This window comes from Centruroides vittatus, unplaced genomic scaffold, assembly GCF_030686945.1.
Source record: "Centruroides vittatus isolate TY-2023 unplaced genomic scaffold, ASM3068694v2 contig_397, whole genome shotgun sequence".
NCBI classification, from domain to species: Eukaryota; Metazoa; Arthropoda; class Arachnida; order Scorpiones; family Buthidae; genus Centruroides; species Centruroides vittatus.
The window spans coordinates 1834841-1979019 of record NW_027122212.1 but is presented as its reverse complement, the minus strand read 5'-3'; the positions used below and the strand labels follow the sequence as shown (position 1 = coordinate 1979019).

Genomic DNA, 144179 nt, shown 5'->3' with positions numbered 1-144179 from the left:
TCTAATTAGAAACACAGATATGAAAGAGTCGCGAATCGATGAGGAACGCTAACGTTGAAACCAGAGGTCTGGGAGTAGCACGTAGAACACAGACAATGAATAAGAAATAATAGTTAAAAATATATATATCATATATTAATCAAATATATTTCTTGTTATTGATATCGAATATTATCTGTTTAATTGTGTTAATTTGGTATTTCAGTTAACCTGTGTAGGACTGCATTACATGGTACTATATGCTTTTTACTCTACATCAGTCTGACAGGACCAGTAGGGTAGCGAGGGGAGTGCAAGGGGGTGTATCATGCACCGGGCGCCACTCTCAGAGGGTCGCACAAATGGTCTCCAAAACAAACTATATGTGTTTCTGGAGGGAGAGAGGGGCGCCAATAAAGTGTCGGGCGCCCCTCTAAGAGTGGCGCCCGACCTCAGTTATGTTCGCTACGCCACTGGACAGGACGCATGCCGTAAACTTTAACTACAGTATAAAGTATGCAATTTATTAAAAATACAAAGCGTACATCTCGAATACATTAATTCATAAGCTTTTGATTTTTAGCTAATAGATGATATCTTAAAAATTGAAATTAAGACAAAGGACGGAGAAGGGACAACCATCTCTGTAATTTTCCATGTGTTCGAAACCACTCTGAGTCCTTCCCATCACTTTTATTATTGACAAATATTAACGTTTTTATAATTATTATTACTTCTACATTGCAGACTTTCAATTGAGCACAAAAAATACACATAATTTTCCATTTTTTTCTAAATTTTAGATTTTTATTTACGAGATAAGCAGGGATTAATTAAGGAAACGTAAGTACACTTTTTATAAGAATAAGACATTAAACCAATGATATATAATATAATATTTTAGATTAATATGTTATTTTTGATAAAGAATAAGGATTTGCTTTCATTAAGTAATCCTACAGGCTAACCAACAATCCTATATTAAATCATATAGGCTCCAAGTTGGGCCATTGGTTAACTGTACTAACGAGAAGGAAATGTACAAGATGTTTGATAGTGCTAATACTAACACGATTTATATGTTATATAACTACGTTAAACAATTTACTAAATGATAATTGTGACAAAATATTAATGAAATTCTATAGACCAGTAAATAGAAAATATCAATGTTGTTGAGATGTTATTATATGAGTACGAATATGCGTTTAAATAAAACGCCCTTGTAACAGGCGAAAGCCTTTTACGTCAAATAAAGATTATTATTATTATTATTATTATTAAAAAAAAAAAAAATATTAAATCATATTAAGACCAGTAGAACCTGTCTCATATTTTATATACATGTAACAGTACTATTGGTATATAATCTACTAATATTTACTACTATTACTAATATTACTGTATATTAATATGTTACGAAATAAAGGGACAAGCATCATAAAATTATTGAAAAGGTCGGTTCAAGAAGAATATGTTTCGAAATGCACAAAAGACAAAAATGTGCTACATCCGGTTACAGCTCACGTAGAGCATTTCTGTCTCGCAAAATCTGTCCTGATAGGTCAAATGTCGACGCAACTGTGACCGCGCATAGCCCCTGGACTGTATTGTATATAATTAAAATATTATAATTATCAATGCCTTATAGTAAATATCAAATGTTAGTTTACTGGTAGCCTGCTTATGTTGCACGCAAGAGTTCAGTCAATATAATAGACTTTTGATTCAACATTACAAATTTTTATTCTGGGAACGGTTATTCAAAATGTGTTTTTTGGTTATTGAAATTCATCCAAATAACTAGCGATTTAATGAAATCCGCAAGTTTCGGATTAAACATTGCTTTCAACAATAAACAAAAACTAAGACTTTTACATCAAACTGATCGACATTATAATGAGAGATTTATTTAATTCTGATTATATAGGACAAATAATTGCAAAAAGAAACCTTTATCACATAGTGCTAAACAAGTAAATAGGTCCACTTAGTGTCGTTGGTTATTTATTAGGTAGATGTTTATTGGGTAGAAAATATTTCCGGGAAGTTTTTTATCTCTTGAATTGCCATAAAAAAACACGATAAGAGTGCTTCATCAAGATTTTCCTATTTGAGAATCTGACAAATGGTCCTCTAAGAAACGGATTAGTTTATATCCGTGCACTCGTACCTTCTTATCCTGTCACTTTCCCACAAGCATTTAAGAAGTATATAAACCTACCTCCAAAGAGGTAGGTTTATATATACCCTTATTACCTTATTACCCTTATTAAACACTCGTAAACTTCGAAAGCTTACGACGGCCCACAATTAATTACGACGTATATCTTTATGGCATGGACAGACAGGGACACGTGCACAGATAAGAAAACCGATTGATAACTCAAAAGCAGCCATTTGTGGACCTATATTCGTTTTGCAGAGAACTTTTCAAATAATAATTTGTTTCCTAATAATAAATAGGACAACAAAAGGCTATCGCCAATCTACAGACCGGAATTTTGTCTTTACAGATTCAATTACTTTGTAACAAACTTTTCTTGCAATTGATCACGTTGGCAACAAAAATAAAAATTATCCGCAGTTATAATAGAATTTCAGTCAGTCTACATCAATTATAGTCAAAGATAAGGCATTTACAAGTGAATTTGCTCTGAAGGAATATGATAATTTTTCTTATAATTAATAATAGGAAAAAATAAGAATTATCACTAATAATAAAATTATAAACGTGATGCCCGTCGATGGTATTTAATTTTACCATCATTGTCGTCACCGTTGAATCGAATTATGCGTTCGATCTACGCTTTCTAATTTGATAGACTAAAACATAAATCCTGTTCTATTTATTAATGTGATAAATAGCCACAAATTGAAACGTTACTTACCTGGAATGTTTGCTTTTTAATCAGCATACCAATGCCACGTTCGTCGTATAGGTTTGTATGGGAGCGCGATGACACCGGAGTCACGATTTCTTCACATTGCTGTTCCACTAAAAAGTTAATAGCCAAATTAATATTTTTGATAGAAACAATTTCAAATTTATATTTTAATAACACATGCAATAATTATTATAATAAATAATCCTAATTTTCTTTTTAATTGAATATTAAAACGAAATATTCGAATGTAAAATTTGAACTGTTATGTATGACCTTTGAATTAGTTTTTACTTAAACTTTATTTTTTCTAAAGAAATTATAAAAACGAAGATTTTTTACAAATATTTTGTTGTCGTATAAATTGATAGCATAACTTTTATAAAATTTCACATTAAAGACAACTTATTTAAAGAGCCTAATTGAAGTATAAAGACTATGACAGGGATGGCCAAATATTATCGCGATAGGAGGCAAATGTCGCCTATCAAAAAATCAACATATACGAGAGCCGAGTCCTCTATTGGAACGCCTTTCGTAAAGCCGCTTTCTCTGTTTATATTGTAACTTATATAGTTAAAATATTATAATTATCAATGTCCTATAGTAAATATCACTGTTAGTTTACCGGTTGCCTCCTTAATGATCGATTAGGTAAACAATCATATAACTTCTCCGACTTTTGATTCAAAGAAGGGTACAATCAAAAGTTTTGATTGTATCCTTAACTCTCGTTTGTCTGTTCAAAATTAAGTTGCAAACTGTACTTACGATTTGTGTGTATAGGGTGATTCGGGGTAAGATGGTAAGCGGGAGAAGATGCCTAATTTTTGTTATTTTCAAACGGTGATGTCAGATATTGTCATGTGTTTGTATGATGAATCGTTGGGCCAATATTGAGTGCGGAAAGCTGAGTTGGCTACCGTTACCACATTTTCTACATCCGAGAAGAATAAAAGCAAGATAAGAACGAAGTTTTTGTTGCGAAATGTTTCTAGAACCATTTTAAAACTAAAAGTTAAAATAGAATTTATTAAAAATTGCGAAAAACAATTTTTAATAAATTTTTAATTGTGATGTAATTAAGGTTCTAAGGTTTCCATTGTCAGCTAATGCCGATCCCGATCGGACATGCTAGAATACGTGACTCCACTAGGCATCTTACCCCCGACAAATGGGAAATACGCCACATTTTTCTTGGGATAACATGCCAATTTTTAATAAATTTTTGTTTTCTCGTTTTATTGCAGGATATGCATAGAAATTATATAAGAACTTCTCAAAAAGGTTTTTGGACTGAAAAAAACTTTCAGCTAGCTATAGAGCACGTTAGAACGGACGGGAACTTAACAATACTTATACTGTGCTGTTACATTTACTATAAAGTACTTTGTACTACACATGCAATAAATTAAACTTGGTTAAGATATTCGAAAATTAATTTTATGCAATTATATTTATTATCTTACCCTAATGTCATTTGGCATCTCACCCGTATACTTGGGGTGAGATGCCTCAAATGCCAGACAGTAAAAAAGTCGTCATTGCAAACACAATACATAATTATTTTTGATATACTCCAAAGTTTTATTTGAAAAAACATACTCAAGAATATGATATTTTCGTTAGAGGCCCCAAAACCCAAATTATCGCTTGAATTTCCTTCATAAGCAAAATGTTAGGCATCTTCTCCCGAATCACTATATTACACTACATAATAAAGACTTTACTAAAATATTACATATGCGTAAGTAGTACGTACAGAACAAAGTTTATAAGAAGAAATTGTAATTTGTAATTTATTAAAAATTAGAAAATAAACGATATAAATGAAATCATATTCTGAAACTGTAATACATTCAATCTTAAGAGAATATAAAATTGTAGGAGAAAGCACAAACAGCTTCTTCTGGTGGACGGCACTTGATTATATTTAATATTATTATAACATTATTTAAAATATTTTGATTTAAACAACAACGCAATGTAATCTATTAAGTTGTCTACTAAATAAAAAAAAAAAAAACTTAATAGGAACTCAAGTGAAAAATCTTTGAAGTAATAAGTTTAATTTTTTCATTTATTAACATCCAAAAATTCTGTTAAATTGTAATATGATAGAATAAAGTCAGCTAAATAATAATAAAATATGTTACCATACCTGAAAATGAAATCGTAGAAAGAACCACTGCGAAAACCACGAACGACTTCATCTCGACGCTTCTATCTACTTTATGACTAAGATTGGTTTAAAATGTCTGTAAATGAATTTATGTTGTCGAATTTTAGGTCATTCACCACACTACGACATTTCCTATTCAATTAGCATCGATTTAAAAAATGGTTTGTTGGTAGAGATATCATTATCTTTAGAATTCTAATGAACATCGAGTATTATGCTGGAAAACAGGAGGATGAGGAAGAACTGATAACTTAAAATGTTCGATTACCACTTCTCACTTTAAAAAATACTTTTTGTGGAAAGTGTAGAAGATATACAGATAATTGTAGCTAAGAAATCTTATAACGTATAATTAAATAATTTTTGTCGAAAATTCTAAACGAATTCTCTGCCTGACTCGAAAAACTTTGGTTCCTTAGCAATCAATGTGAGATTACTACGAAAGTCTATGATATAGAAAATGATATACACCAATTTTTTTCCGAATATTATTTTAATTACAATAGAATCCCACACTGATTATCTTTCTGTTGACCAGAATTAGTCATAAGTTAAAGATTTAATTCTGGAAATATCTCGTAAATTTAATAACATAACGTAAAAATAATTATGAAGTAAAATTTATGATAATTAAATACAGTTTTAATACAATCATAACAGGCTTATATAGGCCTGAGAGGCCTGTTTAGCTCGGTCTTAATAGCGGATATGATATTAATAAAAGACGGGGTTGCGAAGCAAGTCTTTTTACATTGTTTTTAACAAATGACACTTTAAACTTAACAAATTTAGCACAGAAAATTTGTAAATAATTTCTATACAAAGTTTCACTCATTCTTACGACCGAACCGTTCCTGGGAAACTCGACACAACCACCGTCGTAAGTCGAATTCTAATTTTCCGTAGAGTCAACGTCACAAATTGGTGTTTCGTTCCAGTAAATGCCTGTAAACTATATAACATAGGCCGAAGTTTCCAAAAAAATTTATTTACATTTAAACGTGAGATTTCATACACGTTCTGATTAGAGATTCGAACAATTGACGCTATTATATATTAAATATTTAATATTATTTATTTTTATTATAATAAATATTCGATCTGTAAGTGAATGCTATAAAGGTTCATCGAATCTATCGGAAGTATACACGGAAGCCTCATTAGGTTTTTTCTGATTAAAAATTCACTTCCGATCGAAAGTTGAATAAACTTAAATCGATAATTAAATGAGTTCGATTAAATATGCAATAACTTTGGAAAATATCTGTAAGAAATTATAGAAAATAATCGCTGCATCTTTTCGAAAATAGAAATAATCCTTATAAATTTCTTATCTATTTGTCTGTTTACATATCTATAACTAAATATATATATATATATAATGATTTTAGTTATAGATATGTATGTTTAATATATATTACTATTTTCTTTCAGGTCTAACACGCGCGAGCCTCATATTTAGAACTTGTCAAAAACTGTTCTTACAAATTATTCATTTTATTCCACTTGATTGTGAAAGAAGAGATAATTTTATCATTTTAAAATATATAATGCAATTTTTAAAGCTATTTTTTCTTTCTTAATCTGCCGAATCCTTCAAAACGTAACTCGTGACATTCTCGAACTCTACGAAGGTTCGCTACGTCCTGGAGCGGCATCTCTACCCTCCACACGTATTTCTTGATATAAGCTTAGATCAGTGTGGTGCCAAGTAAAAACTTATGGCAATTTCGACGACGGTCACATTTTATTCTCAGACTTTTCGTTTTGGTAGAGATAAGATTGGCGCTCGAAAGCAGTACGGACAATATTTTTATTGTTGTTTTCTACATTTCGCTCGGAAGCGCCAAACTTGTATTTACCAAAGAAAAAAATCCAAGAGAAAAATTTGACTATTGTCGAAATTGTCATAACTTTTTACGACTTGGATATATTTGTTTGAATATGAATATTCCGGTCGGCGGCCGTTGCCGAGAGCTTTCGATAAGCCGTTCGGTAGAAGCACAAATTTATGATAATAAAAGCATTTTTAATTAGCATAAATTTGAGTTTTTGTTAATCTGGATAACACTTTGACTAAAAATCATTCGTTTCCACGCAATTTTATCTTTATAAACATAAAAGTAAGCCTAAGTCATAAAAGTAAAATAGCTCTGTAGAAACCTCCATGAACTTTGACCTATCGACCCGGAAGTTTGGCAGGCATCTCACCAATAACAAGAAGGCTTAAGTTTAAAATTTGAGCTGTCTAGATACGGTAGATTTTTATCTGAGCGCATTTGCCATGCCGGATAAAGATAAGAAAATACAGCTTTATCGGCCATTTTTGCACTTTTCGATTTCTTATATTTCGGCAACAGCTTTATTGAAAATCTTGAAATTGTCTTCGTTACCTAAGAAAATAATTTTCTTTTCAACGAGATATTCGGAATTACTTTAGACGTTAGGGAGCGGAGTAATCGACCTGCGAATATCGGCAACTCTGATTCTTATATAGGCTATATAGTCAGTGGGTCTTGGCGCGGAGTCACCGCTGTGCGATGCAAAACTGGCGCTATAACTTTGGAACGGGTAGCAAGCATATTGTGGGGTTAGGAAACACTATTTTGTATAATTTCTTACAAATATTTACCAATGTTATTGCATATTTAATCAAACTCATTCAATTATCGATTTAAGTTTATTCAACTTTCGATCGGAAGTGAATTTTTAATCACAAAAAACCTAATGAGGCTTCCGTGTATACTTCCTATAGATTCCGATGAACCTTCATAGCATTCATTTACAGATCAAATATTTATTATAATAAAAATAAATAATATTAAATATTTAATATATAATAGCAGCAATTGTTCGAATCTTTAATCAGAACGTGTATGAAATCTCACGTTTAAATGTAAATAAATTTTATTTTTGGAAACTTCGGCCTATGTTATATAGTTTACAGGCGTTTGCTGGAACGAAACATAAACTTGTGACGTTGACTCTACGGAAAATTAGAATTCGACTTACGACGGTGGTTGTGTCGAGTTTCCCAGGAACGGTTCGGTCGTAAGAATGAGTGAAACTTTGTATAGAAATTATTTACAAATTTTCTGTGCTAAATTTGTTAAGTTTAAAGTGTCGTTTAATAAAAACAGTGTAAAAAGACTTGCTTTGTCACCCCTTCATTTCTTGATACCACACCCTCTTTTATGATCGAGCCAAATAGGCCTATTCTGTTGTGATTGTATTAAAACTGTTTAATTATCATGAATTTTACTTTCTATGACTTTTTCTATGAAATACTTTCAGATTGTTTGGAAAAGTAGATTCACTATCTCTTTTTACATGCTTCATAAGTATTCGGTATGAAATTTATTGTCTGAAAACGTTATCTGATTCAGACTAATATTTCAGATATCTTGTTACTGATATTCTATAAATGTAATTTTTATATAAATCCTCAAATATACTAAAAAATATAACAGAAATTATAGCTTATATCAATTATTTGTATGCGCTAACTGTTTATTTACAGTATTGAACGATATAAACTATATTTTATATCAAGTAATAAATGTATAAACTCTATATTTATGAAGAGCTAAACAGTACACGAATGGGATTTTGGAAATCACGAATTGTATGTGCATGAAGATATAACACGACAAGCCAATCTATATTTGAAAATTTCCAAAACAAACGAAATTATTTCCGGTAAAATTACGTGTAATTGAGCGGAACTCCGCATAAAGCAGAAAGTCTGTCTGCGATGGAAGTTTAAAGCGACCGCACCAGCATCAAACACGATATTTTGCAAATATAAGCAACCCGGACGTGACTAAACCGAAATTTTAGCATTCGATCTGCGGACCGAGTTATTTCAGGTCAAATTTCGCCCCGTTAAAATCTACGGGACGATTTCCGGTTGTCAGCTGGTTGCGCGCTACGTGTCATTCGAGTTTCCGATTCGAGTCGGATTACATTGATTTCTACGACAATTTTCCATTTTAGAGTTAGATCGGTTTTAAACGCTTTATCGGAGCTTACATTTAGAACGTTACAGACGTTGGAATGCTAGAAGCGTGTCACTACATTTGTCTTTTCGTGTGAAGCCGAAACAGAAAAACCTGCGCCGCGGAGCTATTTCGTTTTTAGGAAATACTTAGCAATCAGAAATATCCGAAGAGAAATAATAAATATGCTTAGATTATTCTGCCAACTCTTAGTTATTCAATTAATTATTTTAAAAAATGCATAAATTGTAATGTTTATATTTTTATAAACTTAATGATGATCTGCATGCAGAGAGACACAGACGGTCCTATGCTTCCTATGTTAAACAAAGTCGACGGTTCGACCAATCCACAATGGGTCTACCCATTCGGAAGTCACTGGCGTCGAGATGACCTGGTGTTATTAGACGTCACGATACGAATCGCCAATGGTGTTGCTATTTAGATTACATTTCGATGCGCATGCGGGAAAGATACGACTCTGGTAACGCAAACAATTACCTAAGACTATCGGCACCTTTTTGCCAATTACCCAGTAAGATAAGTCGTGGCATTTTGTTCGATCGGACTGGTACAAATGATCCGAATCTTCAATAGGTGTATCATCGGTGGAAAACGTGGATGAAGAAATTAAATAAGTTTTAAATAAATCTGTCAGTAACATATCTGGGTCGTTTTCAGAATTACTAAACTCACTAAGTTTTATTAAATTATGTAAAATAACTGTCTAAATGCCGAAATAAATTGTCCACGATCGGGATCGGTTGGATCGGGATTCTTTATGTCTGATAATATTAAATGTATTTTCGAATCAATTCTGATTTAACCTATTTGTTAATAAAAACTGAAACCCATTAATTGTTTTAAGCTGCCTGTAGCTGAAGTCATGCGTTTATAGTTAATCTATCCATCTTTGCAAGCTGCTCTAAAAAACCTACTATCTGATTTTACAAAATAGGCCTACCACAAATTTATCCATTGTAAGTTTCTTTTTCCACGTTTCAACGTGTCTACTGTAAGTTGTTACTGCACAAGTCATTCACTCACTCATTCAATTTTTTATTAAAATCTTTTATTTTAAAAACTTTTATACGTATTTTTTTAACTTTCATTTTATTATAACTTTTATAATTATATTTTCCCTATTTCAGGCTTTTAAATTGCGTATATTAACTTCGCTCGGTGAATGAGTAATCATTTTCTAATAATTTCAAACTGTCATTAACAATATTATAAATTGCAGCAACATTCGGTATGTTAACAGTAACGAATTAACGCATTTTCCAGATAAGCGCCAGATGCTACATCACAAAATAATCCCACGAAACATACCGATCTCGCCGTTAATAATTAATTTTCGGGTATCACACTGCGTCTATTCATCAATTTTAACTGCGTGCTTTAATAAAGTTTTCGTAAATAATCCGTTATCTCGGTTTAAAATGTTTTTAAGTAGCGAATATTAAATTCACATATATTATTTTAAAAATTCATATAAAATCAAATTTTTATAATAGAAATATGAAAAAAATAATGCTAATATGCAAGTATATGTAGTTTTATTTGGTATATTTTTTATTCTCTTGTATCTTGTATTTTTTCACAAAAAAATTCGTATATTTTTGCTTACGTTAATGACTTGTAAAACAATTGCAATTTTATCTAATTTAATTTAATTTTTAGTGTAATTAATGTACTGTTTGATAGTATACTATTAATTCTTTATTATATATAAGTATTAGTATATTACAATTATCGTAAATTATTTTAATCTTAATTTTAATTTATTATTTTAAGAGTTCTTTGTTGTGGAACTATCGAATCGACAGTGCTGCCACTTTACGTATATATTTACATTTACATAAATTCTTTCGTATACATTAGGATTATTATAATATATAATTAGTTTATATAATTAATTGGAAGATATTAAATCTCTAAACATATTTTAAGCCGAATTCTGTCTTCGTCTATACTTAATCATTTTTATTAGTAATTAATATTTATGGCTTCCTCAATTATATTCGGATAAAAATATTTTGTCAAATTAGTATTTTCATATAAATTTTTATGAAAAAACTAAAATATCCTGTAGACATTTTATAAATTAATTGTAACCGGAAACGACGTGGGAATATCTATTGTTTCGCCGTCATTTCCGATTAGATGTACGAGAGACGTTCGATTACACATTTAGATTTTATCGAGAGTCACGGTGGTGAGTTTGCACAAAGTAAAAATGCCACTAACTGAATATATATACGGAAATCGGAGTTGCCGATTTTCGGGGTCCCCGAACGCCTATAAATCTGTATTTTCTTTCTTCTGGCATTACAGACGCTCCAAGAAAAAAAGCTACCGGGTCTAGAAAGCCAAAATTATAAACTTAAGTCTTTCTCGTCATCGGTAAGATGCTGGCCAAACTTTCGGGTCGATAGGTCAAAGTTCACGGGAGTTTCCCGTAGAGCTATTTTACTTTTATAGCTTAATTCTTTGCTGGCAATAATAAAATTGGATGGAAACAAATAATTTTTATTCGAAATGTCCAGAATAACAAAAGCTTAACTTGGTGCAAATTGAAGCTTTTCGTAACGATTTTATTAATTAACGGCGTACTGTCGGCGGACGTGACGGAGCTGTTCGTCATCGTCTTAGGTCTTGATGTAATAACGCAATCATTAACCAAAACACATTTCATATCCAAACAAAAACATCCGAGATTGCCTCAAGTAAAAACTTATGATAATTTGGATGACGGTCAAATATTTTTCTTGGAAGTTTTTCATCGGTAAACATAAACTTGGCGCTTCCAAGCCAAATGTAAGAAGCAATAATAAAAATCGTGTGGGTACCGCTTCCAAATACAAACTTATATCTACCAATGAGAAAAAATTTAACTGTCGCGCGTCGTCTGAATTGTCATAATTTTTTACTTGGCGGAAATTTTCTACATCTCAGGTGTTTTTGTTTAAATTCTCATTAAAAAAATAATTATAGATTTAGACTTATAGACACACTAAGTAAAATACTATTGGTGAAAACGGTATTTAAAACACATTTATAAACACTAACTGTTTCGACGTAGTTTTTCTCGTGTAGTACAAAAAAAAATATATTTCATAGAATTCTATTTTCCTACTTTCTAATATAGTAAATAACAGTTGATTTATCAACAATAAATAAAAACTAATTTACTAACATATACTAGTAATTTTTTTTTTTTTTCATTTTTAACTCTTTCCACGCTGTGATCGCTAATGTTAAGTTTGTGGACCCCGAGTGGTACTTCGACAGTGTGCAGTCTACGATTTAAATCTGATGATTACCATCTTTAAGCCTAAAAGAAATCACTAATTCCTGGAGCAGTTCTAACAGTTTTCCCTCACTATCCAAAGCACGAGCAACATCGTCAAAACGATATAACACAAAAATAATATAGAGTTAACGTATCAGCAAATAAAAGGAAAAAGCTTAAAACTATTAAAAATTTTGACGAAAGTTCTACTACACCAGTTTACAGTTATGATTCACGGCAATGTTTTACTATATTTTTGGAAGCCTAGAGACTACCCTTGTGTGTGTTATATTACTACTATGTGATAGTAAAGTTTATTATTACTTGATAATAGTAATAAATAATTCCAGTAAACGGACAACTATTTTAATAATCATAAAATTCATTAAATATTTGTTCATTTTCAAATAGTTGTTTATTTCTGTTTAATTTTCAATCTGTTTAGATAACGTTGATCTTTACTGTGTTAAATGTTTTGTTTGTGTAGTGTTTAAAATAAGTTCTATCTGTTTAGTATTTTAAATAAACATTCGTGAAATGTCTTCTTTTTTCTTAATTTATTTTAGTAAATTATCTAAGAATAAAATTGATAAATTCGAAAAACAAATTTTTAATACAGATGATTTTTTTGCCCTAAGCCAAACACAATCACAAATACAGTATAAGAATCGAACAGATTCGAATGTAAATCATTACAAAATGTCTTATATTTGTATGGAGATCTGTTATTTTCGTAGAATAAGTAGAAATAAAATATATAAATAACAGTGTAGTATCGATTAACAAACTAAATAGTTTCGAAGAAATAACTGCTTTTACGTAAAAGTGAATTCTATAAACTTAACACTATAAATCTACTTGTAAATATTCTTTAGTTATTTAAGGAGACGTTAACTGTAACTTAATTAAATATTATTTGGCAGTTATAACCCTTTATATATAATATAATGAACCGGCAGGAGTATCATTAAATAATCTAAATATCTTTGTTCCTGAGGAAATTTTAAAGAATTTTTTCATAAATGCCTGTAATAATAATCACAATTTATTGAAATTGACTACTTTTTATTTTAAAACAGATGCTGCTTTATTTTCTAAAAGTAATAGTTTTTCAATTGAAAATACACCACACTACACTCCACCGTTTGCATTGGTGATCTCTGTCGAAGAAAATCCGAAACTAACTCCAACACTATTCGCAATAGATGACAAGCCAGATGCACGGGCCTATTGTATAACGTAGGCTACGGTCCAAACAAATTAGTTCGATCGTCGCCCGCCTGGTGGCCATCGATTGCCCATCATCGATTCGACGTCACTCTACGTCATATCTTTCCATGGGAAGTAGGCGGCCGTTCGACGCCGAGAAGTTTGATTTTTCGGGCGGCCATCGACGACGTTCGCTCGCATTTGAAAGTTTGCGACAAAGGAGCAGGTGCCGTAAGCCACAAAAAAGGCGCGCGCTTATGCTTGGCCTTTCTGCCACCTCTTCGCCAGGCTGGGATTACGAAACGCGGCTGTTTGATAGATTTTCATAGACGTAAAAATATTTTATTGAAATTTATAAATCTGTCGGTTGCTCGATTTCGTTTTCGGTTACTTATTAAATCTCTGACAGACAACAAATGAAAGCAGCCGAAGCTAGCATCGTCGTTATCCAATTAATTTGAGCTTTCGACTGCATTTAGAAAGGGATCCAAATTTAATTTACTTTACGGAATCCTCATTCGACATTAGGCAGCAAGACAAACTGCCGAGAAATAGTTCGTAGAGGGGTAGACGAAATTTTATTAGTCCCATAGAAGTGAAATCACAAGCAGCGATAGTCGAAACAAACTAGTCACGTGACCATGAAATTTGTCTCTGACGTCACGTCGACAGCAACGGCATTGCCTAGTTTGCCACGGCCTTAACAAATCACCCCTACATGTCATATAATTAGGGCTCGAATTGCAATTTTGTCTGGGACCCGGTCGAAAGTTAATCGGTCACTAGTGACAAGTCCAGTTTATCCTATGATATTCTGTACTTTACAAGCTGTAGGACCGAAATTAGTATTGCATATTGAAAACTGCATTAAGACTAGGTTATTCGAAACTCTTTACAAATAATTCACGTGTCTTACTATTCGTCAAATTTTTCACATATAATATTATAAATTAATAAACCTACTTTCTTGATGTTTAATAATCGCATTATAATTATAATTAATTCTATCAATAGATGGCGCTATATGCTTTCGAAATTTATGATTAGAATAAAATAGAGTCATCTTTCGATAAAACCACGATTTATTCCGACTTATACATACAAAATCATAAGCTTAAGATGGTCATAATACTTTTATGCGTCACGAAAAAACAAAACAAAATAGAAATGGCGACATCGTCAACGGAATGTTTGGAAGTCAGGGTGGGTTTCGGCCATGCAAAGTAGAGTAACCCCAGTAGGGAGGAAAGCAATGAGGGTCGAACAAAGCAGTCGTCCTGAATGTTTTGTCACGAATAGTCCATATCGAAAACGAGTGAGCCGAGCCCGTGGGCCGATCGAGCGAAGCCAACAACGCTGTGTCTTTAAGGCAGGGCCCTCAGGCCGTAGGGACCCCCTAATCCGAAAGTAATAAAGTTACAAATAAAAAATAGGTTAATTGAAGTTTGATTAAAAAGTTTGATTAAAATTAAAAACTCAATGATTAATATATTAACTTAATTTTTAAAATGATAATTTTTGTTATTCTTAGAGTAAGAAAACTTTAAAAATATTTTATATTTTTTATTCACCAAACCGCGGCCAAAAACTACTTTCTTCCTGCTGCGCGGAAAGAAAATTCTTCTTCCTGCCCGAGGGAGGTGAAAAATCGTATACAGGGTGGGCCAACGAAAACGAAACGGCAGTGTTCGTGTTCGTCCAAGCAAATCGCTCTGACAAGTCGATTTTATTCTCGAGGGGACATCTTATGCAATAAAGTTTTTGCGATTCTGAATACAACAGACAACAAAAAATTTTAAGAACTCATTTATTTTGTATTAACTAAACAAACATTTATTTCGAAAAAAATGTTTGTTAAGTTAATATTCAGATTCGCAAAAACTTTATTGCATAAGATGTCTCCTCGAGAATAAAATCGACCTGTCCGAGCGATTTGCTTGGACGAACACGAACACTCTGCCGTTTCGTTTTCGTTGGCCCACCCTGTATACTCCACGGAAAGAAACAAATAATACATCCCTAGGTCTGTAATATACAGTACTATTGTTTCTGTTTCCTAAGGGAGCTCCATCTTGCTTCTGGCCCAAGGCCCCTTACATTCTAAAGACGGCAGTGCAATCACGTAACCACGAAATTGGTACATTTTTCTGCGGGACGACGGAAAAATTCGTCACGTTCGACCCATTCGAAAAAAAAAAAATTGTTTTGTTCTGTAATTTGATAGAGAAAATCCGAAGAGTTGTTTTTAATAAGAATAAAAAATTTATCCAATTAATTTGAGTCTCCGAGTGCATTTAGGAAGGGATCCGAATTTAGTTTACCTTACGGAATCCTCATTCGACATTATGCAACAATGATACTAGTATTATTGAAATATCCGTTCTAAATATTCTATATTGGTTACGGGCGGGCAAAGCCTTCTAGCAAAGAGATATAATGTTAAACTGATGTAGTGCAAAGCTGAAATATGAATTACGAATAAGTAATAAATTTAACGGTTATAAAAGTCGCGTAATTGTCTGGTAACAGATATCTACGAAATTAGCGAGGTTGAGGCCGAAATTTTGAACGCGAAAACGTGTACCTCGGACATTCAGCGCCGCTTGCTTGTAAGCCTAGAAATTTGAAAATTGCGTTTGGAATGCCGAGCATGATTCCACTGACTTTCCAAACACCATTGTCAAACTTCTAGGCTTACAGGAAAGCGACGCTGAACGTCAGACGTACACGTTTTCACGTTTAAAACTTCGGCCTCAACCTTGCTATTTTTGGATTTAATCAAACTGTAAGCCGTGTTGTTCTATATAATTGAAGTTTCTAACTTCTCGAACTCGATAACTCCATACTTTACCGCCGAGACGCTCCGTCAGGGGCCAACACACATCTCTCGTGTTAGGGAGCATGTAACACAGCCTGTATATGGAAAGTGGTGAATCTCTTGTTTATTTGATCGCGCCTCCTAGTAACGGTTGTATAGACACTCGTTCGTTTCTAGGTTATACCCGCCATTATTAGCATGTTTTTTTCTTTTAAATTGATAGCATCCTAATGCGGATATATTTATTTAATGTTTGTAGACTATATAGTAACATCTTCATCATTAGAAAAACCATTATATTGCTTTCTGAAACAAAAAGAAAGGCATATATGGATAGCAAATTTTAAAATTTTTATTACATTTCATAATTTAACTTAAGTATATTCGTTTAATATAATTATAACCAGTTGCACCATACAGTTAATAAAACGATCTACACGATTACAGTTTATATATAAAATTATATATTTCTAGCAAATTAATTAAGATGATAATTTCATATAAAGATAAAAAAACTACCTTATTTAGGAATAATCAATTAATATATTTCCAGTTCTTTTATACACAATTCTTCACGACATTTTTATTTGTAATCTGTGATAATTATTGCATTTTCTAGTTAATTCTTCAGTAATTGAAGAATTATTATATACTTTTAATATTTATATTATTTTAGCTTTTGATATTTAGAAGTAAACTAACAGACGAGGCCGGCGTTGCCCGGGCAAAAAGAAACAACTCCAAAGATTAAGATTCTAATTTTCTATTATATTATATCATAGTATTTGATTTATATAACTACGAAGGTGACCTAAGTAAGGGTTTATCACACCAAATGATCAATCTAACACATTTTAAAAATTCTTTACTCCTCTACTTATTAAAGAATTTTTAAAATGTGTTAGATTGGGCACTCGGTGTGATAAACCCTTACGTAAGATAATCTTGGTAATTATAAATAAAATGCTATAATATAACAAACATTAAAACAAAACCATGTAAAAAGTTTTTATTTCAGTCCACCATTGTCACGTTTATCGCGATACTCGGGTGGTAAGAAATGGCACAATTTCATTGGTCAAGTAGACACCAATTGAAAATATGTCTTGAATTTTTCCAAATATATTTTTTCCTGATATTAACTGTAAGAAACTACCATTCGCAGCCGAATATTAAATGGTAATATGATAACCAATCAAATTTTGCGAAAAATAGACCAAATATTTAAACTCGGCACCTTCGAAAACCACGTAAATCATATTTTGTGCATCCGGTAACCTCGTATTATGTAATTTCCCAATCGAATGCCACCATACCGCTGGTCTGATAGAAAAAAGGGATTGTTGCCGAAGGGGGTCGAAGTAAAAGTAGTCTTTGATTTCTTCCCGGAAGAGAGGATGCTCCACGACTACTCATTAATACCGGTCTATTATTCATACTTGAAAAATGATCCGTGTTATGATAGCCCCGCATGTGATCAAAGTTGCTAACTTTAACGTCCGAAAAACTTTGTATTGACTTGTTTAAATAAAGAATATCTTGTAAAAATGCCAGAATAATTACTTTTATGTGATATTAAAGTATTTATATTCTTGCAACAAATTATATAAACTGCGTGAGAGTAACTTACGTTCTCGTAAATATCGCGTTTATAGAGAAATTAATGCGTTCAATTTGAAAAAATTGTAACTTATAAATTTCTTCTGTGGTCCGCTGTGTGTCCTTCCTTAATCTCATGAAAGGAATTAGATAAACTTCGAGACCAGATAAAAATGCGTATTGGTAGAGTGCCCAGGAAACTATATAGGACCTTCCGATTTAAGCCGGGAGTTATGTTACTTAATTCAAAATTTTCTCCTGAAAGGAGTTAGATAAATAACAGGCACTACTCAATTGCTAACAGGAAAAGTATGTTGTACAGGGGCAAGACCCTCACTAAAAGAATTGAAAACATTGTGACGAAAAATTGCAGCCCTGCATTGTGACGATGTCACTAAATAACGTAATAAATAAGAACTAAATAATCGCTCGTTAGAATTGGTTTGGTTTATTTGGTTACCGCAAGCGATCTGACGAGGGAACGCATCCCGGAAGCATGACCTTATTTAGGTGTTACTAACATGAAGAAAACCCGGAAACCGCACATAGCCATCCAGTTGATCATGCTCGAACCCACGACTACCACACTTTAGTGGTTTTATGCGGAGGGTACTTATTAAGAAAGTACTGTTCAGAAATGAAAAACACGAGTTGGTAGATGTGGAAAATTAAATACTTATAAACTTATCACAGGCTTAAACACTCGATTCCACACAGGCCAAGTGCTATGAGCTACCTGTCGCAGTAATGGCATAATGGCGCATCTATTTAGCGCTACATCATTGTTGCAGTAATCAAGTGAATATAATATATATATATTTTTAAATTATATCTTGTTTGTAAGAATTATATTTAGTTTATTATTTAATTAAATATTTTGCCATTAGGTGGCGCAACATGAAAGCTAACAAATCGAATGTAGATAAAAATGAGTTGATTTATAAAAATCCAATAGATATTTTGGGGTGGGATGTACGACATTCTCTGTTAGAGAAATGTGAACATAACTACCGAGTTTCGTATCAATTGGTCGAAGTGTCTAGGAATGTATAGCGAACAAACAAACAGATAAATCTATATATATAAATGAGGATGTTTATTTAGAACATATTGCGTGTCTATAACAGTATAAGTACACAATTTACTTAACTAAACTAACTGTAGAAATGTGTTTGTCTAATTATATGTACGAAAATGATCACAAATACTTTCTTATATGTATCTTCATAATCTAAATTTTAACAACTTTATGATAAATTATAATTTAAATGTATATATACAACAATCAAATGTAATTGCTGTATGATCAAAATCATTCACGTCTCTTCTTCCTCGGGATATGGATTTAATCGGTTTCCAGTCGAAGATATTGTCATAAAGCTTTCAAACATACAATAAATAGCGATAGAAGATCCTACTGGTAAAAAACAAACTTCTTGTGTAATAAAGTTCATTTTCAATGTAGTTAATAATGGTCGGTATAACACGTGGTATAACCTGGCAATGAGCGAGTCCGTTACTAGAGAGCGCTGATATCATTGTGAGACGAATTTAACAATAGAGATTCACGGCTTACCATATAAGTTAAACGCTTTGGAGTCAACCTAACACGAGGGATCTGGGTTAGACTTCGAATCAAATATTTTCGTGTGTGGTTTAAAACACAAGAAACTAACTTGCAACAAATTATATAAACTGCGTGAGAGAAACTTACGTTCTCGTAAATATCGCGAGGATTTACATTGAAATAGCTCATTTTACTTTTGGTTTATCACAAGTAAGATTAAAACTCTCGGACTTTTTGAAATTTACTCTTCTATATTTTTCAAGATTAAATATAGGCTATATACATAGAGCCTATATATGTAAATGGAGTAGCATTAAAACGTATAACTTTTATAAACTGATATAACGTTAATTGTAAATTATTTACCCTTTAGAGAATTGAAACATTATCAATGATCCAATCTTTCTCTTTCTGCCATATTATTTATGGGTGCCGAATTTTCTTTCGGCTAAAAAAAAAAAAAAAAAAAAAAAAAAAAAAGAAAAAAAGAAAAACAAGTGAATGAAACGTTTCTCTTGCGAGGAGCTACATCGTGGCCTAAAAAGATCTGTTAACCTTTGTAAAAACTAAATTTTCTTCTTGATCAAACACTTTATTAGGTGCAAAATTTATGAAATTTGGGTTAATAATTTAAACCATTGTATAATCATAATATGATTATAGTATATTAGTTTACTATATTATACTAAACCGAGCCGGAATTAATAATTTAAAAGCCATCGTGTATGTTTCTGTAACTTCTGCTATTTTTGTCCAATCCGGGGGAAATTTTGGTTATACTCTTTTCATATTCCGACGGAAAGTACAGGCCATTTGCGGAAATATTAATATTAGCTATTAGCTATATAAAAAGTTTTATCGATTTCGGCTCGGTGACTCCACTTACGTTGCAGTGACGTCGGTGACATGGTTTACCTTAAGTTGCATTTCTAAATATTTTGGCAAATGGCGTAATTTTAAATTTACTTTATTAAGTTTAAAATTTAAACATTAAATTCAAAAATGTGGTATCGAGTCGCTTCTACAACAATATTTTTCACGCTTCCTAGTAACCGCGTTGAAGTTTTACTTTTCAAACGGAAGTAACGATGTAACGAGCAGATTATTTAAAAGATATTATCGCGCATCAATTGTGTTCCGACGAGCAGCAAAGGCCACTTAATTTGTATAAATGTTAACTACTCTTCTGGCAGAAAGTAGTCCGTCATGCTTGACGGCAATTTCTAGTTATATATTAATAATCAAAAGATAACGCCTACCAAAACCAATATAGAATTGTAAACAAACGGAAATACATTTCTTTTTTAAGTTTGTGATTCGACTTAATTTTTGATTCAAACAAAGCTTTATATTATTGAAAGTAAACGCCTTACATACTAAGCGAAGATTAATATTTACGTAAAAAGTAAATTTTAAAAGTATCAAAATTCAAACCAAAATAATAAATTGGTAAGTACTAGAATTATGATTCGGAACTCTCTTTATATTAGATATCACGCATAATGAACAGTAGCATCAATAAACGATGTTTAATATATTTTTACAGGTTAAAAAATGCATAAAATACAGTTTGCGTCCAAATTATTTAAAAAATGGGTTACTTAAAATCACTTCTCGTTAAAAACAATTGCTAAGCATTCATGTTTAAATTACGCCCAACTGACCTTTTGTTTTGCTATGACTAGAGGTCATTACTCCAGAATCTACTTCTACCCTCACCGTGAAGTTTATTTGTACAATATTTTGGATGCCATCATCTGATTATTAATAAGGTAAAATGCCCAAATTTCGTCCCCCTTAACAAAACGCAAAATTTCTCAAATAACGTTGCAGTTGAAAATTCGAAAAAATTCTTTTGAAGATACTCAATAACAAATCGTAAAACTAGAATTTAACCAAATGAAGCATCCTTGTCGCTGAATGAACCAAAACGAAAATATTCCAACTTCTTATATTTAGAAAAAGGGATCTCAATACCCTCTTTCTACCCCTTCTACAGTTATTTAATATTTTAAGAGATAAAGTAATGAATATTGCCAGTAGAAAATTAATAAAATTTACAGCATTTTGAAAAAAAAGTAATAAAGTAATGAAACTATCTATCCGAGTAGAGATTGCATACGAATTGCTTTCTTTTTGGTGAAGAAGAGCGCATTTCGTGATAGCAATGTAGCATTTGGTGTATCGGATCCATTTTCCCCCGTTTGTTCCGAGATAATGACTTTCAGTCGAAAGATGGTTGCACGTCTGGGTCGTCACTGTCATCATCATCTGTTGACACATATCTTCTGCTTCATCCTGTGAGTCAGTTGAAGTCGAATCACATTTTTTCGTTTTCTTTGCAGCTTCGCAGATGATGTTCTTGGTTGGCTTTTGGCCGCACTGTCGATTCGTTTCTTAGCCGCAGACTGAGTCTGTTTTTTTGATTCTTCACGCTTTTTGCTGTCTCTCAGTGGAGGATTCAAGTCTTGTCTTGTCACCTGTCACCAAAAACTATGTGCCATAAAATAACTTGGGTGAAGTTTGTGCGTAAATCCGTTCGCGGGACGAGTTTAGGAACCCCGTAAAGCAGCGATTCTCAACCTTCTTAGCTCCGAGACCTCCAAATAGTAAATATAAATAAAATTAATATTTTGCGACCCCACCCAAAGGAATAATAACAATAATCCTTACTAATACTAATTGAATTTTGACTGTAATTATAAATGTAAATTTTTTTAAGTATTAGCCTATATAATCACATTGCACTAATTTTATACATTAAGAAAATACTGACAGTATAAAAAATGTAATACAACTACACAGTGGTGATATTCGAAATAGTTAACAAAGGGTTCGCTAGCAGAAATTTTTCCCTGACAATCACCGACAAACGAAATGGAAGTTTTGGCTAGAAATAAATATAATACCTTTTCTTGCGATATATCTAATAATCAGATCAGTGGCGTATTTGGAACGTAAGGGGCCCTGGGCGAAGACAAGGTAACAATAGTATATTAGTGCTGTCGACCTTTTTTTTTGTTTTAGGCAGAGAAAATTTTTCACCCCGAATGGCACTGCTGATAATAGACAGATATCATCATTTCTCGAAATACAATATCCTTTTTATTTCGCTGTCCATTGCCCGACACGTCTTCCACAGCCATCTTGTATTATCTCGCGCGCGTGGGATTGTGGGATCTCTCTTATGACTGGATCTAGTTTCAAGAACTCTCTGGAATCGATCGCGATTAAACCTCGTTTCGGTCGAGCTTGAAACGGTCGAGAGAGATCGCACCAAGACATAGTCCCCGACCTTGCTCACAATCTAGATTGAAATGCTCGGTGCGAACGGGGTATAAGGCTCTAATTTAGTAGTATTACAGAGTATAATACGTATATTTTAATATATATATATATATATATTTTTTTTTTTTAAACAAAACTACTGAGAAATGTTCCGTGTGTTTAACAAGGTTCGGAAAACTGAAAATTTTAACACGGGTTCGGCCGAACCTGTGCGAACCCGCTGAATATCACCACTGTAACTACAGTATTGCTATTATTTTAGGTAGCTGCGTTTATAGCGACGGGTATGAACATGCATGTATGATGTATACATATATGAGCAATTTACAGTTCCAATTTGATGTGTACGTGCTGGGGTCGCGACCCCTCTTTAATATCACCGCGACCCGCTTGGGGGTCGCGACCCCCAGGTTGAGAAACGCTGCCGTAAAGGAACGGATTTAGGATCACAATGTTTATAAATATGGCAGCCATTCTCTGTCCAACCGTTCAATCCACAGGCAGTTAACTGATAGGATAGTAGTAGTAGTAGGATGTAAACTATACATATAGTAAAAAAACGCTTTGTAACTTACCTTAATATGTCGGAATGATGTTTCTAAGCTGAAGGAAAACTGTACGCGCACTACTTCAAGTCAATTTACCTAAATTACGCGGCAACGGACAGCAAACTTATCACTATCTCACCTATCAATCAGTGGCTAATTCAGCCACTGATTGACAGGTGACAGTGTCATCAATGTCAGATATGACGAGTGACGATATTTATGCGCCTTACCTTAACTAATTTGGGCTCAGCTTATTATATAATTGTATATACAGTAGACCCCCTATAACACGGTAGATAATTTCCGTGTTATATGAATCCGTGTTGTACGAGTCACTTAAATACATGAGCCAATCACAGCCGGCACACGGGCTGTGATTGGCTCATGCATTTAAGTGATTCGTACTGGGTGACTAAGTGACTCATGGGGGTCTACTGTATACCAGGTCTCGATCAAAGCTTGAATTGAACCGATATCACGGAGAACAGAGGGAGCGTAGTCGTCCCCAGTTGGTCTGACCAGTGGCTAGTGTGGTTGCATCTAATAATTACTCCGGTAGCCAAGTTCGGACAAAGATCTGACTAGCGGTATTGACACAACAAGCAGAAGTCTCGGGTTCGGTTTTGCTTCAAGCCGATCTTTTCTCTCCAAATATACTAAATTAATTAAATTCTAATTATTAAATTCGATACCAGATGGCGATGTAACCGCTTCCCTTTTGTCACATCACATAACTCCTATACATTTAACTAGCTGGGTTATAGCCCGTAATTAATCCGGCGTTTTTATTTGATTAAAAGACAGTCAACTGACTTTTAATCTGCTGTGCAACACAGATTTCTGGAATATCTATTTAATATTCTAATTTGAAAATATCTATTTCTTCGCTCTTCAAATGAAAGTAATATTTTAGTTAATTTTTAATGCACAAATTTAGTATGTTATTTTGAATACATTTATTGCAAAATTCGATATAAATAAAATTGAAATAATCGCGGCGTATTCAAGCGTTTTGAAATTTTGCTTGGTCTTAAAATTGTTTACATATACCAACGATGTGTCCACGAATCACCGTAAACCCATAAAAGACACTTAAAATAAGCACGAATATTTCGTCCTCCGACAATTGTAATTGCAGATGATGACGATCTTTAGCCTTTTCCCGTAAGAGCATTCTCTGTTTTGTCTAAACACTCGGCAACTTGGCATTGAAATTTCGATTCTGTTTCTTCTTTCTGTCAAAATATATACAAATCTGTGAGTTTCGTTTACTCCTTCGCTACATTCGTCGAAAAAGTAGCGCTATAATGCATTCTACCAACGCGTTATCAATTTTTCGGTGTTATAATAACGAATTCAATTCGTACCTCTCGATCTCTCTTGCAAGGAAACTTTTTCCTGGTGCAGAATTTCTGTTTGGCACATTTTCCAAATTTCTGCATGCATCCGAAATCGTCACGCGAGCACTTAATGCAGCTGTGTTCTCGTTCCAAATAACGACATGCCCTACACGAAGTATGTTGACAACTTCCTTGGCATTCTTGAATTTTCTCGGCGTTGTCGCTGATTATATCGCAAAAACAAAAAGAAAAAAAGAATTATAAAAACAAATTTAAGTGTATGTAAACTTACCCACTACATATTTATATATATCTTCAGACCTTGAAGTTATTTCTAAAAGCGTTACTCGTTTCTTATATGAATATATTTTAAGTCGTTTGCCACCGAATTCGACGCTTTGCTCCAATTTAATATATTTATTATTATCGAAAAATAAAGCTTAAAACGTTTTCCATACGTTGATTGAATTCGGTGGTAAAATTAGTAACAAAAAATAAAGTATTTTGTTTATTTATGAATTTAAAACTTAAAAGAAAAATAATAAATTATTTACAGCCTTTTAATTAGGCTATATTTTTATTATTTTTGTTTGATTTAATACCTAAGAAAACAATTCGATTTTAGTTTAGTTGCTAGTAATTTCCCTCTTCCGAGAAGAACAAAATCTCGTGCTTTTATCATTTCCTTGTAATAATTGTGATAAATAAATTATATCAGGACGGCAAATTATAAATAAATGTAATAATTATTTGAAAAGACTACGTGACAAGAATATTATAAATACTGTATAAGAAATATACAAGTGAAGGAAGGAAATACATAGACGTGTTTGTGCGTGTGTACTGTATTTAAAAATAATTATAAAAGAATCCGTAATTATCATTACTTTGTGTGAAAATTAATAACTAACTCATATTAACTAACATAACTAAATTAATTTCTAAAATACTGTTAAAATAGATTTATAAAATTTTCTTCTTTATTTTTAATTATACAAAAACAAAAAAATGAATAATAAGATATGAAAAATATACTCTTGAAATTTATAATTATAATTAAAATGTACCTGAATTTTATAATTAATAAAAATGTTATATTTATAATTAGGCCTATTTAATTTTTATTCATGTACTGTACGGTAATCCTTGGCAATTTATAATAAATTACTTTTTAAAAATTGGATGAAAGAAATGAATAATCTATATAACAGCAAATTAAAAATAATATATGTGTTATTTACACATAAGAAGAATTAAAATTGAAGAAATTAAATTATACAATAAATTAGTTAAATATTTAAATTTCTCCAAGCTAAACTAAAATTAATTATTCGCAACCGATAATTTATCGAGAAGAAAAAAGCGGAATGACGTATTTAATATTATTAATATCTTATATATTTCTGTCATTTTTATAAAGCATTTCTTTTATTCATTTTTATAACTAATGAATTTTTAAACTAAAAAAAAATAATATTAATGGCAGATTTTTGTTATGTGCAAAAAATTAATTAAATTGTTTGTTTCTTATCTTATAACGATGATGTTAAAGTGTAAAAACGTGATTTTCTATTTATAAACTAAAAACATATTTAACGGAAAGCAGAAATGCTTTAAAAATTGAAAACACGAGAAGTGGAAAACAATTTTAAATGATATTCTTAATTAAAATCTTTTCTATTGCTGAACTTTTCTTACATTTTCCCCGATTTTAGCCGAATATTCGCAGTTTTAACATAAAAAATTTAAATTTTAAATGCTATAAACTTCTACTAAATCGTGAAAGTGTTCTTAAACTCTTATTGTCTATGCTACTCAGTCCGACACATGCCGATAGGATAAAGTGCTTTAAGAATTTCAAAATGGCGAGTCAACTAAATAAACTTCCTGGGTGACAACGATATTATTTTATAAGTTATACAAATATTTATGATCTCGTTAAAGAAAAATTTAATTTTTTTACTTACATTGCGGAACATATCGCTTTAGGATTTTTACTACAAAATTCCCAGGTACATTTAGGACGACAGAAGGTAGAATGAGCCTGGTCGGAACTTAGTTCGGGCGATCCTGCATTAAAAAATGATTAGAATCAACACGGGGGAAAAGGAAAAAATCCCCCGCAGATAACTTCCTGGTCCAGACGTCTACGACAGCTCTGAACAATTGTTTGCCGGTTTTCGGTTAAACGAAGGCACAAAAAGGGGAAAAAATAAATCCCTTTGGTAAATAAACCGAGCGTCAAATTCGTTTGACCGCCTCATCGTTTATCTCCCGCATCCTCTAGACTAAAAATAACGGTGACAAATTTTTCTCCTACTTTCTGTCGATTTTGGATAGAATTATGCCACGCGTTTAACAAGAGAGCCGCGAAAATTCCCCTCTAAACACTCATTTTAACCATTAACATTTTTCCTATCGATTACTTTATGCGGTCAGCGCCATTAAAGTCGTCAATAAATTTACTTTTAATGCATTTTCCTATTTACTTTGTTAAAACATCGATAACGCCCGTCCCGGTTTAAACCGACTACCTCTCTGCATCGCCAATATTTTAAATTTGCTAAAAAAAACGAAGCGAGTTTCGTTTATTTATTAATCGGAGGTGACGAAAACACTTAGTTTCTTCACACCTTGGACGTGGCACGGGTCCAGATGGATTTAGCTGCTTATTCAATTAGCTTTACAACCAGGTTATTGACTCCTAGGTCTTTTCCCATACTCCGTACTGTTTCGTGCCTTATTTTACGCATTGTTTGAAAATTCGAATAATTAAATGTCAGTCGACATCCCCCGGGCCACGCTCTTCCGCCGTAGGTGTCTATATATAGCGAGCAATTAGTAGTGAAAAATTTGTAGAAGGGAAAACGCACCCCGCCGTCGAGAAATTCTAAATTTATCTCTAACGCCACTTATTTCGTATTAATAACGTAAAAGTCTCACCTGGCTTACAGATACCCCTGCCGATGCTAAACACCTTTTTAGTATCTTCCACGACGTAGCTGTATAAAGTGGCCTTCTGCGGTTGGCAGTAGAGAGACCGGTCGCATTTTCCCAAGTAATTCCACTGTCCGCCGCACGATTCGCCCGCAACTTTGGCACACACCGGGCAGCAGTTACACACACCTAAAGTAATGCCACCTTTACACTTTAACCGATGCAATTTGGGCCAACAATGAAGCTTCCTGCAGGGTGGGCAGTGAAGGACGTCTCCGTGGACTTGCAAGTCTTTATCTTCGGCGTGGGATTGTAAACTCAGTCTCCACGCTATCAATAGATAGAAAACCGTAGAGAACATGCCCGTCTGTCAAGGTGAAGTTCGGATACGGATAAGCTTAACTCCTGCCGAGTACGGACCGCCTTCTATTGTTGTCGAGAGGAGATAGATATGGCTCGACTAACAGATCTCTATCTGTTTGAACGAGGAAAAAACGTTTAAAAAAATTCTCGAAAACAGCAGATGTTCGAAAATTTGCTTTTTACTACTTTAATTTATTAAATTTTATGATAATTATACCTTTAAATGTGTTTACAAAGGCGTAATGCTCCCAATCCCAACCCTTCCCACATGAAAAATTTATATAGTAAGCCGGCAACCACACCTTAAAACATTACAACGTGCTTTTAAAATAAATATAATGATAGTAATAAATTCCACAATAAATAATATAAGGAGAAAAAGAGCGTGTTTCTTGTTTTGACACAAGAAAAGAAATTTTTTCTTTCATTTGTAAACTGGAAAGATCAGTTTTATTTATAGAAAAAAAAAATCAATTTCGTTTATTAAAAACTGAAAAAAAATCAATTTTCTATAAATTTTTATGTAAAATACAAAGGAGAGTGATGAATTTTTGTAAAATTGAGTCATTTCAATAACAATTTTGGTACACAAATTGTTCAAAACTAAACTAAAAACATAAATATAAATGCAAACGTACAATTGTTTTCATATTTAAAACAAAATTTACCCCAATATTTTTATGATTCGTTCATAATCTCTATACAAATTTCGCATAGATTGTACACTCGGTCACCACGTTAGTAAATTACAATACACTAATTTGTTTTTAAATTATAATTAATTATTATTATTCAAAAAGCTAACAATATCGACGATGTTAAAATGGAATATTTAAGATATATTAAACACTTCTAAATATTTATTTTATAATAAAAATAATAATAATTTCAAAAAGTTAATTTACCGTTGGCAAACAGATCTTCTTTTCCAGTCTATATTTCATTGTAGACATCGCGGGACTTTCTGTTTAATAGGATGCTTCTCTTCTTCGTTTGTCACTCCGTAGGAGGGGATAGAAGTCACGTGATGCGACTGACGTGACGTAAGGCGAATTATTCCCTAACGTGGAAATCTACCACAGAAGTGATTAATTATTAAATAGCCCGATTTGAACGACCGAATTAAAATGCCTTTGTCTTGGTGGAATTTTTTAATGAATTAGGGTGGTCGATAATTGTGCGATTTGTTTATTTTTTAAATGCCCGTTGGCTAAATTAAACCATCGCGCCACTGCCCATTGTAGAAGTAAATTCTTATTGGTTCTATGTATATGTGCGAATGAATTGTTTACACTTAAAATAGTTATTTACCTGTGAAGTTCGTTGCGCCACCTGCCGATTGCGAAATAAATTTAAATTGTGTGTACGGTAACGAATATATTTTAAAATATATAACTTTTCTGTTTAAGAACCTGGCCGCGCCACCTGCCGAATTTCTAGGTCATAACCCCCTAACTTCAAAATTCAAACGTAAATTGCTGGGAACGATAATTTTTGAGAAGTCATCTCAAACGAAATTACGAATGGGAATTCGTAATTTCGCCTGAGATGACTTCTCAAAAATAATAAAATTGTGGCCGAGGCTAACATTTAGTAAAACTACCGTAAAATGCGCTCTGTTGTTTTCGTTACAAATAAGATTGATTGCTGATAGTATTGCGCATTCTTTTAAGACTTATATAATTTATCCAGTTTACTGCATTTAAAACAAAAATTGCAGTTTGATTTTAGGTTTGTGACATTGATAGATTGCATAGTTTTGCAGTCGCTCTTCCATATTGATTCGAGTAAACAATGACAAAAATCTTAAAAAATCTGTTTTTTTCTGTTTTTTTTGTTTTTTTCTTTTAATTTGCAATTGAACTATTGCGCCGCCTGCTCAAATTGAAACCGGTTTTCCTACGCCTTTGTAAAAAGTGGTTTGCATATTTTTAGATGGCGTCTTGTAATAAATTTCTAATTTTTTGAAAACGACAATAAAAACTTCAAAGATTTTTTTATATTAAAAATAATAATAACAATAATAATTTTAAACATAAATCTGGAAGATGTTTTATTGAAAAATGACACCGCGATATTCCCTTTTTCCGAGAATGCAATATTTTATATTATCTATTATTTAAACTGCCCGTTCGCTAACGCCATCTATCATCAATTAAAGAAAAATTTCCGTAGTGTATATATATATTTCTTTATTTTTCCAAGATTGATTTTGATATTTGTAGATATAAATTCTGAAAATACGGCTATGTATATATATCGTCTTTACAAATTTGAATATAATCCGGAAGAAAATTGGATTATATATCTTGTTTCCGAAAGATAAATTGACATAGTACTATTATAAATCTTTCCATCTTTGATCGCTACTATTTTTCTTTATTCTTTTAAGAATGTTATTCATTTTTTCTTTAAAGATTGAAACATACTTCACTTTCCTCCCCCTCTTCTCTTCCTCTTCCTCCTCCTCTTCCTCGCCACTCTTTCGACAAGTAAAAGTAATTATTTAAATTTTACATCGATACGGAACCGACGATTATTTTCTGTCGTCCATGCCATCAATCGTATTTAACCGATGCTTAAGAAAAATTATTTTAAGCCATTAAAAATAGTTTTACCGTAATCAAAAAATATGTTCCACCTACCTCGCGTTTTACGTGATATTTTAGCGTCGTTCCTCGTCGAACGTGTGAAACGAACGTTATGCAAACTGACTGTTTTCTTGGTAATTTACGGCACGACTTAACTCTATTATTGATTTTTGTATGTGCAAAATGTTGTTTAAATGGCTTTCTCTAGAATATATTTAATTTTTTTGGGGGGGGAATTATTATTTTGTTGGATTAAGTCTCGTTTAGCTGATGTTTTCGCGCGGCAAAAGTAACGTTTATTAAACATTTTGAATCGCACTGGATTTAGATAATTGTTTATAAACAGCGGTATATTATACATTTCTGTTCTTTCGAGTCGTGTATAAAGAAAATTCCGAGCAGATTTGGATATTTTTCTAGAACATATTTAACTTTTTTTTGAATTTCGGTGAATATGATTTATGATTATTGGACTGGATGTAATTTATCTGACATTTTTCGGGCTGCAAAAACAATTTTGATTGCAGTTTTTGGGGTGGAAATTGATTTAGATTGTTTTCGAACTGCGCCGTTCTAGAATGGTCGTATTTTTTCTAGCGAAACGAATTTGAACTGCTTTCCAGATTTTTCTCCATTGTAGAATAAAAAATAAAAGTTATTTTTTACTGTATACTTTTTCGCTTGTATAATTTGTATTCACTTTCGAGTTTCCCAATAAAGGTTGGATCCGAGTCATTATTCTTGAACTGCGACTGAAGACTTCCTCTACCTTTTAGCGAATTGTGTTTGAAGTTTTATAGTTGTATTTATTGATTTATAAATCATACAGATATAAAATTCTAGATCAAAGTTTCTTTGCCCAAGGATTTATATCTACTTTACAATCGAAATTGATTTCAAATTAAATTAAGAATTTTTTTATGTGAGTTTATATAAGAAAACAATAAAAGTTTAAGAATTTTTGCTATGAAATTAGAAGTTTTAAGAGAAAATTGCTTAATTTTTAATTATCTAAAATTTCGTAATGATATGAAAACTACAATTTTGAGTGAAATAAATTTTAAAGCAGCTTTCTAGAAAAAAAAGTTAATTTGCTTTTAGTAATTTTTTTCATTTTTGTGAACAAGTTTAAGCATAAAACTACAATTATAATTATTTTGTTACGATATCAAATAGGTTTTCTATCTGGTAAATATTATAATTTTTAGTTCTATGGTTCTAGAGAAATACAATAAAGTACACTCATACTGTAAAGTGATTTGTACTATCTTCTCTTTATTTTTCGAGTTTCTGTAAAATTTGGCAATATAACAAACAATTTCAAATAATTTTTTTTTCCTGAAGTTCTATAATTAAATATTCCAACGAATTTTTGAATTTTAAAATATTTTTTATTCGAGAAGTCTCAAATTAAAACTTGATAAAATATTTTGAAGGTTGTTAAAATTTTTTTAAAATATTAAACAGCATTAAAATGCTTAGAAACATACGTAAAAACTATTCGAATTACCTTTAATTAATTAAGTTAAATGCAAAATAGACAACTTTATATAAAATTAATTTTATTCAAAACGCAAATTAGATATTTTAAAAAAAATTAATTAATTCTAACTTTAAAAAATTAACTCGACGTTTAGTTAATTTTCAGTTGAAATTAATTGGAAAATTTATTATTTAATAATTAACTGAATGTTTCATTCAGTTTAATTAAAATTAAAAAAGTAAAAACACAAAACAATTTTCTTAATAATTTAATATAATCAATTTCAATAAGTTTAATAATCATTTAAATAAAATTGTGTAAATTTAAGAGATTTAAAAAAATTAAAGGAGCATAATAAAATTCAAAAAATTTTATTAACAATAGTATAATTATATATATATATATATTGTGTCTGTACATAGATATATTTAGAATATACATAATACTATGCAATGCATCCTGAAGCATAAAGTTAAGGATACGGGCCGAGCCAGCATTTTACCTGATACAAACAATTCTCATCGATACAATTTCCTCCATTCATTTTCACAAATTTGCTTTAATATTGTTGGTTAAAGTCCGGTATTTTAAAATTCAAATTTTCGATATAAACTCGCTTATTGGTCAAGAAATTGTACGTTTCAAATCTCACGTGGTCGGCAAGAAGTTTGTGACGGTTTTCGTCGTTATGAACGTCGGCTAGCTCGGCCAAATTTATACGTAATTAAACTGAAAAATTTCTCCGAAAAATTAATTCGTGGGTGCAACAATATTTTTTTAAAATTCGACGCGTAAAAATCTACATGATTTTTCGGTTTCTTGGAGATAAAAAGTGCCAAGATAGCGTTCGATCGTAACGTGTTCCGTGCCAATTTTTCAATTATTATTATAAACGCGAAAATATTCTTAAATAGCACTATACGTTTATACATATTATATATTCATATATATTTATATTTTATTTATTATATACTGTATATAAGGAATGTTACTTATATACAACTGGTGATTGTATTGCATATATGTGTAGAGAATGGATGCTAATGTTTGGAGTGGAAGTAAATATATATGATGGAGAAAAACCGAAAAAGTAATTGAAAAAAACAAGTTTTAATCTTGTATAAAAGCAAAATGAGATTTTGTTTACTTGTGGGGTAAAAAATTGATAAAGTTTTTTTCGTAGATTCGGATGATGTGGGCTTTTTTTATGTGTGTATGTTAATGAATTTGTTGCGGAATTAAACTGCCAGAAAAAAATTAGTAAAAAAGTATTGTTAAAAAATTCCGTAAGAGAAAACGAAGAAGTAATTTATTCAATTGTTAGTCTTTCGAGCATCTCTCTCTCTCTTTCTCTCCCTCTCCCTCTCTCTCTTCCTCTCTTTGTTAATAGTTTCTAATTAAGTTAAATTTAACCCGCTTCATTCGCTTATAAAATTATTTCTAAACTTCATAAATTCTGTTTGTGTTTACTTTTTTTTCAGTAGTAAATTATTCTGGTAGTAACTCGATATATAAAAGTCAAACCAAACTCTACTAATTTGATACGGTTACTGGCCGAACTTGCTTATTTATCTTTGATTATTTTAGCGTAACGACTCCATTAAAACTTTTTAAAAATTGTCACATTTATATATAAATCTTGCCAAATTTTGTATAAAAAATTAATTATCTTCGATTATTACTTAGTTTTTCCCCCCTCTCTTAACCATTCGTTCGCAACGTAATCCGGTTGATAAATCTTTCCCTCTCTACACGTTTATGTATTGCATGTGTGTACAGTATCGAGAACCTCATCCACTCGAGAGAGAAGACAGGAAAGAATAATCGATCGTGCTACCTGACCAGACTCACTGTTAGCTCGAATTAGATTTACAAACGCAGCAAATGTCTCCCACGTGTCTATAGATAGCACTTTTGCGTCGTCGTCTCCAGTTGATCACAACACCTTCCATCAATGCTTTACTAGCTGCAAACAGATAAAAGTTTTCTAAGTAACACGTTAAAAAAAACTAACTCCTAGAATGACGTAACGATAAAATATTGAAAGTTTAATGTTAAAATGCCCTAAAAGTCATTAAATTTCAAAATTAGAAAATGCTTTTCCGCTATTAAAAGGGTTTCATTATAATCTTAAACTTCATTATAGAAACAAACGAGTCGTTTCCATTCCCGTATAATGTCTTGAAACACAATTAGATAATTAATGATAGCTTCATTTCAGAATTCAGCGACTATAAATGTAGAAAATGAAACTGAATTAAACTCTGCACTGTGTAATTTTAAGTGCCGAACGTTTGTGTTGGTTAACAAACCTTCCTCATATTTCTAATGCTTTTAAATTTTCCCTTACAACTCTGTTTTTTTAATTAAACCAATTATTTTTTCGTAAATTAATTACTTATAAACTCTAGAATATAAAAGAACCGAATACTTACAGTTCGTTTCGTGCGGCATAAATTCTTGCATTTCTTCCAAAATTTTTTCTACCGTTTCCGCATCCCTACAACGTACAAAAGGAGATTTATCACGGATTTATATCGCATTATCTCCTATAAATTAAAAACTAAAAAAAAATTATTCGAAAATTATGCATTATCGATTATCGGAAATATTCAAAAAATGCAGTATTTTTCTTTTTATAACCTTGGTAGATTTCGATTATTTACATAATTTCTTTTCTATTTTAATGACTTTTTTCCCTGTTATCCCCGAAAACACCTTTCGGATTTTCGTAGTAAAATAGAATAATATGTAAATATTCTAAGTTTTGAAATTTAAATTACTGTTTTTTCTTATTTTTAAATCAGAGGAGAATCTGTTTATTCCGATAATAAGCTAAGTGCAGTCGAGAATATTTAACCCCAAACCGACCAGCTCCTGTTTCGTTTAAAGGCTAATGTTTTTCCCTACCTCTTATGATAATTTGCTACCGACCGAGATTGTACTCTATATAAATTATTAAACACGCAACCGAAATTTTAAAATAATAATAAAAGAAAGACACAGAAACCTGTCGATTTTATGAAGTTCGTCTTGGTGATAATTGACGGGAGGTGGCCTCCAAAGCACTAGTTTATCCAGAACCGACATCCCCGAAGATCCTTGTCGCTGCTCTGTAAGGGGGAAAATTCATTAATTGCGAGCATTTTTCGGCCATATTTTGTATATAAATGCATAAAGTGACATTTACCGTAATAATGCGACATTTCCATTTTGTTATTAGAGATTAAGTGTTTACATTTTCGAAGTTCTCTTAATAGTAGCTGGGAACAGCATACCAGGTTTACCAACTGCTGACTATCTACTGGAATACCGGCTGTAACATCGCTGAAAATAACGTATTATTTAACTAATTTATTATTTTACACAGCAATAGTAATATCGCTAGAAACATATTATTTAATAATTAGTAGTCACGTGTTAATTACTCTTAATTGCTTATCTGGATACAGCTGTAACATCGCCGAATATAACAGGATACTTGTAAAGTCTCTAAAAAAATCTATTACTTAACTAATCAATTGTTAGTACCAGATTTAATATCGCTAAAAACAATATACGAGGACGTAGCATTTTCAACGTATTTTCTGATTATCGACTGAAATATCGACTAAAATTATTAAAAATTCATAATTTAAACATTACGTATCTATATACAATAAGTATAATATAGTGAAAAATATCATTTGTAGTTAAGGATAATCTATCGAGATATAGACGAAAAACATCGCTGAAAACTCCTCAAGCACCATCTACAAGTCAAAAGCTGCAGCGACACTGAAAATGCACGTTTCATTTAACTACTATCAGATACAAAGCTGCAACATTTCTGCAAATGTAACAAATTATTCTATTGATAAACAGAAAGAACAAAGTGAAATTTCCTTTCTTTCCTTCTTACAAACAAATAACGATTTTTTTTTTTTTTTTTTTTTTGCTTTGCTTGTATGCAAGATGTACCATTAAGAGAAATTGCTGATGGTTGCACAGATTGTAGTGACAGAAATAACCTTTGTGGAAATGTCAGAAATATCCTAAAGCTAAAATTTTACTGAAGAAAATCAAAATCAAAAAACGAAGAGAAAATCTAAACGATTGTTTTCAAAATATAAATAAAAAATATTCGGTTTTATAGAAGTATTTTTTTTTCTCGAAATTCTTTCTCGTTGCATTAAATATTAAATTAATCTTGTAATGGATAAGATTGAAAACGTTTCTGCGTAGATTTTTTTATAAAAATATAATTTTTATTGGTTAAAACTTTTGCTTTTTTCCGTATCTTTCCTCTGGTGTCGTTTATACGAAAATATATCGAGAGATGTGCATAATATACAATTTTTTCTTTAGCAATGTAAATGTAATGTGATTGTAAATAATTATTTGCTAACACGCCTGCATTTTTGTGCTATCTCATTGATAATAACTGCACAAGTTACTAACAAGCAATTAATAAAATATATCTTTATGAACCACGGTACGGTTTGATGTCTTCGTTAAATAGAAGTAATATAAATACTTCGTTTATATTCATTGTTGGTGAGAATTAAATGATAATCTTATGCATCGATGATATCGGTTAAGGTCATCTAGTAATACGTTTTAAATACCCTTACGTATCTTCCTTAAGTACAGTTAACACCAGTAAAGAACAATTTCTACTTTTATACGTAAATATCAAGATATCGTTCGATATTTAAGGTAGAGTTCTGAATGTATTGTATCACTTTTGCGTATGAACTGGATTGCCCTTGCAGAAACTATACGAAAAAGTCTCAAATACAAAAGTCTAGCTTTTATTTTTTTTAAATTCATAAACTTGTATTAAAAGTTAAAAAATTTTATTATAAGATGACCAAAATATATCATCGTTAGCAGAAACAATGTGCACAGAATGTGACCGTTACACGGTTTTTTTGAAAGTCGTTCCACGGATAATACTTAGTAAACAATTATATTTTCCTGAATCGTACCCTTGATATGAGCTAAAGATGTATACTTATTTACTCTTTGTGAACTTTTTTAATATTTAAATTAATGTAGCGTGTAACGAGGATGAATTATTCATGAAATGCCTGGATATGAATATTTATCTTTGACCTCGACATCATTAACTGAGTATAAATCAGAATTTTCACTAACGAAACAAGTGAATACATTTTATTTTCTTAATTATAAAAACGGATTTTATACCGCCGCAACAACGTAGAGATTAAATATCGGTGTAAATATAGAAAAGAAGCCTGTATAAAGAGAACCTACCATTCTTACCTCCGAATTTCTGGTAGAATTATTTGGCTAGCTGAAGTACACGTATCGACACATTTCTTTCTCGTTTGTTTGATTTTGTCACGAATTTCTGGGCTATCTTGAGGTTTTCCGACGCATATCAATAGATCACGTAAAACTGCCACTTGGATATTCATGTCTTCGATCATCTGCAAAGAGAATGCTAAAGTATTAAAACTTTGTAATATGGATAAAAGGTTGTTATTAAAAATGAATTTTTAAATTTTTTAAAAACTTTCTCCACCTAACCCCCTTCCTTTGGGACATTTTAATAGTTTATGTTGTTGGAAGACGAAGGAAATTGCTTTCTTTTTTATTCTCCAAGGAAGAACCGACCGCTCTTTCGTCGTCTACTAAATCGATTTTTATCAAAGGCGGGTAAATTAGTAATTTGATTTTTATGGATCATTTTTAATGAAGTGATTTTTCTGCTTGTCTGCTGTGATTTTTAAATTTTTCCTCTGGCTTTTTCGAATAAAAATATTTGTTTTTTCTTAGTGAGTTTTCGAGGGATCCTTTGAAAAACCGTTACTTGTAGGCTTATTCTTCTTCGATTAACTTATAATCAGTCCATTTAATCATTTTTTTTACTTTTTATTTCACTATCTAAATGGAATTTTATAAACTCCAGTCTTTAGAACTGATTTAGTTCCTTAAGTAGTAGTAAATAATCATACGAGCCTTATTGTTATAATTATCAGACTTATCACACACACTTTCGTTAATTAAAGAAATCGGAAAGGTGTGTGATAAGTCTGATAATTATAACAATAAGGCTCGTATGATTATTTACTACTACAGTATTTAGTAGATTAACAGATTTAAAACTTATACCTAACCGTCTTAGTTCCATTCATAACATTTTTTAACACGTAAACAGTTCTAAATTACGTAATTCATAGTTTGATTTCATGTAATTTTTTCACGAATTTCGTTTATTGTTGAACGTATTAGCGATTTTTGAAAAAGAAGAACGTTGTTTATAACTAGAAAACTTCATTAAAATTTACTTAGCATTATGATTTAAAGCATAAAAATCAAGATTCTAATAAGAAATGTAATAATGTCAATCGGATTAATTGGAACTACAACGTTCAATAGACAAAATAGAAACAAATCTACTCATTTATTCATATTTTCATCATTTTAATAATTGTGGAGATATTAAAATTCTCAAAATTTTTTACTTTTTAAATCAATAATTTAACGTAACCTTTCGAGGTACTCTTCATATATGAAACTTGACGAGTCCATTTTATATTAATGATACTCACCAAAAACTTTCCTTTAATATTTTAAAATACTTTGATAAACTTATTACAAATTACTAGAGAAAGGTTGAAAGGAAGAATTAATGTCGCTATCTTCTTGATTTATAAATCCCTACATCGATCCAATTTGGTAGATATTATCGCTCTAAGCTAAATTATCGATTCATTCTAAGCTACCCGAACATTAAAAAGCTTTCTTCCTAATTTTCAAACAATTTGTTATAGAACTGGGATTTCCGACCTTCGCTAATAAACTATTCGTGTTTAGAGCCACTTTACGAGGTGCTTAAATTCACTTCTACCATTACACTTCTGTTTCATCAGTAATTGAGAGACGACACAATAAACGTCATTCAACGTAACTCCATTGTTTTTAATTATGAAAAAAAATACTACGATCGTTAAAAATATATTAGTTTTCTTCGTGGCATTCGTTTTAGCTAATTACGAAGCGGTTCTATCCATTTTGGCACTATAAAATTAGTGTTCAACCCGAACGTAGCAACGTACCAGAGCTTTCGACCTTAGAAAACGTAACGACATTTAAGAAATGAACTGAAAATTTCAAGAAAAATCTAACTTTATTGCAAAGTTTATAACGCTTGTGATAAATTTTACAATAAGGTAAACGTTACAATATATACATATCGAGTTAATTTTATAATTGGTCGAGGGAAATCCTAGTTTAAGAAATCATCGGCGTAATGATTTTCATCAAACATTTAAGATAAAAGTTTGGCATATTTCGGTGAAATTGGCAAATAATTCAATTGTAGAACGCGGGAAATGAACCCTGCCGCTGTATCGAGCGAACCTTACACAATTAACTGCACCATAAAACACTCCAAGTGATAATTACGGCACATCAAACCAACGTCGAGGACATCGAGCGTAATTTACACCGACGAAGTAAATCTTTTAAGTGTAGTAACCGAACCTTCTACGCTTTAAATGATTCTGAAAACCCTTCGAGTAAATTTCGCAGCGTATTAAATTCGAAAGCAGCAATCGAACACTTCCACAGCCTAAAAATTTATCAAATTAAGTAAACAGAAATTACCAATCTAGCCGTAAAATTTCTACTAAATATAATCAAAAATTCAATTTTAGGCATTTACAAAGTAAATTTTTGAATACAGAATCTACGTAGAAAAATCTTGAATATGAACATAACACATTTGGCATTGGGAAACAGAAAATCCCGTATTTTAAGATATTACGTCATTAAATTCTAATTGTAAACAGATCGTTAAAAATAAACAAATCTTAATAAATAGACTTAAAATTAATTTAATCGTCGTGCCTAAACAAAGCATGTCCCATCAAATGTGAGAATAAAACATTTGAAAATTCAAAAAGTAAATCTTGACGCGGATTGGCTAAAGACGTCGCATTCTAAACATCGATTGGTTGAAAAGTCGAATATCGGAAGAGCTAAGCGTATTTTTACTCCCGCAATATATATACACATACTTTTTCAATCGAAACTATAATAAGAAAGATTTACGAAGAAAAATATCTACTGTATATATTACTTGACTGTATCTCCTATAAATTTTTCCAAGCAAAAATCCTTTACTAGTATCAAAAAGATATCTTTCATTCAGTAAATCTCTTGTTTTATATGGAATTTATCGGAATTCTACATCAAAAACAAGCGGCTTATCATATGTAACATAAACTGTTAATGTACTGCACGTCGACTGGTAAGTTGTCTGCAGTGTTTTAACATATTATCTTCCAAAAATCGATCATTCCAACATGGCGGTGATTCGTCGACTATTATCTCGATCGTATTCCCTTTATGCTCCCAAAATTCAATTCATCGCTATTAAATTAGGGACTTATATTTAAATTTACGAAATTATTGTTTTGAAAACTTGAAGGTTTAGGAAAATCAAGAAATTTTTCGATACTTCGGAGCTTGGAAGATTTATCGGAGTATCGAAATTATTACATTTTGTAGTCGTACGAAATCGATTGTCATTTTCAATTCCATTTCCTTTCCAATGTTTCCAATTTGAATATTATAGTGATTTGTAAATTTGGTTATTCGTTACCTTAATCTTATTCTCTATTATCAAGAAGTGTGGAATCGTCTACGATTAAATTTAGAAAATTATATCTAAAGAATATAAACATAATTACCAAATACAGTTACATATACTAGTATGAAATTAGTGTTCGATTCTTTAGATGTAATTCCCCAAATTCCTTACACATACTTCTGTAAATTTCAATACACGATACGCTCGTCGAGAGAAATAGTTACGAGACCGGACGAACTGACCCATTACTATAAAATTCGGCACGCGCTTTGTGTTATGTGCTATGTGCCGCGAGATTTTTGAAGTGTGCCGCTACTGCAAATACCCATACATAAGCGACGTCAGACAAGTGGTTCAATTAGTTCTACCTACTAAAGGCGCGTTTGGAAATTGTAACCGGTGTTACCGGTAACTGCCGGTAGTTACCAAGGCGTTTAGAAAACTTTAACCTAAATTACCAACTGTAAAAAATCACTGTTATGACGTCACAGGTTGTCCTGCGGTGCTTACCGAAGTAACCGTGTGTGCCGCCAAATTTTTAAATTATTAAAAGTTTACCGTGACGAAAAAAACGTTGAGAATCACTGTGTTAGAGAATACGAAAAGCAATTACGGTTGTGGTCCTCCGATTACTAGCCGGAGAATGCTTTAAAATCCCCTACTCCAGTATTTTAAATATGCGCAGGGACTGGCTGTGTTCGAAATTTTCGGCACATCCGTTCGGGATCCTCGAACTTCGAGCCTGCCCGTACGACGCGGTCGAAGGCGTGACGCGTAATTTGGGAAAGGCTGCATCTTAGGATTGAGAAAGTGGAGTGGTCTTTTTGCCGAAATTTCCGTCTTCGGCCATTTTCGAGTGACAAGGATCTAAAATGGTGTTTGCTCAACTTCCAGGATATGTGCCAGAATGCCATATCAGAGCAAGAATAGGTCTTACGAAGTACGAAATTTTTCTTTAAATTACACATTGTTCCGTAGAATCGCTTGTTACCTCGCTAATTTCGTTTGATTCCGACGCCTCTTCTTTAAGGCGCAATTTTTTGCAGTCGTAGAGTATAATTTTGTATATCCTTTATCACATTATTTAATACATGAGTCGGGTATTAGAGATAAGAAAGTGTTTAGACGATTCCTAACTTTCCCAAAACGTCCTTAAAATTCCCCAAATTTTTTCAGTATAGAGTATAGAAAAAATTTATGGAGTTTTTCTATTTAGCATGTCCTTTTCAATTCTTATAATTATCAAAATAATATAAATAATTTTTTAAATATTTATTTCCTTTTCTTCTTCTTACGAAACTAAATTTTTATAATTTATATTATTTAATTTTTTATACTTTTATGGGTGTTTTCATCATTTTGAAAGCCATTAAGTCGTTTCTATGATGTTTAAATTCTTCTTTTTTAATTATAAATAAAGTTAATTAATTATTTGAAAATCAATTAGCTGTTATAAACCTTGTAAGTTTAAATTTTTTTTTTTTTTGTTATTAAATGGGAAAAATTCTTCCGTGTAATTGCATAAAGTACTCTTTAATAACTTTATCACCAGAGAAAACAAATCATTATTAATTAAAGCAAAAAAGAATGACGTGGTAATAAGATTTGAAAAAACGGAAGAAAGAAAAACATTAATCCTAAATTTGTATGAATGAAAAATTTAGTTAAGTCTTCGGAATGACTTTATTCAAAGTTTGGCGATGTTACGTCTGTCGACCGAGTTTTTAATTAATTATAAGAGTAGACAGTCTTATTAACAAGTTGATAACAGTAGAAGAAATCATTAGTTTGTCGAGAGTATTACAAAAAAAAAACAAAAAAAAAAACAGACAAGGAACGACTAATGTCGATCTTTTAATTCTCGGCCGGTGGCAGATTTCTCCTATTGTCCGCAACCGAGGACGAGACGTAAACACAAAGAAACGGGTCGACGAACTTAATGTTCATTGCGGCCATCATCAATCAAGTTTAATTTATAAAAGATATCTGTAGCCAACTCGTAATGTTTTTCCAATAAATGTGTGCAACATTTGTTCGAAAAGTCGTCGTTATTCTTCTGATGATTATCGATCTTACGTGTTGCTATTTTATTCTTTTCTCACACTTCGCCACCGTTATTTCGTTCCGGTTTTATAACGTCGTTCCCCGTTTTAACCGGTTGGACGTCGTAACGGGCGTAACGAAACGAACGAATCCGGCATATAATAATTACAGTTACGAAATTATGCTAATCGGGATGCCGGTAATATGCTAATTATTATGTCGAACCATTATTAGTAATTATAATGATAATCACAGATTAGCCGTAATCATTATTCAGTATTCTACATAAATTAATCATCATTAAGTGGCTAATGGACATAACTTAATCATTGTTTATTAATTACCGTATACGTAATTAGTTGGGCACAAATTAAATTGCGTTTTATATTTCAATATTGGATTATATAATTAGAAAATTGACATACGTAAATGATAAAAATAAATTTAATCGTCATTAATGTGGAGAGTGGAACCCCATGGGGTGCCATCTGCCGACGAGACGAGATGACACTTTAGGAGCCAGAGGACGGTTAAAGAAAAGACGAAAAAAAGATGGAAGACGAGTGCAGACAGGACTTTTTCTCCTTTCTAAGACGAGACGATTCAAATTTAATGTTCAATGTTTATGTTGTTAACTGTATTGTCTAGTGTCACAATTACATGTTAGTTTAGTAAGCAATTAAGTGTCTTTATTGGATTAAGCACGAGCGAAGTTTCAAAAGTAGGAGACAAGACAAAAAGAAAATCCTACATTAATAATAAAATAAGGTAGGTTAGGCGATACTATTATTCCCACGGATCAGGGTTTACCCGGCCCAAAAATCAATTAACCATTGGGAAATAAAAGCTTTTTCATTGTGGCTTCTATCGGCATTAAGTTAAAAATAAAAGTGCTCCGCGAGAGATCCCGTGCCTGGGTTAAACGAATTTGAAGACGAAGGATCTACGTTGGTGGTATTGATCCGAGTGATTTCATGAAATAACACTTTGCGTTACCGGTTACCCGTATACGTGTGAATTAACCGAGTCGTTGACTATCTATATATATAACCCATTCAACAGGTGTCCGTCCTTCCTTCCGTCTGTCCGTCCCGTAACCGTTTGATAGGCGCCCCTATCGTGTGTCATATTTCAAACATTCAAATTAAATTAACAATTTTAATTATTATTTAAATTAACAATATAAATTATTATTATTCATTTGGCCAATACATTATTATTTGGTCAATATAACAATATAAATAATTCAGTATATTTGTAATAGGAATTTATTACTGTCACGGAATGCCTGTAATGTTCACTAGGGGGCGAATAACGAAAAACCGGATAGATTTGAACCGCTACGATAAAACGATAAGTGAAATAGTTAAGCTAATATCTATATATATAACCCATTGAACGCGTGCCTGTCCGACCGTCCGTCCGCGTAACGGTATGCCAAAAACGGGCACTAGAGGCGAAATATAACACTAGACTGAAATATAACACACTATCGTGTATTATATTTCAAACATTTAAATTAACAATATAAATTATTATTTAAATTAACACCCACTAGGGGCGCCCTTTTTTTTAACTCTTTCCGCCCTGTGGGCACTAAGAGGGCCTCTTTTAATAGGCCCATTATGGGTTCGGCCAGGCCCACAATGGGGCGACTGGGTGGTGAGGGACGGGGCCCGACATATCCGAACGGACCACCCCCCGAAAAATTCCTGGGGATTATTCGACTCGTTCGGATTCGATCCCGGGTCCCCCAGAGCGGTAGACTGCCACCTTTACCGCTCGACCATCCGGCCGTACTAGGGGCGCCCTAGCGAATGTTACCAGCGAAGGTAAATAAACAAATTAAACTATTTTAAAGTATTTATAGAATGTTTAATAACACTAAATAATGATTTTTAATTATCATAAAATTTGTAATGAACGCCCACTAGGGGGCGTCCCGGGCTCCTAGTTCTCTATAAACGCAGGCTTAGAATTCCGTCTACCGAAATATCTTCGGTTCCTAACAAGGAGAGGTGGACGGGCGGCCATCACAGATTTCGGCCACGTAGTCGGCGTGGACCGGCCCGGGGACGAATCTTCGTTCGGAAAGAAGAACAAAGCGTCTTTCTCGAACATTTTCGACAAAATCCAAGATAAAAGAATTGTTGGCCACTTACCGCGGCGAAAGTTATGGCGGTTGGGCCAGAGCTCACTCTACTCGAATTTGCCAGATGACCGGTTGGAGTCTGGACTATATCCATGCAATTTTCCGTAAAATAATTAAATCGTTGCATAAGTTTACACATTTGTCTATTTATTTGCTATTAAAATATGCGTTTCTTTTTTTCTTGAAAAATTTGTCCGGGGAATTGTTGGGAAATAAATTGAAACTTTCTTTTTAAAACCGGAACAATTATTTCATAGTTTTTGGCTCTATTATTCTTAAGTTACGACTTTAATTTATGTTTACCGTTTACTTCTTTTATTAGCTACGAAAAGGAGAATACCATGTACAATATAAACGATAAGTAACAGTAGAAGCCACATGGAAAGAACGATCGTTTACCGTCACATTTCATAATTGAATGCGATATGGGAAGCGAGTCGAAACTAATAATCTTTTTGAATTCATTTAATTGCTTAAAATCTCAGATTGTCCGCGATATTTTTATCATTCCTAAATGTAAAACAATTTTAAATTTATTTTTAACGGCAATTCCGAAAATAAATTTTCGAAGATAAAATAAATAGCTAGGCGTAATTTACCGTCACTTTACGTAAAAGTCGCATGGATTTGAAAAATCCTATCCCACCGGCGATCTGGCAAATTCCCGGAAGGTCGCTCCACCACCTTTTCTTGTGGAAAACTTTGAACTTTGATATTGGAGAAAACGTTGGAGAAGGGTGCTTTGTCCTTTCTGCCAGACAGAGGTTCGTACCGGGCTCGGTTTAGGCCAACGACCTGGCCGAAATCTGTGACGGCCGCTCGGTCACCTCCCCGAGAGATAAAGTTAACTTACGTGTTGTCGTGTCCGTTTGTATTGTAAAGTACTTTATAATGTAAACGTCATGAGAATTACTTTACTAAAAAATGCGTGTCATTTTCCCGGAATTTCACTGTTTCCAAGAACATCTGTCCCGGTTACCGGTAGCTGTATTTGAAATTCGTTACTTTCCCCTTGCGATACTAACGCTTGTGCTATTTATAGCCTTGCTAACAAATTGCTGCTACTTGTCGCTATTGTAACCGATATTTTATCTTCCTTACAAGGTATCCTACCGGCTAATTGTTAGCTGTCCCATCGAATACTTATTTTATTCCTAATTTAGTTACTTAATAAATTCGATATCGTAAAATTACGATATTTAATTTATTAACTAATTTAATGAGCGATTCTATAATTTTTATAATAGGTATTTATTTTAGGCTTTATTTTCCACCGATTAAATTAAAATCTTTGAATATACAGTTAATGACATATTTGCTTCTGGAGTACTAAACAAAAACTTTGTCTGAGCAAAATTACCCACTTTCCGAATACTTATTTTAGCTGCTGCCATTTGTGGACCCGTACAGAGTATATACAACGTGTAATTTTTAAGTGCATTTAGCCGTAACCAGTAATTTAATTTTTCTTCGGCAGATAACAACGTATTTGTCAACGAAAGGAAGAAAGTACTCACTCCTCCGTATTAGTCGGTGACGATACAAAAGAAAACACACAAATCGAAACAAAAGAACAAAAAGCCAGCGTGAGACGATAAAGGGAATATAAAAGGCAAACAACGTTAGAAATTTGTTCTATAGACAAAATAAGGAATTTCGTTAGATGTTTCTTCTATTTATTGTTTTATTAAGAACTATGAAATTACAAAGTTGTTCAGGCCCACACGATTAATATTACATAAAAAATATTACTTTCATTGATGAAGAAATATATTATTCCAAGAAATATGTATTTTATGTTTAACGTTGTCTACAGCATCGTCGAGTTTGCTTCCGTTTAAAATAGCTTCAATCGTACCTTAAGTCCTCAAATTAATACAGTTTTATTACCGTGAATATTTCAAATTTTTGCCAGCGAGAGCGTATTTTCTTATTATGCCAGCTTTCCGAGCTTTATCTGTAAAGACTTCGCACGACTATAAATGCCGATAACTATTTTCTTGTCGTGCAGAGTAGTATATTGCTTACAGTAAGAGAATTTATTATTCAGTACTGTCGTCTTGCAATTCATATAAAGCATTTGTAAAAGTGTAAATTATTATAAAAAGACGTTATATTCGAAATCTATTTAAAGATTTATGTGCAAATTTATCATCGAGCAAACCGGGTTTATACTACAATAGTACTGTAGTGTAACGAGTAATGAGCGTACAAATAACATACTTGAAATACAGTATATGGTAATTTAGTAGATTTTATAATATCTTTATATTTAGTGTATCATAATTAGTAGAGAAATATAAAAGTACTAGCAGATGAGCCCGACGTTGCTAAAAATAAGTACAAACATTAAGATTATTAGATTATTTCCTACTTTTAATCCTTTTATTATATTATATTATAGTATTTGATTTATATTTACAAAATTTATCTTAGGTAAGAGTTTATCACACCGAGTGCCCAGTATGTTCTCGTAAATATCGTGTTTATAGAAAAAATATTGGGCTGCAATTTGAAAAAATTGTAGTCCTATAAATTTCCGCTGTCGTCCGTCCGTCTCTGTCCTTCCTTAATCTCGAGAACGGAGTTAGATAGATGAAAGTCGTGGCCAGACATGGAAATCGTAAGAGAAAGAGGGCTAAATTAACTATATACGAATTTCCGGTTTGTACCGTAAGTCATGTTATTTCAATTCAAAAATCTCCCCCGAACGGAGTCAGATACATAACCGGCACGACTATTGCTAACGGGAAAAGTACGATGTACAGGGGCAAAACAGTACTACACTCAACGCAGGCAAGGTGCTATGTGCTACCTGTCGCAGGAATGGCGTAATGGTACGTCTATTTAGCGCTATATCTTGGTCGCAGCAATTTGGTGAATATAATATTGATATATAATTTTTGAAATAGTATTTTTTTGTAAGAATTATATTTAGTTAATTATTTTATTAAATTTTTCCAATAGTTGATGCTACGTGTAAAGCCAGTAATCAAATGTAGACAGAAATTAATCGATATATCGAAATACAATCGATAATATGGGGTGAAATATAGGACACGATCTAAGTTAGAAGTACTTGAATGCAATCGCTGAGTTTTATAGCAGTTGGTAGAACGGCCTAGATGTGTATAGCGAACAAACAAACAAACATCCTCATTTATATATATAGATTACAAAATTCACTATATTACATCACTATATCACCTTTGGACTGTTCTACTTCAGTTTACCTTCCGTTGTTTTATTTTACATTACGGTAACTTTAATAGTATCAGATAATTAAAGTAATTAGTCTCGATATTACGATACGTTATTGTATTACGTATTTAACTGGTAAATATCATGCCTGCCACATTATATCATCAGAAGTACAAAACACAGGGGAAGAGCGCGTAGGCCCAGACATTTAAATAAAATACACGAAAGATATAAAATAACAAACCGAAATGTTTATTTTTAACTGAAAATAAGTTTTAGAAGATTTCAATCATGTTACTAATAAAACAGGAACATCTCTCAATCATTTAAATAATAACTATACAAAAACTTTAGCTTCGATTTTCGGCAGCGGAAAAGAGGGTTGGTAGCCTTAGGACGCGCTTATTAACCATGTCCTAAGGATTTTCGGTCCGACAAACGTCGTAATAATTATTTGCAGATGGAGGTCCAGGCAAGCCGAATGAGCCCTATCTTCACATTTACGACAGGGAATTCGGTCTTCTTGAAAAGTTTCCCCCGCAAACAATGCATTCCGTTTGTCGATGGCCATCTCAGTGGAAAACACTTTCGGCATTTAGTTTTTACCTTTCGATGATTTATTTTATTTTTCTTTTATTATACGATGGCGATACCAAAATCTCACTTTTCTGTATTTTTGTCAGCGATCACCGGGCGCATTTTACGCGCACGGGGAAAATGCGCGTAAAATGCGCCGCAACCGTTTGGACAAATCATAGGCGCGAACAAAGGTGCCGGAAATAGGCGGTGCGGTCGATCCACATCTTTTCCCGTTCGGGCCGGTCGGTCCACCACATCGGTGGTCGAAACTGGTAAAAATGTCAAAATTTTCGAAAGTGTGGCCATTAAAAGGATCAATTGCTGGGCATTTAAATCCATTTTGGGCTATTTCCAGCCTAGCCGCTTTACCGAGGAAAAATTTACAGGTGCGGCAACGTGGCAATCTGTAATCTTAGCCTGGGATTTTGGCAAATGCTGTATGGACGAGACTATTTAAACGCAGATTAAAAAGGCTGAAAAAATGTCTTATCCAGAAGTGGCGGCAGGAAGATAGTGTGTTGCGGCACACTAGGCATAAAATTCCATTTTTACCAGAACACTCTGTTACCGCTAACTCTTTGTCACCAGCTCGTCCATATAAGATCAAGGGACAGATTTTCGTCGGTAGAATGCGGGTGCCGTTTGAAATGGCTGCAAAAATGTGATACCATTCATCCGCCCATTCTCTGTGGAGCTCCCATGGTCAAACCACCACCTTCGCCCATTTTTTTCTCGTGGAAAGACGGAAAGAGGAGGCATAAAATATTCATTAACGTTGGGGCAAAGGTTAATGCTGTGTTTCGTCCTCTTTGTCCGGAAGTTAATTTGTCGACTCGTTTTTTCCAATTATGTGCACATTTGACGCCTTCCTTTTGTCCTGGTAAATTCCAGAGCTTGGATGTTCGCATTTCTCTAGTAGCCGTTTAAGCCGGTGGTAAAAACGGTCGACTTACGTTTGCCTTATTAACCCCAACAGCTCGCACAACGACGGTTGACTCCAGAGTCCTTAGAACAACGTCTGGAGATTGTTTTCAGAAAGCTGTAAAAAACTCTTTTCCTCTTTATTAAATCGAGGAGGGATTTTTAGATTTTCTGCTAAATCGAACACCAATTTAAAAAGTTCTGATTTAGTTATTGACGTTAGAAGCCTCTTTCTTACCCGCGATTATAAAGTCGCATCGAATGGAGTTCGGAAATCGTGCACTCGAAACCACCAAAGTTTGGTTGAAGAATTGCTTCTGCCACCATTCGTTGCCTTTACGCCGCCCCAGAGCAGGCTTTCGGGCACGTTCTTTTTCTCGGCTACCCGTCTTGTGATATCTTACCTTCTTCCACATATTTAATTGCTTCTTTCCTTTTATTTTCGTCTTGCCAGCCTCTTTTACCGATTCTATTCTTAAATTTTGGCATTTTTGTGCCGGTTCTGTAAATAAAGAAATGCATTTTAATGCCTTGCCTAGAGTAAAGGGTAACTGAACAAAACTATTTTCTGTTTGTTAAATTTGAAACTTAGAAAGTGTCCGAGGGTACTCGACCGCTTGCATTCTATATACAGTAATTAAACGAGCAATTACTTATTGTGACATCCATAAAAATCGGGCTGCAATTTTTCATCATATATATTTTTTAATTTATTCAATTTGAAATATATGTTCTCCACCTCAAATTAGCAGTCTTGCTCCTGTACATCATACTTTTCCGTTAGCAAAGGAGTCATGCTGTCATCTTAACACTTTTCCGGAAAAGATGTTTGAGTCAAAATAACGTAACTTCCGGTTTATATAGAAAGTTCTTATATAGTTAATCAGGCCTCCTGCTAATAGTGTTTCCATATTTGTTCTCGGATTTCATTTTTCTAACTGAATTCTCGAGATTAAGTAAAGACACCGGACGGACGGATGGTTGGAGGACAGTGGATATTTATAGGTCTATTTTTTTTTTCAAATTGCAGCCCAGTTATAAATGGAATCAATTAAATACTATTGTAATCGTAAGACAAGTTTAATAATCAATAACATAGTTAACAAATCGAGTGGAAATACTTACGTTTTGTATGCGATATTTTAGTTTGAAGTTCGATGGAAGCAGACGGAAAAACTGCCGACTGGAACGAAACTGGCCTCAACGCGTAACTCGCCGGGCCCCGACGTCACTACTAACTTGGATTGGTTTGTAGGAGTTACGGAACAGACACGCTCTTCTATATTTGACACCTGCCGAATTGCTCGGTATTCGAGTGTCTGGGGTCATCCGCATTTCCCCGATACGGTAAGACCCGGATTGGCATTACCCGAAAATATAACCGAAACAAACAATCGAAACCGAAAAATCGTGTTCGGTTTCGATTTTTCGGAAATTTCGCAACTTCCGGTTTATCGGCTTTGGGTTCGACCGAATTCCATCCAATAACAAAATGGAAAACTACTTTTTCGTTTCCGGCCAACTTTTCGGTTTCGATTTTACCAATAAGAAAGCATTTTCCAGTGACGCACTTAGCCTGCCGTTGTCCTTTCCTTTTCTCTTTCGGCTTTTTAACAACTATTAATAGACTATTGGCCAGTCACACCGAAGCGTTTGGGAAAATTAGCTGGGAAAAATTCTGCAGGATGGAGCCGACATAAACTGGAGTTTCGCAACGACAGAAAACGGGAACTAGTCAGGTAAAAAGTGAACAAATCCACTTTCGTTCCTTCCGGCCTTCTCTTCAGCTCCAAGTGTTTCCAAACTCATCCTCTTTATACGATGTTTTTATAGGGGGAGGAGGCCCGTGGCCGTGGCCGAATTACATTTTGTGGCACTACCTAATGCAGATCTAAAATTCAGAAAAATTAAAATCTAAAATACATCGATTTTGGGTAAGAAATTTATTCGGAGATGGAGCGAAGGACGGATTTACTACGGTCCGGTTAGAGTAGATAGAGATTATTATTCCGAGTAAAGTCAAAACTGGCGTTTCGAACAAATCGGTTGACGAAGAAAATTTGGAACTCATATTTGTCCCAGTTGCCAAAAAAGAGCCAGTCAACTCCCTATAATTTCCACGTTAATCCATTTTATATTGTTTCTTACGGGAAAATTGATTTTGGTTTTCGAACAACTTTTAGGAACGAATTAAGTTCAAAACCCGAGGTTTGACTGTATACAATTTGACGGTTAACCTTTCTCAACGGGCAGAGTATTGTAGGCGTAGATTAACTTCGGTGTACGAGTATAGTATTTCTTTACACGCCTATACTTTCTGGCTTCGGAAAATAACGGAAACCCGGCAACGACGAAGATCGACGCAGGCGTAAATACGATACGGTTTCTGGCTTTCTCGCGTTTCGTGGTACAAGCGAATGGGGGAGAGTGAAGAAACAGTTCAGTAATTTCTTCTGGATATCGGGCAGAGTTTCCTCCCGCCGTGGCGTAAAAACCGGAAGTTGCGTCGTTTCGGGATTTACGTTTCCGGTGTATTTTCGGGTAACGCGGAACCCGATCCGGAAGGAAACCGGATTATTTTCTTTTCCAGTTTTCGGGCCATTCCCATAGTCCCAAATCGCGTAACGGATGTGTATTTGGCGTAAATATTCTCTCGGTCGGCATTAAAGTAACTGGGCAAAAGATGTAATTCCCGTTTTACCCGGCCATTATAGAGGGAATTACTTATTGTACGGCGCCGTCCTCGCCTTACTCTTGAATCTGGCCATAACCCCCTTCGTCAGTTCGACCTGGTTAACGTCGGATACTGGCATAGCCTATGGAGAAGCGTTACGTCTCCCTGGGTTTAGTCGTGTCTACCGGCACCGCTATCCATCTAAATATAGATAGAATGTTAATTACCTACGTCACCGACGATGATGTTAATCAATAAATCGGGCCATAACCCCATCACCTATCATTTTCGTCGATGGGTCCGTTACGGTGAGGTGGTAACCGAATTAGAAAGACCTCTTTCCGTTTAGAAAATTATAATTATATGGAAAGTGGTTCCCGTTAAAATAATTACCAATTAGATCGTTGGCTGGGGGGTCGACCGGAAGGGTCCGCGTGGTACGTTTCCATTAGCCTGCCGGTGCCTATTAGTGGCCGATAAACTGTACGGGCGGGCGCCTAATTAGGTGCTTCTCGGAGTATTTTGAGTTTATCGTTTCCAATTAAAAAAAGGCATTTTCCACATTCATAATCCAGACGTAACGAGATTTAAAATGTTTCATTTGCATACGGAAGAGGGGCGCTACTTTTTTTACCCGATGAAAGTTTTTCTGGAAGAAACGTATTTTTTACCCACTCCCCGTAATTGTAAGTCTTTAATTATCGCTTATTTAAATAATATGTGTACTGTTTCGTCGTTTCTTCCAAACTTATGTTTTATTTTTCTTTAGACGATGCCGTAATTAAGTGTTGGGTACTAAAAACGCGCGGAAGAAAAAATGTCCCCGTGTGGAAATTTTCTTTATTCTCCTGGAAATTCGGAATAAGTTATATTTCGTTCCTCATCAATCGAACAAATGTAAATTTTCGTTACATTTATAGGCGAAAACGAGAAAGTTTACGGAATGGGAGCCGCTCTGCCAAATTTTCATCCTGTTGAATATTCGGCGAAATTCGTGTCCGAATATTTTATAAAATGTGCATCCGGACGAATATTTCGCCGAGCTTTTTTTCAAAATTACCGTTCCGATAAACATTTGACGAATGCGCGCCGTCGTTTTCCTAAGATTTCCGTCTAAATAAATATTTCGGTGAATATTACTTCCAGAAATCTCCCGGCAAATAGGTGGGGGAACGAGCGATGGGCGTAAACTCTAAATCTGATGGTCCTAATCATCATTCAATTAACACGATACCGTCTTTCGCGCCGCAAGCTCATTTAGCCTTTGATTTGACTTTACTTTTCGGTAAATACCAGTCGAAGAGCAGACTTTTTTCAAATACCAGAGGAATGTTTTTTGGGTGGAAATTTATTTCGATTTATATTAAAGGACGTATCGTGTCGGCGGCGGTAAAGATTAAGATAAATGGCGATTGGAATGGCATAAATACGACGCTAACAACGGCGAAAGACGTGGATAAAACTATTTTCCTGCTCGAATTTTATAAAATGAAACCCGGAAATATATTTTGGCACCTAAATAATACGTTATTTTCTGTTCGAATTCTCCTTACGCCTCGCTAGAAACGTAAACGCCTAGCGTTGCGTTTCACGAAATTATTATCATTACCCTTCGCCATTACCGGACTTTGTGTGTTTTATATTTATAAATTACTTTACTAGTATTTACTTGGATTTGCTTAAAATAACTTTTTATTTTTTTTTACGTTTAGTTGCTGGGAAATAAATATAAACCGGCAACTATGTATTTTGCCACCTCGCGGCAAGTTTAATCGCCTTTCGATTTAAAAACATTGCCCAAATTCTGTTCCGGGCCGGATGTCGGGCAATGTTTATTAGTATTATATTCATATTTATATTAATAATTTAGCGCAGGATTTTTTACTTAAGGAGATTTATTTAAGTTCAAATGCATAAAACGTTATTTTTAGCAAGCAAAAAGTATCGGCAAGAAATTACTTAAATGGTACTTTAAATATTATTTCCAATGAGATTTAATTAAATATATTTATTACATTTTAAAATTATTTGCTTTTAATTTTTATTCGTTTACGCCACTCGACTACGAATGAACAAATACTCTTATCAGAATTCTTCGCCTTTCCTATCACCGAAAACTACGAATATTATTCCTATTAAAATGTCTGTATTTCCTTCAAATTTTGTAAATTAATTCAAATTAAATAACATCAAAACCGCACAAATATTCTCCGCCCAAATTATATAATTTGTAAAGTGTCAAACGCCAGACAGTAAAGAACGTGGCTCGGCACGAGAAAAAAGTGACAAAAAGTCGACGTTACGTCACGTTTTTTGACATTTTCGTCGATTATTAGTGTATTAATATTATTTTCTCCAGGTTAATTAAGTGGCCCGTACTAAAAGCCGGGCGACGAGGTGGACCAATCGATAGAATATTCTTCGTTCTTGCGATATAAATCCAAGTGTACGTACGGAGTGCGGTGGTGGTTCCATTCTTCGTGCGCTTAAACGTTAACAAAAATTAATTTGTTGTACAAAACTAGAAATCCCGTTTCCTTTTATGAAAGTAATCCTTCGACGATTGAGTTTATCCCCGTGATTAATGATGGTCGCCATCTGTAAATTGGATAAGTACTGTACAAAGCGCGAAGTTTTCCTGGCCGATAATGATGATTGCAAGATGCTGACAAATGGTTGTTTTGTCACAAAAGAAAGAAAATAAATAGAATTTCCTACGCTTGTTTCTATTTATTTATTTTTTTAGATGTTTATTAACTGATCCAGTTGAAGATTAAAAAACGGTTATCAATTACACGGGAATCGACGTTGTCTTTATCGTTTCTTTATAATTCTGACTGTATTTTTGGACTTACGGTTGAAGGTTAAATAAGATTTATTGTAAAATTGTTATCTAGAACCGTTCTAACGTTTGCGTATCGTCTATTGGAACCGAATTGAAAGAAAGGGGAAGAGTCGGAATCGGTCTCTTCTTATTATCCATTTTTTAATCGTTTCTGTCGCATTTTTAAGGAGTTTTACTTCGACTTAACTGACATTTAATGAAAAATTTTGCTTGAAAGTTTTTCTGTAACGAAAATGATTCCAGAACAAAAGTCTTATCGATTTTTTAAGGATCAACTTACTCTTCTACTCTTTTTTTTATCGTTATTTAATGTTTTTTTGGGGGAAATTTTAGACAGCATTTTCTGGAAAATTAAATAAAATCAGTTGAAATTTTTCTTTAAATGAGTATTACGATCATTATTTTAGATGCCTTCGGGCTACGTTCTACTACTACTCCCAAAGGCCACATTTCACTAATTAATTTTTAATTTTTTAAACGTAATTAGTGATTATTTAAAGTTTCATTAGAGTGTGTAGAAAATTTAGCGTTTTAAATATTTGTGTATCCGATACGCGTTTTGGTCTGCAAACAAAGTGTTAACTAGGGTTTCTCATTCCCCGGTCTTTTGCTTGTCCCGGGATTCCGGGAAAAAAGTGACCTGTTTTCTGGGGTCCCGGGAAACAGGTCACTTATAATTAATCATTTTTAAAATATAAAAAATATCTTAAAATCGAATGATATAGTTATTTTTTATTTTTAAAAGTAATTTAATACGTTCTGCAAACTTCCAAAATCATAATATTAATAATGCTGAGTAAAATATAGCCTATATTAAAATTACTTTTGAATTACGTATAAATTTTCACAAATAGAAAAAATTTATTAAAGTTTGTTGGAAGCTTCTTACAAAAAAAATGCCTTTGAATTCAGTTGAAAATTTAAAGAAAACAATGAACTTAGATCAAACATCTAACTTAGAAGGTAATTTTCGTTATTTAAATAAAACATAATACAAAATATTATTGTAAATTTTTATAATAAGATTTTAAAAAGCAAAGGTGGTCAATACTCCCATCACTCAATTTGATTCTTATTTTACTAAAGAAAAAGTCCTGCTACCGAGAATGCCGTTTTCGGTTCAATTGATGCGGGTGGAATCGTCTTTAATGCATTTAAGAGAAACAGATGTTATGTGTTTTTCACCCGTAGCCATGAAGATTTCTAGTTCGTTTTCGAGATTGTAGTACTTCTTTTGCTGTCTAGTATTCTTGATTTGTCTACCTCGGCTGGCTTTAATAGCGGAATCAAGCTTATAGCCCGATAATTCGGCAGTTCGTTTGGCTTTAATAATCAGGTTTATGAAGAAAAATTTCGTACTTGCAGACTTCATAATCGTTGCTATCCTTGCCCAATTTGCACAATCTGGCGTTACGCAGTTATTGAAGCTACTGGGCATGGTTAAATACTAAAACAGCATAAGCACAATTATTACAGGTTCCGACAAGTAAAAAATTTTCAGAGTCCTGCCACTAATAATCTACGTATTGATTATTGACCATTTGTGACATGCCATAACGAACAAAAATTTACAAAACTAATAAGTAGATTTAAAATTAATAAATACAAATGTATTCTGACAGTTTATGACTTAATTACACTTTTTATTTACAAAATTTCCTCAACTTTAACACAAAATAAGAAAAAAGTGAACTTTTAAGAAATTTGCGGGATTTCCTGGAATGAGAAGAATTTTTCGGATTAAAAAAACAGCCGGGATCCCTGGATTCCGAGAACCCGTTTGAGAAACCCTAGTGTTAACAAATATCGGAAATTTCCATTCGTCTCGTAGTTTTTTATGGGATTTTAGCCGACCAGAAACCAAATTTTAACAACAAATAAGTTTTAAAAATTTATTTTAAATTTATAAACAAATATATGGTCAAATCGGGTTTATAAAAGTCTTTAAATTGGCCGTAAGTTCGGTAAAAGTAATTTTATAAGAACAATTACGGGTCGAAGTAGTAAAATGTGAAAGCAGATATTTAAAAATATGACATAAAGTCGATATTTTAATGTACAAACCCAGGATATAAATCGCCAACCGCAGGTTCCGAGGGAAGGAAAGAAAACGGTAGAGGACATCACGCGCAATAGCTTATCTACAGAGTGTATGACTAAGGTTAGAATTGCATAAAATATGAAGGTAAAAGAAAGACAATCAAATGGGATAGCTCCTTACAAGAATACGTGAATGTAACAGAGGTGAAAGGCAGCAATCCAATGCCATATTTTACGGCAAATATTACGACCACGACCAAACAATTGCCGGTTAATAAGAAAAAGGTATCTTTACAAAATTTAAAAATTAAAATTTATGAAAGTCGGAAGTCATTTTCGACATCGAAGAAGAAGCACGAAAAAAGGATTTTTCTGAAAGTAATAGCAATAAAATTTATCGAGCATCTGCTAACGGAATGGAAAACTAAACCGTAAGTTAATGTTCGATACGCTAGGCGAAAGAGAATTACTTCTCCGTTCTGAATTCTCTTTTTTCTACTACCAAATACGAAAAAAAATGTCATAATTTCCAACGTATTTTCATCGATTTAACCCGATTGGCCGGTCGGAAACCGTAAAAGAAATCGTTACCTTCGGATTTTTCGAATTAATTCAAAGAACATATGGCCGGTAAAATAAAAAATAAATAAAAGACACACCTGCCGGGCGTATCTACGAAGGATCTGAGAATAAAAATCCGTGGTAATCGAGTTAATCGATTAAATACCGAAAAAACGAGGTAAAAATATCTTCGGCATCAACCCTAGCAACTTACTGTCATTGGCATATCGCGCTAGGATTTTTATTTTATTTCGTAACCACGAATCGACCACAGAGTTTAATTATCCGCTAATATTTTTAGTGAAAACGTCCGCTAAATTCGTTCCGCTAGGCAGAATCCGAAACGTCCTAAAAATACATTTCTTTCCGCCAGCGATATTTCAAATTTCAACCGGAATAAATAATGGAGATTCCCATACAAATACTTCAAATTCTGATTGTCGAAAAGAGAAATTCCTAAAATTCTAATTACCGTTAAGAGTAATTACGCTGGATTTTCTACTTTTTAAAGAAATCTGGCGTAACAACTGGTAAATCCCGGTCGGAAACCGAGAGAGTTACCGCGTATTTTTACAGTAATTATTTTGCCAACCGGAAGAAAAACTGCCGAGGAGAATACAGAGAGAGGTGTGCAAAAAGTAGAGAAACGCCAATAACTAAAAGCAGTCGAAAAAGACGAAAACTCGGCCGAAAAATTTCGTAAGAAATAAAAATTTACCACAAAAATCGTTTTTAAAGGCTGAGTTTCTAACACATTTTATTTCATCCGAAGGAGAAGTTTACGAAGCAAAAGTAGGGAAACCGGCGTAAAAGAAGTTGCCAAATAAATCAATTAAACTAAGTGGACCAAGTAACTAAACACGCGCTAGAAAAAAATAAAAATTCTCGACGAAATAATATTAAAATATACAATAAATAAATTTAGAAAAATCAACGCTTTGTAGGAATTACGAATAAAAAATATTTTTTTTTTTTACACTGCGAAAGATTCAAAATTCGATATTATTATTTAAAAAGCTTCGATAAAATCGATATTAATTTTCTCGGGCCAATATTATTGTCGATGGGCAAGAAAATAAGAATTTTTCATTTATAAAAATCGATAAATTCGTCCTTTACCGTTTATTACGGTAAAATATATTTTTGTTTTCTTTGTAAACAATACGAAAAACGAGAGGGAAGTAGGGAATTATTTTAATTGATCGTTTCGTTACTGGGTCTATGGATTTTTTTATAAAAAACTTAAAGTTTTTGGCTTTTTTTTCAGTAATTTATCACACAAGGAACTCTTATTGATATAGGCGTTTTTAATGAAAATGCATTTCGGATCATAAAGACCCGAAATGCATCACACACATATTTACAGATCAAATTTTCAAAAAAGCTTTTTTTACTTATCTGTACATTAGCTGATTATTTAATACAAATTGAATATAAGTAAGGTCATTTTCTATAGGTCATTTGAGTCGTTATTGTATTTTTGGGGGGTTGTATTGAGATCAGTATTGTTAAGCCATTTTTCTATTATTCTATTTGGATAATCGTTTAGTTGAAAGATTTTATGTCTTCTATTCCTTTAGTTTGTTCAAGATAATTGCTCGTATGTGTTTAATTTGGTGATATACTTGTTAAATATATTTCTCTCGATATACATAGGTGTACTAGAATGATAATTAATAACTTTCCCAACATTACATGGTTTAATATATTTTTTAAAAGTTAAACTATTACGAGATCTTTGGACCGTAATGTCTAAAAACAATAGATTGCCATTATTTTCAAGTTCGATATCAAAATTTATGTTAGTTACTATACTATTGGCACAGTCGAGGATTATTTGAGGGTTGGTTAGAGTATTATCATAAATGATGAAACAATCATCTACATAGCTATTGTATTCAAGTATTCCACGGAGGTTTCTATTAATTGGATCTATTTTTATCATAAGGAAAAAATTAATTGGGAACAGAGGTTGATTGTGAATCAAACGAACTGTGTAATGCCAATCTACGTTAAAAATATATCTTAGTTAAAGGTTTAAATTTTAATGATTCAACGAAAATAAATTATAAAGAATTTATAACAGATTCAATATGTATTCTAATATTGAATAAAATACAAATCCATCAAAAAGAACAATTGAGAATTAACGTTAAAAATTTTTAAAAATGTGTGGAATTAATATTGGAAATTGGCGGGGAAGGCGGATTAATATTTAAAGGACGCAACGCATTATTATATTTTATAGAGGAAGGTAAACGCGCCGTACTCGTACCTGGTCGTGTTGCCACTCGTCCGGTGTAACGGTAAGAGCGCATCCACCTTTACATTACGTTTCGTAACAGAAATTGCCGCAACGTTTACATTCAATTAGCAAAACATTTAACTGAATCAACGTAAAATTCTAACGGCGGTCTCTGACGACGACAATCTACCAATTACGTAATTTTCCTCACCGCCCCATTTCTTACCTGATGGACGCACTTATTTTTTCGTCACTCTTGCTCGGTAACCGGTCGTTATCGATCGTTTCGGACTCGTATCCGTAATTCGCCGTTAGTAAATACGCGGCCCCGTGCACACCCTATCGATCCCGGACGGTGCGGCCTACGGTTTATATTCGTTATCGATCTTTTCCCAAACGATTCTATTTATTGTGCGTCTCCCTCGGAACCACGTGTATTTATTTATCCACTTCGATACGACGGTGAGTATTTCTTATTGGCCTCTCGTTAAAAGGCCCACCGTGGATACGATGGTAATTACGTATTTTCTATCGGTCTACCATGTAACCTTAGAAAAACGTCGAAATCGTACCGTGAGTGACGTCACTGGCACGATTTATTTAATTTTAGTCCCTGATTTTCCCCAAGAAACGATAAATGCTCGTCGCCGTCGCAGGTAGAGTAGCCGGTTGTGGATATAGATTTATCGGTAAAGGAAAAACTTTCGACCGTAAACCCGCGTTTCCTTCTATCGGTTTACGGACTAAAATTCGGGCACCGGACGCCCGTTTTAGTCCTTACGGGATTCTAACCTCTCCTTAGCCTTCGGGTATTTTAGTTATTAATAGTTATCATGTTTGGCGGGTTAGGTTCGGACATAACCGTTTCGCATCCTGTACCTAGGCCTGGGTTTCTTTAAGTGAATATAAAAGTATTTACTTCCATCCTTTCTTGTTTATTAATAGAAACTTGTATAAATAATAATAAGCTAAGGGGACTTAATTGAAATGTAATCGTTCTACCATAGTTTTTCTTAATCAAATTGGAAAAAATTAAATTACTTGCGAAAACTTAACATTCATGGACATATACATTGGAAATATTTATTACTTAACATTGGAAATATTTATTTATTTTTGAATATTTATTACCAAAGTGATGCCAGTTTATTTTTGGAAAAAATTGAGAAAACGATAATCTTATAATATAACCGAGATGAATTGATAATAATAATAAAACAATCGTGTTAAGCAATCGTGGGCTCAAAAGGCACTCCATGGCAGGCATCCTTACGACCTGGCCCAGGGTTTTGTTGACAAAACTGCGTCAAACAGCTGGTTAGCTCGGAGATGAGGCGCCTCTTTAGGGAGACGGAAGAATTTATGATTGCCATATAGGATCAGGTCATAAGTACTAAAAACTACAGAAAACACATACTCAAAGATGCAACACTCACAAATGACACATGCAGAAAATGTCACATCATGCCAGAAACTATACAACACATCACCTCTGGTTGCAAGCTCTTGGCACAGACAGATTATTTACACAGACATAATCAAGTAGCAAATATAATACACCTAGAGCTTGCAAAGAAACAGATTAGTAGACATCCATGAACCATACTACAAATACATTCCACAGACAGTATTGGAAAACAACACGCACAAAATGTACTACGACAGAGCCATAATCAATAAAACAATTTACAACAGACCAGACATCACACTCATTGAGAAACACAATAAAATCACATACATTGTAGACATATCCATTCCAAACACTCACAATATACAAAACACAAGCACTGAAAAAGTCAGCAAGTACACAGAACTTGCCCAGGAAATAAGGCATCTGTGGAGGATGGATAGGGTGTTTATTGTACCTGTTGTTCTCTCCTCTACAGGTGTGACATTACACACACTACACAAAAGCCTGGGAACATTACAATTAAATAGAAATACATACATCACACTACAGAAGGCCACTATATTGAATACATCCCACATTGTTAGGAAATTCCCGAATGTAGACACTGACACTGACACACTTACTTTATTTTAGTTTTGTTTTGGTTGCTATATGCCTTGACTCTGGTCCGGCATAGTACACAGCCACCGGTGTCAACCGAGTATAACCTACTAAACCCAACATAATAATAATAATAATAAGCGCAGAGTCCAAACTGTTAGGAGTTGAAAGTTGAAATTTGGTACACAGGTTACGCCATGAGAATGCACACTAACAAAAAATTTTTGGAAATCTCCCCGCGAAGAGAGAGAGAGTTAAGGATTACCCTGAAGAACTCGGCTTCTACTGTACTATTTCAGATGCGGATTTTTTGCGTTTTTTTGCGGGAGATTGAACATATTTTTAGACCCATATAAATATTCTCTAATTAGCCTCGGAAGAGAGGAGACCTAATTCTTGCACCTGGTGAAAACGGGTATCATCGGCTATATAACTATAAAGGTTATCTTACGTGAGGCTTTTCACATGACCAATCTAACACATTTTAAAAATTCTTTATTCCTCTACTATACACAATTTAAAATTTTTTTAAAAATATGTTAGGATGGGCACTCGGTGTGATAAACTCTTAAGTAAGATAATCTTTGTAAATATAAATCAAATACTATAATATGATATAATAGAAGTACGAAATAATCTAATAATCTTAATTTTTGATGTTGTTATTTTTATATAGTTAAGTGCGGAGTTTTTATTTGTAGACAATTTTCAGTTTGTGTTTGAGATATTTATAAGTTTTGATCAATTGAAAATTTGTCGGTAAACGAAATTACAGAATCGTTTATTGCCAATGTGGTGTCGGTCCAATTCCCGTAGTCTAACTAAACACCGGGTCGGCTAAGGAGTAAGCTGTAGTATTTTATAATTAGACTCGCAATGCATTACGAAAGTCAAGGAGTTTATTAAAAATATATAGATATGTAATTTTTTATAAAATACTGTATAGAGCGAGAAGGCGAAATTTAAAACCATAGATTTATCACAAAGCGGACGAAGAAGACCTCGAGGATCGGGAAACGTCAGGCAAACACCTGTGTATAGAGTTGTCGAAAAGGACGTTTCCACGCGTAGCTTTGTTTATTTGTTTGTTTTAAGTTATGGCAACGCAACACTTGGGCGATCTGCCTAGAGGGGATGCCTTTCGGGAGGTCTTTTTAAGGGAAATTGGCCCCTATTTAAGCGTTATACCCCGTTCGCACCGAGCATTTCAATCTAGATTGTAACCAAGGTCGACGACTATGTCTTGGTGCGACCTCTCTCGACCGTTTCAATCTCGACTGAAACGAGGTTCAATCGCGATCGACTCAAGAGAGTTCTTGAAACTAGTTCCAGTCATAAGAGAGATTCCGCAATCCCACGCGCGCGAGAAAATACAAGATGGCTGAGGAACACGTGTCGGGCTATCGACAGAGAAATAAAAAAGATATTTGGAGAGACGATGACATCTGTCGATTATTAGATATATGGCAAGAAAAAGTATTTATTTCTAATCAAAACTTCCATTTTGTGCGTTGGTGTTCGTGACTTACCGAATAGTTATGCCAGTTTTATCATCGCGTGTAATAGCCGGGTTCTTCTCAATCGGATTGTTTGTACGAACAGCACGACGTTCGACTAGCGACAGTCACAATCCAGATTATAGGTAAATCGAGATCGAAGTGAGTCGTGGATTGTGCGCGTGGAGAAAACCAGGAAAACTCCACCTGTCCAGCCTGTCCGAGCGAGGCGCGAATCCACGACCGAATTCCCAGTGTTTAGGGTTTAGAACGAAGACCCTGGTTTGGCCACTGGTACTACGTAGGTACTGGACTGAGTGTGTCGGGAGAGGCGAAATTGATAGTGTAAATCGTAGTAACGCGTAATCGTCAAGGTATATTATACAATTAATTATTTAATGAATACGTAACTTATAAATCTACGCTGTTTAATTATTTGATTACCATACGACAGGTAAACTAATCGGTAGGAAATATCTTGACAATTACGGTTCCCCCACAGCGTCGTACGGTACCGTAACACATACGTGTACAAAATCTAGGATGTAGAAATCCTGTACAAAAACGCTAGAACCGACACTTCCAAAAAATAATACGATGCAATTAGTGCCTTACGTAGCTTCTACGTATCATCAATACTTTAAAACACTTGCATGTATCCTAACAATCCGCGAAATGAAAACAGAATCTAATGTTTAACAATAAGTAAATAAATATTGAGATTAGACCATAGCGTTTTGTTTCTTCTTATTATTTTTTAAACAGCTTAATTACAGTCAAACTGAGATTTAAATAATTACAATTTAATGATTTGAACGATTTAATAATTAAGAAAATGGCAAGTCCATTTAGGGGCCCCTAAAACGATATTTGGTCTTTTAGTTAATTATATAATTAAAATTATTTGTATAATAAATTTATGTGTATTTATATTCGTATCGGCCCTTATTAGCAGCCTATACTTTACAATTATTTTTAAATCGATTGAAACGCAAACCCTTAAATATCTGGACGCTAGGAAAAATGGATTTACACCACTTCTATTATAAACACTCCGTACAATTGCTTTAAGATATTATTACTTTTTTTAATTTAAAAATTTAATTTTTTTAACAAAAATGAAAATAAAAAAACAAGTTTGAAACGGGAAAAAGAATAAAATACTATGGAATAGAGACGAACCCGCGATATTTTCTCATCAACTAACCAAAAATCAGGTACAAATTTTACATGGCTTTTAGAGGAATATTTACTTTGTTTGTAGCAAAATTTGTGTTTATAATATCAAACTAAGGAAAGCAAATATTTAAAATATAATTTTATCACATTATAAAATGTTAAAAATAACAATAAAATTCTCCAATTCTCTTAAAACTTGAAATTTAGTTACTTCTTTGCAATTTTCCAATATGAAAAATTGTAAACAACTTTATTGTTACTTGCTGAAAAGATTGCTCTCGTCTTTAAAAACAAATAATTAATTAAAATTCTTCGCTGAAAATAAAGAATTTTTAAATCATTTTTTTGTCATTTTTTATTTAAAAAACTTAATTATTCGCATCAAAATATTTTTCTGTTGGCCATTTTTTAAATTGCAGAATATTTTTTCTAATCAACGTACTGTACATCGATGCTATAATAATTTTGTATTTTACAACAAAATTGGAAATTTTGCAATTTTATGGTTATTTTTTTTATAATAAATTGTTATTACAATTACTAAATATCTTATTTACTGTCTTTTAAAGATTAGAAAATTGAATTTGGCCATAATATTAACCAATTAGAAGTCAATTTCTTAGCCAAGTGCCACCGGTCACACGCTTGTAGCAAATCGTTAATTATAATTTTTCGAATAAAATAAAGAATTTTTGAATCAGTTTTTTTCTTTTCATTTTTATTGAAAAATAGATTATTTATATCAAAGTATTTTTCTGTCTATGCTTTTTGAAATTAAAGAATATTTTGCTTATAAACGTTTTACATGTTTTGCAATGCACATGTCTGCAGAAAAAGCAAATTTTATAATTTTAAGGTTGTTATTTATTTATTTATTTATTTTTTGAATTGTTATTGAAGTTATAAAATAGCATATTTAATATCTTTTAAAAATAAGGTGTTCAATTTTCTCTAAGATATTACATACTCTTTTAGGTTATTAACGATGAAATACCTACAACAAGATGCCAAAATATCGGCTAATTTATTCCAGAAAATAACTTTAAGTACTTTACGGTAAAATGCACAAAATGTCAACTAAAGCGTGCGAATATTTACAATATTTCCTTAATTATGTGTAAGAAAATAAGCTGTAAAATTTGCAAAAATAAAAATACATTAGAAGAGATGATACGAATAATTAGAGTAGAAAACAAAAAAAAAATCCGTTTCTTAGCATGAAAACAAACAAGATATCTGCCTTTTAAATTGATGGAAACCTAATTTTCGGCAGAAATAAGCTATTGTTAAGAGAATATTGGAGTAAAATCTGAAAATTTAGTAGTAAAAGGTATAACAAAACAGATGAAATGAAGTTATCGTTTCCCTCTTCTCCCTTCCAAACTGTCGCACAGTTCAACACATTTGTTGTAATTAATGTTTAATCGAGTATTCATTCTCCAATTTAATCACGAAACCAAATTCAATTCTGAAAAGTTTATATAAAAGAATCAAAATTTTAATTATAACTCTTCAATTGATTCGAATCTTTTCGGGTAAGTAACATCTTTTACCTGTCAAAATTTGCTCCATTGTCTATCTGCATCGTGAAATTCTTACCGTTTTCCGCGTTCTAATATAATAGAATAATTATTTTACGAATTTCATTATTTTTAATAAAATTCTTTTACAATTTCTTATAAATTAAGTAGTTTTTTATATAAAAGTACAGGAAAAAGTAAGTAGGAAAAGTAGTTGTTATTCCTATTCTCTACTGGTTTATAAGAGGTACTAATTTGGTAACGCTATAAAATTTTCAATAAAATTTTGATAAGAAATGTAAATAAATCGCGTAGTGTAACTATTTTGTACGGCAAATTTAGGCGTAAAAATCTTTACGCTTTAATTCCGTATACAAAATCAATATTTTTTTCGATTAGTTTTCATTTTTCATATAAAATTTCATTCGACTTGAAATAAATTGAAAATATAAAGAAACTATATCATTAAAAGAGCTCAGCAAGTAAACAACTATAATAGAACACCTTAATTTTGCTGAGAAATATATATTTTAATCGCAAACGTTTTCAACCTGATTAACAGGCCATCCTCAGGTCTACAAAACGATAATGGAACATAAACGTTCCAAGTACTTGGAACGTTTATGTTCCATTATCGTTTTGTAGACCTGAGGATGGCCTGTTAATCAGGTTGAAAACGTTTGCGATTAAAATATATATTTCTCAGCAAAATTAAGGTGTTCTATTATAGTTGTTTACTTGCTGAGCTCTTTTAATGATATAGTTATGGCGGCACCGGCTAAAACGTACAAGACATACAGGAAGTTGGTGTTAAAATTGATTCAAGCAACTTGTAAGTTAGAATTTTTAAGAGAATGTTTAATGAACAAAGTCTATCCCATGTCGATCTATCGAATTAGCATCCCTACGGAGTGCCGTTCGCTTATAGGTAACTTCCGTTTAGCATGCCTCAAAAAATCTATTAGAATAACAAAGAACAAGAAGTATGGGGTCTTAAATGATCTTGTTCGTTTAGAAGATACAGTGTACAAAGATAATCCGAATAATCTAACTCATATCAATAGTAGGGTAGTGGATTTGGCGGAAACAGTCAGAAAGAATTCCACTAAACATTATGTGAAAAAATTGAAAAAAAAAAAATTGAAATGGATTATTGGTAAACAAGTGAAAAGATTGGATAAAGGGAACCCTAACACCTTCCAAGTATGGGACCAGATAGAAATACCAAAGAAAGTCAAAGAGGTACTTGAAAAAGGCCCTAACTTTGTCCCAGATGTGGGGAATAGTTGGGAAACGTCCATACAGGAGATGGAGAGAGGGATTGTTGGCATGGATCCTTTAGATAAAGAATTCTTTAGATGGAAGACTGTCATAAGTAACCGCCTAAAGAAAAAAGCAACTAGCATTAGCAATAGAGACATATGGCTCACGAAGGAGTGGTTAAGAACGAATGATCTAGTTTTGACCAAAGCGGAAAAACTAAACATTTGGTTGTCATGAAGAGACACACATATGACAAGGAATTACATGCTTACATCAGGAAGACAGAATGTGAAATGGTTGACGACAAAATAATTGGATCTCTGGTCAGAAGGGTCAAGAAGTTAGAACGCTCAAGTCTCGCGGCCGTTTTGCCTTTTCTGAAGAACTGTCACAACCCAAATACAGGAGCTCCAAGATTGTTTGCGTTTGCTAAGACGCACAAGGCTGGAAATGAATTAAGACCAGTAGTAGAGAAATGTAGGGGGCCCACCTTTACCTTAGAAAAAAGGCTACATGAATACTTATCCACACAGATGGAAGAAGATAGACTGGTAGCAAAAGATCCTCTTGTCGTAGTAAAGCAAATACAGAATATTTCTTTAATGGAAGAAGAAGTGGCGACCATTTTAGATTATGAGAGTATGTATCCTTCAGTAAGAATTGAGTCATGTGTGGAGGCATTGTTGGATTTCATGTACAACAACAACCCTCAGTTGCGTAGTCACACCCAAGACCTAGAAGAACTTGCTAGCCTGGTATGTTATCAATCTTGTTTTACGTTTTGTGGTCGAATCTACAGACAAAAAAGAGGGGTTCCGATGGGAAGTCCCCTCTCTGGAATTCTTTGCGAATTGGTAGTTAGAAGATTGGAAAGGGAAGCTCTACAAACTTTTAGGGAAGATATCATACATTTCATCAGATATGTGGATGACATTTTTAGTATTATGGAGAAACAACAGCAAGATACATGGTTTTTTGGATAAAATCAATAATAACAAGGATGGGCTTAGATTAAAGTTAGAGCAAAAAAGTTCCATGAGTGTGCACTTCTTAGACATTAATATCAAGTTCATGGGAGATCATTTGTCCACCAGCGTATATATTAAACCTACTCACACCCCACTATATATACCAGCGCAGTCCATGGATCCATATCGATATAAAATGGCTGCATTTCAAGCGTTGATAAGAAGAGCCTATTTGTATTGTGATAGAATTGGTGACAGAATTAAAGAAATTGAAAGGATACTGCAAATAGCTCAGGGCCTAGGCTACAGGAAAAGCACCATAGTTGGATTACTCAAAAAGTATGAAAAGAACAATGAGAAACAAGGATTTAATACAGCTCACAATAGACGCTTGAAGTTTACGTATAACAGTAATTTGAATAGTATTATGAAAGAAGTGGCTAGTAAGAAACAAGCAAGAATGATTTTAAAAAGGGCCCCAAGTTTATATAAGATATTGAGAAATGATAGAATAAAGATAGAATAAACACAGAAAAAAAACCAGGTGTCTATAAAGTTCCTTATGAAAACATCCAGCTGGATGTTAAGAAAGACTACATCGGCGTCACCAAAAGGAGCTTAGGGGTAAGGCTGAAGGAACATCGCTATGACGTAAAAAAAGGATCCAATAACACGGTTTTATCACAAATGTCGCAAGTCCAAGGTTCGGTAGTAAAATGGGACGAGGCAACGATTATAAAACCAGTATCTTCCCCCACTTCATCAATGACAGCAGAGAAGATATAAAAGTAGACTACGGGAAGGATGTTTGAATGCGAGGGATGCTGAGAGCCTGTCGTCGGCGTGGAAATACATGATTAAAAAGTTCACTGAAAACTCATGCTAGAATTAGTTATTGGAAAACTATTAGTTATAATTTTTTAATTTACCTTTATTTTTATTTATTCACTTATGTATTTTAATTTTATGTTTTGTTCCGTTTCTATGGTATATTTTTTAAATTCTTGTTCTAAATTTTGATTTAAATATTTATATTCTATACTTGGAACGTTTATGTTCCATTATCGTTTTGTAGACCTGAGGATGGCCTGTTAATCAGGTTGAAAACGTTTGCGATTAAAATATATATTTCTCAGCAAAATTAAGGTGTTCTATTATAGATATAAAGAAACTGTGAAAAATAACGATCACGGTTAAATATTTGAAGGATAAATATTGAAATATTCGATTAAGAATTTAAAAAAATTAAGCTTTTAAGCGAAATATTTCTATTTTTATTCCACAATTTCTTGAAATTTTTATGATTTATTTTCAATTTTCGCGTAAAATTTCATTTAAACTGGTAATATTTTCAAATTATTTCATTTTTATAAGAATTTCTCTTCTTATTCATTTCTTTCACAACTGGCTCAGAACAAAAGTGTATTGCGAAGTCTGACACTATTTCGTTACTTTAACAGTTAAAGATTTAAAATTTTTTTTATCATTTAACTAATTAGTTAATTCTTTAAACTGATTTAAATAATTTACTTCATTTTAGTAAATTGAATTTTCATTGAAAAAAGAAAAAAATTCAGCAACGAGTTGCTTAACTTTCCCGGCAACATTTAAAGCTGCGTGTTTGGCGTCGTATGTTACGATATTTTATTTAAAACTTTTTATATTTTTAATTATTATAAAAGGGCAAAAACTTAATTTTGAGGTAAGAACGACTTTTGTGAAAAAATTGCAAATGCTAATAACGAGTAAAATCGTAATTAAGTCCGACCCTACTGTAGATACGACACACCGCCCCAGTTATTTCTCCAACCCCTCGACCTCAAACAACCAAAATTTAACAGCATCAACCATCTTAATACACAAACCTCTCTGCAAAATTTCCGGAATTTTCGACAAAAAGCACGGAGTTATTAAGCTTTACAGACTGCCAACAAAATCGTGCCCATCATACACAATAGCACCCCTGTATGCAGAAAAAAAACCCCAAAAAAGTCGAGAAATGCAAAAAATAAATAAATAAACAGAATGTAAAAATCGTCGAGTCCAAAAATTTAAATATCTTGGGAGGTCATTTTTTGACCTGATGGCCATACTTTCCCTCTGTTTATAACAAAGGCGGGAAAGTAGAACAATTATAAAACATAAATTCGAAGTTTTTTTCTTTTTCTTTCGTTGAAATGATTTAAATATTATCTAAAAATTGGCATGTTTAATTATTTAACGACATTCTAAACACTTCGGTAATAATTTATTTTAACGTTTTTAACAATGATTGATGACTTTTTCGTGTATTTCAGTCACGTGGAGTTTTGAAATTGATTATTTTACCAGTTTATATATTAATTAATCTGTTTCAATCACGTGTTATGCCACAATAATTTGAGTTTGAGCCAAAATTTTGTCATTGATTACTGAAAAAGTTTCGTGCTAACATCGACCGCATTCTTCTTGCTAACAATTTCTCGCTATTTTTCATTACTTTAAAGTCTTTCGAGTCATATTTAACCAAGTTATCATCAATTTAAGGATTATTTTACGAATAAAATGTACTCGTTTGATCACGAATTAGCTAATTTTAATGCAATTAAAATGTCAAACAACTATACATACGAAGAAAGTATTAAGGAAATTTTTATATTATTTAAAAAAAATTAAATATAAAACTTAAATTTTATTATTTTTAAATATATATTTTAATGTAGTTCTGTTTAATTTTATTAAATAATCGAACGAAGAAAGGTTCTGAATATAAACCGAAGGCAGCAGATGGTTAATGATTAAATAAATAATGAAATTAGCTGTTTAATATTGCTATTATTTAATATTTCGCAGGTAAATGAAATTTGGAATGGCTTTTAAATGATTTTAATTAAGAAAATAAGATTTAAAAAAATTGAGTACGTCATTAGAGATTGCTAATTAAGTTATTTCATAAAATTGCGAGTACTTTAAGTAGTTTAAAATTAACATTAAAGTCTTCTTCGCCGTCTGGATAGATTGGCGAACGTTCGTTTTAGTTAGCACTAAAACGAACGTTCGCCAATCTTTCTATTTTGATTTAATCGGTAAAAAGCACTAAAAACTGTAAAAGATGTTGATTTTTAAGGAAAATAACGTTAACAATAACACAATTTCTTTATTTTTTTATATGGAAGTTTATTAGTTAAAGTTTTTTTACTCGTTGAAGTTCCTAATCAGTGCATATACCATTAATAGAATTCTGACTAACAAGCTACTTCTCGAACGAAAAAAGATGAGAAAAACAAGAATAAAAGACAGAGAATGACGTGGAGTTGCATTATACACCACCAAATGGTTGTTTTGCCGGAGGGGGGAGTCTGTCTTTGATCGGAAGTTTTATTTTAGAAGTGGTGTGAATGTTCTTTGCAGGTTTAGATCGATATTAAGAGGTTAAGGCAAAAATGCAGAACATCTATTGTGTCGGTAGTCTATAGAGAAGATACAATACGTGTCTATTTCATCGAGAAATGTTAGGCAAGGGGACTAAATCTGGAGAAAAAGAAAAACAAGAATGCGCAATAGTAAAGAAATAAAAAATATTCTGGAAAATTTCGACAGAAAACACATTCCGAGTGTAATTTATCACGTTGCCTTTGTATTTTGGAAACGAGATTTTATTGTTTTGTCAAGAAATTTAAGACAGAAATCTGGTTTAATAATAATTAAATCTAGAGTAGAAGAAGTAGAACAAGAATCTACAAAACATTTTCGAAAATTTCAAGAGAAAATGCACAGCGAAGATAATTTTTTTTACGTTTTGGAATAAAATATTATGGTTTTAATCACAAATGTTAGACAAAACACGGCAAAATGCGAAGAAGAGAAACAAGAAAATGCATTACTAAAAATTCTTAAAATTTTGAAAAGAAAATACCTTCGGAGTGTAATTTGTCAGGTTTCGGAACCTTTTCCTAATTTGTCGTAACTCTAATTACCAGGAAAATCGTCCAAGTTTTGGCGTAAGCAATTAGAAGATATTTATCGTTAATAATGGTAAATGTTACTGAAAGGAACGAACGTCTTAAGTGAACTTTAAAATATATATCACATGGATAGATATGTTATTTGTCTATGGCGTAATGCGGCCAAGCCATCCGTAAAGAATTCGCCCAACTAAATAACATTTTTTGGGTTAAGTTATGGTTTCGGTGCTGCAACCCGCAGTTTGTTACCATCTTTCTATCTTCCCAACGATAAAATTTGACCATAAAACGGGTTTTATTTAGTCGCGGAATTATTTTCTGACGAATTTCTTCGGTCCGTTAACGTATAAAAGTACGTTTTGATACTTTTCGCGTTATTTGCCACATTTGATACGTTTGGTGGCATTTTTCTCCACAGGCGCGATATTTGTTAAAATTAAACTAGAATGACGTAAGTTTAATTTGGAAATTGGTGATTTATATAAAATTTTATGGAACTTTTACATAAAACAAATAAAATTCTAACGAATGCGGGATGGCCCAAAAATCGTTCAAGATAACGCCGAAATTGAGCTGCAAGAAATTAAAAGGTAACAAAAGGAGTAAAGTACGGTCGACTAACTTTTAACACGGAAGCAGAAACCGGAATTAAAACGTCCGGGTTTGGGTTTTTTTTCGGTGCTTTCCATACATTTAATCGATTATTAAATTGAAAAGCGGCAGGCAGAGTGGCCCAAAATTCATAAACACTTTAAAGACCAAATTTCGTCTACCGAAAAACCGTATTACTTACGAACTTTACGGATTTTGTTAAAAGCCGAATTGTTTTTCGTTCGTCCCCTATATAAATTATAAGGTTTGAATAAATTAAATTATAAGTTAACTAAGTTTCTGGTCACACTGTGTATATGTATGTAAATACGTTTCTTTTATTTATTTATTTTTTATTTTGAAACCATTTAAATCTTCAAGAAACCCGAATAAACCGACGGAAAGGCATTTGGAAGCCAGTGTTTTGAGAGAGCAAAGAAAGATTTTCGACTAAAATATATTAAATGTAAGATAATGTAATTAAATTGAACATTTACACTGCTTTACATATCTTACATTGCTAAACGATTAATAAAGGAAAATAGCATAAATTGGTAATTTAATTAACGGACTACATGTTGTTTGGTTGGCAAAAAGTGAAGAACGGCGTCTGCGGAGCAACAACCAACTTCCGGAGATTTCCAAGCGAATATCGGTAAGATTTGAATTCGGACCACTCGTTGGGATCGACAAAAGCGTAAAAGAACGGCGGGAGTGATTTTAGCGAGAAGAACGAAGTGGAAAAGGGAGAAAGCGAGTTACAAAAGACACTAAATGTGGCTTCTCCGGCCACTTTTCGCCACAAAAACTACCGAAATTAAAGAATTGCTAAGCTGAATTTTAACGTTTTAACCTGGTTTTTCCCTTTGATTTCCGGTCTTTTTTTTATCCCCCGGTTCCTAAAGAGCCGACGCCGGCAACTTTTTGAGAACGTTCAGGATTTTTCCTAAACCCGAACCGCGGAAATCGTTTAAAATTCGGAAGAGAATAGGAAAATGGTGCCGTTAACAGTGTCCCGGTCGGTGTTAATTCGGTTTTTTTGTGAAAAGTGTCCGCCGTAAAGTTTTTGAAGGTAGGAAGAGAATGGAAGAATGTGCATGGGGACAATTTTCTTTTCTTTTCTTAATTTTTCCCTTTTACCGGCGAGTTCCTCCTCGGCTCCCTCGTCGTGTCTAACCTCGGCCCTTTTAGTCGCCAGTTTAAGAGCCCAATTGATTTTCGGACCGTGTATATTTTTGTAGTTAATTACCAGGAAAACGTTAAAGATTCTCTTTGTAAAATTAACTGCGAGAACACTAACTTGTGCATTTTTAATTTTTCTTCACTAATTTTTCCATGTATTAAGAAATTTTCTAAACTTTTCCCCAATAATCCCTTGTAAAATTATTCTTTTCGATATTTGCTTCTACTTTTTACAGTTATTAATCTCTTTCCCTTCTTTTCCTATCGATTGTTACGCATATTTCTTCCTCTTTAAATTCATTTTTCTAGTTTTCTTCACCCGTTTCTCTTACGAAGAATTATTTTCGTTTCTTTTATTGACTATGAGTCTTTCCTTTCCTTCCGTGTACGTGGCAGACAAATAAAATAATACCCGTTACCGGATTTTTTCCAGACATTGCCTTATAAAACCGGCATTTAATATAGATGGGATTACATCAAATATAGAGAAAATACTAAATTATTCTTTTCTTCTTATTATTTATAAAAGTAATTTTTTCCCCCCATCTTTTGTCGACATTTAAAAATTTACAGAAACTATTTCTAAGTCATTTTATATAAGTAAGAAATGTACGGCGAATTGAAAGAAAACTGGAAATTCGATGCAAAACATTGGCGAAAAATGATTAAAAACCATGTAAAAGCCAACATTTTATACGCTTTTGATTTGGACGTAACGATTTTTAGCGCTTTCCCTCCTTTTAAAAACCTTTCTTTCGTTTTCGGCCAATTTCGGTCCCAGTGTAGTCGATGAGTTCGTTTGTCGGAAAGGAAAATGCCGAAAGTAGGTAGGAAAAAATTTTTTTTAAATCGAAATTTTCTTTGTATTTTACGCATTTCTACTCTCGATGAAATGATCTAAAAAATCAAAAATTTATTAAGAAGTATTTTTTTCCCTTTGTCATGCGTTTTCTTTTAGGGAACGTACAAACTTCATTAGGCTCTGCGCTCTTTCTCGCAGATTAAAAACCTCTTTTAAATGGCTTAAAGTATCCGTTAGCATTTATAACGTAACGTATCTATTCACCTAAGCGCTAAATTAACTTGATAAACATATTTATGTTCATAAATACTATTACATAAATTATTTACCCACGTCGAAAAAGGGAAAAACAGAAAATGTCGTTTTTTCTTCCATTATTAAAGAGCGTAAAATCAAATATCCGAGAAACTTGCCAAATACGTTCAGCCAAATATTTATGGAAAATAAAACTTTCATGTCGAATTTCTACATTTTTAAACGATTATTTCTTTTTCCCCTGGGTCATCGCACCGTATGCACATTTGGTTTCCTTCTCCATTACGTACTTTATTCAATTAGTCTTTTCTCGTATTTCTCGAATTTTTTTGGAATAAAGAAACAACTCGAGTGAGAAATTGCCGTAAGAATTATTACGTTAAGAGATTCTTGAAGATAATTTATAAGAAAATCGGATTTTTGCCTATCCTTTAAAGGAAAAGGGAGGAAGGAAAAAAGAAGAAGCGAGTCTATCAATGCTAGCAACAGCTGTTGCTCCAAATGATGATTTCCGAAAACATTCTCCTTCAAATCGAATTCCGTGCACGAAAAATGAGTCACGAAAGGTATAAAAACCGTGCTAATTCCATTAATGGACGTTGTAAATAATAATCTGGTCCGACATTTTATAATTCGTCGTCACGCTTGTCCGAAGTAAAATTATGCCTCCTATTAACAATATATAATAAAAGCTTTCCACAAAGCATAATTCTTCTTCTACCTTCAAATTTTTATTTAAAATTTTCTTACCAACGACATGATCTTTCGGATATCGCTGGTGTACGTACAGAACAGTACATTACGATTCCCGACGTAATTTTCTTTAAAAACGTTTCATCTTTACATAAAACTGTAGCCTGCGCCTTAGTTTTATGTAAATTTATTCGTTTTATAAAATTATAAAACAAAATAAAGCGATAAATTAATTTTAATCGTTTCGAAATTCGTTTTTCCGCTTCCCGCCTTATTCGTTTTCGTAATAGCAACACGCATTTTATAAATAATTTAAAATTGATTTCGATATAATTAAACAATTACACATTTTCTGTATGGAAAAATAATTCTATATATTTTTTAAGCCGGTAAACAATTTTATACTTACAGAATCTATAAATTATGTCACGCCGCGTACTTACACGAGGACGATATCGATTCTCCTTCTACATAAAATACATTATCCTTGTTTATATATAAACCGTAGTCGTAGTTTATCAGATACGAGGAAAAATCTGTTACGCTAATTAACTGTTCAAAATATCGAAAGTTAATAAGGTTCTTTTATGTTATTACCACAACATACAGTATCTTACAATTTTCCCTTTCGTGACTTTATTAATCCAGTAATAGATCCATTTAGAAAATAAGTAAAATTTTTAATTACGTCATTAACTAAAGCACCAGATAAATGTTTAACACGAACTACAAATTATTATTATACGGCGTTAAAATTTGTGTTAAATGCCACGCTAATGTTACTTTCATAGATACCGATTAAAACTATAACGAGTATAAGAGGTAAAAGTCTGGCTAAAAATGCTAAAATAACAATAATTAATATGCAAATAAGCATTACATATGCACGTATATAATACGTATAATGTGTTACAGCCGGCTTATAAACGTTTTAATTTTTTAAAAAATTGGAAAAGCAGCAGCACAAACCATTATTTCTTTAACAAGTTTGGAAAGATCTGTTGTAGGACGTACTCGTATTACGTAGACACTCGAGCGATGCGTCGTAACATACCTCGATAACACGGGATGCCTTCGTTCTATAAAATCGTTTACAGCTGACAATACGACAAAACGTAGGCTTAATATTCGTTTGTCGTATTGTCGGCAACAATGTAATGTATCACACCCCACCAATGTCCGAGTATAAAATTATTCGAAACGTTATATTATATTCACTTTCTTTATTCTAAATAATTTTATTGCCGGTTATTATTCGACCTTATTTTTTCTGCCATAATCAGCATTCCTAAATATAAAATCGATATCTACGTTTTAATTTGCAATGGAAAATTTTCGATAATCGATAATTCTAGAATTAATTTATCCATATCGGTTTAATCGATCGTTGTTAAGACTATTGCCGTGGTTAAATCGATATAAATAAATAAATATATATATATATATATACCTATAAGGTACTGTACATTCGTCAAATAAAGCCCAATTGTAAATAAGGCCCATCGTTCTTTTTATAGAGAAAACGCTGACATTTTAACAAGATTTTTTATGATATTAAAAGCACCTGTCCTTTAACAGCTACATCAAAAACTACATCAGTCGGAGAAGATTATGCCGTCTTTGATACAATTAAAGCGTAAACATCAGCAGAACCTGTTCTTACTATTTCCAGGTATTTTGATAAACGTTTTTCGTCTTTTGGTAACTTAACGCACAAGAACGTATTTATGTCATATTAAAGTATGTGATGAGTAAAATGAGATATAAGTACTGATATTTTCCAGTTAACGTGCATTTATTTATCTGTTAGTAAAACACTGATGAAAAACGTGGGTTAACAATGGATGTAGATAAGGTCCGTCATTGACGAACTAAATAAGCCAGTGAGCCTTATTTGGTTCAGCAATTTTCTTGTGTGCGTTTTAGTACAAGCCTCATAAACATATTCTGTAAGATACAGTAATGTATATAATAATAATAATATTAATAATAAAAATAATAATAATAATTCCGGAAATTGCCCGAAGAAAGGCTCAGAGTACGAACCTGGGTATGGCTGTAAAGATCAATAGATGCGCTGTCAGCGATTACTTTGATAAGCTGAAGGATGTATTGGTCCAATTAGCTATTTTCCACAAGCCCCATAATAGACCAGAAAGACCGTAGACTGGCTAGCCATAAACATCAAAGTGTGTATGCCAGAAAAGCATAAAAAAAGTGCATCTTGTAGCACCCGAACATGGTGAAAACGTTCAGGTTGTCTCGCGTGGAAAAGCACCGAGTCGATTCATATATCCCGTGATTATTTTAAAGAGAAAAAAAAAAACTAAATCCCGAATGGAAGGATAATCTTTCACCCGGCAGAGAGGTTGAGATGACCGAGAAAGGATCAACGACCGCAGCAACTTTTATCGTTTTGCAAAATTTGTGATGGATCTTGCAGCTGGACCTAGTGGCAATGAGTAAAAAAAGCTGCTTCTGTTATTTATGCAGAGAAGATCGAATTTCCGACACGAGGATGTGTGTATGGTGTTCAAAATATGTTCACGAAGAGTGCGTTAGACTTACGGCAAAAGACAAAATATCCAGTATTTTTTTTTTTCGTTTTTGCCCAGAATGTGATGTTTAAGCTACTTCTTGTATTTTATTGGGTTTAAATAACTTACAATTATTGTAATTTAATTAGCTCTTACTTTTTACCTTAATAAACAAATCATTTCTTTACGTATGAGTCTTATTTGGACCCCTCTATTCCAAATAAGGCTCGTTACATAACTTTCGGAAAATGTGTTATTACAGAAAACTTTTCGAACGATGCTAACTTTACTCTCGCATTTCCGCAAGTAAACATCTTACAGGACGTTGCAGTTCAACTTTCAGACTTTTTCCTCTAGTGAAAATACAAAACGTCTTAAAACGTTAGATGGGCCTTATACAGTATATATATTTCGATTTGCATGAAAATCGATTACTCGTCGATTATTGACAAATATGAATTTCGACGAGGAAAACTAATTACATTTATTAAATATTTCGACAATTAAAAATCGAAATGGATAAATTTGTTTTTCACATTTAAAAAAAGGTTCTGCTTGGTTACATTTGTTTGAATTTTTTGTTTAAATTAACCGTGGCCGCTCTTTACAAAAGAAATGATAATAAAAGCGAACCGACTTGGTTGTAGGTAAAAAGTAAATCGAGTTTATTGAAATATTATAAGAGAAAATCAAATAAATTTTACCCCCGCGTTTTCGCGCTTTAATCGTATTAATCGCGGCGACAAACAAACTGCATCCCATTTAATCCGTTACTAATGCCATTCCCGGCTTTCGTCGACCAGATTCCGGCAAATTCCGACTTTAATCGTTTCCTTATTTACAAAGATCCGTTGGCCGGAAAGACGTTTCGTACCTGGCTTTTTCGTAACCGAAAACTTAAACCTAATTTTTCTACGTATTTTTACGGCGATTTACGCCTGGCACAATTGAGTTCAATTTTTTAAAAAATTATATTTATTCCTAAATTGCGTTTATATTTTGAATTCATTAGTACGGTTGCTTCTATGTTAACTCTACAACGACCTATAAATAATGTAACCCGCAATGGCTTTATACTCTTTCAACTCTAAAAACGCAAATGCAATCAATTTTCCCATCAAAGTTATTTTTATATTTGCCTCGTTTTTCTAGGATCTTGCCTATTTAAATGAAATCTTTAATTATTAATAAACGTTTTGCAATATTTTTAAAACATTTTACACAAATCTAATTAAGTTAAAAAAATTATTAAATAAAATAAATGTTTAAAATTGCAAATTAATAATGAATAAATAAATTTTTGAAATTTATATTTTACTTTTATCTAGCGGAGTTTAATGAATAAAAATCGGTATTTTGTATATTAGAAGTTCGGTTAAAATATTACGAAAAATTACAATTACTTAACCGATCTTATGCGTAAAATGTTACGTAAAATATGCAATCCCAACGATAAAATACTGTTTAATAATTAAATAAAACAAAGAAATATTCAATAATAAACTTTATAATTAACGTAAGTTTTTTAGAAATTTTTCCTATTATTATTATTATTAACAAATATTTTGCGTGAGAATTACGTAAAATCTTAAATTAAAAACGAAATAGAATAAAAAACAATAATTTTTTCTTGGCGTAAAATTAATAGAAGAAAAGTTTAAAATAATAAAAATTGATCATTTTCTTTTCAATTTTAGGTTAATTGAAATAAAAAATAAAATAAAATAAAATAAATAATGTAGTTTTGTAGCTTTGAAAAGTAATTTGTTACATCTGTAAAAGTCTTTTGTTGGAAGAGAATTTTGTATTATCGGAAGGGAATTAAGGAAGGAAAACTTCCCTTAATCTCCCCGACCAATTATCCTGGCGGTCACGTGACCGGGGCTGGATCTCTATCCTAACCCTCTACTGTTAAACTAAATCAGGATCTCGTAACGCTACGTTTATTACCTGCTGTTTACGCGTATAGATGTAAGTTTTTAATCACCGAAATAAACGAAATCGTCGATAAATCCTATAAATCTCTGCACGTAAATTTGTATTGACGCCTAAACGATTTCTGACATTTTTTTTTTTTATTTAAGTACTTGTAATTCCAAAAAAAATGGCTTAGATCGACAAATAATACGAACTAAATCGTTTATCTAAGTTCTCTCGTATTGTCGATTCTTCACTCTCTTTGTCGGGCACTTCCTTTAGTATACAGAAAATGCAATACTAATTCTCCAACACGCAGGAATAAATAATAACCTAATTTCTCAACCGGTAGCTCGCTATTCGGTCACCCACCATTTACTTGTGAAGAAGTTATTTTCGTTCTCGATTTCTTAGAAAATTTCCCGTTTAAACGTCAGGAAATTGTTATATAATGGATAATGGTTTGATATCCTTTCTACTTACGCGATTAACTTACAACAAATTATATTATTTGAGTGAAAACGTGTGAGAATATATTCGTTCTTTGCATAGAAATACCTCAGTATTAACTTCAAAAATAAATAAATATACTTATTCGTACCGAAAGTAATTAATCATATCCTTCTCAATTGTTTTAAAAACGCAAAAAAAATGAACGTTCAGAATAGTGTCAGGGCTTTTTTCTTTATTTATATAGAAAATTAAAGTTTACTTTTCATTGTATTCAAGTATTAACTGGCGCTTCCGCTCAGTTAAAGTATTGATTTTTATCAAAAGAAAAAGTTAATTGCAGAAAATGAAAGACAGAATATGGTTTTCTACAGAATGAATGACTAGTTTTGATCTGGAGAGTGTACTGGTTTGATTGCGATGTTTTACTTACGGTCAAGTAAAATACAGTTTTACGCCCCGTTGTCCAGCGCAGCATTACATTAGTTTGCTCGTTCTTGTTCTTTACGGTTACAATAAAAGAAAACATTATTAACAATAAAGCACTAAGGCCAGTCGCCATGCAGCTTTGAATTTAGCAGCGTGGATTGCACTAATTTTCGTCCTAAGTATTGGCTATAAAACTAAAACGAGAAAAACCTGGCGACAAATTGGGCGGTAGCAAATATAAACTTATGCATCTATATTGTTATTAATTGTTCAATTTCTAGAAATTAACGGTGTCAAGGTAGCCGGCAAGCGCGGTCTCCACAAGCCAATCCTCAATTAAACCTTGGCCGGTTATTAGAAAAATTCGGGTTCGATAATATTAATAGTTTCTGTTTGGGCTTTGTAGCGAAGTATCCATTTAGTCGCAGTTACAAGTATTAACGATGGTTAAACACACTCGTCTAAAGTAATCGAATAGAGAAAAAATTACGAAAGTCCACGCCGTAAACAATGGACTCGACGGACCTATTACACCACAGCTCTATTGGGTTTACTCCCAGTCAATTAACTTCGAACGTATGTTTCGACTTGTAACTTATCCGTTAGTATACCGTTTTTTCTACGTAGGAAAATCGTTAATAATTTAGTACGAAATTCTACAGAAAAATGTAAAAGTTGAGAGTATTAGTCACACAAAAATAAACGATAGTAAACAAATAAATAGTTAATGACCAGCAAAAATTATTGTGACTGCAATTTTTAACCATATTTTTAATTTATTAAATTTAAAATGCAGTCAAACCTCGGTTTTCGAACAATTCGGTTGACAAACAAAATATCTAACTGAAATTTGCCACGATTGCCGCAGACGGTCGCCCCCCGTACTTGCAGTGTTAAAGAATGTCGTCGGCGGGACTGCTGTTCGCTAGTTATTGGCGTCGTTAGACGTCGACCACGTTGCCGTTTAAATTACATTTCCACACGCATGCGGGAAAGATACTATTTCCGTTTTTCGGTAGGCGCCGCGGTCGAATTGAAATCAAATTAATTAATAAAAACCGCGTTAATTGACATTGACTTAATATAAATGGCATCCGACAATTCGTCTTTAAATATGCTTAAGTTAAATTAACTGACTATTAAGTTAAATTAAATTATTAATATAATATTATAGTACTTCTACTTCGTGAAAAATTTGCTCATTTAAGCGGGCGTGTCGATATTTTTTTTTTACATCACACTTAAATCTTTTCTTTTACTTTTTATTTCTTAATTATTATTACTGCTTTATTTTTTATTCTCGCTTTTTTGCTTTTTACAGTTACACTTTTTATTTAGCATACCGCCGAATATATGCTTTTTAATATGTGATTTTTATGGTTTTAATAAACGTACTGTACAGTGACCGGTAAAAGAAATCGGGCACGCGAATATAGGGAAAACATTATAAGAAGAACTGTTGATATATTAATTCAAATGTGTTTTTTATTTGGTTTGTAAGAACATTAAAAATTATATCAATTCGTATTTATTTCAGTAAAGGATTCGATTTTAGAAAAAAGTAGAGAAACAAAAGAAAAACAAGCTAGCGAACAAAGATCACCTGACAGATGTTTATTGTAAATTAAAAATTAATTATAGCCTATATGGCAGAAATATTTCAATAACTTGGGTGGTCTTTTCCTTCCGATACAATTTTCTATGTGTTTGGCATTGATTTCGCTAGTTTTACTGTGATATTTACCCCATTTTATGCCCATTCGTATTTCAGGGCGCTTTTCGGTTCATTTCTGTTACTAATATTATGTTTTTGAATCATTTTATCTAGTTCGTTCCGTAAATGTTCGATTACCTTTAGGTCGGGAGACCGTGCCGGTGTCTCCATCACTTTTGGACAATTGTATAGTCGAACTTTATGTTTGTACTTCGGATTATTATCCTTATAAAGATGGAAAGTATTTGAGATACCCAGCGTTTCTGCAGAAGTCTTTAAATTTTGTTTTAAAATATTTTAATATCCTTCTGCATTCGTATTTCCATCTATAAACACGAGTCTTCCGACTCCGGAGGCTGCCATACGGGCCCGTACCGTAACACTTCCTCCTCCGTGTTTTGTTGTTGGCACAAGGTTTTCTTTATTCGGTTCACAATTTAACTTCCTCCATCGCAGCCAAAGATGTTCGATTTGCTTTCGTCTGTAAATATTACACGCTTGCAGTATTCATAATTTTTATCCAACATATTTTTTGCCAACCGGTAGCCAATTTTCCTGTATTCTTTCATTAACAAAAAATTTTCTACCGGCCACTCTATCATTATGTCTACTTTTTCTTGTGACTCTTCTTGCCGTTTCTGGGTAAACGTGAACTCCGGTATAATTTTCCGACTCGGCTGCAAGTTTTGCTGCACTCATTTTAATATTATTCTTTATTTTTCTGATTATACTGCGCTTATCTTGTACTGTTAACAATGCACGGCGTCTAGATCTTCGTTCATTCACAATTCTATATACTGTACATTTCTGTACCTTTTTATAATACTGTGTACTGTTGAGCCGCTTGTCCTTATAATATTACTAATATCTCTAACCGATAGACCCGACTTCCAGTGGTCTATTACTAATTTTTCCATATCTAATGTAGTTTCCCTACGAAGTCTTTCCATTTTTGCCGAATGAAAGAAGAGTGTGAGAAATAAAAATTCAAGGTTCTTATAACTGATATGACTGTCAGACTGCCATAGAATTATGGGTAAATCTCATAAAAATCACAAATAATAATGATATCTTCAAGCTGTCCGGTCAATTTTGTGACCTTGATAATATAGGATGCAAATTACTTTATTGCTTTTGTGTCAATTTTCCTGTTATATTGTCAATAGTGTAGTAGTGTATAGTTAATTTAATTACAATAGAGGATATAACAAAAAATTATTTTTAACGTTACTTTTATTTTAAAATTAGTAGTATAAATTAGTTTGATGACAAAAGTTTCCGATGACTTTTATGATTCACTGTATATTTTCTGTATGTTTATATATATATATATATATATATATATTTTTCCTCGCCATATATATATTTTTATGTATTGTTTTATAGCTTTATACGTGTTTTTCGTTGGGTTTTTTGTATTTTTAAAACTTCTTTTGGTCTTGTTATCTACTGGGGGACGAAAATCAACTGTCTGATGGCATTTCCATGTAAAATAAATAAATATCAATATTTAATATTTATTAATATTAGGTGGCCAGTTAATTAAAACTGAAAACAATAATTAAATTTAAAAATAAAACAATAATTAAAACTCTGGAATTTGCACCGAAACTGAAACTGAAACTAAAATTAAAAATACGTTTAAAATTAATTAATTAATTTAAATTAAAATTAGAATGAAATCAATTGAAATCTAATACTATGGAAAGTGTGGATAAAGTACTTGTTGTCTATCTTGATTGATTTGGTTATATTTAATCCAGACAGAGCCGAGTCTTTATTTATAGCTTTACGTTGTAAAGTGTTAGTTTCGGTTTCGGTTGGCTGTGATGGAACATTTTGCTTTTAATGTATATACAGTATATAGAATAGATAATATTATATATATATATATATATTTGTATATATATATATATATATATATATTTTGTATATATATATTGTATGTAAACATGCATGTGCATAAAATACAGTTAAAAGATAAAGAAAAAGCTTTGTTTGGGAGCAGGGAACGGAACATTTTAAATTGTTTTATAAAAGAATTTTCTTCTGTTTTAGAACAACTTTTAAGAACGGATTAAGTTCGAAAGCTGTAAGAAATTCTGCAAGAAAGTCAAAAAGATTTGACTGTACACTCAAACCTGTTTTTGTGCGGTCTTTTTTTGTGCGATTTTTTATACGTGCAATGTGTTTTGTGCAATGTGTTTTGTGCAATTATTTTTGTGCAGTATACCAATTTGATTGAAATTTATATACCGCACACGAAAAATCACATAAAACAAATCGCACAAATAAAAAATCGCACAAAAATAGACCGCACAAAAACAGGTTTGAGTGTATGTGCTTTCAATCTGAAATTAGTAGTGTCGTGACGCCGTACATCATACTTTTCCCGATAACAACAGAGTCGTGCAGGTCATCTATGTAACTCCGTTCTGGGGGAAATTTTGAATTGAAATCAAGTGACTTCCGGTCTAAATCGAAGTTCATATACAGTTAATCGGGGCATCCTGTCTTTAAGCTTCCAAACGAGGCCTCAACTTTCGTCTGTCTAAAATCGTTCTAGGAATTAAAAAAGGACAGACAGACAGGTAACGGACTGCTGTGGAAATTTTCCTACGGCAGTCAGTATAAGTATACAATTTTTGAAAATTGCAGCCCAATAATCTACAAACTACAGGAATTAAAGGAAAAATTTTTAATCATAAATACGTATTTTTATCTGATTTTACGAACGGTGCGCGACGACGTATTAAATTCTCACGTTAAAGAAGCTAAAGTTATTAATGCTTCTGTCTTATTGGGCTGCAATTTAAAAAATTGTAGATCTATAAATTTCCACTGTCGTGAGTATGTTTGTCTGTCTTTCCGTAATATCGAGAATGGCGTTAGATAGATGAAAGTCCAGACTAGATGCATTATCTATATAGGCACTTCTGGGCTAGACCGGAAGTTATTCGTTTCATTTGAAATTTGAAATTTTCATTTGAAATTTTTCCCCAGAATGTAGTTAAATAGACGACTCTGTTGATATCGAGAAAAGTATTACGTACGGGGCAAAACACTACTAATTTGAAATCGAGAAGATATATTTTAAATTAAATAAGTTAAGAATACGATTTAAAATGGCAGCCGGCATTGTAATTTCAAAATAATGAAACATTTCGTAGAATTACATCCGGTTTACGAACTCGTATCGGGCGGGAAACGTTATCGGAATGTACGAGACTGGCAATTTTGAGCCAAACGTGTAAAAACTGGCAACAAATGGCGTGAAGTACATAAAAATCGACCGGACGTCGGACGAGGAACGTCCTGTCTGTAACTACAATGTTGCAAATTTCCATTGTTATGAATCGTTCGATTTCTAACCATTAACGGCCGAAATACGAATTTTGTACGGAGGCGCAAACACGGTTTCTAATCGACTTCTTTCGTTTACGCGGTTAAAGTCGGAATTTTTCGTCACAGAACCGGATTAATTGGACACGGAGAAATGTCTAACTGGTTACTGGCCATTAATAATAATTACGTTTAGCCTCGAGGGAAAGTCGAAACCGACTCCAGCCATTGAAATTGCCCGAGAAAAATTTCGCACTCTTAATTTGTTATCGAGGTTGGAGAAACGTGAAACGATAGGAAAACTCCGAAAGGAAACGGCTTTAGCTCGGCGAATAATTAAATTTTTGTATAAAATCGGTTTATTCTAATGCAATTTACTTAATTTAGGATTGATTTAGAAAATTTAGTGATCTACAATCGGAAAGTAAGCTTTTGTCCGGTGCTAAATGAGTGGAAAGACTAATAAATCGCTTTCGTGCTGTCAGTTTATCGGTTCGAATCGATCGACTTACGGTTGATAAACGTGCAAATTAGATACGCTATCCGAATTTGAAGTAGTGCGTATACAATTTTAACGAAACCTCCTAACCTCCGTCTAATCACGTGATAGGAACACGGGATAGCGGAGTGGCTGATTCGCGGAAAAAATAAATGTAGCTCTGACGGTCTTAAAGAACTAAGTTTAGTATTTGCGTATTCTTAACTTAACAAATCACAGATATGCAAATTAAGATACTTATGAAGTAACGTAGTCTTACTGAGCACTGTCTAAATAACTGAGTATCGGAATTACATACGTATCACTCAATCTTTAGATGTGTAGCGAAGGTTTTACTAAGAAATCTTAACGAATGACAAAGGTGCCACATTACGAGTACTAGACGAGGTGCAGTACTCGTGTAGTGGTAAGTAAACCCGAAAACAAAGGCTGATATGGTATAATTTAGTCGTTATATGCGAGCGTTTACGGACACTCCAAGGTTTCGTAACGTTCTCCTTTCAGAGGTTCGTGTTCGATGCGGATAAATTGAAAAATCATGGGAATAAACTAGATTGCATTCGCCTTACCGCGTGTCTAAAATTTGGAAACACGCGATCCTTTATCGATTCTAAATTGAGACGTTGATGGCCATGAAATATGGAAGCTGTAAAATGGAGAAAAAAACCTTACCAGAAAAGATTTTCTCGCCATTAAAAGCCAGTTTGGACGAGTATAAAAGTTTATTTTTTTACCTGAAATGTAGAAAAATTACTTCCACTCGAAGGTATGTTGGAAACGTAACGGATTCTTACCAGCGAATCGAGCATTTTTTTAAATGAATAATTTTATTAAAACTTATTTTATAAAATGAATTCCAGGCTAAAAGTAAATTTACTACGGTAGTCGTAACAATTGAGAAAGTAAATAAGGGTTGATTAATGGATTTCTTGTAACCTAAGATTTGTTATTCGTTAATAAAAAGAAATTGCTCCGTGCGTTTTCGTTTCGTGAAAACGCAATTTATGTATTCCTCGGTACGAGAGGATTCTGCTCGTTATATATTTCGTATTAATGGGAAAACTTCTCCTGGAGAAAGAGTGGAGAATTCTCTTCCTCCAAAACAAATGAACTTCAGAAATCTTCTAATAGATGGAGGAAGAAAGTTTTCTTTCAGGAGAAATGTCTTTGAAAATCGTTCGAGAGAAGGTACAGAAAAAAAGTCTAAGAAGCAGAAGAAGAAGAAGCAGAAGAAATAAAAATCTCCTTTCCAGAAGAATGAATTTTTCCCGAGAAAATTAAATGGAACAAAAAAATCTTCATCCTCAAGGATTTTTCTTATTGATGCAATAAAAATATGACGATTAGCGAATCTCCAAGAAGGTTTTCTGAACCAGTGTTTAAGAATCTGCTCATAAAATATTTAATTAGATCAAAGAAATAAATTTCCAGGAGAAAGTTCTAGATTACACGAGGAATGATGTCGCGATTCAAATGTTTTTCTCAACTGAGCAACGATATATTGGATATCATCTTATTGAACGAATACAAGAAAGTCAAAAAATTTTAGAATTTTAAATGATGCTACGTAATTCCTAAGCCATTTACATTAATTTAAATGCCTTCACCTCAACGGAGAAAACAGCGAGAAGGACGATGAGTCATAAATACATCAATGAAGAAGTTCGTGATTTGTTCTTCTAATTACGGTCACTCGAGAGAACGATAAGGAATTAACATGCAAAACGAACGATCAAACATTTATTACCTGTTTTGCAAATTGTTGTTCGACATACAAAGTTTTATATTTAGCAAATTACACACAATTTCGACTTAAATTCGTTCTAAAGATACGAAAAACTATAATTGATCAATAGTTCTTTCCACGCAAGATAAGGGATTTAATGTAAATTTATTTTTAGAAAATAAAATACTCTGAATTATACAATAATTTTCGAAAATATTTCACATAGATTTCGAATTTCAGATTAACAACAATAGCAATGCGCCAAACTCTTTTAGAGTATCGTTGAAGGGAGAAGTGAGGGGGAAAAATCGATAAAAGAAAAGACGACATTTTCACTTTAAATTGAAATTCTGCTTACAATCACTAACGGACGATAAAGCAAAGTATAAAGTCCACTTTCAGACATTCTTTTCCCATCAAATATCGATTTTGAAGTAGTGCAGTGCGTTGTTTTAAACGGAAAGCAGAAATATTGGATAGCACGAAATTTTGAAATGGGGATTTAAGGGCTAATAAACTAAACATGTGGAGTAAATGCGAGAGTTGTGTTATTCCCCAGTTTTCATTCTCTCTTTTTATTGTATAAATAATGTAATACAAAAAATTCTCATCGTTTTTATGGTTGATATCTGCAGCTATGTAAGTCTGTAGTGAGTCACACTTTGTCGTTACATGACGTCACTTATGAGTATCTTTTTCTAATGTTCTACTCGGCTTTTAAGACGTAATAAGCGAGTAAATAGTAAATTTTATTTGATAATTTTTGATAATTAAAGTTAATTAGTATAGAAATCGGTTATCCCAGTCGTCGATATTGATCTTCGACATAAAAATTCAAATGCTTCCGATGTTTGTAATTGAATTTTATCAAAGATGCTACTGATCAGATGCGTACTAAATTGTGTTTCTCTCTTAAAAACCGAGGAGAATGCGATTAATCGCAATATTCCCCGTGTTAGATTTTGTTGAAGAGATTCGCATCCCCGAGGACGTTTCGGGAAAAAGAAGAAAATAAATATTTTCCAGGTGACGGCTCTTGTTACAAAAATATTCATTCCATTAAGATAAATGAAAGCAGTTAAAATTTGAAACGTCTTCTACTAATGTGTCAAAAGCTTTCTTCTGAACTCTTAATTTTGATTTATTGAAGGAATTTTTCCTAAGAGAAATGTTATTAATTCTGTTTCGCGTTGAGGCTAGTGAATTTTTATTTATGAATTTTTAACCACAACAGCTAAGGACAACGTAAAATTTACAAGAATTTAACTTCATAATTAATGTCTTAATTCTAATTAACACTCGGTTGCGGACTGTTAACAATTTTATACGAGTTTTCACAGAATTTCTTCAACTTAAAACAGCTTTCATCGATTTTTCCGTGCAGAAACGTCTTTTTTATATGGGAAATTGTTACTTAATCCAATTTTTAATTGTTTTTTGACGGAAAGAGTCGTTTTGTGTTGCCTTATTTACGTATTAATTTCAATGTTATTAATCAAGAAGATGTGTCAAACGTGTGGCAAGTGTAAACAAAGTAGAGGTTGTTGGTTATTCAATACATCACTCCACTGACGGGTGAGGCAATTGCTCGTCTTGTTAGGCAGTTTCTTGTTGGATGCTGTTGCATACAGAAGATATCCAAGTAGCGACTGTAATTTTGAATAACAAATTGCTTGTTTTTTGTAAAATTCTCGCTAGAAATTCAAAGTTGACATCATAAATTTAAATTTAATCGACATAAAATTTACAACAATTAATAAAAATTCAAAATCTGTTAAATATTAATATTTGAACAATATAAATTTAAAATCTGTTAATGTAAATGTAAAAGATTTTGGTCATTTAGAATATTACTCGAGATTCTTTAACGATAAATCCAAAATCGTCCTTGTTGAAATTCAAAATAATATACTCGAAATTCAAACACGCTTTCAATTTTATTAAAATTCGAATTAATTACTTTAGTTTATATTGGAAAATTGTTTACATTTTGAATATTTTAATTCGAGTATAAAAATAAACAAAGCCGAAGAAAATTAAGTTAAAAATCGTTTCATGCAAATGGAAAATCTATTGTCAAAATGCAAACTCTCCCGATCAAAAGTGAAAATTCCTTCCACAAACTTCGGAATGTGCCGATCATAATTGAATCTTTTGACGGAAGTACAGAATGCAAAATATAATTTAATTCCGTCAAGTAATTGTGTAGCACTCCCGAAAAAACATTAATTTAACGTATTTTGAAGAGATATTAAAATTGATATTTTTACATAAAATCAAAAGACTTTAACTTTTTAAACTCTTTTATTGATTAACTTTTCATTCACCTTCGACTTATCTGAACTTTCTATCTTCAAAATTATTGACAAACTTTCCCCAAAAAAAACGACCTTTCCCGCTATACAATACTTCATTCTTTAGCCGACAGGACACTTTTCCGAAACAAGAATGTCAAAATTCCCGAAGAACCAACAGATTAATTGATTAATATACACTAAGCGCGTGCTAAGCACGTGGATAGGAATGTCAACGATCATAATTAGAGCGCAAAACGTCCATTCTTCATTATTGTTTGACACTTCGGGGTGTGTCCGTCTCGACTAAACGTATTAAAATAATGAATTTTTTGACTGTTGCGTATATTTAGATTAATGCACGCGTTTACGTCCTTATCCGACAATCTCTGCAACAATTATCTTAATTGCTGGCTGTTTTGTTACCGAAATAGCATTAAAAGTTGTTCTCGTAAAACAAACTTCGACTGGTGTGAGTCAACACATAAAATCCTTTTCTTCTTCCTACGCCTTTTCTTCAGGAAATTACTTCTACAGTAAACTTTCCGTTTGGTCTTAGCGGTGTTAATGAATCACTACGGTTTCGTTAGTCATAAACTCCCATTTAAAGTTAGTTTGTCGCACTTTCCTCCACCCGAATCTCGACGAGATTACTTTGCCAGGACAATGCAAATTTGAAATGATTTAAACCCATTTCTTGCACCCTTTCGCACAATAAATTAGCATTTTCACCACGTTTACAATATATCACACTTAATCGCAGTTAAATGTGCTGAAGAACGAAGAATGAATTGTTAATATAGTAGCATCCGTACTGTTGCCGTAATAAATCACTCGTTACGATAGACTTACACTTTTCACTAACGGTAGCATCATCTCTACTCTAGTAATAAGTTTCTTTTAATGTCACACTATTGATTATTACATTAACATTTAACATTAAACTTAAAAATGTATCAAATGGTAATTCGAATAACTTGCGTGACATTCGCTTCGACAAATTAAGAATTACTAAACAGCATTTTCGCGTAACTCGCTCGAAGACACGCTTTTACTACATCAATATAGTGTAATTGCATTACTTATATTAAAGCAAAAGTCGGGATTAAATGCTAATACTATTATAGTAACACAGACTTTTTCAGACTCTGGAAATTCTCGGTAAAGAGCAAACGTAAATTGATCCTTTGTTTTATTCTTGAAATTGATGAAACCGCTTCGAATTTACTATTTATTACTAAAATAGCAGGTGTTATTTTTAAAAGCGTGTCGTTCGATGAAGAGACGATACACACGCGACGAAGAAGGAAGGCTGAAAACTTTGTAGCAACTAACGAAGTAACACAGTAACTATTACTAAAATATCGTCATTAAACAAGGAAATAATTCTTAATTTATCAATCACAAACTCTTACTCCAACACTATCAACATAATAAATACACATCTCGTGTGTAATTTTAAGGCGTTACGCTGCTATAGTAATAAAAAAGCAACGCCAATAAATTCGTGACCGAGCTACCAACTTCCACGTACGGCGATTCTGAATTTAAAATTACGATTCCTTTACTTTTTTACGCGTCTGCGTGTCTGTCTACGTCGGAGAAAAATTGCTTTCGGTCGATCCGCATAATTAATTTTTTTAAGGTGAATAACTGTCTAAAGGTAAAAAACACTACGAGAAAATAATTAAATTTTTTACCAATACTTCTTGTAACACGCCGAAAATTTCGTTTCTTTGAAGGGTAATTTCAGTAGAAAAGTAATTTGCACTAATTGTTTTCGGCGAAATTGATTGGATTAAAATGTCGGGCGATTTTTATACACTTTTGGGCGAAAGACGAAAATGGTTTTCGTCTTCTTTAATAAATTGACGAATATATTTCGATGTTTACATGTGTCGATGCCACCGCCCAAACTTATCTAATTTGGGGGGCGCGGGTTAAAACCTTGTGTTAAATTTTGCGTTTCGACCCTGACGAAATTCTAACGGCAAATAATATGCTTACGCCGCTAATTAATAAAAAATTAAAGTAAAATTTTCGTTGGAAATTACAAAACGAAGAGAAAATAACTAACGAAATATCAACCTACCGATATTTTGCGTATTGATATATCGAAGTTATTTCTCTTTAAACCATTGATTTTTCTAGAAAAGTAATCGAGTCGGTAATTAATGTTAAGTGAAATTCAAGATTTGTCAAAGACGTCAGTTTCATTTCTTTTCGAGGAAGAATAAACCCACAAATAATCGCTTCGATAAGCTACCGAGTGGAGGTAACGTTCAAATTGTTCATTAATTTATCGAATTAAAAAAAATCGATATTTTCCTTTTAAAGTTATAAGTCCCCGGGCCCAAAATCTGTATAAATTGGCGGAGTAACTTTTACATAAATTTTGGAATTTAAGTTGCCGGACTTAAAGCATTCTCCATCACGGCCCACTTATGATGCCAATTAGTGGAGAATAAAATGAAAAGTCGCGTTTAAAGTTAGAAAGAGAAGTTAAAATAAATGATGAAAAGTATTGCTAAATCGAGATTTACACTCACGACTTTCGATAAAACTAATTATGACTCGGCTTCTCCTTCTAATTACAATAATTATTTGCTAGAGTTGACAAAGTCTCTGGTTAATCGATGCAACTTCCCTAACTTCTCTTTGTCTTTTTTACGTGAAAGAAAAAAAACGCATTTTAACTTACTGTATTGTTAAAAGTCTCTCTCTTTTCCTCCATCTCCGAATAAGTCTAAATTAATTTAAAGACCATTTTTAGTGTTTTCTTAAAAAAAAAAAAAAAAAAAAAATTAAAATTAAAATGTACGTGTTTTGTGCTTTTCGGTATCCAGTACACAACAGCCAATGCCTCAGAATACAGAATTAAAGTTAAAAACGTTTAGTACATCTTGTAATGGTATTTAATTTTAATAATTTTTCGAATTTTTCTGGAACGATTTAACTGCTTTAATTATAAATTTGAAAAATCCAGAAGACAAAAATACGATTTTATAAAAATTTATCGCGTCAGAAAACGACTTATGTGCATTCGATCTACGTTATATCTGTAAGGGATCGAAAAATTGGATTTCGTAATTCACCATCCTATAGAGGCTAAATCGTTATTTTACATGAATATTTTGGAAAATTTTGACAGTTTTAAACAAAAATTTGATTACTAAATTAAAATAAGTTCGATTCGACATAATCGGAATACATTTTTGCGTCAAAATGATTTTTAAAAATGCAATTTTTATGCACGTTTTGGTAAAGCTGACTGGAGTTTGCTTCATAATAATCAATAAAATCGATTTGTTTGCATTATAATGAAGCAAAGATGAATTATAATAAAGAAAAATTGATTAAAATTTCAGACTTTGGATTTTTTTTTTTTTTTGTTAGTTCTTTGCATAAAAATTGCATCTTTAAATCATTTTGAAGCAGAATATAAGTCCTACCATTATATCAGAGCAAAAGTTGCTTATATGAAATATATTAAAGCAGAGTAAAAACATCCAGCAACGAGCTGCGTCATTTTTCCGGCCAAAAAATTTAAGATTGTTTGTGGCTCCATCTGTTACGATATTTAACAAAAAACTTTTATATTATTAACGAGCAATTATTTATTGTGACATCGTCACAATTCCAGGCTGCAATTTTTCGTCGCAATGTTCTCAATTTTACTAGTCTTGCCCCTGTACAATGCATCATACTTTTCATGTCAACAATCGAGTCATCCATCTAAATCCGTTGGGGGGATTTTTGAATTGAAATAACGTGGTAAAAGCTAGATGTTCGTGTATAAATAATGGGGCCTCCTACCCCTAAGCTTTCCATATCTGTTCTCGACTTTCGTCTATCTAACTCCGTTCTCAAGATTAAGGAAAGATGGACAGACAGATTTACGACAGTGGGAATTTATAGGTCTACAATTTTTGAAAATGGCAAAACAATTATTATAAAATGGCAAAAAGCTTAATTTTTAGAGTAGAAATGAGTTTTATAAAAAGAAAAAAAAATTTAAATGCTAACAGCGAGTAAAATTCTCATTAAGTCGGATCCCACCCGAGATACGATAACCCACCTTTATCTCCCACCTCTCGACAATTTAATAGCACCAATGTCCCTAATACACAAACCTCCCTGCAAAATTTCAGAAGTTTTCGACAAAAGACACGAAAGTTCATAAGTTTCAAATTGGATGAAAAAAATCCTTCCACTCACACCCACACTAACATCCATACATATAGAAAAAATCCCTAATTTTTCTCGATGCTTGAAGGTGTCCCGAATCCAAAACTGTAAAAACCTTGGGGGGTTCAGTTTTTGACCGATGGCCATACCTTCCTTCCGTTATTTCCATATGCAATAACCGAGAAAAGTAATAATAATAATAAATACCTAAAGCAACATTCCATGGACGAAATGAATTATTCGGCCTCTCTGGAGTTAAAACTTTTCGATACTTAACTTTCCGTTTTGATTGATTTCGAATTATGCTCAATGCACTGAATGCAGTTTAATATTTTACATCATTAAAATAGAAAATAAATCAAAATTAAATATTTCTCTTTGGAATTATTTTTAATTAGACATTAGGCGGAGTCGTATAACAAGACTTTCGTGCAATTTTACGCGATGACTTATCAAACTGCGAACAATATAAACCGTGCAAATAGCAAATAATTGGCCAATTATTGTACGCTTTAGAAAGAAAGTGGAATTTAGTGTAATTACACGAAAATGGACACAAAACATGCCGTAAAAATGCCAACGTAACTGAACATTACGCGAGCAAATTATACAACGTAATCCGTTATTTTTTATGCGGTTTTGGTAATTATTCTCTTTATTTTAAATAAAACGTTCTTCTATTAAAATTGTAAGATCCTAATTAATTTACTTCATTATCTTTAATTATTTCTTGTTTTAATTTAACTGTCATCGAGGGAGGTCAGAGAGTCGAAGCGCTTCGTCACGTAACGGCAAATATCTATTACCACGATGTGCCTGGTGCCGGGAGATTCAATACATCCCGTTTAACATCATAAAGACGAATTTCCATGATGATGATGATGATGAATAACATTAATCTCGTGCATCGTCAGCATATTTATGACGATATGTAAGATCGAAGTATGCATCGAAGTTCGAATTGCGCGCTCAGTGTAAACATGAGCCGGAAGTGCCCAAGTTGGCTCTCGCTCTGGCGTTACACTGGTGTGTTTTCAGTGTTTTTTCGCTGTATTTTTATTGCGTTTAGTTACATGTATTGCGTGTTATTGATCGATTTTTAACAATTTCTTCCCGCATTTTTTCTTCCTCGACGGCTTTCGAGCGCCCTCTGCATTTTCTATCTGTTAGTTCAAAATTTTCCGAAAGGAACTTTTTAAACCACATTTGGCACGTTCCAGCCATATTTACGAGCATTTCCCCTACACGGATTACGTGTTTCTTTAGATTGTACCACGTTAATTCCTTTTCGAAACTCACAAAACATAACATGCCCGATAAGCTTTTTATGAACTCGTTTCGATTCGATTTTATTCAAATAAAACATGAAGTAAAGAGTTTAAAATAAGCTTGTAAACAAAGAATACAATCTCGCGATAAAAGTAATGTGTTAAATTTCACGAATGTTATAATTAAATCACACATTGTGGCCGAGTGGATAAAACCGCGAACACTAGTTGATCGTGGGTTGGCACCAGTCCAGCGCGTTGGCCAGATAAAGTTTTCGGTTTTCTTCACATTATTAATAACCTAAATAAAGGCCAGTTTTCCATAAAAGACCTTCCGAGCTGTGCCGTCTTTAGGACAGGGACCCCAGGCAGTGGGGGCCCCCTAATCCGAAAGTAATAAAGTTACAAATAAAAAATAGGTTAATTGAAGTTTGATTAAAAAGTTTGATTAAAATTAAAAACAATGATTAATATATTAACTTAATTGTTAAAATAATTTTTGTTATCTTAGAGTAAGAAAACTTAAAAAATTTTTGATACTTTTTATTCACCACACCTCGACCGAAAACAGTACTTTCTTCTTGCTGGGCGGAAAGAAAATTCCACTTCCTGGCCGAGGGAGGTGAAAAATCGTATATACCCCACGGGAGGAAACAAATAATGCATCCCTAGGTCTGTAATATACTATTGTTTCTGTTTCCTTAAGGGGGCCCCATCTTGGTTCTGGCCCAGAGCCCCTTACGTTCTAAAGTCAGCACTGCTCCCGAGAGGTATTCCCCTACGCAGGTCGCCCGTGCATCGCGTTGCCGTAATCGAATAAAACCCAACCAATTTGACAGATTGTGTGCTGTTTTTGCACTATAATGTAACCTTACCATCAGTTCGAAATGTATTCTGACATATTGTAAACGTATGAAAGAAGCGGGGTCGCCTAGATTCCAGCAGCACTTAAGTGCGATCTTACTTCACCAGCACAGTTAAAGGTCAAGTCTGAATTCTCGGCAAGACTCTTCTCGTGTTTTTGCATGGCAAATTCATCTAATTTATCTCTTACTGAGGAAAACAGTTCTCGCTGTTTTTCTTCTTGAAGTCTCTTCCTTTCTAATTTGGTGATTGTATCGACAACGAATTTGCATGAATTTTGCATGAATTTGCATGAATTTTGCAGACAAGTCTTCCCCAACACCAGCACCCAAAATTAAGTTATTCATTTAATCAACTACAGCGGAATTGAAATCTCTTACGTACAGAACAAATCCTTTGATTTTCTCAATAGAAAATATCCATGTTCCCCGTTTTGTGATGACCCGATCGGGTGGTAGGAAAAGCTGCGTTACTGCATGGTACGCAGTGACTCGTGCTAGAACTCTCTTTAGAGCTGAAAAAGGTTTTTTTCAGCTCTAAAATAAACATGCTGTATTGGAACATTTAGCAACTACTGAGAAACACACCAAATGACGGCTTGTGCTACTCCTGAAATGTGATTCGAGTTGACAAACACTGATTTAAATTTCCCGAAAGCCGAGAGCATTTAAGGTACTTGGTCTGTTAGGACGACCCTCACTTTTGGTATTTAATGCCATTGGGCCACAACTTCGTGCACATATCATTAAATGCCTGCATTACATGGGCAGCACGACACTTGCAAACTTGTATATCTTTAATAGCATTGCATCTACCTGTTTGCCTGTTAATAGGGCCACTAAAATATTTAAAACCAGCCGTTTCGCATTATACGTTGCGTCATCCACAAGAAAGTAAACAGGGTTATCTCCAATAATATCCTTTATCTGAGCGATTGTTTTTGCACATATCCTTGAACATTTTCTTAGTATTTTCGTCGGAAACGGTCTTGCCGGTCCATCTCTCCAAAAATATTTTCAAACTCGAATGGCTGACCTTACTTGGAGGGATCTCAGAATGTCAGAAAGTTGTAGCTAAAGATGAAAAGGATAATACGTTTCTGAAAGTAGCACTACTTTCTACCAAGGATTTTGACATAAAGGTTTGTTTTTCGTGATTTTTTTCCCTTTAACTCGTTTCGGTTTGCTTGTTTCGCGGTCAAAATATGCTTTTTAACACGTTCCGACTGGTGTTTTTCGTCAGCAGCGATTTTCACGTCAAGACAGTTCAGTCAGCAACAATACCTACTTCGGTACATTGTGCAGCTAGTTTTCTTAAACTTTCCCTCTTGCTTACTACTTTTGGTATTTCTTGAAACATATATTTTACAATTAAATCAATCGACATTTCAGACTAAGCCCGGAAAAAGCATAACTATCAGTTTCGTCACTTAGTGCTGTCCATAAATTACATAAAACATTTTTAGGGAAATTTTGAACCATCCTCCACCTGATAACACTTGCTAACAAATTTGCGTACGTTTATTACCTAAGATTTTAGTATCCCGAAGTCTTATAAGAGAAATCAATTAATAGACAATGACGTCTCGCTTCGAAAACCAACGTTGCCAAATTGGACTACAAATGCAGTTATTTAGGTTATGATTTGGAATTACTGTAATTGTTTTTTTATGGGAAGATTCTTTTCCAAAATTTTTAACGCTATCTGCAGATGATCGCGTGCATAACCGAAGAGGTTACGATCAATCTTAAGAGTCACGAGAGATTTACTGTTATAAGATACAACTTGCCAAACACATCTTACTTGTCTGTTTTTCACGAACTATGTCGAAAGAGCTTTTCACTGTCGAAGTTTCTGTTACTGTAAAATCATTTAATTCGTTTTAAAATCTACTATTTATATTGTAAGAAATTGCGATTTTTTTCATAAAATATATTCAAAAATTAAAGTAAATATGATTAAAATCAGAAGATTTTTCACTGGGTTTTTGTACTCAAAATAAAATTCATACTTTTAACGTAAAATCTTAAAATGTTTAAACTTTTTTAAAATTTGGCCTAAATTATTCACAAATTATTTTTTAAATGAATTCATTCATAAAAAAATTATTCAAAAATGTAAAAAATCAATCGTCTAATTACATCGTAAAATGAAAAATATTGAAATTATACACTTTTTATTACATAATTAGTGACTTATCGAGCTCCCTGGCCATCTTTTTTCTGTAATTTTTCCCTTTTTTAAGAATCTTTCCATCTTATCTGGTAACAAGGTAAGAATTCATCCTAATATTTTACCAGATAATTTATTTTTAATTGAGGTAGTGTCTTATCTGCTAACTTTCGACCAAACTTCCTACCTGAAAACTCTACTTTCTCTTATCGACGAGACAAAAACTTTTAACGTCTTGTTGCAACATCACGTTAAACATTGTCCGTGTTTCTTTACGTGATTTTGTTCGACTTCGTTTCTCGTGAAATTTTCCATCAATTATTTTAAGAATTATGAATTTTTAACAACATCCGTATCGAACTCGGTCTAAAATGATCCTTTATATCCTAAAATATAGTAACTATAAAACCGAGTGGTTTGTTTATAATTTTTTTTAGAAGAAAATTAATTCCTTTTGCAATTTCTCCACCAAAAAATGAAAACTTGATTTCTTGTACCGGAAGATCGTTATTAAAACATCCGTATTCGACGTTCATTGAAAGAGATCTAACGATCCGAATGACACTAAATTTGGCACGGTGACATTTCGGGATAACATTTACGTAAAGATTATTTGCACCAAAAATCGCCGCTGGGGTGCTTTCGGCGCTGCCAGCAACGAAGAAAAAACAATTTCATTTACGAGGACGCTTTACAAATTCGGCAGCTTCGAAAGACAGTATCGCGTCGCACCACGAAGGATTAATTTCGGTCGTCCGTCCGACACTGTTCGTCGCCTTCGGAATGTGACCCCACTGAGCGGTAGGCCTTCTGTTGCTAAGATCTTCGTATATCCCAAGTATCTTATACAAATAATACGTTTGTTGTCCGCAGAGTCAAAAGTGCCAAAGTGGCGAGTTTTGTTACTAATATTTATGTTTTCACGAAAATGTATTCTGTGTCCCGAAATAGCATCATCCCAGATTTGGATGTACTCGGATTGCTAAATAACTCTCTACGCGGCTTTTAAAATGGATACTTTAATTACGATCACCGGATATAAGTTATTTACCAAGTGTAAACTTCTAAGAAACCTCCGTATAGAGAAGAAAGTGTAGAAAAGAGAATATATTATCCTTTCTCTAAAGAACTCGCTTGTGGAAAGAGTCTCTACGTGAAGTGATCTTCTGCAGTACAAAGAACTCACTTTTGTATATCTACGCTTCCTTGTAGAAACAACAATGTGTTCATTCTTTCAGTTCAGGAATTAGTGTAATTATTTGTTACGCTGTTACAAAGTGCACTCACTTATAGTATACTATTATGATTGTTATTGACGAACACGCTTAAAAACTAGTATCTGTCTGTAACGACGAACAAGAGGTAGAACATACTTCCGCCGTCTACAGTCTCTTATCTTAGTTACTTCTCTACGTTCCGTCATTTCTTAACTTTAAATTACTACAAATTCGTTCATTTCTAAGTTGTTAGTTATAATACCGTGTTTCGACGTTTGGGCTTGCTAAAAGTTCAGTTAACCCGTATAAGAGATAAAACATACCTCCCATTGTTTAGCTATATTTTTCCCTTTTACTTTCCCGGCTGTCATATACTCGCATACATAACGAGGAAAAGTACCGTATTGGAAATCGTGACAAATTTGGCCCTGGGAGTTACTTGCCAATCCATTTTTTCACATTTCGGTGGCTAGGGGTTCGGCATAAATGGGAGGGAAGAGAGTGCGGAGATCTTCTACGATGAGAAAATTTTAATTGTTTTGTAAACGGTACGGCATGAGTTACCTAAAACAACCTAAACATTCATCTACAAATTGTAAATAAAAACTTCACGAATGGGTTTTTGAGGATTTATAGTCGGTTAGAGTAATACTTTATTTTAGGACCTTACATTTGTAATTTTCAACGTACGGCACAGGTCGAGGACAGAAATCGTAACCTTTGTTTGTTAAAGCCACCATGCTTTCATCGGATTACGTTTATATCGGCAGCCGAAATCTCCCCGGTCGCGTGTTATACCCTACGTACACAATCTCCGAAGCCCCTTCATCTGGCGGCTTAGCACGACTTTACGTACTCGTGAGCGTCGGTTCACTTAATTAACCAGCTCAAATTTTAAGGGCACTGGTTCGGATCGCTGTGGGGGAAGAGAGAAAAACTCTCCTCCGAAGTGCTCTGACGAAACGGTGGACCGAACCCGGAATAACAGAACGAAGCTGTTTTAAACGCGTTTAAAATATATATCACTTTTGGCCCACCGGGTACGGTATTTAATAAATTAAGTTTTACCGGTTTAAGTATTCGATTTGCTTGGAAATTTTACGTATTAGTACACTATAACAAGCCGCATAAGACGTTATCTGTATATAAGTGACAAGAATATCAATAACCCGTACTAAGCACTCGAGATCTTCTCGTCAAAGTTTATCGACGGGAAACAATCCGGCAGAAGTTTTTTATCGGAGAGCGGGAGGCACTCGTTAATTCATTACTTTCTTCGGTGTCCGCCTAGAATATTACTTCTTCATTATCGTAAGCCGAGAGGACTCTCGAATGCTACTAGAGTAACAACGTCCGGGCAAAATTGCCGCTGTGTAAAAAGCACGAAAAGCGAACGAGTAGTGAAAAACTAAGATACTTTTTCTTCTTAACACAAAAACCCAAGGAAAAATAGCTTCTTTCGACATTTTTTATAAGTTTCGACGTAGCCTTCGATACGGACGGAGTCTTATTAATTGCCGCCCCGACTCTCGGACTAATACATAAAGAGTTTAATTCTGTAGAAACGCAAATTATTTATCAAGTAGAGAAACGAGTTTCCGAAACTAATCATAAAGTAATTATGTTTTTTTCGACGTCATTAAAGGATGCGCTTTTCTCGGAAAGAAATGGCTTTTATTCCAGTTATTAAACGTAGAATTGCGTAAAACGAAACCCATATTTAATTATTATTACACAGCAAAATTTGGATTTTACGATTTACTTTTCTATGTACATTTGGGTTAAGATCGGGTTCTTAGTCTAACCTGTTAGAAATTAAATTAAGAAAGACAGACAGAGTGAGCGGAATGCTTCGTTTATTACGGACGTGGCGTGAAGACCATCTTTCGATGTTTCCATTTAAAAGTTTCTCCGGCTAAGAAAACCTTCTCTTCTTCGCTGGTTACCGGTTTTAAGGGACCGGGAGGCGTAGGAGAATAAACTAAAATGAACCCCGTGAAACCTGGGGAATGCGGGACATATCCGGCCCAGGAAGGCCACTGGGTGTCGGCGTAGAGGTACTGTACTGTACGTCGGATCAAATGGCCGTCACCGCGCGGGCAAGAAAGCAAGTAAGCCAAGTGGCCGGGTGCAATCGAATTAAATTAAGGCAGAAGACGGCCTCATCCCACTCGGGTAAACGTAAATGGATTTTTCCTCCCCGGGGGCCGCGCCCGCTGCGGCCCCCCGGGCAAAATCGAAGAGTCTTCCTTTCTAATGTTCTGGCGGACAAAAGCTGGGCGCGAATTTCGGGTGTACAACCGCGTGGTTTTCTTAGAAAGTTTTTCCAGTTAATCTACACGTTCCTGCATCTGCACGCTGATAAGAAGAATCCAAGTCGTCGCACCGCGTGTCTTACGTCAGGGTAGACGACTTCCTGGCCAAATTCTGGGAAAACCGTAGTAATTTATAAGCTTATTTGCAGTTAATTCGGTGGAAACGGGCGGAAATCGTTGCAAAATAAACATAATTTAAATTTGCAAATATTTTCTAGAAGATTTTTCCAAAACGCTCCACCGGCATTCTTCTACTTTCGGAAACTTAAAAAGTAATGAACTTATCCGTTTCCGGTTACTATTAGGCCGTAAGAAAACAAAAGAAGTCTTATACCCACATTTTTCAGGAAAATTCCGTCGTATTATCGAGCTTTCCGAGACGGAGACGGCCGCGGAAACTAGCGATAAAAAGAGGCGGCCGTCACCACGTAAAATTTGTTAAATTAAATTAAGCTTTTTGTCATTTTATAATAGTTAAAAATATAAAATATTTTTAATAAAACATCGTCACGGATGGCGCCACCAAAAATTGCCGGAAAAGTTAAGCAGCTCGTTTCCGGATTTTTATATTTACTGCCTTTTTACAAAATTTAACTAAGAGCTTTAAAAAAACAGGTTAAAACCCGACCGGAAAGAAAGGATTTTTAATAAAGGAAGATAATTATGTATGGAAAAAAGTGCTACCGTATACAGTTATTGAGGATATTGGCCGGAGAAAAAAAAATTACTTTTGTAAACGGAACGAGAACTTAGACTGGATGGGAAGAGAATAAAAGAAAAGTTTACGCAGGCGGGAGACCTCCGCCTGTTGCGATTACAGAATTTCAAAAGGCGGCTGATCTTCCGGCTAAGAGTTGGAAAGGGTCCGAAGGTTCCGGGACGAAACTTGGCGGGACTATTTCAAGGGTATATATTGTTCTTTAAAATCGTCTGTAGTTACTCCTATCGTTACCTCCGATTGAATGACGTCACCACTCTTCCTCCAGTGGATGACCCGCTACCCGTCGGAATTTTAAGTAATTTACTCTGATTAATTTTATTCTTTTATCCGAAAGAATAAAAATGAAGTCGTTTTTAACTTTTGTGGCCTTCTTCTCTCGGGGTAACTCCTTTTAACTCGGAGAAGAGGGCTTTACTTACTTCCCTATTATTCGAGTGTCGCGCCGGCTCTGCACCCACTTCCGCCTTTTAAATATTTCCAGAAAAAAAACCCACCGGGTCCCGGGAATCGGGAAATACTTAATTTTCTTTTTCGATTTATATTTTGCTACCTGGCGCCGTTTATGAATTGAAAATGGAGAGTTTAGCCCTTGTTTGTGCATAACCATAGCAACTGGTATAGGTGACGTCCCGTTAAACGATGACGCAAAAGTGAATAAAACATGCCGCCGTTGCATTTTCCTAATCGGAATTGCTCCGCGGGTGTCTTTTTTTTCGCGCTACGCCGCTCCTATTCCTGTTGAATTCTTAATTCCTTCCTTTCTCTCCGGTTTTCTTCTTCCCCACGCAAATTCTATTCCTTCTGCGCCGCTAAAAAGCTTATTTTCCCGAAAAAGTAGACTTTTACTTCCCCCCCTGTAAATTTGAAAATTAAAAATAGAAAAGGTAAAGATTTTCTAAATTTTTCCCTATATTTTCTCTAGGGAATAAGCTTTCATAATCTCTTCTTCTTTAATATTTCTATATTTTCTACCATAAAAATTATAGTTTTTGTGCTAGAATAAATTATATTGACTTTTTCTTATATGTTTTATCGCCGTAGGAAAAAATTTAAAAAATTCTCCTAAAAATAAAAAAAAAAGAATTTTGGCATTTCCTCTTTTTTCCGAAGAAATCGTTTTTTATAATGTACTTAAAATAGGAAAGAATAATTGGTTTAGGACACTAATATTCTTAGTTAAAAATTCTATTTTCCCCCTTATATTTTGCAGTTTTATCATGAATTTTCTATTAAAAATTCTTTATTTTGCACTTTCATTGATCTAGAACTCTTAATTTTCTCAAATTACCATAACTTTAACTTTTTGTTCAACTAATTGATTGGTTAAAAATTATAAATTCTTTATCGATTTCCTCGAATTTAATGCGCTAAAATGAATTCTTATGACTTTTCAATCTATTAAAAATTCTTTAGAAATTAATATGCAATTCCACTACAGGTAGACATTCAAAAAGCAAACACTCGACTTTTTTTCATTATTTTTCTAACCGGATCTAAGAATAGATGGCAAAATAGTAAATTAAACATCATAGAAGAAATATCAATAAATGTCAAATATGCAAATTTCTCTTTCACTCGACAATAAGCGCATCTGGATGTACAGTACCTTTAACCTTAACAATATTTACGAAAAGATTATTTTTCACTACTCCTACACGAAATATCGATTTCCATACAGGTGCACGGAACCGATACGGTTCCAACAACGCATGGCAAAAATTAAAATTTATCCTTTTTTTCCTTCTATTCCATCTCCCGCTCTTCTTATTGCTGCAGCCGATAAAGAAACGAAGAGGAAGGGACTATAAGCCTTCTTTCGTGTCTTTTTCCCCGGCTTCCAGCAGCAAAATTCTTTGTAAGTGGACGGAATAAAACAAATACCGTTCGATTAAATTACTACTTGCGACAGTTAAATGCGAAAGATTTCAAAAAATCTGGGATTAAAAAATTTTTCCCGTCCTTTCTCGCCGTATACTTACAAGCATTGATGTAATAATATCGCTAGAAGTTTGACGGGGAGTGAAAATAAATTGTTGCGTAGAAGATATAAAATTGCTATCTAACAAAATTATTTATTTTAGCAGCGATTAAGTGGCATTCTGGAGAACTAGTGAATTAAATCTTGTTTAGAGTAATTACGGATGGAAAAATTCCAGTTGTTTCCATATGAAACGCGACTACTTTGTCGTATTTTAGTAAAAAAAAAAAAAAAATTGGATTTATATTCGGCAGTTCTCAAAGAGAAACAAATAACTCGGTCGAATATAAAAGATTCTTTGCCAAACAGCAAAGTTAAGACTGCTTTTCGTGAAAATTCTTGCCGTTCTTCACTTTAGCACGCCGGTATACGGCTATCTTACGTCATAAAATAGAAATCCTCTTCAATAATTGGTTAAATCAAAGCGTGAAGATCGGGAGAAATCAGGAAATTAAAAACAAAATTATTAAACCAATCACACTCTTTGTTTCTTTAGCAGCTGGCGAAATCGTCTCGGTCATCTTCTCTCCAAGCCGAACCAAGTGGACGAGACGTAATCGGGATTATCGTCATTTACCATCTCGTCTTTTTCGGCGGGTTAAAAAGTATATAACATGAAAATGAATCTCTCCGTTTTAAAACCTCTTAGGAACCGTTTTCTCGCCTAAATTAATCGACTTTTATAGATATTTGTAAGTGGAAAGTTTTTATCTACTAATTGGAAAAGTTGAGGAGATAACTTAATGAAATTTGACAAGGAATTGGAGAAGGAGTAACTGGACCAGATAAATTTAATTTTATTAGCCTAATAACCCACCAGATACGAAGAAAACTTCGATTAATTCATATATCATACGCTTAATCAACCGGAAAATATTAAATTCCAGAAAATATCGCGTCGACGGATTAACACTCCCAACGACGCGGTCACGCCGGAAAGAAAAGTGTTTAATTATTACATCACGGTGAGGAAGAAAATGTTTTAAACTTTTCATTATTCCGTATTATCGGCGAATTTTTCCCGTTAATTAGATGAAAACACAATTTCTTCCGTCCCCATATTTTTATGCCACACCAAACGTTAACCGAGAAAGCAATAATTGTATTTAAACACTCGGCATGGCTGTCGCATCGGAGGTTAAGAAATTAAACTAAAATAATATAAATCTTGGCCCGCCTTAAATTACCATGGCACTTTACGCGTTAATAAAATGAATAAAGAAGGTAAATTTTCACTCGCTTCGTAGCTAACTCGCTACTTTAAGCGCTAACGTTTTTACAAATGACACTTCTTTAAGCGTTAAAACTCTTTATTATCTAGACGAGCTGCCTTAAGCGCTAACTTTATATTATATTATTTATATAACTTTATTAACTTAACATTTAATATTATTCGGGCGTATTAAATGTTAAGTTTTGCAAAGGTGACGAGTCAGAGACGACTCGAGTGTCCGTAAGATAAAAAAGTCACTTTATTTAAATCGATTTCGAATAAAGGAAATTTATAGATGATAAGAATGAAGTAGGGATATAAATTTTAATTTTTTTCAAACTTTAAAAAACTAGTTATTACATCATTTAATATAGCAAGAATTTTAATAAATGATTGGCGAGAAGTGATGAGACGTGTGACGTTTATCTCGGAATACATTTCCTACTCAAACGAGCTTGTCAACTTTTTGTCAGATGCCGATGACGTACTCCCCTCGTGCCATATCAAAAATTCATTTATCTTCAAATTCTGAATATATTTTAACACTGGTATAGTTTATTTTAGTTCTTCCATTCTCATTGTATAATTAGAAAACCTCGTTACGCTTTGTCGTCTAACGAAGTTTCGTGGGCATTTTTCGTAAGACGTGTTATTTCGCATCAAACTTATCTCGTGGTAACAATTAAATTTTCTTCTTCTACCAGGTTATTCGGCTGACAAAATACGAATGAATTATTTCCTTTATCCGGGAATAAATGTAAATATGATGGCCGGTGAAAATGAATAACGTAAACGCAGCGAAAGTAAATGAAATAAAACTTTAGTTTACTAAAATAGAAACTTAAAACTTGGTTAAAATTTAATTAAATAATCATTTCTACAGCTTTATAAATGCTAAAAAGCGTATAAAACACATTCCTGATAATTAAGTTTATGTAGTTTTAATTATATGTAGAATTTTCTACGTAAATCATACCTGTATAAAGATAAAATTTAGTGATATTTCTGGATTTAGGCCGATTTAAGTGTGGTCCTTTTATGTTTAAATCTCGCATATCGTCTACAGAAACGTTAAAAAATTATCTACAAAATGTGCATTTTAGATGTCTTCTAGACGTAAAGATTGAAGACTCGATTAAATCTTTAATGTTAATTAACTTGTAAGTAGTTTTATGCTGGCTACATGGCTGTGTTTATAAATTTAGGGAAATGAACTTGAAGAATGCAATTAAGGAAAGATAAGAATTGGAATATTGATTAGAATAGGGGTTTCCAAAGACGAAGAGAGCAACGTAGAGCTGTATCGAGAAGTGTTTAAGTGGTCTACATCTTCTAATCTTGCGCTCTCGATTTAAACTTCCCCTGGCTGGTATTTCGATCTTTATCCCTCGTAAGACAGGATAGAACTCTATCCTTCCTCGTAATCCTATCTAAACTATTCTTTTTCTTATCTCCTACCTTAAAATAAATAAGGATTGCAGTACAGATCGAATAACTTTCTTCTGACATATTTCTCTTAAAGGATGGAGAATTAAACCCTCTCTAACCTGCATTCGTTTAAAAAGGAGTGTTAGTTTATAGGAACGTTTACAGAGCAGTTTAAAAAGAAAGGTGTAGGAACACTTATGTGAAAGACCAGATAGAGGTGAAGAGGAAAGAGGAAAATATTGTTACATGTAGCGAAGATCGAATCGAGACAATGCAGGATTGGATTCAAGAGAAATATGAGATTAAGTTTAAGATGAACAAGAGTCGAATCAGTTGTAGAAACACTTAAATTCCGTGCTTCTAAATCCTTTATAAATCTAAAGAATTAATTCTTATCTCAAGAAATGAACGCGTTAAATTTTATTAACACGCGCATCTTCGACTGTATCGATTTTTCTGACAAAAATTAATAAGAAAGTGACAAGGCATCTAAGTTAGATTTAACAAATTCGTTTTATTAATCCTGCCTTCAATAAATTATTTCGAACTCCTTCCACTTTCAAGCAGCACTTACTATAAAGTAACAGTAGCGCAAGCTGTTATTTGACAGGTAAATTAGACATTTTCGTGCGAAGCTGATGATAATGTTAACAGATAACCTCTAGTTCTACAAAGGATTTAAGTGAATAACAGTCGTAACATACCGCATTACCCTTACCTAAAACCGCGTGATTCACTTTGGACTATCCAAATTGCTTCTGGGTAACTCTGTCGAATATGTAGCACACAATTTCTGATCTGTTCAGCGGATGCAACTCGATCTCAAAGAGAGAATTTAATAGATGATTCATCAAGATCAATGCCGTGCCGATAAATTATTCACAATATCTTATAATCTAGTGACATTAAATTTTAGATTTTTAGTAGGAAATTCTAAATTTGCTTAGTTTGGCAACTCGTTCTTTTAAAGATATTTAAGATGAGCAATGCTACAGGAGAGCAATTAGATAACTTGTCCTTTGCCGATTACAGATAAGTAAGTTAATCTGAAACATTATTAAGCAAAATAATTCAAAATTTGACTTTTCTATAAAAATTTAGATTTCAAATATTAAAGATAATCATAAATAATGTTTATCTGAAAAATTTCTACGTGATTTAATTTAAAAAAGAAAAAGTTAGGAGTGAAATATGCAATATTTTTTACTTTTATTCTTAAATTGTATATTCTGAAAAGAAAAGGTCCAAGTGAATGAGATTTTTCCATTCTTTTCTTGACATTTCTAACGAGTTATGGACATAGAATACCCATAGTCGGTGGCAAACAGAGGAATCTCGTTGTTTGCCGAAGAAGGAACGAAATGGCAGCTTCCGGTCACCTTAGCCTCCTCTTTCTCCTCTACATCATCAGCTTTCATACGTGTGAGATGTTTTTCCAAGTCTGCTTTCGACCTGAAATTTTCATCAGATCCCAACTGGAAAGGGAGGATATTTGCTTCGGGCTCCCTCTTATCTTTATTTTACGGATAAAGTTATTTCATCTTTGAGATCTGGTATATGAGAAGAGTCTCACGTGACACTTCTTTAAGTTTTATCACGTATAATAAACATGCCATTTATCTTTATATTGACCCAGTGACCAAACTTCGTCTGTTTTATCGAGACATTACGTCTGGTTTGTATCGTAAAGCTTCGCGATAACGTGACCAGCGTAGATATAAGATATGCAGTTTCGATAATCACGCGACATGACGTATGATTGTTATTTGTTACAAAGACTCGCATCCTCCGCTAAAGTTGATTTTAAAGCGGGTGATCGTAATATCTTGACTACAAGAAATTAAATAATACACAAAAAACATTAATTAATTATCTTAAATTTCACTCTCTTCCTAACAATAACAAAGTGTTAATGAAGTTTTCTTCTTTTTGCCAAATTTTGGACAAAAATTGTAAACCTGACCCGCGAGCACGAACGTTTTCACGCAGTTTTAAAGTTAAAAATCACTTATTAAAGACACATAATAATGCTTAACTATTTTAATTATAGTAAATAATTAGAATTAATTACCAAACGTATGATGATATTTACTATTATTTTTTGGGTGTTAAGAAAACCCTTCCATTGCCATTTACGCGGCACAATAATTATAAATCACGTGACAAGGAGATGATGCGGGTATTATTAATACGTGAAATCAACTTATTCTGACGTAAAAATCGATTTCATCAGATTGCACAAACATCACCTGTCGAGTAACAATAGGAAATGCACAAATTTTAAAGCAAATGAAATCACGTGATCCGAACGGGTGTTCAATTGTTCGCTTACCGTAGGAAATAATAAGAGAAATTCAAGCTTTTATAAAATATTTATCTACCATGGGATCCACAGAAATGTCAAAGTTCATTTCTTGGCAGAGACAAAGTTAAAAGTTTAAGTATATGATTCGCGTAACGAGGACATAAAAGAAGCTGTACAAGAACCAAAGTGCTTTCCCGTATCACGTGACCAAACTTTTATCGTGTTGAAACTAACGTTTCACGTGACTCGTATCAAAATGCTTTTTCGTCCTTGGAAAATTTTTGCATCTAACTTTTCGCGTGACTTTAATAAAATTAAACTACTGAACGAGTGACTTAAATTACTCCATTAACTTTGTACAAGAAAAACAATTTTGTTTGTACAATAGCACACGTCCTAGTAAAATGCCTTTATTCCCTTATCGGCACGGATAGGTAATAACACAGCGCGCGATACTTTATCATTGAGTTAATAATCAATGGAAAGCAGATTAAATTACTCCCAGGGTAGAATACGGGTAGTTGTAGTAAAGTATTATTTCAGTAAGGCTAAAATTCTGGAAAAATTCCTAAAATATGTCCAAATTTGTATTGAATGACTCGTACACGTTTTTCTTCGTTTAGAAAAGGAAAATGAATTTCTAGACGTTATATTCCTCTAGTAGCTGAGAATTTAGAAAGTTTTGTCATTTCAAAGCATAGAATAATGTCTGGATTATTTATTTATAAAGTTCTTAAACTATGGATAAATAATTCATTAGCTGTTATTGTCATTTAAATAACGTAAATAGCATCAATCATTGGCATGAAAGAGACTTTAAAATGTATATTTTTTTTTGTAAATTATTCTGTAAACAGGGCCACGGGTTTTACTATTTATAGCGCCTTCTGTCATATTACAAATGATAAAAAATATTGCAAAAAACCGGTAACACATCTCGCTAGCAAAACATTTTGAAAACTTTCACTTTCTAATGTACTCGCAGCAGTACACCTCAACGACTGAAGAATATTTATTATTTCTAAAGTAGTATCGAACGGTTTAGATGCGTATCACAGTCCCACTCAGGTATTAGATTCTCATAATGTAGTAGCACTACAAATTTGTAAAAAGTTTCCTACTAGAATCTCCTAGTTGATAAAATCTCTGCGTGCAATGCTATAAGGGAAAAATTCATTTTTTATAGTAAATTTCTGGATGAGAGTAAACTAATAGTGTCCATTTTGTTGCATTCCTTGCTATCTACAAGGAGACAAATAAAAATTTCGATATCACTCGCACATTTCGACACGACGACAGCTTGAATACGGCAACATTGAATGTTGTCTTCCTAGCATTACAGCTATACTGCAGGAGAAGAGACCTTTACAGGCGCTTAGCACTCGATATTCTTTTTACGCGAAAGAAAAAAACGAAAAAAAGATGTTTAAAAAAATGTTTATAATCTATATATATATATATAACATTTTTCCATTTTATACGACTGAAGTAGATAAGATTTTTTATATTTTAAAAACCGTTCAAAGCCAGAAAAAATACATAATACTCTTTCAAATTATTTTTCTTACTTTTCTAACCGATCGGCGAGATATTTCTTTTTTATTTTTCTTATTTTTCTTAAAGAAAATATCTTGAATGATATTCTTATTTCCCTAAAAGATCCATTAAACTGATTCACAGGGTTTCACAGCAAGGAAAAGAATTTAAAAAAGGAAAAATAAAGAAAACAAGTAAAAATGAAATGAAAGCAGCATTTTGCGATTGAAAAGCTGTTGATAAAGTGTTTCTACGATTTTTTTTCTTCAAATATCGTCATCACTTTCAGTTATAAGTGAATTAAATCAAAAACCATCTATGATACCGTAACAGCATTAGATTCTGAGACGTTAAATCAAATATTACAGTGGTAGAGAACGTAAACAAGAAGAAAAGTGATGTTTTCTTCGTCACGTTTTCTTTTTATTGTAACATGGGTATCTTAGAAATATATTTTAAATTACGTTTAACTGTATTATTACGTTATGTTACTGTAATAGTATAATTATAGGTTGTTTAACATCTTACGTAAGCTTTAATTAATATTGTATTAGTTTAAATTGGAAAATTGGTAAAGTTTCGAATAGTTCCTTCCAAAACGTTAAATTTTGCGTTATTACTATTTGTAGTATGCAATTAAATTTTCAATTTTAAATTATTTTTTATATAAAGCCTTATATTAGAGTAAAAAATCAACTTGATAAAGTTGCTTTTTACATTATTCTTTCAGTTATTAAGTAATAATGAACAATGCTATTATAATAATAAGAATAAAAATATTGTTTTTATAGTGTTTTTAAAATTGCAAATTTTACTACTACAATTTCAAAATTTACGTAACACTGCAGAGGAATACAACATAAATTCTTCTTATTATTAATTCCAACTTGTTTTCTTTATTTATTTTTCCGTAATATCATTATTTAAACGCTTTCTTTGGATACAGAATCAAAAGAAAGTGAAAAGATTTTGGAATAAAATTATAAATATTTTAAAATAATTTACATATAATAAATATGATAAATATTTATATTTAGCTGTATAAATATTTTCCTTGTCAATTGATAAATTATTGCTTTAGCAGAATAAAATTAAATTTATCTCCTAAATATTAATTAAAGGCTTCTAACAGGTTGAAGTAATACAACTGTGTTAAGCAATTAGTTAAATTATTACAATAGTAGTATGAAATTAATTAGTTTCGGGCAATAACAGACGATAAAGTGACTCCTCTGCAAATAAATTGATAATTTCTTCTTATAATAGCTACTAAATATAGCATACGAAACGAAATTTGCTAATGCAAAAAAAAACAATTCATCTGCAGTTACTTTATTAAATTATTACAGCAGCATAAGAGTAATTTATCTATTTATCAATAATTCTTACTAATATGTCGTTAGCTTATAACTAGCTATATCTAAACTGAATACAATTGCAGATTGCTCGAGTAAAATTCATCAACATGAAATTATTCATCTGTAACTTTGTTTGCCTTTATTAAATTATTGCCGTAGTAGACGATAATCAGTTACGTATCAATCAGTAATCGCTGCAAATAAATTGTTAATTTATTACTGTAGTAGCATCAAAATGAAAACAAGCGAAAAAGAAATAAGCGAAATTCATCAATATAAAATTATTTCAACTGCAGCTACATTATTAAATTATTACTGTAGCGGCTTTAAAATATTTTATGTATTAATCAATAATAAAACGAGAAGGGAAAGAGGAAAAGATGGACAAATAGAGAGAAGTTTACGCACTTTCTCATCGTTTCATATTGTTGCTATAGCAGTATATGGTCAAGACGTATTAAAATGAAAATTCATCTATCTGTTGAAATAGGAAAAAGTGTTTTGTTACCATAATAGTTTAATTACATCATGAAAGAATCCCCGTTAAAATGCAGAAAGAAAAAACGAATAATCGCGATTGTAATTTAATATCGGGTCTGCATCCGTCAGAAAATAATTTAGAGAATAGTAACCATAGTAGCATCTTCTAACTTGTACGAGGTAAACAGGCAACAACGCCTACGAACTGCACGAAATTGGTAGCCAGAGCAAGGAATTCGTCGGTTGTTTCTGTACTTTTGCAATGTAAAGATCGCCGGAATTCTTGCTAACCCAGTTTTATCAATCGAGCGGACGTAGTAAGAAGAAACAGAGATAGAAAAATCGCACTTACCCTGTTACACTCGGCGGACGAAGAGTGTAGAATTTTACTATTTTCTGGGCTGTCATATATAGAGATGTGTGATAGACGCCTGGACAACCTAAGGGCACCACCCTGAGGGTCCAGCCTTAGATGTACACCCCTTCCACTGGAACTCATGTAAAAGTGTTGGCCCGGACACGGCTATCCTGTGGAAGGTCCCCGCTCGGAAGAGATCCTTTTGCTATTGTCACGTGCTGCCACCGTTGCCTAGATACCAGTATAGTGGATGCCTGCCTGTCATTGGACGATCACCGATCGTTTCGCTTTTACTGTATCACTGTCCTTTTACGCTCTCTTTCTCTCTCGTGAATATATACGCGATTGTATTATACATATATATTTACAATTTTATACAATTAAAACTATATGTATAATATAATCGCGTGTAAACCCACAAGAGAGAGAAAACGTAAAAGGACAGTGATACAGTAAAAGCGAAAGCATCTGTGGTTGTCTAATATTATACATCACAACATTACTCTATATATTGTAAAACTGTAGATGTATATACAGTTTTGACAAATACATACTAAAAATTATAGATAGATACATTTGCACGATTCGCAATACTCTGACTCCAGGGATACAGATTTTAGCGTAGATTGCTAAAAATCTACGCTAAAAATATATTAGGAAATTTAATTAATTTTAGATTTCAGCACGTAAATTAATATTGTGTCATAGACATTTATCAGTAAAGGTCGAAAGCATTTTTATTATATTTTATGAAGTTTTTCTATCTAAAATTCTTGAAGCACAGCCTTGTTACAGTAAAAATAGAGACTAAAGTATATTCTTTAAAGTAATGTATCTCATTCTTTGACTTCGGGATCTGGAAATAACGTCGGTCAAGAACATGTTTCCGCATAAAATCAGCATTTAGTACCTAACTGAGAGTTTCTAAGCGAAAATACAAAATTTGAGAATTAGATAATCTTTACGGTTTTGCGTTGAAAATATTTTTTTCTTCTGGATATATACGCGATAAAATTACATTTATACAGCATTTTTATATAAAATGCAGAAAAATATGTTTAAAAATTTATTTCAAAAAAGAAACTTTATAGTAAATCCTTTAGTAAAGCTTAATTCGACTAGTAGATCGCGGACCACAGAAAAGTAAGAAATGCACTCCTGTACAAATTATTGTTAGAAAGTTGAATTTCTTGTTTAAAAAACGTTTTAAAAAATTTTATAGTTAAGATGTAACGTGTCAAATTAATTTAATTTCTAATCTTGCGACGCTATTTATGTAAGAATATGTAAAACGTTTTCTGTATGAGGATGGAAAACGTTTACATCTTTTAGATGTAAAATCTTGTACTTTAACCCAACAAAAAATTGAATTTTATCAATTTTTACAAATCTTTCTTGAATATTTTCTGTATTTTCTACGATCATTCTTCTTAATATTTAATTTTCGTGTTTTTAAAAGAACATTTTTTGATCTTGCTACAGAAAATCTTGATTTAAGAGAAGAAAATTGTGTAGAAAAATTTTAAATTTTTGAAGAAAATTCATCCGATTTTTGTAAAATATTTAAGAATAATTTATGAACTTTTTTTCTTTAAAGTTATCTAAAATTATCTTAAGAAGAATTTTTTTACATAATTTTAAATATTTTAGAAAAATTCATAAATTATCCAAAATTTCTTTAAAGATTCTTAAAGAAAACTCTATATAATTTAATTCTAAAAAATTCTGGCATTTGTTTCAGTATATTTAAGAACGTCTTTACAATATTTTTAACATATAAAGGTATATCTTGCTGTTTTATGATTAAAGTTTAAATTATTGAATATTTTACGGATTTTTGGTAAATTTTATAACATTTTCATGTAATTAAACATATTTTATTTGAATTTTATAAAACGTTGACCTATATACAGCGAGTAACATAGTTTTAATTTAATTTTACATTCTTTTCTTCTCGTTTTTACAAAAAGGAGTAAGTCTGATCCTTTCCAAGCACTACATGAATAATAAATTATTTTGACTTATTTAAACAAACTGTTTACATAATTCTATAAATAATCAACCTGGCAAGACTTAGAAACAAATATAAATCTTAATAATTAATTAGATAAATCTTAAATAATTATAATTTTAACTTAAAGTCGTCTTTACTTACCAACTACGCCAATAATGTACAATTAGTGCAATTTTAATCGATGCATTTATTTAAAATAATGAATAAGAGGGTTTAATATAATTATACTTTAAGAATATTTCATGAATTAAACGAGAAAATATTTTAATTTTGCATGCACTACAGAACGTAGGTAGCACTGTGGCATTAATAGGGTTGCTTCGGCCACAAACCTGGCTTTTATTCCTTGGTCGTTTTACGGTTTTACTACCTCCATTCTAATTTTCGTTTGTACAGAATAAACTAAATTTTTATTACCTGGGGCACCGAGAACTCTTCAATTATTACCATCGATGCGACGCCAGTATTGAGAGTAAGCACCGTCAAGAGCTAACCGTTGGATATATCGTCCGTTAATTTAATGTGAATTCTGTTTATTAATTTACGAATGTTATACAGATAATTAGGTCGAAAATTGCAGAAAATTGCTAGATATCCTTTGATACATTCCTGTAAAACCAAGGTTTTACAGGAATGTATCAAAGGATACTTTCATTTTACTTTTACTTCTCACCTCACCTCGCCTCACCTCTAACCCCGAATCCAAACCTTTGACACTGAAGTTGTCAATCAAAAATCTTCACACCTTTCGAGAGAACTGTTTTCTATTTTAGTGTATTAATCTTCGAGTTTGCTTCAACACCTAATTAATCTACTTAAAATTTGTCTAGTTTCTCTGTTGTCTAATTAGTTATTAGTAATGGATAATGTGATAGTTGACAGATCTGATTAATCTTTCCTAATGGGGATTAAGCTTCGGTTACTGATATAAATGACTGCTTGATTTTGTAAAACTTGAATTAAGAACCGAGTCACATGATAAGTAAAACGGTTAAGAACTAACGCGCAGTGGTGATGCCGAAAGCGTCATTTATCATTCGACAATAGAAAATGCTTTAAGGCTCGCCCCATCACGGGGGGAATCGCACGTTTATTACAAATTATATATTTCGTTGAATTTCTTGTGTGTTAAGAACTGAATAGCCGTGAATATGCTTAACGGTAAAAGGAAAGATAATTAAGTATCCTAGTAAATTACTTTTATCATAAATATAATACGATTTAAACAATTAATACTTAGATATTACTGCAATACTTTCGAATAAATAAACCCTTAAATGCTCCATGATAATGTAAGGCTGCTAAGACTTGTTACGAGACAGCAAATGTTATTTTGGAGCGTGTTATTACGACTAATCCTATAACATACAAAAATCTCATCAGAGAGTTTTTATATGTTATAAAATTAGTCAGGCAGATGGGCAAATAGGGCCATTTGGTCCGTATTTATTGGTCTTTCCTAAACGACTGTTGCCAATTATTAAATTTAGCATATTACCTCTTCTTAAGTATATTAAGAGGAAAACCTTTATTTTTGTCAAATTTTATTATTAAAAAATACGGTTTTAACGCCGTTTTTTAATCCTTTGATATACTAGAGCCTGAAAAAAGGCAATAATAATAACTGGCCGAGCGAGCCTCTTTACATTTCTGCTAAACCCACCGGTACAAAATAAAAAAGTCAAAAATTTTATATCGATTCCAAAATTAAATTGAGAGTATACCTGTGTCCTTCGTATCCTAAAGCTCTAAACTGTAGCTCGTTTAGCTTAAATGTAAATCCGAACCGAAGGTTCCATTTTTGTATTATTAATACGTCGAGTATTAATAACTAATTTCTAAACTCGACTAACACGCTAATTAGTGATACTTAGTATTCTCGATAAGTTATTAGTACTTTAATTACTAGTGATACTTTACTAAATCAATCATCTATATTATAATTAATATTAGAAATTTCCGAAGTGTTGGTAACAATTTGATGAATTAAATTAATAATGACTGGTGTAGTTAATAAAATAGACGTCTTTATAAAGTATTAGTCGCAAATCGGGTAATACAGCTTGCGTTATCGATTATAAATCCAATAATATCGGCGAGTCGTTCCTAATAAATAATATCATTAAGAGAAAATACACAAATCACAATAAAATAAACCAAATTATAACGTGTTCTTCGGGCTATTTAATAAATGTGACTTATTAACGACAAAATTTACCATTTCGTCGACATTTCGGAGATTCATTTTTAATTGATTCTTTAAAATATAAAGAATTTAGTTAAACGTTAGAAATTTATAAATTAACTGAAAACTATTTTCAATAAACAGGTTCTTTAATTTATACTACATTAGATACGTTGTTAGAAACTATTCTAAATTCCTAGCTCACTGTTGGAAACAGTAATAATACTTTAAGCTAGAAACATCGGCAGGACTATATTAAATGCTATAACATATTACAAATAACATGGATAATATATTTGCCTACGAATATTACGTTACAAATTAATCAAGTTAGATTAAACACCATTCTAGAAACTACAGCACCTGGCAAAAATTATGGAGTCGCTTACTGGTGAAGACGTTTTTGCATATTTTAAGCGTGTAGAAATAAACAAAACAAACTATACAAAATACTCTGTTAATAATAAGGAAATTTGGGACAAGAGTACGCATACGATTATGCCAATATATCTTACATTTTTATATTAACAAAGATCACAAAGGAATTCTCCCGATCCTTCATAATAGTTCATTCTTTGGGCCACCGTTCTTTACATTTTATCCATTTTTCTGGTGGAGGTTCTTCACAGTTTTCATTGCAGATGTGACTTTATTTACACAGTTTTTGCCTTGTTCAGAGATTACTTTTGGTAATTTGTCGGGTACTGTGCCGATTCCAGTTTCGTCCACGTTAAATATTTTTGTGGGGCAAAATGTTATGTTATCGTAGGCTATAGTTCTTGCAGCATATTGTAGAATTTTGCAACTTGCAGGCGATTGAAACCCTATTGCTCGAGCAACACTTGTAGCTTCGGGTTGCGGGATAAAGATGGTCTTCTTTGCATTTTAAAGGAAATAAAAAGCCCAGTCTCTTCCAGCTAACCGAAGCTCATGATTGAATAAATCATGAGCTTCGGTTTTCAAGTTGCTTTTGGTTAAAATTTGCTTAAATCTGAAAAGAGATGTTGAAATGCAGTTAGGATTCTGTAATTAATAACAAATAGGAAAACGAGCCAAGTATATTTTCATATTTCCATTTAAATTGAATTTGCTGATCTTAATTATATGAGTTAGTTAGGTTCAAGTAACCTAGCTAGTTAAATCAATTCTTCTTTATTAATATTACTAAACGGTAATTTATGTGACAAGAGTACGAATCCGTATACTTTCCTCGCCCCACAGGATACTTTTCACGTTACACTGGATAAGTTAACGGCACGGTGTTTGCATCGGTAAATGAGTGGTATTAGTAACAATCGAAATAACGACATACCTTACGCTTAAACAAATGTTTTATTTACATATGTATTTCAGGCAGAATCCCGAATTTTAAACATAGAAAAAAAAAGATCAGGGTATAAACCTTTACCTCAAATAAATAACGAACAAGCCTTAATCTCGGCAATAGTAAAATCGCGCTCGGTAGACGTCCACCATCAGGTTTATCGAGTGATACGTTTAATGTTACCAAAAACGCGTAAAACAAGACAAACTGCAGTTTGTACTTGCACTCTTGCACCATATTACAGTAGTCAATCTTTTGACTACTTTACATATGACTTAAACCATCGAAATAGTAACATATAAATTAAACACATTTTTTAAAATTTTACATGTAGGAAAAATTTACATAAACATTGAAATTACATAAAACTGGGGAAATTTATGGAATCGGTCAACCGAAATAATGTAATTAATACTTTGTTGCTTCACTTTAATTCTTTCAGGTATTGATTTCACTAATGAGAAGCAACATTCGCTATCGACGACTCCCAGCTTTCTCGAATAGCAATCGAGAAATCTGATTTGCCCCGTAGAGCTTTGTCCCAGGCCAATTTCTTTAATTTTCTTCACGTGCCGTCTATCGGGTTAAGATGCGGATCATTTGACCACCGGTCTATTTTGTCGATGCGCCATTGGTGAAGAAAACTTTTAAGAGTCGTCAACGTATATCGGGCACTAACTGTCGATTTAACAATGGCCAACTCGACACTCGATTTCAAATAATAACTGCGGTAATTCTGTCATTATCTTCGGCGTCGTCTTTATAAGTTTCGTTGGAACTGTTCTAGACAAAACTTTCGGCTTCTTCTCCACCACCGATGCAATTTCGCTACTCGTCACTACATCTGGTCGTCTGCAATCCGGGATTGTTTTGCTTTGGCCTAATTTAACCGTGTTTTCCCGTGTTTTCGTGTCAGAGCCGCTTTTCATTTTGCTTTCGAATATGAAAATCACATTTTTCAAACGATTTCCCGCTGTTCTTTCACGGACGTTAACGCCCGTTTCATCCCACTTCCTATTCATTTCTCTCATTATACATTTCCTATTTTCAAGCCATATTGCTTTTAGTTCCCTATCGTGACGCTTTGATGTCTTTCGTGGTCGACCGGTGTTTTCCTTTTGTAATATTCACAGATTGTTTATACTCGCACCGAATTGTAGATACGGCCGTCTGTAAACTACCCAAAATGTTTCGTTGAATTGCCTTCCTTACGTAGTTTTTATGATTCTTCTCGTTGTCTCAATAGATAATTTCCTTCTAGGTGTCACGATTTTCTTACATTCAACAGAAGAATAAACCATTTAAGTGGCTACAGTTGCGTAGCCTGGGTGTCAGCCGTCCGGGGCGGAAGAAAATTTCGCCGCCCCCTTATTTAGGTATCTCAATTTAAAAGACTAAAATATACAGTAATTCTAAAGAACTTTTCAACAAGAACAATCATCATTATTGTGTATTGTACAGGTTCAAATTTTTACAAGATATTATAATTATTTATTGTAAAATTTTTCCGCCCCCTAAAAGTGCCGCCCGGGGCGGGCCGCCCCAGCCGCTCCCACTACGCTTCGCCACTGAATGGCTACAAGAATTCGCTTTATATTGAAACTTACTATTTGTACATCGAACAATATAACAAGCAACGTTTTAAGTACGTTAAATATAAAATGATTCCAAAGGCAGTTCGAGTTACTATTATTATTCAATACGAAATTGAATTGTGTTATTCATTCTTAAAATTACGTATTATTATATCAGAATCCTTGTCTAATAACGCCGAAAACCGTTAATTATAATTGGGAGATACAGTACACTCCCGAAATACGTCGATATTCCGTAAATTCGAATTAATATTACATTCGAATACACTTGGAAATGTTAACTATTTAGACAAGAATTATAACTTAGTAAACTAAGGCTTTCGACGGATTTGATTGCGATATATCATTATTGTACCGGACCGCGTCGTAAATCGCGCGCACGATTTAATACACTAGGGTCGACGCCATCCTTCGCTTATTACGACACGTCTATTCGGGTGACTAAAACGTTCTCTACTTACGCCGACGAATTAATTTGTTTAAGTTTTAATATTTTCTGTTCAATATATATTAATTTACGGTGGAATTACGGAACTTTTCCTCTACGTTAGATGGCGTACCGCTCGGTTCCAATTATTTCGTATCGTACGTCGTTTAAGCGATGAGAAAAGTGGAAGAGAGAAATTTAGCTTTTCCCTGGAAAATTCTAGAATTTTCCAGGGAAAAGCTAAATTCTAGAATGGAACGAAAGGTGGCCAGCGAAGCGGGGAGAATCTGCCAATTTAATCACTACCGGAAACTAAAGCTGACAAAACCGATTAAAATAAATCCCCTCTTGATTACTTTCGCTTTCGACCGATAATCGATGACTTAAACCAATAAATATTCTTGCGAAACTCTTAAATAAATTCAAACTCATCTAGCTGATTAAGGAGGAAAAAACTCTTATTGGCGGAAATGTTTACTTTTCTATCCGACTTTCTCTTCTTTCTGCTTCCGTTCCATTTCTTTTTTCGCCATTAATTAATAAAGAACTCCTCCTGTTTACCTTTTGAACTAATCGTTTTTATTTAATTAGAGTTTTAATATTTAAAAATAATTAAAATAAATCCCGCCGCCATCTAGCGCCTGGTCGATGACCATTCCGCGCTTCTGTGCATTTATTCTTTAATATTCGGACTCGTTTATTCTAGTACCTGCAGCGTACTTTCGCTACGCGTATACATTAATTTTAATGTGCCGTTATTTCGTTTAACTTATCGAATAAGACGATTGTACCCATCTTCCATCTGGTCGCGTCGTTCGCGTCGCGTTTCGCCGCTTCGGACACGCCATATCTTATCTTCTAATCGATAAATTTCCATCTCTGAGTTTCGTCGACGAAATTTAATACGGTTATACTCGTATGTTAGGAATTTACTCGACTAATTTACTTTTACTATACGTATAATGTGAAAAGTCGTGTTAAAATTATCTCCGTCTGGCAACGTGACGTCGCGAGAGTCGCGATTACGCGAGCTAACCGAATGTTTTTATTCTTTTCGTGTGTAAATACGCAAAGATTCTTACTTAAAATTAAGTTTCGATGCGTTTATTCGCGCGTAGATTCAACGCCGTTATTAGAATTAATGTTTTCTTTATTTATAATAACTTTAAAATTATGTAAATATCCATCGCTTCGCTTAGTTACGCCACGCAGCGACGCGTCGTAATAATACAATTTCGGTCGAAAGGAGATTGTTTCGGATGACTACATTATATCAATAGTATCTTTATTAATATTGAATCATAGATTCGAGTACAGTTCGATAATTTTTCCGGACAGATAGAGATTTACTGTATATAGGACTATATATATAAGCCTATATATAAACAGTCGCCCAACAAGCGTCTTCTCCTAGAATTAAAATAAATAGTATTACATATAAATATTAAAATATGTTTATCGAGTTCTACGATGCTACTACAGCAGCAACATTTTTAAAAGTACCTTCGTCAATATTTGAATAATAGATTCATTCAACTGTAAACTAATTTCCGTTTCGACTAAATCTAATTACTTTGCTGTTACAGTAGTAAAGGTAGCATCGAAGAGATCGTTCGACGGCCAAGAGTCGTTGCACGAATGTAATTTCTTCGTAAGTATGCTATCACAATAATAATTTCGTCATACGTCGACTACAGTTACGGTGTATGGCAACTATCGGTTACATACTTTTGTCGCTATTGTAATAAAGCTCATTTTACTATTACACTATCGAGAATGCATAGTAAAAGTCAAATTTATTGCAAAAATACTCATTCGAATATAATCCTAAGTAAATATGTTTTCGATTAATTAATAAAATATTAAAATTTTGCTACTTTAATAATAATAATAATAATAATAATTTCGTGTACAGCAATTGCAGTTAAATACTTTTAACCGTGTCGACACACCTTTGTCGTCCTCTCAATAATGCTTTTACTTTGCAGCTACAATAACAAGAGTAGCATCGTAAAGATAACGGTGTGTGTAAAATTGCGCGCATACGTATCAATATACAGTGTATGCCTACAGCTAAATGATAATGTAGTTCAAACCAGCTATGTACAGTACTTTTATTATAAACGTAAATTTATTTTCATAGTAATAAGACTTCATATTCTGTAAAAGCTCTATCACAAAGATTAACGTAATTAAAGAAAAAGCTTTATTACTACGGAAGCATAAGTAGGTCACTAAAAGTTCGATGCTGTATAGAACGTGCACTCTTTATAAATATAATTATTCGCAAATGCTGGTGTTATAACAACAAGAGTAATATATTAAAAATCAGTTTATCGATAAAAGTACAACAAATTCGTACCCGAATTATAGTTAATACGTTTGTTTAAACTGCTATTATGGGAACAATTTCGATTACAAACAGAAAAATAGAGTTTCATCGGAATGCAACGCGCTTTCTGTTCTAGAACTTTGTTTTGTGAAAATTTTAACGCCAAGTTATTATTACGTTAACGTGATTTATCGTACGTTAGAAGTAAAATATAGTGGTTAACAATACAGATCTTAAAGTATAGTATTAAGGTAATAAATCCATTAAGTAGCGTATCGATTACGGATAGAAACTACACTGCACACTGCACCATAAAAGAAGGTACAATACGAAATTTAAATTGAGCTACGGTTATAACTAAACTAAAATTTCGATAGCATATTAAAAAATGAATTCAAAGAGAAATTTAATGAGGCGTATTATGAGAAATTGAAGCAATTTATCATTGTTTTTTCTTTATTCTTAGTCAATTGATGTAGAGCAGTTAATGCCTTTGTATCAAGAAAACGAGCAAGGAAATAAAAAAAAAACAGCTCTGCGCAATTGCAGGAATTTGTTCGTCCATTACCAGAAAACACAAATAAATATAGGTTCTTGTTTAACTTGTTTCTCCTTACTCCTTTCATTTTCTGTCTTCTTTTTCTTTTACATTCAAAATAACAAACACGAAGCATGATTAAAACGCACATTATGCTAATCCCCAAATGTAGTAAATCTTGAAAAACCCATTCGACGTAATTCTAAACATTAAAACAACCTTTAAAACGCAATTAAATTTCAGGTAAAAAAGTGCGAAGAAAAAATCCTCTTGGAGTATACATTCGATGCTATTATATAAATAAATTTCGCTTTAAACCGTTTTTAACGGTCGACGATTTTTGAATATTTAAAACTCGATGCAATAATCGTAAATTTTAATTTAAATTTTCTACTTCGTCTCGATATTTTTAACGTTGTTATAATAATAATTGTAAATATCTGGAAATCGTTTGTTTTGCTTTATAAAAACCTTATTTTCTTATCGCGAATTGCGTCGAACGAACAAACCGATAGTTTAGGCTGTTACTATAGCAGTTTCTCCAATACACCAACGGATATCGGTCTGACACCAGCAGAATCGAATTCCAAACCATCGGCTTCTTCCAAGTACAACTAGAGGTCAAATCAGTTTTTTCTCGAATGACGCCGAGTGTCAGCTCAAGAACAAAGTCGACGTGGCGGAATGGACAACCCTCTTCAAACGACAGCACGGGGCTAAAACGAGTTGTACGTAACCCATCCCTAATTCCTTAGTTCCGTATCGGCATTCGTCAAGCCGTAGCTCCCGAACTCCCTAAACTGTTTACCAGAAACTTCGTTATATACAGCACGGCACTGTCGTTAAAACAGCACGTAATCCTGGAATAATTGTAATCGCGGCCCACGCTCTACTTTTATTACTATACCAACGTAGATTTAATAACTTCGCTCGAATAGTTTTGTATCATTTAAATTGTCTCCATAAGCTTATTACTAGGAGTAATGCCAACCGAATAAATTGCATTTTTGTTTATAATTTTCCGAGTTTACTTTATCGAAATTTGTTAATCGTATAAATCTCCATCCAGGTACGATTATTTACATTACAAATATACAACGAATCGTAAGTGCTCGACGTCGGACGAGTAATTATAAACCGAAAATATTCCATCTTACGTCATCCGTCTCTGCCCGATATCGTGCTAAAGTACAGTATAAATTGCGAAGAACATACAATGACGTAAATATAATATGCTGTATCTAACTATCCGTAACGTTTAATTTACATTTAATTCGTCTCATTTCAATAACTTAAATAAGATCTTCGCGTGATTCCAATCTAATGGAATCCAACCCCCCCATCGAAACTTTGACCGTTCCAACCGTTAAATTATGCAAATATACTCTAAATGACGTGTACGCGACCCACGTACCGAAAAGTTTTACGAGAAGTTCGCTGTTGCCACTCCTTTCGTTTAACTGGAAATTATTTGATTTTTTCGAATTATCCTTTGTCATTCAACCCAAGCTCCAAACTAGAAACTTGTTTTCTTACCCGACTTTGTCTACTTCCTTTCTTTGTGTTATTAATCTCTCTGTACGTCTAGCGACGTACCGAGTACAGTACACTATGAAATGCAATATAAAGCACTAGTTGCTATTTTTCTACGTCTGTTAAGACCATTTGTTCCAGATAAAATACTGTATTTTGTATTTTTATTGAGTTGCGTCCAAGAAAGTTTTTGCCAAAGACACGCGATTGTTATCAACTTAAGTGCACAAAATGCACGTCACTGACATCTACGACGTCGTCGAAAAGCAATTATGGTATTTCCGCTAACAAGAAATAACTTAAAAAGAAAATATTTTCAATTGTGTTTTTCCAGTTTCTTAACTTTTTTAATTAAAAAAATACGTCTTTGTATTTTTAATTATTTGTACACTTTTTAAACATGTTTCCTATATTAAACATAAAATGATAACGTCGTACTCAAGAACTGATTATGTCATCATATTTTTCGCACACGTAATCAATTTTCGTTACCTTACTGTTATAAATTTAAACAAAGAGTCGACGTCATCAATTTCAACCGTCGTTTTAAATCTACACAAAAAATGTAAACGTCATTGTGACGTCGTCATTTTAAGTGATTACGTATAATTATTTAAAGTTTTTTTTTTCAATTATTAACAAATCGGTCGAAAGAAAATAATTAAAGGCGTCGAATATTTTGGAAATCGTAATATAAAGAAGGACACGTGTCATTTTTCTGTTTTTATCAACTAGTTTCTATTTTTAGTTTTACTTTTTTAACCAATTACAACGTCTTATTCTCTTCTTGCATACGGAAGCAATTATTTATAGTTCTTAAACTATTTCTCAATTATTTTGATAAATTCTTTCAAAATAAATCAGAAAAATTGACATCATTAATGCAAAATTTGTCATTTTGTACGTCGAATTACAACTTATTCGTACCAGTCCTCGAAAATATCGATTTTTACATCATTTTGAAGAGTAGATAACGACGATGTCATCAGAACGTGCTGTTTAACACATCAATGCGAACAATTACGTTAAAATTTATATATATTCCAATATAAAATTACCACAAAACAGTAAAAAAATTCTAATTAAATCGAACGGAAACGACGTGTCACGTAATTTGACGACGTTGCTTTTATATTAAATGATAATGCGGAGTAATCGCATACGTCATCATATTGAGGTGTCTATTTAATTACGTAATGTTTGCCAAGTAGTTACTTTATTTAATAGGAATTTTTTGTCCTTAAGTGAATTATTTCCTAGAAAATTTTTCGCAAAACTTTATAAATTATGTTATGTTCGAGTAGTTCTGCAAAGTAGTACCGTGCTAGAGAGGTTATTGTAGTAACTCGGTAAGTGACTGGTGGGCGAAGATGGTGGAATGACAGGTGTCATAGGATACTGCTAGAGCGTTGACATTCGGAATGGCGCGAAATGTTGGTTTTGATAGAATTTTACCTTACGGATGATGTTAAACATCCTTCAAAAGTTGATGAAATTTTTGAACTTGTGCCAAAGGACAAATTTTGAAAGGACGTTTAATATTGTTAAATTCAATTTTATAATGGCATTCTTAAGATCTTGTTTTTCTCTTCACTCTAATATTCAAAAATAAATACATACATACGTCACTTCCAGAGATAAAATTTAAACTGAACTCCACCTTGGTTGGAATTAGCACCAACGAATTGCATTTACTTTTGCCTCCGCCCAAAAAGATAAATGCAAATATTTCCGAAACGCGTCTTTTCAAATTGGATTAAAGACAAGTTAATTAATTGGATAAGATGTATAAAGTAGAATTAAATTGAAATTTATGGCATACTCCGCCCAATATCACTTAAATAAACATTTAATTTGATAGCGGAGCGGTTATAGAAAAATGGATTGAACGTAGGCTATTTTAAATGCCTTTAAGCCGTTCGATATGACTAATATGAATTTTTATCCGATTTTCTACATAAAATTGGGAGTAGCAAAATGAAATCAATAATATCTTATTTCAGATTATCTCCTCCGTCTTTTTCCTTGATGCATTTCCTTAAAAGACGAATTATATCCTTCTTAATAAATTGAATTATGCACAATATATAAATTTACAATCCATTTAATTATATATAAAAATTCCGTTAAAGGCAATTATTATATAAGAATTTAAATGGAGCTTTTTATCGATTTTAAATTTCAGTTATTTTAAGTCAGTGGATCCATAGATTCAAAGCTAAATTGGGATTGGTGCAGAAACCAGCACATAATATACGCCGTAAAGTAGAATTTAGGAATATTTAAAAATTACATTTTGCGTTTAATAATAATGGCTGCTAATTAATTTCTTCCTTCCGCTGTCAACCAATCAGACGGATGGAAGCACGAAAACCACGCAGTAGATCAGATTGCATTGGGATCCACTGCGATAAAGTTCATATAATACTGTCCGTGACATTTCATGCCGTAAACTAGGATAGCGGGATGCCCACCAATCGAAATTCGCGTTTAACTACTCCGAATCGCCTTGCTAATTATCTTCTTCCTTCCACTTCCAACCAATCGGTGCAATGGAGAGTCAAATTACAAAACGTTATTCCATTTCTATTTATCACTTATATTTCATTTTTAATTTTCCTTCAAAAATTAGCATATTTTTTATTTAATCGTACAAAAATAACGAGAGTTTTCGTTGCACAGTACGTGATGAATATGCCGCTCCTGGTAAGAATTTTAAACATAAAAATACGTTTATTTATTCATTTTCGTTATAAATAAACTCCAAATTTAAAATATTACAGAATCTCTGCTCAAAATACCCGTATAAAACAGAAATTTTAAAATTTTTCTGAAAGACCGCGAAGTCACGAATTCGAAATTTTTAATCAACCTGATACAAAAGAATCTTCAACACTTAAATTTCCAGTATTTCTCTTGAATCTAGCGATAATTCTCACTTAGCGCGTTAACGGATTACGGATTCCGTCATTTTATTTTCTTTTTGTTTAAATGCAAAATAAACACGTCTTTCGCTTATGAAAACATTGGCAGGGGCGTTAAATTTTAAATTTACATTTTCTGCCTTAAAATAATAATAAAAAATATAAATATTTCAATACTTGTAGCTGTAGATTGGACCGATATAATCTTAAGTGAATATAGCGTAAGTCGGTTTTATTGCTTTAAAGAAATAAAATAAATAAATAAATACAGTTAATAAATAAAAACAATAATAAAGTGTAAACTTTAACCAGAATTTTTCCTTCTTTTCGTTTTTGTTTTTCTTCTTCCTCCATACATACCTGGTAACCATGACTACAGTAAACAAATTGAATAAATATTAGAATAATCACGTGACAGTTTAGACAGATAAATATTAAATTGATAAAATAAATTACTCTATTTAATATTTTTATTGCATTTTCCGTGATCCTATAAAATCGTTTTAAAACATTCCTTTATAAAAAAAACTGGCATTTTCGGCTGGAAAAGAAAAATGAATACATTAAACCCTACGCAAAATGGAACCCGAATAAAACGGAAACCTGCCTAAACAGATAAGTATTCGTGTCCGTAAGATACTGTATAATACATTAGTATAAACTCTACATAGTATAGTTTTATATTAAATATTTCGCTAAATAATTTATGAATATCTTTTTAATCCAGTAAATGATCGGTTTCGATTTATTTACGTCAACCAAACTAAACTGGAATTTTAAAAGTTTAAATTATCCAATCTGCTATAAGTTATCATCGTCTCCTCCGTTATTTGAAAATTATCGATTAACTCCTACGGGAGGCTAAAAATGATAAATGTTTAAATTTAATGAGCTTACTTTTAGTTTCGTTGATATTAATTGTCCTTACTTAATTACGTAACTTTCAAAAATAAATAATCCGAGTAGGCTTATAAAGTGATTTTACCTCACGTGACTATATAACATGTAAATTCATCTCCGGTGATATAGAAAAAAAAAAAAAAAATACAAATTTTAATATCAATTTTAACGTCATTTAATTTTCTTTAAAATTTTAAAAAGGAGATTTTTTTACTTTTTAATTAATGAATAAATTAAGTAAGGTTTCATTCGTTATTAGTAATGCTTTGGATCAGTGTTTCTTTCAAAAAACAAATTCAAATTTGAAATTTAAAATGTAATACATTTTATAAAACTGAACTTTTTCACAAAATATTCTATTGCATTTTAATATAAAATAATTTAACTTCCTGAAAAAATTAATAATTAATTTATGGATAATAACTATCACGTGATTCGTGAACACGTCATTAAATAAACTCACGTAAATCTTTTAAAAGTTTTAAACGGGATATTTATAAAATACAATTTTTTAAAACATGTCTTAAAACAATCGATTTAATTGCGTATTAATGTTACTTTAATCGTGTCCATCATTAATACAAAGAAAGTAGTTTTCTTAAATTTAAAATAAAAAAAAATCAAAAGTAAATGTTTTACTATTTACTGCCGCTCCGATTCATTATTGGATGAATGCCAACCAAATTTAATACAAATTTGCCACCTGTTTGGTCTCCACGACGAAAAATTATCACGTAAATGAAAAAATATAAAATAATATCATCATCGACATCGTTTTACTTAACAAATTAAACTTTGTAAAAACTAAATTTGACGTCGTCATTCTGCCACGTTTGCAAAAATGGCGGACGAGTTAAACTTTGGCGTCGATTTTTTTTCTTAAATTAATTTTTATTGTTAAAAACAAAAAATTTAAATCTACAGTCGGATTCATTAGTAATCCAACGACGGTTTTCCAATTCTATAAGCTAACTCGACGAGTTAACTAGGCGTTTGATGTAATTAGATCATTTCCTCAGGCGAACAACCGAATGCGCGATCGATTATATGGCACATTCTGTGTCTTCTATCAACAATATCTTGTTACAAACGTTGGTTTGTTGTTTGAAATTTAATAAATAAAAGTTCAAAGATGAAAAACAAATTTTCTCTGGTCTTAATTCTTTTCGGGGTTTCGGGTATTACTTGTACTTTTTGCACCACACGTACACTATAACTGTATATTTTGCTTTTTTCTCATAAAGTTCGCTTCATTTCTGCTACAAAATAAATAATAAATATTTTATATCTTCGATATGATATAAAATTTAAAAAATTTGCGCACAGTTTTCCTAACTTATTCGAAGTGTCTCAAATTAATTAAAGAAAGTACTCAAAATTATATGTACTGTAGAGTAGAAAAATAGATAATATAATTAAATTTGTATGTTTGTAAAGTGTCTAGTTACGGCCATTCTCTCGATTGTTTTACGAATCTCTGTCGAGTGTTGATCTTGACGAATAAGGTCATACTTTCTTAAAATGTAGAAATTTACACGATTCAAATCATTTAAATGCATCTGTAGAGTTCACTGACGAATAAAAGTGGATTGGATCTTTTAAGACTCCCACTTAATTTATACGCTAAGATTTTATCGTGGTCGAGCAGTGACTAAATAGTTAATTTCTTTTCTAACTTTTAACTATCTGTAATGCAAATTTTCAACGGACACAATGAAGAACAGATGAAGAGCGACGTCCTTTTCTACAAAAATTAATGAGATTAATCGATTTTAAACCGAATACAACAGCAACGCGAGTTTTGAAAGTGATATTTTTATATAGATTTACTTTAAGTCCATAAAGTCAATTCCTACAAAGAAGCTTAATTCTAGCAAATATTTACCTTACGAATTGGATAAGTTGCAGTCGATTCTAGCATATAAAAGAAGGGCATTCCCTAAAGGGCCATTGATCAGACTTCGCAGCTCCTTTTCCAAGTTTACACGATAAGGATTGCGCTAATGATAGCTCTGGAAGAATAACTTTTTAAAAATATATATATATTTTTACTTTCATACGATTCATCGAGGTTTGAATTTTAATACGAATTTCATTCAAATTTCAGATAAGATCATCTTAACGGCATACGTTCCGGAGGAATATTAAATCTATTTTATCGCCAAAGATGGAAACAGCTCTCTGCAATATACTTTTGTCAGTTAATTCTTGATATTTATGAAGGAAATATGAAAAAAGTAAAATACGAATGTTCTATTTAGTTTGAAATACGTGGAAGTCTCAATAACGGAAAAGTATCGAATGAAATCTACGATCTCAATAAGAGAAGAAATAGAAATAAAAATCTCATAACATGACAAACGTGACTGTATATATATATAAAAGCAATAAAAGAAATTTTGATTTATAGAACAATATCGAGGTGTATATAATAAGAATTTAGGCAAGAAAAGATAAGATTGTTTTTGAAAAATGCAACAGAACAGACTTGTAGCACTTATTATGATACAAAAGGAGAAAGGAATCGATAAAATTTTGCTGAATTGCCAAGATTTATTTTTCTATTCCCCCTTCTTTTTCTTATTTTAAAGAAGCCGTATATTTAATTTGGAAAAGGACCGGAAGCCAGATGCAATTTTTCTCTTCATCGAATTCACCTGTAAGGTCCCCAGAGCCATGTTTTTCTGTTGGGACAGCTTTAAACTTTATAAATGTTTACACTTCCGAGGATCGATAATTTTGTATGGAGTGTCTCTACGTGAATTATTATCGAACATAAGTAGGCCCTTGACACAAACACCATTTTTGTAGATTTAGTAGAGTAGAAATTTTCCGATTACGTTAAGGTTGTTTTAGGATGTTTTTGGTTTTCTAGTCTCGAAATCAACACGGGTTGGTGGAGATTTTTAATACTTCGTTTTAAAGCCTCACTAAATTAGCAAAATATTTTAAATATTTACTCGTTTCATTCGGAAATTCTTCCTCGGAGAATTTCTGAGGAATTTGTTATTAATAACGCATTGCACGGTACATATTTTTCTTTAAAATTGCGCTTGGATATTAATCGATCCGCTTCGATACAGGTAGACAATAGCAGCATTACGTTACGTTTATGCTGCCTTGCTTATTTTTACTTTAATGGCACATAAAAAATAAATATTTTATTGCTAATAAACGAATTTACTGAACAAAAAATGTAAACGTTCTGAGAATATTTTTGAAAGCGGCTCGTTATCGCGCCTTACCCAAATCATTTGTAATTAACTCGCTATATCTAATCACGTTTAAAGTATAGTAAATCTTTGAATACATCTAAAATTCTTTCAGTAGGAGGGTGCAAATGTTGCCCAAAGTATCATCGAAAAAATACAGTAAATGATATTATCGGCAGCTTTTGTAAGAAGGTATTATATCCGATGCTTTGTTCTTTTAACAAACTTTGACCACCCCGAGGGAGCGAAAACTTTGTAATTACCTCTGTCTTATTGACTTTTTGCTATCTCTGAGGGATTTAGGATGCCATTTTCTTCCTTTAAATAGTATTTTTTTTTTTCCACGGAAATCATTTCAAAAATTGACAATTTTTTGCTGTTGTTTGATTTATAAATAGAAAAATTTAACATCTAGTCATACCTCTGCAGGTTCGTGATTTATTTGTCAACCTTTTGTACAGAAAGGCCCGAAAACACGTTATCGCAGCGTTTTATTGTTGGAATTTTATATAAAAGATAATTTAACATATTGGAAGTATTTTAACAAATTTTATTTTACAATTGTCAATGTTTGCGTGTTTTTTACATTTTAAAGCAGTTTTTAGATATAACATTTTTAAAAATTCTTGAAAACAATATGGCGGTTGTCCCTTCTCGCCATCTGGAGAGAGAAAAATAAATTATTTTCTGCAAGTATATATTGTTTCAATATCTGTACAGTACATAAAATGCGTAACATTTGTTTCTGTAATTATGTTTTTAAACAACATCGCTAGACCCGATATATTATAAGCTAGACACGAACCAAATGCCGAAATTCTATCGGGCTATATATGGCAAATTACTAAATAAATTACGTAACCAATTTGGCCCTAGAGGGAGGCATTAGACGCCATCTCTGATTAACATTAATAATTATAATTGTAATTAATTAATTTTAAATAATTTAGAACCGCTGAAAGAAAAAATCGGCCCGGAGCGGAACACGAACCCACAACTCCTGCTTACTGTGCAGATGCGTTGCCAATTACGCTATCTGGACCTTCAGTCCGATCTTCGATCTTCATCACATATCCACCCTTCTCATTTTCAAAAAATGGATGTGCGAAGAACTGTTAGATTCTTTTCAGTGAAGACTGCTTTTTTAAAAAAACTGTTTCCGCCCTGTGGGCACTAAGAGGGCCTTTTAGAAGGCCCATTATTGGTTCGGTCAGGCTCACAATGGGGCGACAGGGTGGTGACGGACTGGGCCCGACATATCCGAACGGACCACCCCCCGAAAAATCCTGGGGATTATTCGACCCGTTCGGATTCGATCCCGGGTCCCCCAGAGCGGTAGGCTGCCACCTTAACAGCTCGGCCATCCGGCCGTCAATCAGTGAAGACTGCTGCAGCATTAGAGACTGCAGTTGCTTTAAAACTTACCACCAGATGCACTTTCAACATCATGGTTTATTCGCCTTTTTTGTCAATGCTTCCAAATAATGAGTGCACGTACACAAATAAAATTTGTCACTTCGAACAATTTTCACACAGAAAAAATGGTTAATGTTACCCTAAGTAACGAATATGGCGGCACTTTCGGTAATCTCGATGGCATGAGTGTTTAGAAGTGATTTCTAGATGGTACAGATCGTACTGATGGTTTTTTTAATGCAAACTTTCTTTAAAATTTTCCATTCGGGAAATATGAAGAATTATGTGTATTTCGAGTTCGGTTGTGGTCTAGACCAGGGGTGGCCAACATACGGCCCGCGTAGTGGGTTTATGCGGCCCGCGATTAATTTTTCAATATTAGCTACTTAACTTCCAATAATTGGTCGAATGGATGATTCGCGATACTTCTTCATTTTTTAGAAAAATTCCATCGTATAGATTTACAACTTTTATATTCGTATGTTAGAAATTTACACTATTTGAAGAACGAAAGACCCCACACTCACTGAAACTCATTTGTCATTCCGCCATGTCACTCTGTTTATGCTGACGTGTGACGCACAGCGCCGCCTACCTGTCGACATTTTTTTCCTTGCACGTTTCTTCGCATTGTAAAATGACATTGCCATGCATCAGGAACTTCTGTTGGAACAAACCTGACCTGCCGCCCGGGTCAGCGTATTTGTATTTAACATGATTTAATTTTAATATTTCGTTCGGCCCGTGAAAAAATTTTTCTTTCCAATTCGGCCCGGGGGCAAAAACTGTTGGCCATCTCTGGTCTAGACGGATGGTGCATGTTGTTGTTTTCGAATGGTGTTCGTGATTTTTTAAAGGTTGTACAATATTCTTTTTTTTAAGTTAACGAGTAGGAAAATTTGGCCAATGGTAATTACTGTTTATGACGACATTTTGTGTCGTCATAAAAAAATGTAGGAAGACGAAATTCTTTAATAATTATTGGTGAAAATGTTGATAGAGGGAGATCTCTAACAACACGTTTTATGAAATATGAAAAATTGAATACTTCTTTACCTGACGTGAATTGTGGTTGTGCGTAAATATGCAAATTAAGAAACACGACTTGATAGATGACTGTTTCTCGTGGAAATATGCAAATTGGTTGTGCGACGTTTGTGAATGTTTGTCGTTGCATACTATGTGTACCCTAAGTTAGTTTTATGCACGATTTTTAAACAACCAAGATAATTATGTGAAATTTATTCATAAATTTTTGTTAATTATTACGATAATTGTTATTAATTTTTAATTTTGCTGGCTTTTGACTGTTCGTGCTCCCGACGAACCTCCCTTAGGTTAGTGATTCATTCTTTAACGTTCATAATCAAGGATATGTTTCTCGTGTGTTCCGAGATCACTAGACAACGTGGCCGACGCAGCGACAATGAGGTGTGCGAGCTTTGCAGGTTCAATCCTCCGAGGAGACGATGCCTATCGCAGCCGAAGTGGCGAGAGAAGCGAGCCGCGAGGCAGCAGTTCCCCATAGGCGTAAACTTATACTCAAATTCCAGGCACATCTTGTTCGAACCACTGATGCATTCAATCTCGTAATTCACTTCGTCCAGTTATCGAGGATTTTCAGGTATTGTGGTGACTTATTTATTTTTCATCTCCATTTCAAAAGTAGGAAATGAAACAAAAAGTACGGGAAAAATAAGTAGAAAATTTGTTTTAATAATGTTTTATTTTTAAAAAAAACTTTTAAAATATAGGTGCGTTTTGGTTATTGTCGACGGTCCCATCTTGTTTGCACATGTGCGTGTGCAAAAAGATGGTGACCGGAAGCTCCGCCATATTCGATACCTAGGGTAATATTAATCGAAAAAACTAATGGACTCGTTTGTTGAAGTAATGTCAGCATTAGAATTTGACGAAGGATGGAAACCTGTACAAACTGGTACCATATTAAGCACAGCATCATTATTGAAAGTTTGTGAATATTGTTTTAAAAATGATTACAAGTACAATCTTGAGCAGTAGACTGACCCAAGATGCTCTTGAAAACGTTTTCTCAACAATAAGAAGTAAAACTAACGCAATGCCCACTATATTAGATTGTGTAACTGTCATTAAATTGGTATCTGTTGCGCAGTTTCTTGAAAAAGAACAAAACTTGAAGTCAGGATATGCACAAGATAATGATCACAGTTTATTGAACATTTTGGATCCAAAAAAAAAACAAGCTGAACCTTAACACACACATTTTGATGACAATGTGACAAAGAGGCTAAAACGTGCCATCGAAATGAATGGTAACAGAAATGTTGTTCACAAGAATTCGCTTTTTTTATATTGCAGGTAGTTGTGTCCACTCTTTCATGAAATCTGTGTGTAGTGACTGCCAAACAGAAGTGACAGAGGTAGATGATCTAACTCAGGGGTGTCCAACCCGCGGCCCGCGGGCCGCATGCGGCCCAAGGCAAGTTCCAAAGCGGCCCAATGAACGCTTAAACAAAACCGACAAATTTTTAAATTTTATTTTTATTTATTCATTTAAACGGCATAAACTCAAAAAGAAGTTTCACAAAGCCGTAAACTTTTATATTTTATTTTTGAGTGGAAAGGAAATGTTTTCAAATACTTGAAAATGTGTGAATGAGGAAGGAATACTAAATAAAGCTGGAGTTGTGGCTCAAAGGATTATAGACCCAAATTCGGGGAATCGAGAGAAAGGCCAAAAGATAAAAAGTAGTGAGAAAGGTTAAATAGACCTTCTGTTATGCAAATATTGACCCTTAATTTTCCAACCTTCTCTCACTTCTTTATCTTTTGTCCTTGCATTTGGGTCTATAATCCTTTGAGTTCCAACTCCAGCTTTATTTAGTATTCCTTCCAGCGTTGCAAGATTTGGCTACTTTGCGCCAAATTTGGCTACCCATTTTTTTAGTTTGGCGTAAAAAATATCATTTGGCGCATTGGCTACTTTTTGGGTTACAAATTATTTATAAATAAAAATTCAAATAAAAATGCACTTTAAAATGGTGTTTCGCCATTTTTTATTAATTAGAGACCCAAATAAAACAAATATTTGTGTTTTTCAAATAAATTTTTGTTTGTCTCCTTTATAATAAATGAATTTATCTATTTCTAAGTAAAAATTGAAAGTGTCTGTAGAAGTAATTTTTTTAAATATCCTTTTTCCTGATAAAGTTTTAATACTTATTACTATAATCTAGACATGTTAATCCTTAGATATACATGTATATCTAAGGATTGGACCACAAGTATATACAAGGGCGTCGCCAGAGGGGGGCAGAGGAGCAGTTGCCCCTCCCTAGACATGTGAAAAATATTATTTAAATGCTAAGTCATTTATTGCCCGATTTATAATTCCCGCGCGAAAAACGCAAGAAGATTATGTTTTATAAATAAATAACGACTAACCCGTTACAAAGCTATACATCCACAAGAGCCGAATTATCGGGCTAGAGTTGGCTATAATAAATAAATAATATAAGACAATTTGGCACTAGAGCTTGGCGTTAGGTGCCATCTCTTACTAAACTTAATAATTATAATTAAATTAAATAAATAATTTTAATAATTTGGAACTGGAGGAAAAGAAATCGGCCCGAAGCGGGACTCGAACCCGCAACTTCTGCTATCCGTGCAGACACGTTACCAGTTACGCTACCCGGACCTTCAGTCCGATCGCCTCCTCCAGTATATATAAGCTAACACGACGACCATCGACGGCCATGTTTATGTTTTAATTAAAATAATCTTCTTAAGCTTCTTAAAATTTATGAATCGTTTTTATTTTACCTACATACAATTCATATCCTCTATCAATTTATATCATCTTGCCCCCCCTGGCCCATTGGCTGGCGACGCCCTTGAGTACATACAAGATACTTGTGGCCCAAAACTCCATGACTTCTTTCAATGTGGCCCAGAGAAACAAAAAGATTGGACATCCCTGATCTAACTAAAGCAGGACAAGATAGTCTTCTTTTGGAATATACATCATATGGGGGGGTTAATATAGCCCAGCATGAAAGTACAGGAGGGTCTAATGATGTGTTCACTTGTTTATAATCGATCAGCGCCGCCGTAACTTATCCGTTACAATTCCCAGACACGCACCTGTTATCAAAGAGTTGACCGTTACGATTTGACCGTTACGAGATTGACGGTTGCGCTTTGCGCTGATCGATTATAAACAAGTGAACACATCATTAGACCCTCCTGTTCATACAGTAGACCCACCATAACACGGGTTCATATAACATGGATTCGTATAACACGGCGAAAAAAATCCGATCGTGTTCGTATAATACGCTAAAAGAGACTCGTATAACATGGTAAAACGTCATCGCCACTCGTGTCGCGACAGCATTGGTCGAATCTGGACCAATAGCGGATATTGTACAAACCGTTGAGTTTAAACGAGCACTGGACCTACTAAAAAACATTTATTATTTAACGGCCATAAAAATTATATTTTTATTAATGCGGAGTTATCAGCGAATTTTTCGCAGAAAAATAACTTATCAGGAAACGCGTCCGCCGTTCGATGAGCCGCTCCGCGACGAAAACAAGCTTAAGTAATGGCGTCGTCGAACGGTGCACACTCAGTAATCCTACAATTTTTTGTCTATAGCATAATTTATATCTATTATTCCCAAAAAATTATACGTGATTTGGAAATGTTGAGTCAAATTAGTCTAGAATCGATTAATTTTATGAAGAAAACCTTTCAAACAGCCATAGCCCCTAAACTGTACATGTGCCGGGCTGTGATTGGCTCATGTATTTAAGTGACTCGTACTGTACAACACGGATTCATATAACACGGAACGTATCTACCTTGTTATAGGGGGGTCTACTGGAAATGATATTGTGAAGGCAGCAGATGCTTCCTATACAGAAATTCAAATTAAATTACTCCAAGGAAAATATCATCCAGATGATGAATTTGTAAATATTGTCCTGAAATACATTACCTTCATGTTGTGAGGTGATGAAAAAAATAATACAGCATTTTGTTACTGTAAGATCATATGAAACAGCAAAGAACACCATTACAAAATCCAAAAATAAAATTTAATACACAAAAAGTGCATCAAAATAAATGTTTTCTTTGCATCTGATTTTGTTTTTGTTTTCTTTTATTCTAACTGGTCACAAGAAACACATAGGGTTAAAAATGTAATTATTTCTTTTTCGTGTTATAATCACAATATGACAATATAGCTGTATTTAATAAATTGTGAGAACCGAAGGGGGTGTAGGGCCCTTTTGTTTGATGTTAGTTTTTCTACAAAAAAGTTAGAGACAAAATGGAAAAATTTAGTCAAAGACAATTAAAACTGTTTCCCACGGACTTGTTTCCTTGTTGAAGTTGACACATTCAATGTGTCACCCGGAACCTACGAGTGAAAGGTTAACTATTGGCCCCGATGTACTAAAATTCTAGCGATGTCATGAGAAAAACCCAAGATAAGTCCCCCTAATAAAAGGGTGATAACAAGCGAAGCAGTCGTCATCAACACAACTTTCTAAAGCGTGTGTGGGTTCCGAACCGCCGTTTTTAAGTCGTCGCCATTCATTCACTCGATAACATTAATTTTATTACCTACCTCTGAAACGGATTATACTACTATGACCCAAACCTTTCGTGCCTCCGAACGGAATCCCTTATCATCGCCAAATTGGAATAATTTCATTTTCTAACCCCTTGTCAAGAACTGTTCTCATCCTCTGCTACAGGAAGACTATAACCGGAAAGGTACAACAACTGGACAGGTATTTATCACCACGCGAACCTCATGTAAACTCTCTCTCTCTCGCGACCGTTAGATTGATAGGCTAACGATATATATTATTTATCCCGATATGACTATTGTATCGTATCATATACTCCTTCCCGTTGAAATTAAATCGTTATTGGTTGTTAACCTGGTATCCGAGTGATTCACTTCCGATTCGCTGTCTCTCATCCAGTGGCGTAGCGGGGGCGGCACTTTTAGGGAGTGGCAAAATTTCACAATAAATAATAATATCTGGTAAAATTACCTAAATAAGGGGGCGGCAAAATTTTCCTCCGCCCCGGGCGGGTGACACCCACGCTACGCCACTGCTCTCATCTCACCTCCATCCCGAATCCGATTACCTGTGTACACGGCCGTTCACGTGACCGAATTAACCCGCCGTCTCGGCTTCTGTGTTACCCGGGACACGGTGGTGTCAGTCCTGACAAGGTACCAAGGAGGTACCTTGTAATCCTCTGGTCACAAAATAAAAGAAACTGAAGGCAAAGACCTGGTGTTTCCCTTGACTCTTGAGACTCGAATTACAATAGATCCCTGATTCAAATTAATTAATTAAAATTAATAAATATAACATAATTAATAATATTTATTAATATATATATATATGTATGTACAATTATAATTATTATTATTATTAATAAAATTATTTAACAGATACATTTTACATACGCCAAATTTGCTAACTTACTATTGCTCTTGATTTTTCCAATTGATCTTGCATTAACTTTTATCCGCGCGTAATTTTTTTTTTCGATCTAAATTGTACGTGTTTTTAAATTTAGCTGTACAGGTAACACCCGTATAAAACGGCACTTCTATAGCACGAATTCACTCTGACACGGTTCGAGAATTGGATAAAACCCTCGTACAACATGAATTGTAATAAATTTTTACATACTTAAGTACTAATAGTTCACGAAAATTATTATGTTCGTGAACTATTGGTACTTAAGTATGTAAATGTTCTTTTCCCGCCTTCTGTCGATACACATGGTCCTTCTCGAAACTTGTTTCAATGTTGCCAGATCTTGACGCTTTTGCTTTTGCTGTTGCCAGATGTTTCTCCCTTATTCCATACTTGATTTATTCTTCATAAGTGCTTAGCATCATAAAAGGAAGTGGCCGGATGGCAGAGCGGTCAAGGTGGCAGCCTACCGCTCTGGGGGACCCGGGATCGAATCCGAACGGGTCGAGAAATCCCCAGGAATTTTTCGGGGGTGGTCCGTTCCGATATGTCGGGCCCAGTCCCTCACTACCCGGTCGCCCCATTGTGGGCCTGGCCGAACTCATAATGGGCCTATTAAAAGAGGCTCTCTTAGTGCCCACAGGGCGGAAAGAGCTAAAAAAAACCATAAAAGGAAATTTATAAAGATCTTTTAACTAAAAGCAAGCAATCTAAAATTACATACTTTTTGCAAAAGGTAAAGCATGGATCTGAAGATAATGCAGAAAAATGCTCAGAGGATAAGGATAACTTGCCAAAAAGAAAACGCCCTCGGTTATCTGGTTAATATCTGGTGCTTAATAAGTGATGACGAAGTTGGTTAATAAGTGCTTAGTGATGACGAAGAAGACATTGTTTAATTTATATTCATATGTATCACTTAAGAAAATTTTAATAAAGATATTTATCTTAATTATGAAAATATAATAGCATGTTTTTTTTTAATTTTTGGAACCTAACCCCTCTTTTCGTACTAGTTCTTTGTTTTGTATAACACGGATTCGCATAACACGGCAATTTTTTGGAACGTAACTCCCGTGTTATACGGGGGTTACCTGTATTTCATAACTGTAGTTGCATTAATTTTTGGCAAAGTTTATCATTTCGACCTTCCAAAATCTCAAGATACAGTTGAATTTATGATCATTTTCTTGTCCCTTCTATTGAACTTCTATTAGAGTCGTCTGCTTTCTAAGGACTAACATGGCGGATGAGCATACCTGGGTTATCTAGCGCCTTAGTTACATCTATTCAGCGAAGAGTGAAGTAGGCGTTGAAACAGGAAGCAGCCGAAATTGGTCAGTTGCACTTAGCGATAGAGGGAGTGCACGTGACGTCACGCGACTCCTCTCACATTTGCACAGACTGCGCAAAGAAGCGCGAGTCATATTGGTTGCTTGTTGATTTTGTTGTCGATCTCGATATCTCCATCCAACTCATATTCTTTCAAGTTTAATTTCAATTTATTATGGTTCATGGCGTAGTATTTGGCTGCGATTCCAATCGCGAAAAGCTTTAAGATCGGTCGTTTTTTCCGAATTCCGGCGGTAAGTCACCATCAAGATATAAAAAAAACCGAAGATTTTTCACGGTAAAGGCAAACGGAATGGCTTGCCAGAATTAGCAGGCAAAACGTTTCCTATTGCTCTGTGACAGATAATAAATGTGTTTGCAATAAACATTTCATTTCAAGTAAACATACATACTTGATCTTGTTTTGGTAATATTTTTTATAAATTGAGGTTGCGTTAACTTGTAATTCGTATAGCGGAGAGTGAGAAACAGTAAGATGCTTTTCTTAGTTCACGCTTTAATCCTAATCCTACTAAACGGTTGTTTCACGACGATTTTTTTAATTCCGAGAGAAATAATGGATGCCTTGTTGAATAAATTGGAGGGACAGTGAAATATTACGAACCAACCAACCAACCATCTTTGAGAAAATTTTTTCGTGGAGTCATAAAATCCTTTGTTCTGTTCAAAATGGATACGGTGACATACACAATTAACTTTTAATGTAAAGGTTACAAATAAAATGTAGGATTTTACTTGATATCTCTTTCATACTTGGACTTAATGTTTTAAAGCAAAATTACAGAGGGAAAACATTAGCTAAATAGAACAGTAATGTTTATGAAGAAAACAATATGCATTTACGTTTTCTCAGACTGTTATGGCACGAAAGAACATATCAGAATGAATAACAAGGGCTATTGATGAAAATCCTGCCTTGTAAAGTTGCTTTCTTATCATAAATTTTTCTGTCTCACTGTTCCCAATTTTCTCTACTTGTAAACACAACAGTGTATGTGTGTATGAGCAAAACTTATTGTGAAACTATTTGTTATTTAAAGGAAAACTAGCAAAGCTGTATGATTTAGAATTTCCGGATTGGGACCTTAACTTTCTTCTATGAAAGAAACTTCACAAACTTCCCAGGAAGAACTTTCAGAAAATGTTGTAAATTTAAAAACAGCTTCAGATTTGTGCAATAATGGAAAGAGTACTGTTTACGTGCAAAACTGGAAACGAGAGTGTTCTATCTACGTCACAAACAGAACTTCCACTATGATACATAATTTTGAGCAGGAATGTCATGCACTTCGAGAGAACTGGCAACGTTAAAAGCAACAGCCACCGTAAATGATTTGCATTTTCTTGAGTCATTTCGAGGAAATGATGAAACAAGATTTTTTGCAAGAGTGGTAAACTTCAATGTTCCTTCTGGTTGTATTTGACATGTTCTGCTGTTATTCATCAATTCAGAACAAAGCAAATTAACACAATTTCAGGAATTTTTGATGTGTTTGATGAGTTTAAGAATGAACTTATGTCATAAGAATCTGGCCTACAGGTTCCCCATTTCACGATCAAGTTTCAAGAATTCTGGGAAAATGGACAAATGTTTTGTATGTTCGTTTGTGTGATTTAATTCACTCGACAGATAGGAACATTTTACAGCAAGCAATGCCTAGTGTATTTAAAAACTGGTTTGGAAAAAATGTTGCCATAATAATAGATTGTTTTGAAATTTTTATTGATAGACTTTCATCACGAATCTCGAGAAAAAAATCCGTT

At 33.1% G+C, this 144179-nt stretch overlaps 3 protein-coding genes across 6 annotated transcripts in view; all 3 read right to left on the bottom strand.

The window, feature by feature from the left end:
* LOC136976214 (uncharacterized) overlaps positions 1-5123 on the bottom strand; it is a 15316-nt gene extending 10193 nt beyond the window's left edge. Inside the window, exons 1-2 of the mRNA XM_067271438.1 lie at positions 5026-5123; positions 2871-2977 (exon numbers count right to left, since the gene is read on the bottom strand). Of these exons, the coding sequence (XP_067127539.1) occupies positions 2871-2977; positions 5026-5077 (159 nt within the window). The 5' untranslated portion in view covers positions 5078-5123. The remainder of the gene's footprint in view (positions 1-2870; positions 2978-5025) is intronic.
* Positions 5124-24378: 19255 nt separating this feature from the next.
* Positions 24379-29035, bottom strand: LOC136976213 (uncharacterized). 3 transcript variants are annotated; one of them, XM_067271435.1, is made up of 5 exons: positions 28914-29035; positions 27652-28120; positions 26676-26778; positions 24736-24931; positions 24379-24603 (listed from the first exon to the last, which is right to left on the bottom strand). In XM_067271435.1, exons 2-5 carry the CDS (start codon positions 28004-28006, stop codon positions 24520-24522), a joined length of 738 nt encoding a protein of 245 aa, XP_067127536.1. In that variant the 5' UTR covers positions 28007-28120; positions 28914-29035; the 3' UTR covers positions 24379-24519. The 3 variants fall into 3 exon arrangements, with proteins under 3 accessions (XP_067127536.1, XP_067127538.1, XP_067127537.1); XM_067271437.1 differs by having other exon boundaries at positions 27835-28120; XM_067271436.1 differs by lacking the exon at positions 26676-26778.
* Positions 29036-33781: 4746 nt separating this feature from the next.
* Positions 33782-114340, bottom strand: LOC136976178 (regulator of G-protein signaling 7-binding protein-like). Of its 2 annotated transcripts, none has more exons than XM_067271400.1 (6): positions 114156-114340; positions 37351-37517; positions 35273-35409; positions 35093-35195; positions 34518-34582; positions 33782-34048 (listed from the first exon to the last, which is right to left on the bottom strand). In XM_067271400.1, the coding sequence occupies exons 1-6, from the start codon at positions 114300-114302 to the stop codon at positions 33936-33938; spliced, it is 732 nt and encodes a 243-aa protein (XP_067127501.1). In that variant the 5' UTR covers positions 114303-114340; the 3' UTR covers positions 33782-33935. The 2 variants fall into 2 exon arrangements, with proteins under 2 accessions (XP_067127501.1, XP_067127503.1); XM_067271402.1 differs by lacking the exon at positions 114156-114340 and adding an exon at positions 37618-37773.
* Positions 114341-144179: the final 29839 nt, after the last annotated feature.

Bases quoted from the DNA above. Each gene is read 5' to 3' on its own strand.
- LOC136976213 (XM_067271435.1), bottom strand. From the start codon at position 28,006: ATGTTCTCTACGGTTTTCTATCTATTGATAGCGTGGAGACTGAGTTTA. The intron at 24,932-26,675 runs GTAAGTAAAAAA...CGATATAATCAG, and splicing joins AAAGCGATATGTTCCGCAAT to CGACAACGCCGAGAAAATTC. The intron at 24,604-24,735 runs GTACGAATTGAA...ATATTTTGACAG, and splicing joins CTTGCAAGAGAGATCGAGAG to AAAGAAGAAACAGAATCGAA.
- LOC136976178 (XM_067271400.1), bottom strand. From the start codon at position 114,302: ATGAGTTCCAGTGGAAGGGGTGTACATCTAAGGCTGGACCCTCAGGGT. The intron at 34,583-35,092 runs GTTTCTGTGTCT...TGTACGTTGTAG, and splicing joins GAACTTCATAAAATCGACAG to GGATGCGGAAACGGTAGAAA. The intron at 34,049-34,517 runs GTAAGTATTCGG...ATCTGTTTGCAG, and splicing joins TATGCCGCACGAAACGAACT to CTAGTAAAGCATTGATGGAA.